Consider the following 144,179-nt stretch of genomic DNA (forward strand, 5'->3'; position numbering starts at 1 on the left):
TGAACTGGCAGTTCCAGTTTTCGGAATGCTCATCTACATCATACTCTAGAGTGAAATTAGTTTTCATCGCTGTTCTTCTCTTTCGCCTAACATCACTTTGTTGATCAGGAGGAAAGAAAAGTTGTGGCCATTGATGGCTATGAAGACGTTGCCACAGAAGAAGGTGCTGTCTTCTGCGCCGTTGTTAAACAGCCTATCAGTGTTGGAATCGATGGCTCTGCAATAGATTTTCAGCTATACACTGGGGTATGCAATTCTATACTATATGCTTCTCACACCCAACACCCAAAATTCTATATTGATAATCCTAAAAAATTTGAATGATGTAACTGATCAGGGAATCTACGATGGATCGTGCTCGGGCAATCCAGACGACATTGACCATGCAGTCTTGATCGTGGGCTATGCCTCCCAAGGCAACGTAGACTACTGGATAGTGAAGAATTCATGGGGAACGGACTGGGGGATAAACGGGTACATATACATAAGGAGGAACACTGATTTAGAATATGGGGTTTGCGCAATCAATGCAATGGCTTCTTATCCAACCAAAGAATCCATTTCTCCTTCTCCTTTTCCTTCGCCTGTTGTTCCACCACCACCTCCGCCGCCACCTCCACCACCACCTCCGCCGCCTCCAGGTCCTTCACCAACTCAATGTGGAGATCTTTCATATTGTGCATCTGGAGAGACTTGTTGCTGCATTTTTGAGTTTGGTGGTTACTGCTTCATCTATGGTTGCTGTGAGTATGAGAATGCTGTATGCTGCACTGGGAGCATCTACTGCTGCCCTCAGGACTATCCCATTTGTGACATACCAGACGGGTTCTGCCTCCAGGTTTGAAATTCTAAGATTCACTTCACTCTTTTAAATCAAGACCAACAGTTCACATTCAGAACTGGCTGATCCCGTCAGATCAGAGGATATGGAAAAAAGATTAATATTCCTTGGATTAGGTAGCAAACTCATTGATTGTAATCAACCTATGAAATAGACTATTAGATTGTGCTTGATTGTAATCAACCTATCTAATAGTCTATTATATTGCACCTATGGGAGTTTTATGCACAATATGATTTAGCTGACCACCAATTAGTTGGGAGTAGGTTTAGATGGTGATGATGGTTCCTTGGATTAGGTAGCATACAATTGCCATTGGCAGAAGTCACCGTCCCGCCTTGATCTAGCAATGGCCATGTTTCACTTTCACATCCAATAATTTTCCTGAAATCATATAAATGTTTTGAGCAGTTGGCCAGCTTTAGGCATGTAGATATGTGGAATCCCAAGAAAAAGAAAGGAAAAAACAATAATTATTCAATGATGATTTCATGAGAACAAATTCCAAATTTGAGTTCTTGTTTGGATAACAAGTGGAAATCTCATATTCCTCTCACAATATTCACCTAGTTTCTTGTGCCGAAAAACCAAATTATGGAGAAGTGTAATGGTTACTTGATGGAATCCAACCTTTTCTTTGCTATCCAAACAACGCAAATTGTCACATCAAAAGAAAACCATTAAAGAAAACCATTAACCTTTTTCTGTTGTTTGGCATGGAATCCCTGGTTTCCAAACATGGCCTCAGTGTTAGAGACCTAATTGGAAAAAAGATTACAAACTCAATCAAAAATCATCACATAAAAAGAAAACCCTTTTCGTTTTCCACTATTTGGCATGGAATCTATTGTTTCCAAACACGGCCTTAGTGTCAGATACCTAACAGGAAAACTCAAAAATACCAAGTCAATTGAGCTTTTCCCTGACCAGGTACTTATTCTAACATGTAGATATTTTTCTTTCCTAATGTTTACGCACATAGTGTTTAGGAATTCAACACTTTAGGTTTCTTATTTAAGAATTTCTTCATCTTGGGTTCCTTCTTTTGTTCACTTTCTGTAGAATTATGGAGATTCGGTGGGGGTAGCAGCGAAGAAACGGAGGCTTGCCAAGCCCAAGTTCCCATGGACAAAGTTTGAAGGAACACCTGCCACATACCAGCCTCAATTGGAGTGGAAGAGGGATGGATTTGCTGCAATGCGGTGATGAAGCTGGATGGGCTTGCTTTGCATTTCGAGCTTTCAATTCAATGTCACATTTCATCCTAATACGGAATACATTCCGGTCTTATAATATGATATTACTTTACTATTATCTTATTCTAAACCCTATATCTATCTAGTTGCAGTCACAGTCACAGACAAAAGAAGGGAACCAAAGTGACATGTTGTTTTTTCTCTAAATAATTTATTTGGGGCCCATTATTATTACTTTTTTTTTTTTTGTCAAAAATATATTTCTCTATTGAACTAGTCACATAAGAACCTATAAAATGCCACACAGTTCTATTGCTCCAGGAATTTCCTTAGTCAACTTTGCAGAAAAATGAAGAAGGCCGTTATTACTGTGTAAATTGTTATGAACTGGGAGTAAAATATCAGCATACGTCTAGTAAAAGCCCCAGGGACTCATGTAAGACTATATGAAATTGACCAAGCCCCATTATAATGTTTGCGGCATCAGAAAAAGTAGGGTGCAACTTGGGTTTGGGTCAACCCAAGTTCGGGTTGGGTTGTCAGGGTCTTCTGGTCAGGTTAGGGTTGGAAAACTCGAACTGGATTTAAAATCGGGTAGGGTTCTGGTTGAGAAAATTCAGTTTGGGTAGGGTAGGGTTGGGAATAATCACATATTTGGGTCGTGTTCAGTTGGGAGAGGGTTGAGTATACAGGAATTTGGGTTAAGTTCAGGTTGGGCACCTCAGGTTGGAATTCGGGTCAGATCAGGTTGCAGTTTGGGTCCACTTGAGGTCGGGTTGTGCTGGGGTTGACACTCAACCTGACCCAACCTGCCAGAGATGCAGCCCTAAGAGAAAGATGCATTCCTCAGCATTATGCTCTGCAAGCTAACCAACTTGTGATTGACATTGCATAATTGCCTACCACTACATGTTGGTACAACTACGCTTTTAGTGCCCATTTATAATCTGTCCTTGGCCACAGAAGAGAGACATCACTACTCTGAATGCCCAATTCAAAATCTGAAGTATAGAACTTTTGCAATTTTGTCCTAACACAGCCAGGCTGCAGCTTGTATGCAACTACTAGCCTGCTTCTCGATATTCCAAATTCAGCGCCATGATGTCAGTGAGATTCGATCTCCTAACATGACAACGTGAGTAAAAATTGCTCTCTGGACCACTGTTCCAAGTGAACTTCGTTGCGGCGCCTACAGCCTACCATTTGCATGGTAGGGATGTTGGTTTACAAGCCGAAATCGAAATAAGATGACTAGATTTCTATTCCTGTTATAGAGTCATTAAAGGGTTAAACCCAACTGCCTAAAAAGCACCAAGTCTTTGTTTTACATAGCAATATGCCACCTAGACAATGGGAAAGTTCAATCATGCAGGGTCAATATCCAACAATCAATTCCCTACACAAGAGGCACGTTGGTGGGAAAGATATGGCTGGATGACAAGGTATGGTACTTGGATGGGCCACCCGCACAAGATAACATCCGAGCGACTAACCAATGATTTTTAACTGTGGATTTACATGGACAATTTTTGGACTGCACAGATCATCCTATTGAAGTCATTTTAGTGATGCGGTCAATAATGTAATTGTTTTGGGATATCATCAGTGGGCCACGTGCCCAATAGATTAGTAGCCTAGTGACACACATGTTACACATGCGACTCATGGGAGGATTTTAGATGTAATCCTAGCTTCCACCTTAGATTTCAAACCCTCTCTTTGAGGGGATTTGAAATCCCCAATTACTTGATGGTGCCAAACAGACAGCGGATTTGAAATCTCCTCAAATCCCCCCAAATCCATGGTGCCAAATGACCCCCAAGAAAATACTTGAAAACCTATGGTCTAACTAAAGTTATGGCCCTTGACAAAGTGGAATGGCCTATAAGGATTCATGTAGCCAATCCTGATTAGTTGGGATAAAGCTAGGATGATGATGAATAGTGTCAATTGTTGTGACCATAACCAATTAAGCAACCATGTACATCAGGTATGCCACCCCATGTTTGGCCTTGATCCCAAAAATTAGGCTGACCAAAACTCTGGGTGGGCCACACCTTAACCTGAGTTTTGGAACAGTGACCCTCCATCCTAGTGAGGCAAGTCTGGCGAGGAGGCATATAAACACTTCAGTGGGCCCCACACAAATGGTGGGAATCCCATCCCAACTGTTCCCTAAGATGTAGCCTGCCTGATTTCTAGGTTCCTGGATTAAAATAAGGTGGTGTACCTGATGGAAGGGGTGGTTCACATACATGTTCCCCCCCACATGGCACTCAGTTAGCAATAGGTAAGCCTCCTATATACCTATGCAAGTTATGCAGACGGGGTGCAAATAAAGTAAAAGACTCAACTAAAGGGAGACGAAGTTTTGAGCCAACTTTCTCTACGATAATCCTTCTTCGGTTCAGTAGCTACAGTCAATGACAACAATGAACTATGGACCACCTTTACGAGTACAGTACGATGGATTGGCACCTCATATTTCTTTATCTTCTTGCTATAAATATGGCAAGTTTTGGTGGCATTTCATTTAGGTTTTTAAGAAATTCATGGAAGCGAAACAGGCTGATGATAAAATTTCTAGAAGACCAGAAGAATGACATTCGTTGCATTAATTAGCAGTCTTCAACTTATCACGTTTTAAAAGATCATAATCAGTGGCAAATTCTATTACAGCCATTGCAGGAGCCTCCTTTGGTATTTTAAGTCCTAAAATCAATCTGCTAGATCTATTCACACAATGCATTTTATAATAAGTACTTGGTTTGGAAGATTGCCATATAAACTGTAATTAACTCGAGAATTTTCATCTCTAAATGTCAATTGTCAGGGAATAATTTCTATATAGGCCATATGAAGGATAGAAAACTGCCCACTAAAAAAAATTACAAAGACCAATTGATGCACATGTTAAAATGTATTTCAACTTGAATAAAATCAGATTTCACAATGAGGTTGAAACTCAAGGGACCCATGCTTACATACTTTCAGATGCTACTGCATTGCAATCCATTAGTCCTCAAAACCACCTTTGAAACTTCAAGAATGGTCCCAGAAAATCCTCATTAAATCTAATCCCCATTCTTCCGATTATGAAAATCAGATGCTTGAGACATCCTCCTAGCCTCAACAGGCTGCCTTCTTCCAAGTCCAAAGCCAGAACCTAACGGTGATCCTTGGTACATAGCTCTCCTGATTCGTCGTGAAGAATGGTGTAGTTTCTACTACTCACATTCCTAAAGTAACAACCTTCAGTGCTATCATATTCGTAGTTCTGCTGAGTACTCCCCAACCCACTTGTTACTAAGTTCCCCTTTACAAGCATATAGCCATTACCATCCTGAGAGTTTCTGAGAGAGCTGAATGAGAAACCAAATCTAGCGCCAGAAAACCTCTCCTCCTTAAATCCCAACGAGACATTCGCACTGGAATAATAACTATCATTACCTTGATTAATGGTCTCAGAATACAGATAAAGAGGAAACCTTTGAAAGACTTGGATCGAGTACACGTCCGAAGATGGGAACTTGGCATACACACTGTAATTGGCCTCTATGGTTTGATTCACAATCTGCACATTCCCATCATCTCTGAATACCATTGTGTTAGTGTAATCAAACTGCTGGAATGAATGGGTCGTGATCTTCCCATGGGACGACTTCACCCATCCGGTTGATGATATCGACCTACTCGCACCAGTCATAAAAGACCCATTTAGACCCTCGAATTTTGAAACCAAGGAAGGCCTGAAAGGGGCAGCTTCGTATTTAATCAGCTGCCCTGTTGTTTTTGCACTCTTGCCATCCAACCAAAGGTGCAAATTTGCATCTACGAACCACACGCTCAAAGCATCCGTGACACCAAACGTGAACCTGTGACTCTTCCCATCCAAAATACTCCCTAAAAATGGCGTGATTTCAATGTCATATGATGGGAGATCGAAAGACCCAATACCCGTAATGGGTCTCCAAAGAAGGGGATTGACTCCTCCAGTGTAAATCACCGTAAACGGCCAAACCGCACCAACCACCTTCCCATCGAGACTAGCGACGACCTCCCTAAAAGCCCCATTTCCAGGACTTCCCGTCAGATTATTCACAATTACATACTCGTCGGGAGGATTCGCATACCACGATTCATCGCTGGAATGAAACGAAACAAACACTTCCAGAACAGCCCTATATGCATTCTTAGGAATCTTGAACTCCTTCGACTGAACATCAGTCGAATTCTCAATCAAAAACCACAACCCATCATTCAGAGGGAGTTTCCGCGAAATGGGTAGTATCAAATTGGCGGAAGAACCAAACCCAGAATCTGAACCCGCTGAATTTGGCTCCGATAGATCTCGTTTCACTTCCGCCGGATAGAAAAGGAACGTCAGATTAACATGGTAGATTCCAGTGTACGTCTTGTCAACAATGTTGCCGAGATAAACAGAAACCGTCTGGGGATGTTTGAGCAATGAAGCGTACCTTGTGATGTCCTTCTCAACAGTCCAAACAATGCCAGTGGGCCGGGGCTCTGCAGTGCAGGAGCGTAGGATCTCGACACCACCAAGCCATATGCCGAAGATGCGGTCGAATTGCCGGCCTTTGCAGGTGACAGATAGATGGAGGATGATTTGGGAGAAGGTCTGGGAAGGGCAGTTGGAGGGAGGGTTGTAAGGGACGGTTACGGGCGGTTTTTGGTATGTGTAGGAGAAGGAATGTTGAAGGATGAGAGAAGAGCAGGGGCTGATGTTGGGGGTTTTTATGGGTTTTGTGACTTCGAAAAAAGAGGTTGGGGAGTTGGGTTCTGGTTGGTTTTGGTGGTAGAGGATTTTTGAGAGGAGGTGGTGGGTTTTCTGGAGATTTGCAGTGGAAAAGAGAGGATTTTGGAGTAGTAGTAGGAAGGAGAAGAAGAGGTGGAGAGAGAAGGAAGAAGGCATGGGGTGAGAATGAGAGAGCGTCGGGATTCGGAACTCGCTGATCAGAGGTTTTGGTAGAAGGGGAAGATGATTCGGTGGAGCTAGAAGAACCATTAGAGCATTTCTGTACAGTACAGTGTCAGACTGATGCCAAATTCAGACCCCACCCATGATGAGGTCCCTCGAAAGGATGATTTAAAAGGAATAAAAAAAAAAAAAAAAAAAAAAAAAAAACTATTAAACAATCCTGTCCGTGTGATCTGTTGCCATTCAAGAGACGGTGAAAATAAAATACTCATCAGTCAAATATGCAGTGTCATAAACAATATAAAAAGTAATGAATGAGATTATCTCATTAGTTTTATTCCTCAAAGTTGTGGTCCCGAGCCCGGATGAGGTTGAGGTGAGTCCGGGGTGACAGCATAGCGGGTGAGTCTCTGGCCGTATGGGCCACCTCCATGAATGTGTTCGTCCATCCGTATTTTGCAGAATCATTTTAAAGCATAATCCAAACAACGTATTAAAAAAATATCTCAAGTGGAGCATTCCACAGGAAAGAAGGGTAATTGAATGCCCCTATTAAAAACTTACTAATGCTTATTTGCCATCTAACTTATTTAATAAACAATACAAACTTGGATAAAGAGAAATAGGGGTGTATGTGAACCAGTTTGCTTGGTTAGCTTACTCGGCTCGACTTGAAAAAGCTTGATTCAACTCGGTTCGAAGTTGAGTTCAAGTCAAGTCGAGCTGATTTTTTGAGCTCGAAAAAATTTCGAACCAAGTTTGAGCTTGCCTGAGCTCAACTCAACTCGGATTGAACTAGTTTGGTGACTCGGTTACTTTGATATTGATGTTGCTCACCAAGTGTTTGATGAAATGACTCAACGAAGTGTTGGCTAGTGACCAGAAAGGAATGTATATAAAATAAATACCATTTTCTCTTGATTTTGATGTTGCCTATAAGGTTTCTTATGAAATACTTGTAAACAACTATTGTCGTTTTACATACGGTGAGAAATTGAAAGTGCACTACATGTGTTTGTGAAAATGCTACATAGGCTCAAACTCAGCTCGAATTGGCTCAAGCCGAGCTGGTCAATAAGACTCGAGGACCGAGTTCGAGCTGGCTCAGCTAGTGGCTGAGCTGAGTGGAGCTGAGGCCAACTTGACTTGGTTTGACTCGGGGTACACCCCTAAAGAGAAAACACTAATATCAGCTTGATTCAAAACTTTTGTGACTTACAAGAAGTTTATAACAGTTAATCATTACTGTTTACTGTAGTGTGGTCCGCTTGAGATTTTGATATATGCATTATTTTTTAGCTGATGTCCAAAATTAAATTGATCAAACAGATGAATAGCCCAGATATATAACAAATATACTGAGGTGTGACCAGCACTCAGCTTCTGACCTTTTAAGCAGTTATCCTGCACTCACCTAACCCGCACAGGTAGGTCACACTACAAGGTGGATGGATAAATATACCAACTACATTGGGTGAGGTAAGGAAACACGAGTTTGGTGAGGACTAATTAGGTCACATGTCATTGTAAGGATAGTCTTGCAAGTAAGCGGTTTGTCTGCCACCCTGGCACAAAGGTCACAATCACATACTTGTGTCCCGTGATGTGTGGGGTTCACAAAAATGCACATGATGAATCCACTCCATCCATCTATTTTTAAAGACCACGATAGGACATGAATGTAAAAATCAGGTAGATCCAAAACTCAAGTGGGCCACACCAACAAAACAGTGGGAACGAAAACGTCTATTGTTGAAGCCTTTCCCAGAGCTGACTACAAAGTTATAAGAATTGTAGGCACAAATATCATCTCGCTAAGGTGATATGGCCCATAGAAGTTTTGGATCTAACTTCTAGAATCCTATTTTATTGTGGTCTTACAAAACGGATGAATAGAGTGAATTTGTCATGGACATCTGTTGCCCTACACAGCAACAGGCACTGGAATATCTTGACTGACCACACATATGAATATCTCCAATGCCTCGAGTTACAAGCAATCCTTCCTTCACGCAAAACATGTTTGAAGATTTTCCTTGAGTATTTACTCAAATGACATCACATGTGTAGCAATGAGAGCCCTTCACATCAGGGCCCCAAGGAATCCCATTATGCAGTAAAAGAGTAAAATTATTATTTCACATTGAGAAATCTTTGCTTTTCACCAGGGGGCCATTCACCAGGCGCACGTGACAATTCTTATAACTTGGGTTGCACAGGGATTACCATGTTAACAGGGAAAAGTTTTCTGGGCCGCCATGATGTATGTGTTTTATCAACGCTATCTATCCATTTTGCCAAATAATTTTAGGTCATAGTTTTAAAATGAGGCTTATCCAAAGTTCAAGTTGACCACACTATAGGAAGTAAGTTATTAAAAACTTTTTTGCGGCTACTTAAGTTTTAGATCAAGCTATTACTTGTATTTCCAGTTACTTAGGTCTGAGTGACGCTATGAGGATGGCAAATAAATATCATGGTAGGCCTTAAGAAGATTTTAATAGTGTGCCTCAATATCCCATTGATTTCAGTAGTTATGACTCATGCCCAATAATAATCCGGCAAAATGAATGGATGGGGTTGCAGATCTCCAATGTTTTAACTATGGCTGTCAACGGGCTGGGCCTGGGTTTGGCCTTGGCACAGATTTTGAACTGTATTGGGCTGGGCGGTCGGGCTGGCTCTATTCAAATTTCGGATTTGTAGACCCGAGCGTGGCCCATTGACACCCATAATTTTAAGTTTTTAACGCTTGCGTACAACTGGTGCTGCAGATGATTTTGCAGACCTCGGGTTCAAAACTCAAATGGGCTACAAGGTAGAAAATAGCGGAGATTGATTGCCCACCATTGAAACATATGTGGACGTACGAATGACCTTAGGAATGGCTTGGCTGGCGTACAAACATCCAAGGGACCTTGGGAAGGTTTCAACGGTAGGCATTTTCCTTCCCACTTTTTCTTTCGTGTGGTTAACTTGAGTTTCAGATCCATCTCATTTCTTGGGCGTATATCCTTAAATGAGCTGGAAAAATAGATGGGCAGGGTTGATTTCTTACAAATATTTCAGTGGACCCATATAGCTTCCGACCCAAGGAACTTCCCAGTCAGGGGTCGTAGGCAATCTGCGGCCGCCGAAAAGCCAACACAGAAGGGGCGCGGATCGGGTGTTGCCCGGGTAACAGCTTGGTGGGTGTTATCCTTACTGTAAGGCCTACCTTGATCATATGTTATATATCCACTCCCTCCATCCTTTTTTACATTCAGTTTTAAGATACTGTATCAAATATTAAGAATATCCAAGTCTCATGTGGACCACACCATAAGAAACAGTGATGATTGGACGCTTACCATTAAAACCTTCCCAAGGCCCACCGTAGGAAAATCCATAACGTTTATTTTCCATCCAACCTGTTAATAAGGTCAAATAGAACCTTAGGAAGGGGAAAAAAAAAAAAACACAAAGATTAGCTTGATCTAAAACTTTTATAGCCTAAAAAAGCTTTTGATGGTCATTCATCACTTTTCTAGTGGTGTGGTCCACCAGATATTTGGATCTGCTTAAGTTTTTGAATATTGTCCTTAAATGAGCTGAAAAAACAGATGGGACACGTGGATATGAAACAAAATCATCAAGGTGGCCCCACATGGAAGGGACGAATGCATTCTTTATGGAAAGAGATGGAGAAGGGAGAAATATTCAGGCGTGGCACTCACCGTGAAAGATCAGAACCATTGGCACTCGTGCGAAGGTGATCCTGCACTTACCCAAACGAAAGGCCAGCGCACGGATCGGGTGAGCAACAACGGTACACTTAATCAGACCGTTGGGCGTTGTTTTGTTTATTCGTTTGCTTGTAAAAGCATGGCCCACCTGATAAATGAACCAGCTTTAGTTTTCAGCAACGATACACTTTTCTGCCGTCTAATAGCCAGGGGTGGAAATGTGCTGAGGCTGGGCCTAGCCCGGCCCTGGTCCAGCGTTGTCCTTGAAGGGTTGGGCTGGCTCTAAGATCATTAGCCCTATTTAGCTATTATTTTTTATAGATTTTGTAAAAACTACCTACTTAATCCAAGTGAATATCTATAGCCTTTCTCTATATTTATTAATGGCAGTTTGGGTTGGTGGCTCAAGTGATCCCTACCATGATGTTTATATGTAATCTACCTTGACCACTAAGTGAGTCACTCCATGTTAGGTCTAGCATCCAAAAAATGAGCTCCATCCATGATTCAGGACCCAATGATTAGGAAAAAGTAGACGGCGCAGCGTTCACCTTCAAAATTATTTTGCTTGGTGCAAGTGGGTTTGATTTGTTGCACCAAGCTTAAATTTTACTGTGGCATTTAATGGTTGGAATGAATTCCATGCCAGCTTGATTTTTGGGCCCAAAGACTAATGTAGGATTGCACATCAAATGGTTTGAGTGGATCTCACATATACATCACAGGGCCTAAAAAATAACAGTGGGCATCCCACAAATGGTTTTTTTTATTCTTTAATACATAATGAAAATCTGTGTAGCTTTTTGAACAGTTGAGAGAGGGGACATCCCGTGTAATGTATATGTGAAATCCATTCTAACGTTGGGTCCAGAGCCAAAAAATCAAGTTGACATATGATTTGAGTAGGCTACATCAAAGGAAATAGTTGGGAGAGAGACGTTCACTCTTGACTTTTTTAATACCTACTATGATGATTATATGAAATCCACTCAATTTAGGCTTAGAGCCCAAAAATCTGGCTATTTGTGATTGAATTGGACTATTCCAAGAGAATAATTCAGAGGGTGAGCATTGCCCCGTGTACAGTTTACAATCATGTGATCCCATTTTTGGGCCACATGCTTAATATTGGGTGACTTACCTGATGTGGATAGACATAAAGATCACAGTGGAGCCCATCCAAGCCACTAATCCCAAACCCCATTAAAAAATCTAAGATAAGACACTCTAATGGTAATTACTTAAACTAATGAGGTGGCTCACTGAAAACCTCTCTTTTCAAGAAGCACGCAAATATAATTTATAAAGTAGGCACTGCTGTTTACGTTTTCTTTTCTTTTCTTCCTTTTTACTAGTGTCAGCTGACCAGGCTGGGTTGTTCTCCATTGGCCCGAGCCCAGCACGACTTGAGCACCGGACTTACATTTTAAGCTCAGATCACTCAGCTCTCAGTCAAAGTTAGGGGCCTAACTCTGGCCAGCCCCTATAAGGTTGGGCCACCGGGCCATTGCAACTTCTACGGATATGGACTAAAATTTCATGGTTGCACGAGTTCCTTGTAACCCTTCTGTGGCCCAGTGATAACTGGCCACGTGCACGTCCAGTGCAGAGATGTGGTGAATAGCAAATATTTTCTTGAGTGAAATCATTATGATTTATCATTCTAATCCGTGACAGGCACATGCAACAATTTTTTATTGAGCCATGTTGGAGTTAGTTCTAATTAATTCACATATTTTCAATAATGGGTTAGGGTATAAATTTCAGTTTGTGCCTTACACATGCAAAACTTTTAATAAGCCAAGTCTACCACTCAGGCCGAATGGTCCAAAATTTGGGGCTCAAACAACCCTAAGTCCGCCGTCTGGTGAAGGGAGGTCGGACAGGATTAGGACCCTGTGCGTGGGCAAATACCCCAAGGTAGTCCACGTACATGATCTCAGAGCTGTTCACCCCTGGCACAAAAATCTGTCTTGCCCACTCTTCAGGTGGGCCACAAGTAGCTACGAAAGTGGACAGCTAGAAGAAATCACCACGTGATGCATGCATAAAAGGAGAGATTGCGCTGGCCTGATCTGCTTAGGCACGGGGACCACCTGACTTTCGCTAACTGAGCAATACCTGCGAGAATCTTGAATCTAGTCCACCCCATCCATCAGGTTCGCTACCTCAATTTCACCGTGGATTATAAGAATCATTTCATTCCATCAGTTAGGCGGGTGACACCATTTCGAACTGTGCACAATCAGGCCTAAAGCACCAAATCAGGCGGTGTGGCCAGCATGAGACTTGGATTGTCCTATATTTAGGGAATCCATTCATTCTAGTGTAGCTCATCAGCTGAGTGGGTGCGATGGCATATGCCAACGCCCATGGATCCCACATGAAATTTGGACTGTGTTTGTGGTGGCACTTCCCATCTCAACGTTTTCTGCAGTGTAGGCCATTTGAGCGTTGAATCGCCTTACTTTTTAGCCCCTGTTCAAAAACAAGGGTGGCACACCTGATGTACGGGTTGGATCTTATCCACGTGAAGTCGTTCCATCCACGCCAGCGACACCCAAGCATTTTTGTAAAATGTGTGTAATATCTCGAGTTCACGGGGCGCTTCAAATAGCGTGGACCATTTCACTTAAATCGCCTGATTTTTTATCCCCCTAACCAAAACAGGGCGGCACACCTGATGGACGGGCTGGATCTTATCCACGTGAAGTCGTTCCATTACGTCAGCTTAAGGCACTTTATCCGTACGGAAGCCACGCAAGTACCATTTGCAATAAAGTGTGTCCAAGGTTCACAGGGGCTCTTTAATAAAAGAGCGGGCTACGTACCAGGTAAACACTGTGGGGCCCACCATGAGTCATATATCTTACCCACCCTGTTCATCCGTTTTACCAGCTTATTCTAGAACATGATCCTAAAATCAAAGCACATACAAAGCTCAAGTGGACAACACTACAGGAGACAATTGTAATTAAACACCTACCGTTGAAATCTTAACGGGGGTACAAAGGTTTTAAATCAAGCTGAATTTTTGTTTTCCTTTCATCTTAAATTTTGGACTCAACCCCAAAAATGAGCTTATAAACGGATGGACGCGTGTATTAGCCACATAGATTAACGGTGGGCCCAACAACGTTTGTTAAGTGGACCCGGATTGTGTCCTACCCACCGTCCGGGCACAGCTCTGTGGGGCCCACCGTGATGTATCCACGCTGTTGAACGCTTTCCTAATATCATTTTAAGATATGAACCAAAAAATGATGCAGGTATAATGCTTCAGTGGACCACAAAGTGGGGATTGAACGTTCACCATTAAAAACTTCTTGGGAGCTGGAGAAGTTTCGGATCAAGCTGATATTTGTTTTTGCACTTCATTCACATCTACATAAGGTAAAAATAAAAATAAAATCACGTTGGCTCTTAGAAAGGTTTCAACGGTGGGTGTCATTATCAGTGCAGCTTCCTTTGGCGTGGTCCACTGGAGTTGTGGAACTACCTAATTTTTAGTATCACATTTTAAAATGATCTAAGAAAATCCGTGAACCGCGTGGATAAAACACTTACATCACTGTGGGCGCCACAGAGCCCTGCCCGGACGGATTACCGTCCGGCCGGCGGTAGGACGCAATCCGCGTCCTTATTAAGTCCGATAAAGCCTACTCAGTTACTCAGTACGCAATCGGCTACCCTTCAAACATAGAAGGGATAACATCCAAGCAAGTGTACCACGACTTGCGGTGCCCCACATTAAAACATGCTGCTTTTATAGGACATCGGTACTATGAAATCAGTAGGCCCACCATGAAGACCCCCTTATTTATAGTCAGACTGATCTTCTCAATAGGTAGGCCATACCTGTATGTTATGTGTGGATGTAGGTTGTCTATTGATTCTGATGGTGTGGCCCACCTGAAGAATGTAACAACCTGATTTTTTGTTTGAGGTAATCTTCTTAGAAAGGCCCACCTTTTTCATGGTACTGATGTCCTACATAAAGGGCATGTTAGAATGAAAGTTGGTACCGTAGCATAATTCTTTACAAATACGTCGGTCCAAAAAAAAAAAAAACAGACAGTTGGACAGGGTTGCCCGATCAAGAAGGCTTTGGACTCCTGTACTATAGGGCCATTTCTGGATACTCAGAACAATTTTCAAGCAATATCTACACCGTTTATTTGGAAAAATCTTATCCTTTTCATTGGTAGAAAGGGACCCGGCATCCACATGCAGGCACACGTGTACCATAGAAGACGTGTGCGTGATCTGAGCTTTCATTTGGTCGGAACAATGTATAGATCTTCTGCTTAAGAACTCAAGACCGTTACACTCCTCAAAAGGTATGAGCCGAAGCGTACAAGGTAAGCAAACGGTTAAAAACGGCATTTTCTGGCCGTCCATTTGTATCATGAATGCTGTGGCCGAACTGAGGTGTGCAACTATAAAGGTAGCAATGGGTCTGGTTTTGGACTAAACGGATCGAAGCCGGACCCGTTTACGAATTTAACTTATCCAATGGAAAGCTGAGATCCCACGCATCTCTTCCAAAACACGTGTGCCTGACTGTGAAAAGGCAAGAATGCCACAGGTGTGGAATTGATCAGCTTCGCTGCACAGATGCCAACTTGAAACGTGTACCAGATCCATCATATATTAATCAGGTCAATCCAGTACCGTGAACATGCCCTGGCCCAAAATCAGGTTAATGCAGTTATCATGTGTGCCACGTGTAACTGGAAGATGGACAGTTTTACAATCTCTTTTAACCATCCATTTCCTCTGTAGAAGGTAGGACCCACGTGAGTAGAGGTTTGGCTCTGGTTCACATAAGGCGCGTGTGAGAGGAAGGCACAAAAAAAGTGTTCTTACCCAACTTGAAATAGCATCCCTCTAGAATTTTGGAACCGCAGTCTCAAGCAGATCTCCATTGAATGCGTCTCAAAAGTAGCTGTTGGCAGGGAAACGAGTCGAGTTGAGCAATTCCATATTCTTTTATCAAGCCTCGAGCACAAGAATCAGTAATGTTGAGCATTTGGAACTCATAACCAGGGCTAGACTCCTTCGGTAGTTCACTACCGTTTTGAAAATGCCGGTGAGACATCCTCACATGTATCATATCTCTAAAATCCGAGAGTTTTGATATATTGCTCTCTCTCTCTCTATTCTATAAACCAAATAACTCTTTCCTTTTTTTGTATAGCCAAGTGACCCTCTTCATTCTCTTATGCATTCATAAAACATCATGAGCTTTAACTTCATCATCTGGTTTTTTTTTCGAAGAACTGATTGATATATATGAAGCAAAATCTTAACAGGGAAGGATTGGGGCAGGCCCGCGATCAGGGCCCGCCTATCGTAAGAGAGAGCAGGAAACACACAAAGCCCAACAGGGCCGCCAAACTATCTACACGGAGGCTGTCCAGCGCGGTTCTATCTAAGAACATGAGACATCTAATCCTGGCGGGGAGATCTTCCAGCTCTTGGAAAAGACAATGCACTTGGCCCACACTCTCTAGGTGAGCCAGCTCACCAGCAGGGCAATTGGCTTCTCTAGGACAATGGGCAAAACAAACTTCCATCGAAAGTGTGAGAGCCTTGATCCTAGTCATCCAGTACCACATGGTCCAAGAAAGGGACGAATGGTTCGAGAGGGCTGAAATAACTGACTTTTGACTCGCTGGCCACTTTCACTTTGCTAAAATTAACCGAGTCTCGCACACAGGTTGAGACCGTCTAAAATGGCTCTAATTTCAGCCCGCGTGTTGATAGCTAAGGGGAATCATTAACCATTATTTTAGCCATTGACCATGTAAAATGAAGTCATAAAACAACATGAGCTTAACTTCCTCATCGGAGTTGGCTAAGGGGAATCATTGACTGTTGACCATGTAAAATAGCACTTTTGTCCTTGACTTTGTAGAGATTAGAGGAATTTTGATTTCCCTCACGTTATACACATCATTTGAATGGTTTGGTTGACCATTTAGATGGTCTAAATCAACTTGGATCCTGTAACCATGTTGGGGTCTACATAACTAAGCAATTTGGATCCCCCCAAAATGATCTCTCTCTCATCTTGGCAAAGTACACGAGTATCACTTCATGCTATCGGTGGTCAAATTGAAAAGTCAACTATTTCTCTTTAATAGTCAACTTTGATAAAAGTTTACCACATAATGTTTTATAACAGCTGTTATTTTACACGCAGCCTAATGCCACCCAAACCAACTATTAAGATATCATCATGTGTCGGTACACTTATATGAAAGCTAAGAAACAAACTTACTCACTACAGAAGAAAAGATAAGAAAAAATTGCAAAGTCTATTTATCGAGGACATGTATCATGCCAGAATAGTCGGTCATCTACCTTATGACATGTGACCAGCAACTGCAAGAGGCCTCACTAAAGAATTACCATTGTTGGACTATTACTTAACAAGGTGTTGTACAATATATAGAACTATTACTTTGAGAGAGTTGCATCCAAAAAACATACATGACCATCCCAAAGACTACATAACCGAACTCAGAGAGTAGAAAGTTGTTTGAAGATAGAGGCATCAGCACTTACAGTAGTGTAATGCCTGAAAGACTCATAGAACACATAAAGATGAGGCCGTTATTTAATCAAAAGACTACTTGTGAAAGTCACGTACTTTTACATATGGTTACTGTCTCACACAAGCCTATAAAAGCCAAACAAAAAAAGATCTTGGGGCCTCATGCCAATACAATCACATAACATTTTCAACTCAATGCTGCCTATCTTTATCTTTCGTCCCTCTGACCACATTTCTCAATTATTTTAATTCCAAATCTCTCCACTTTTGTCCAATACCATGGTGCAGCAAACTTGGAATCATTGGCTATAGTTTTAGTTTAGTTTTCATTTCTATCCAACGCACTGCATGGCAAGCCAGCTAGTTCAATTTTAAATATACACAATCTCATTGTCAAAATTTTCAAATTGTTGAGTTCTTATTTGGTAATTATCTGGCCATCTGCTGACCAAATCTCACAACTGTCTCTTGACCATCTGAATTTTTGCACAACCATCTCGTGAGCAATTTTAAGGTATGGAAGAACACCAGGACCACAAATGTTTCATCATTTTAGACCTCGTCGGTAATCTAATTTGCTTACTTTTCTTTATATGCCGATTGTGTTGCATTTATATGTAGATTGATAAAATCAATATCAAGGCTTTTTTTCATTTTTTTTGTTTTAATATTTATATTGCTTTTTCATGGAATGTGATCAAGCTATCACTCTTGTAAGAAAAATTAATCTTTGCTTCCAAGGCAAAAAGAATTTATCCAAAGGACTAACCATCCCCTTCATAAATCATTTAATAATCTTACAAATCGATGGTTAACGACCGATCTTCATAAATCTGGTCTTCTTTTAAAAAAAAAAAAAATTCTATCTTTGTATTTATGAACAGAGGATGAACAAACCAAAGATATATGAAGGACTGATCTTCATAAATGTAGTCTTTGTTTATCTATTTCAGCTCCTAAAGTTACAAGTCATTTCATTCGATTCAAGTCAAATATGACGTTGGCACACCTGACATTTAGATACTCACACACGTTTAACTAAAATCAGATCATTCATTACACATGTGGCCATGTATCCGAATTGAATAGCAACATCAGTATATAGAAAGTTAAAATGATATATTTGATAATATAAAAGAAAGAGGGGTCTTTTTTGACATATAGTAAAAATGGAGAGTGACATATGTCAACAAGAGCAAGCAATCCTACCTGTTATGGGAAAATCTGAGCCGGACCGATAAGTGCCGACTCAGGCAAACCGACAAGTACAGCCTCAAAAGAATAGTGCTACATCAAGGCCAATCATGCTTCAGGACTACGGTTCCAAAACTAAGGTTATGGAAGAGAGGTAAACTGGGCCACACGGGCATCTGGAGCTTTCATCTGAAGAACTATGGCCCTGGATCGGACGACTGGAACTCTCATCCAAAGAATTATGACCCTAGATCGGAGTCCCAAACCCTATCTTCGGCCTGGAGGCCAGAGACCAAGACGGGCATGCCCAGCGAGCTTCGACCATGGGTTCCGACCATGGGCTCGGAGAGCCATGCATTGATTCTGAGGTCTGAACAAGGTTAGTCCCGTCATAGGCTCGGAGAACCGAGTTCGAGGAATCAATTAGTGGGACTGGCCTGAATAAGAACGTGGCTGAAGACCACGTTCAGAGATACAACTCAATAATGCATATGGGAGAGTAATCTAGTGCACGATCTAAGGGTAATGGCCAACATCTGCGCACGCATAACACCCGCTTGATGGAATAGATCGTGCCGAGATTAATGGCCACGACTCCTTCGATCCAGAGGTATAAATACCAGAGAAACCCATTGCAACAGGTATGCAAGATTTGACACTCTAAACCCCAAACTGCACTACATAAACCCAGTTTCCTAGCCTGACTTAGGCATCGGAGGGTCCCCTGCACTAGCTAAGGTCTCCTTTGTCTTTCTCTTGTACAGGTTCTTAGGGCTCAGAGCTAGCCATTAGGGCCCGGCTGAAGTCCCCATATTTTTGCATCAACACTACCAATCCAATGGATGGTCAAAATTAAAATACTAAACAGTCAAAATTCAAACAGAAATTCAGATGATTGCTATTATTTTCTCATAATAAATTTTTGAGTAACACTCCATCCAAATTAGGCCAACAATTTGGACACGGACTGCTGTACAATTATATATGCCAGGTGCACAGCTGAAGAGTTGCCACCAATTTTTAATTAACGGCCTTGAGAGCTAACATGTATAAGAGTCTAGCCCTCGTAACCACCGTAGAGCCTTAGAGTAGTACTTTTGCCAGAGTTTTACAAGGTGTTTTGAGACTTGTATGGTTGATTGGATCAAACCCAAGACTGAGTCTGGACTGATCGAGTCTTGACCCAATTAACCTTTTCCTTCTTCTTCTTCTTCTTCTTCTTCTTCTTCTTTTTTCCTTGTTTTAAAGTTTTTGTCAAGATGAGTTTTTAGACTGTGGAACCTGGGTAATTTAATACTTCAATTTTAATGTTGGGAGAATGGTATCGACATCTTTGTTCCAATTTGAAGCTCACCCCAAGGGTGCGTTTGGATGGACAATCGAACTGCATTGTGATTTTATTTTATTTTTAATTTCCCTTTTTCTTAGCGTATGAGTGTATAAAAATGTAAAGTCCAGTGCATTGAAATTTCTTTCTAGCTGGACTTGAAAGAAATGTAAAAACAACTTGAGGGATGCTTTATCATTTCAAATGCCACAATACATCATCGATTTTTGTCATTTCCTCTTGATTAAACTTTTTGCAAAATCCAATTCGCTTCTGCATCCAAACATGACCTAGACAATACACATTGTACAAATCCAAGTAGCTTCTTACAGGTGATTCTCGTGGAGCCAAAGCTTTTGCTGCTTTAACCCTTTGAGGGGTAGTCTATGCTTAGCTTAGGTTCTCATCATGATCACCAGAAGCATGTTGTTCGTAACTAAAGAAAGATCTCTTCATTTTAAGAATTCCCTTAGAATTGCATGCCATCGAGTCAATGCGTTGATGAAGAATCCAATGCAGCAATATAACTTAGTCATGTTCAGATACACCCTGGAATGGAAAGAAAAGGTAAGACATTAATTGTACTAAATTATTATTTCTACCAGTTGGATAAAAAATGGATTTAAGCATTACAGATCTTGTTTGGATGGTGAGTGAAAGCTCGTACTAGTGATATATTGGTCATGTAGTTTCTTGTATTACTATGGAATTCTCTGCTATCGATATCCAAACATCAGGATGTTGTTACATCAAAGGACATCCTTCATTTCCTTTCTTTTCCCTTAAATTCTATATATCCAAACATGAATTTAGATTTAAGAGGCTTTGAAAAGCATGGAATATGGACATCGATTGTTTGTATGATGATATCAATGTTCTAAACATCAGTGTTGGTGGAATTTGGATAGAAATTGCAATCAATATGGTCTGGGAAGATACTTAAACCAAAGCTTTCAGTTGATGCTTTTGCTAAGAAAATCATCAAATTTGTAGATGACCAATGAGCACAACTAAACACTTTGTGTTCTTTCAAACCATGTATTCTATCTCAAATCCAAATTATACATCAATCCCCGCACTGGGCCAATGATCATGACCATCAACACCATCTAATCCAAGGTCTCCCAAATGCTAAAATTATGAACATCATGTGTAATGTCAGCATGTCAATTCATTTTAAAAGCTAAACAATTAATGTGTGAATACTTCCTTACATATGCAAATGTTAAAGAGGAGAGAAAAGATGGCTAGGACTCGAAATTGTGGCTGCACAGCCAAAAAAAAACAGGAGATGGAAAGAAAACCTAAAATATCAAGATTATCCATATCTTTACAATTAAAGGATCATGAAAATGGTAATTTTCATGTTTTCCAGTCACATAACCGGGAAATAAAAATGTTAACTGCAATTGAGGTTAACATGTGGCCCAAATGTCCATTCTTTGCGAAAACTCTTTTTAATGAATTAAAATGTACCAAAAAGAAAAAAAAGATATATATATATATATATATATATATATATATATATATAGAGAGAGAGAGAGAGAGAGAGAGAGAGAGAGAGAGAGAGAGAGAGAGAGAGAAAGAGAGAGTGAAAATGTAAGTAAAATTAAGTGCTGATAATTTATAAAAAATAAAAAAAAAATCAAAACTCATTGTTTGTAGGCAACATAAGTAAATATAATAATCATGTCAATTTCATCTCAAAAGGCACATTTGCTTGCTAAATGTAATGTGGCTTAGATTTGATATCCTTTGGCATGTTTTGGGATAAGAGAGATCTAGTCAAGGGTTTTCTCTTGTCTTTGTGATAATTGCTAGCCTTCTTGCTAAGATATCTAGTCCAAATTGAAAGAGCTCATAATATTGCTAATGGTCTTGTGCATTTTGTGTGTGTGTGTGTGTGTGTGTGTGTGTGTGAGAGAGAGAGAGAGAGAGAGAGAGAGAGAGAGAGAGAGAGAGAGAGAGGAAATGTAATTTTGAGATGGGATGAACTTTTAAGGCAAGTTTATATATATAGGCAACATAAGTAATTATAATAATCATGTCAATTTCATCTCAAAAGGCACATTTGCTTGCTAAATGTAATGTGGCTTAGATTTGATATCCTTTGGCATGTTTTGGGATAAGAGAGATCTAGTCAAGGGTTTTCTCTTGTCTTTGTGATAATTGCTAACCTTCTTGCTAAGATATCTAGTCCAAATTGAAAGAGCTCATAATATTGCTAATGGTCTTGTGCATTGTGTGTGTGTGTGTGTGTGTGTGTGAGAGAGAGAGAGAGAGAGAGAGAGAGAGGAAATGTAATTTTGAGATGGGATGAACTTTTAAGGCAAGTTTATATATATATATATATATATATATATATATATATATTCTATTTTGGACATTTTTCCATGACTTACTTGGATGCCTTATGATATTATGAATGATTTATCCGAGTTGGTAACTGTATATTTTAAACTAATCGCATACATCTTTAAAAAATATAATTACCATGGCATATCAAACTTGAAAGCCAATAAGTGACTTTTCCGGTTCCCAAATTTGGAAGGAGGAAGTGGAGGAATAAAAGTTTACAGCCTTCAGAGATATATAGTTTACCATATGCCCATGCAAAACTAGTTGCATTGGATGCATGGACAGTTAACCATCAAGACCTTATATTCACCCAGATCACTTTATCCAGGCGTTGGGGCAAAATCCTTCCTGATCAGGGCCATCCGAATCGTCTGAACATTCTACATTAGCCATTCATATTCCAATCCACAAATAAGAATTGTAGAATCATCTCACCAAAATGATTTTCTAGAGTCATAATTAATCCAAGGTGGGCCACACCGAATGCATAGTTCAATTGATGATTGACCTAATTCCTATGCATGATCTTGCCTTCTTCTTTTTGTATGCTATTAATTGGATTTCTAGGACTAAGTGATCCGTCCAATTTCGCACTACGATATGTGAAGAGTGGGTCAGAATGAATGGTTAGTCCAGATCATTGCATGGACCATACATATATCCAATGAAACTAGTTGTACCGAGTCCTATGGTATACAAATAGTTGTATTTGATCATTTCTGACAAAATATCCAATCAATCCTAAACATTTAAAAGCATCTCATAGACCAATATCCTGTGCTATTGAAGAAGTAGAATTTAGGTCATCATTTTTTTTCCATTTCACCCATCATTTATGCTTTTTATTCTATCAAAAATATTTTTGTGGAAAATTTTTAAACTCTTGTTAGGAATAGAATCTCCATCAAGTCCAAATAAAGAACAAAAACATTAATGCGAATCTTATGATACAACCCCCCTTAATCTACTTCTTTCAAATACTATTCTGTCCAAGTGCTTTGATTTCACAGGAGTTATTCAAAATGCTACCAGAATATGAGCTTTCCTACACATGTACAACTTGATCCAAACCATCCAGATCATGGGTCAAGATGGGGCATTGACCAGAACTCAAATTAATTCAATGCTCTAGATCTCCCAATAGTGGACATTCATTTTTTGAGAATGGGCCGTTAGCTTTTTCATTCTAATTATCCATTTGATGGCCTCCAACCTAACACTTAGGATGATCATCATTTTGGAGTAATTTTCTTGGTTAAGGACCCGTCCATTGTGGGTCCCATGGTCTGAACGTTCTAGATTAGGGTGCATGTGTACAGTAGATGCATGCATGGGTATGAATGGTCAATACTCTATGACAAGAAAAAGAAAGAATGTATTTTCATGAACTAATCTTTCTTTCTTTTTTAATTCATGAACTAATCTGATATGGCATGTATGTGAAAGGTAGGAGCTCATTCCCAAGCTTTTTTCATTTAAAAAAAGAAAAGAAAAGAAAATATAGTTGTTCTTCTAATACTGACCCATATGACAAGATGACTGTAATGGCCATGGTATGGTATGCATGACCTTGTAACCACGAAATGCTAAAATGCACCGGGTGCGAATTAAAAGGATTAACTAGCTATACCTTTGCTGTTGTGGGCATCCATGCCCATGTGTTGGACTTCTCCCCAGGGCCTTGAGACAAGTACTTGAAAGATCTCACTCCAATGTTCGAATCGACATGGTCAGATCTAAAGTACTCAGCCCAAATGCGGCCTTGCTGCCGCTCTCCGATTCTAGAAACTGAAATTCCCTTCTTACAGCATCCTCCGGATCTTCGCTTGGCTGTGCTTGCTTCCTGGATGAAGGAGGAGATAAAGAAAGAGAGAGGGGAGTACTGATCCGATCCACATTCTCATGGCCCACCACCTCATCTTCATCGTCATCACTAGTACTTTCCATTTCCACATTGGGGCATAGACTCAGCTGCAAGTTGGGCAACCATGTCTTCTCTTTCATCATCATCTTCTTATCCTTCTTCTCAACGCTATCTTCCATGGCGAGCATGGGCTTAATTGCCAATTGCCTCCATAGCTGCATGGAGAAGAAGAGTTATTTGGGTTTCGCGTAATGTAATTTGTTGGATTTAATGAGTCTAAAATCTCAATGTATAGAGAAACATGAACTGATGAATACAGTGAAAAAATTTTCTGCCTAGCTGATGTAGGCTGCATCTGGGCCATGCCAATCTCCACCATTGATCGATCTGAGTGTGGACCTTAATTTCTTCATCAACTAGTATCAGAGCAGGTTCTTCCTATATCTTTCTCAAGATTCCATCACAACATCAAGGATCATGGCGCTATGGTCACCCAGGTACCTGTCCACACTGATCATATCTTAAGTGGGATTTTAGGTAGGACTGGAAATGTTACCTCTAGCTGAATTGGGGCCTTATTCTGGGGCTCGAAGCGGTCGGTGATGATTATAGAATCGTGTGAATTTGAGTGAAGTTGCATGTTGCTTCTATTGTTTATCCTACCATAGGGTTGTATGCCATAGGTTGCATCCATGGAAATTGCTAGCGCAGGATTCGGGTATGATGGGTGCTGGGAGCTACATCCAATCCGCTGAAGATTTGGAGCAATGCCAGTATACTTCTGATCTACGACCATCTCATGTGGGGCCCACCTCTTTTCCTCAAGGTGGTGGTGAGGTGGTCTGATTGGACCATTATCCATGATAGCATCTTTTGTATTGAATAGATGCCATGGCAATGGCTTGCCATTGTTTCTCAAGATCATGTTATGAATCAAGCCCCTATTTGGCCCTTGATCCGGTCGAGAACTGGGTCCAACTGCTGCATACTGATTGAAAAACCATTCTTGTTGTCTAGAAAGAGGAAGAAGAAAGCGAATTAGATGAAATTAGGGTTTGGGAGATGAAGAAGCTTCCGATGGGTTCATGTTCTTGAGATCAGTTGGCTACCTTAAATGGCCGGTGCTGACATCAGGTGGTTGTTGGGAGATAGGCGGTTGCAAAAGGTTGAAAAGGCGGTCACGCCCGTGAAAATTCTTTGGTGAGAAAAGGTCCCCATTCTCGCTTCTAAAGTGCTGATGAGAGGCTGTTCTTTGATTAAACATCTCAAAAATCCGATCTCCTCCTTGCATTGGCCTTTCTGATTGAGATAAAACTGTATTCAAAGATACCCAAATTTGTAAGTTTTTTCCTATTAAAAAAGAACTACATTTCTTTTAGAACAAATTTCAGCAAAAACAGAAAAAAAATAATCAATCATTTATTGTTTCATATTCCTTACTTTTCATGCAAATGATGGAAGCTCAATTTCAGCTTTTAGGTACTCTTTGCAGAATACCAAAATCAGCTTGTCCTTGGTTCTTCTTTCAATCATTTAAGCTTAAATAGCTATATAAACAGGTGACTAAGCTTATAGGTCTCTCTCTTCCAGAGGAAAAAAAAAAAAAAAAATTAATATTCAAACTACTCCTCATTTCTCTATTTTTTCTTCTATGGAACGGTTTTCTCCCAAATCTTTATGGTACTTCACCTTTTCAGTTTTCACAAATAGAAAAAATCCTGAAAAAAGAAATCAAAGGAATATGAAGAAATTAGAGCTTTACCTTGCCCCGATTCGTCAAGCTTCTTGCTCCTATACATCTGATTCAGCAAATGCATGATTAGGGGAGCAAAAGGAAAAGGAAATCAAATCAGCCCATTAATCCAAAGAAACCATTTTCACCACAAAGAAGAGGAGCCTCTTTTTCTTGTCTTTCATCCTCTTACCTGCAAATGGCTTTTCACATGTGCAATACTAAGGCCTCTCACATTCATCATCTGAAGTACTAACTTTGGAGTTGCTCCTACACCACACATAAACTCAAAATCAATAAAATTCAGAAAAAAAATCTCTTCTTTTCTCCACTCAAGACTGAAAATCTTTCTATCTGCAAAAAGATTACTAGAAAAATACTAAAAACTGCGAAAGAAGAAAACAAATTTAGCCATTGATGATGCCAAGGACTACTCACGATCTTGACCGCCAAGCTTCTCAACCGCATTCACGAATGAATGGTGGAGATCAGGGGTCCACCGGAGCCGCGGCAATTTCGACCTAACGTATTGCCTGACAGTAGCCATCCGCTCGCTGCCGCCCTCCATGGTAGTGCTGGTGTTGCTGGAGCTTCCACCCGTCCCCGCTGTCGCCTCTGTCCCACTGTCATTCTCCTCGCTTCCAGCTTCTTCATTCAAGTCAAGAGCCCGCATCTTCTTGGGGGATCTGCTCCCGCCTTCGGTGCTGCTCCCGGCGCTCTTCTCTCCTTCACAGATCTCAACCATCTCTCTCTCTCTCTCTCTCTCTCTCTCTCTCTCTCTCTCTCTCTCTCTCTCTCTCTGTGAAAATGATTTTATTAATAATAAAAAAAGGAGGCCATGAAGAAGAGTATTCTCTCTATTGACTAATGTTTTTTTTTTCTTTTCTTTGTATGTGAAGAAAAGAAATAGAGAAGAGGGAGAAGATGGATGGGATAAATAGGGAGTACAAATACATGGGAGGGGATCTAACGGTTGACACTTGCCCTAATGACAGCAACGTTTTCCAGGTCGGGCATATCTGCTGCATTTCCGCATGTAGCCACCACCTCCGACGGCTCAACTCTCTTCAATCTCCTCACAAGCTGGCTCCCCTTCGTTTCATTTAATAATAATAATAATAGTAATAGTAAGGGGTGGCAGTGGACCTGATTTGAGCCGGGGTAATGCTCAGCACCAAAAACTGGTTGGGCCTGGGTCCGGCCTGAAAATTAATCATATCTCTATTTTCACGCGAATGTTCCTAATCCATCCGTTGATCAAATGGGCTACGCATGTAGAAAGAAATAAACATTTACATGACCTAAATCAACGGTTTAAATGAAACATGCATGTGTTACCTAACCGAGGATTGGGAGCATACATATAGGACAGGACACATGTATATATGATCCATATGTGATGGGAGCTTCTTAACCTTGTTTTTTAAAAAAAAAAATTTATAAATAAAATTTATAAATAAAATTTCTATTTTATATATATATATATATATATATATATATATATATATATATATATATATATATATATATATATATATATATATTATTATTGTTATTGTTGTTAAAATGTACAGCAAAACATAGATGTAATGGATATTCTCTCACTTGGTAGATATCTTTTTGAAAAATTAAATTATGACATGCATTTAACAAATTTGAATAAAATAGGTTTTATTAACTATTTTATAACAATGTACTATTGTTGTGCCACATCATCCAGCCTTGTTATCGTGATTGTACCATTATTTCAAGTTTTGGTTCTAACTTCCAAGAATAGAAAAAATCACGAAAAATCCTTTGAAAAGGATCCATCGGTTTTGGATTCCATGGTTATGTACATTGTTCGGTGGTTCCTGCATTGATGACGCAGCGAGAATTCTAATGTTACTCCTAATGACCATCTTCAAAATAAAAGATTAGTTTAAACTAGTAATTTTATACTTATACTTGTTTTAAAGGCAAATCATATAATAAATTATGTGCTTATTATTCTTTGAAGATTTTTTCTTCTTTTCTTTTCCACCGATTTGTACTTAGGCCCCGTTTGTTAAATCTGAAGTCTAAAGCCTGAATCTGAAATCTGAAGCTCAATTTGAAATCTGAAGCCTGAATCTGAAATCTAAAGTCAAAAAACTTGTTTGGTAATTATGAATGAAATCTGAAAATTAAGTATTGAATTTGAAATAATTTGTTTGTTAACAAACATCTGAAATGTCCAAAATATGTTAATTTGACACATTTGCCCTTATCTCCTTTCGAAATGTTTTACATTATAAAGAAATTATTTTTTATTAAATAAAAATATAATTATTCTATTTAATTCAAATAAACTATAAAGTACTTAATATTATTTCCACCGTTGAAACCTTTCTAGGCCCCACAATGATGTTTATTTGTCATCCAACCTGTTCATTATATCATAAGGGCATGGATGAAGGGAAAACAAAAATATAGGCCCACTATAACGTTTCTATACCACACACCAGCTATATAGCTGGTGTAAATATATGTCGTGCAAAAGACAAGCGCCGCCGCTTCTCCATGTCCGAGTTGTACGAACGGTTCAAAGGAGATCAAAGTTGCATGGCCCTACAATAATGTATTTATTATATCCACACTGTTCATCAAAAATTTTAGATCATTTTAAAGCATTATCCAAAAAATGAATCATATCCAAAACTCAAATGGACCACACCAAAAGGATAATGATTTTCACCGTTAAAAAATTCGTAGGCCCCACTATAACGTTTATTTTCCATCCAATCTATTCATAAGGTCAAAAAATATCTTGATGAAGAGGAAAAACAAATTTCATATTTATCCGAAACTTTTGCGACCCCAAAAGGGTTTCAATGATAGACGTTCAATCCTCCACCGCCTTTTGCAGTGTGGTCCAGTTTATCTTTAAATCTATCTTATTTTTCGGCTCATGCCTTACGACGAGCTCGCAAAATGGATGGACGGTTTGGATATAACAAATACATCATGATGGGACCTACAAAACTTGCTGAAGTCAATACACCAGCCAATCCGCTTCCCAATCGGAAAAGGGTTGGCTACTCCCCCAGCCCCAGCCCCGTGGCTAATGGTCAGTGCTCAGTGGGCCCCACCATGATGTATTTGTTTCATCCGTTCCATTCATCTATTTTTAAAGATCATTTTAGGTTGAACACCAAAATTGAGAGGGATATAAATCTCAGGTGGACCACATCATAGGAAAACAATAGTGATTGGATATCCACCATTAAAATCATCTTTAGGCCTACTCTACTATTTATTTGACATCCAATCTTTTAATTAGATCATACAGGCACAGGTGAAGGGAAAAAACAAATATCAGCTTGATCCAAAACTTTTATGGCCCCCAAAAGGTTTTTAATGGTCGACGTTCATTCAACACTGTTTCTTTAATGTGGTCCAATTGAGATTTATATATACTTCGGTTTTGGTCTCATATAATAAAATTATATGGAAAAATAGATGCATGGAATGGATGAAACACAAAAATCGTGTTGGGGCCCACAGAGCCATTGGCTGGTGGCAGGGGGAGTAGCCAATCCGCGTCCTTCCCAATCCCGTCGCCAGCGGATGCAGATTTCCTGCCAAAGCCTTCGGCAGGAAGATCCTGCGCTGAGAACTAAGATGGGGCCCACTGTGATGTTTGTGAGAAATCCTTCCCTTCCATCAGTTTTGTGAGTTCATTTCAGTGCATGATACCAAAAATGAATTATATCCAAAGCTCAAGCGGGTCGTGCTAAAGGAAAATGTGGTTAGGGAAATTCCTACCGTTGAAACCTGTTTGGGTTCAATAGTGATGTTTACCTGCTATCCATACTCCTATTGGGATGAACTGAAATCACAAATATTAGCATGATTCAAAACTTTTGTGGCCCACGAATATTTCAACTGTGGACATTCAATTATCACGTTTTCGGCCCACTTGAGATTTGGAAACAGTTAGTTTTTGGCATCATGTCCTAAAATAAACTCACAAAACATATGGACGGGTAGGATTTCTCACAAACATCACAGTAGGTCCCACCTGGGTTCCCAGTGCATAAATCCGCGTCCATCCGCAGCCCATCCGCTTCGAACGCGGATTGCGTCCTACCCCCCCCCCCCCCCCGACGGATTACCATCCGGTCAGGGCTCTGTGGGGCCCACCGTGATGTAAGTGTTTTATCTAAGCCGTTCATCATTTTTCTTATATTATTTTAATATATGATATAAAAGATGAAGTAGGTCCACAGCTTCAGTGAGCCACACCAAAGGATGCTGCAATGATAATGAAAGCCATCGTTGAAACCTTTCTAAGGGCCACTGTGATGTTTTGTTTTTTTACCATCCAACCTATTCATTAGGTCATGTAGACGTGGATGAAGTGAAAACACAAATATCAGCTTGATATGAAACTTCTCCCACTCTCAAGAAGTTTTTAACGGTGGATGTTCAATCCCCACCTTGTGGTTCAATTAATCATTGGACCTGCTTCTTTTATTGGATCACACCTTAAATTATCTAAAAAAGTTGATGGACGGTGTGGATCAAACACATAAATCATGGTAGGAGATAAAGAAGTTTCATAGGTTAAATGTTGATTTTGTATTGCACGAATAACTTAAAAGTAAAAATTGACGTACTAACTTGAAAGGGGTACTTTTGGAAGTAATAATTTTTTGTTTAATGAAAAATCACGGAGCGCATTCCGCGTTCACCATTAAGCGAGACTCCTATCACGGAAAGAATTCAGTGAAAAACCACTTAGCACATTCCGTCTTCCGCGCTAACAATGCATTAGCAAACACCACTAAACACGGAAAATTTTCCCAATTCCGCATTAAGTGCTAAAATTCAGCATTAACAAACATGGCCTTACTCAATGTACATATGCAATATTACTCAAAGAACAATTCATTATTATTATTTTCATGAAACTTTCCTCCAAAAATTAATACAGGCCATATAAATTGGACCACATAATCATGAACATGGCTTCAAAAGCTAACATGCAGTGAGTGATATAGTTAATAATTGGATTACAAATTAGAATTGATGATCCAGCATTCAGAAGCAAGAGTCAGAATTTTATTCCCAAAATAATAATTCTAACATCTCCCATTAGGAAATAAAAATAAAAAACCCACAATTCCGTAGTCAGTAGAAAGAATGTTATGAAACATTATCACTGATGGCATTAACGCTCGGATATTTGCCACAAAATTTCACAGCAATAAGCCAAACCACAAATATCCAGCATTGTCCTTAGCAGAAATTAATTTGATCAGCTACTGACAACTTAATTCCACTCTCTTCCAAGTTGGCGCCCGCACGCCCGCAGCCCACACACAGCTTCCTTTCTCTCATTTTTTTCATTTGAAAGATCATAATCTTCTTTGTGTTTCCATTCTCACAAATAGGATTGGAAAAACCCAAAAAAACTAATCTGGTGCAAAACCATGATGGGAATTTCTCTGGAGATTTTCAAATTTTAACTCTTTTTTATGTATTATTTGAATTTTTTTGCTGAAATTAATTTTTTTTAATGAGTGAATAATTTCAAATTTTTAAATATATAAGTTCGGAATGAATTATTTTAAGTTATAAACAAAATTGTGTTAAAATCTCTATAATTACCTAAAATTTGAAATTTTACTGTATTTTCGTTTGATCATCAATTTTCCTTGAAAATATAAGACGATTTTCAAAATGTATTTCTTTGAAAATGTCAAGATTGTACGTATGGCCCCTGAAATTTACGTATTTATTTCTAGAAGCTCGGGGGCTCGAGCTGAGCTAGAGGCCAGAGCCGAGCCGTACAACGGCTATATTTATTTTCCGCTGGAAATCGGATTGCGTACCGAATTACTCGATATGTGTTTATAGTACAAAGCGAATTCATTTGGGCCCACCATAAATGTATGTGGCTCATCGACGTGGTCCGTCTGTTTTTCCAGCTCATTTTAAGGTTGAAACAAAAAATTTAAATCTATCGAAAGTTTAAGTGGACCACACCACATGAAACAGTAGGAATAATAATTTTGACCATTGAAACCTTGCTAGGGACCACTGATATTTATTTTTCATCCAACCTGTTCATAATATCACAAATACATGGATGAAGGTAAAAAGAATTTCGGCTTGATCCAAAACTTTGTGGTCCATAAGAATTTTTTAACGGTAGACATTCAATTCACACTATTTCCCATGATGTGATCCAATTAAGGTTTGGATATGCTTCATTTTTGTGATCAAGCCCTAAAATTAGGTGATAAAATGGATAGACGGAGTGGATAAAATAAATAAATCACGGTGGACCCCACAAAGTTTCCTCAGTACGCAATCCGCTTCCCTTTGGCTGCCTCTCTCTAGCTAGCATTGCTGGCGAGGCAGTACCCACCCTCCAACCGGCTTCCTCGCTCCGACGCCTGGGGCCCACATTTGTTAAAAAATAGAAAGGAATCTGCCTCGTAATTAAAATTGCTGACATGATCGCACGTCATCACGGCGAGCATTTCACGTTCTGTCCGCCCACTCCTTACCTTTTTCCCGAGCCGCGCTAGCGTAACTCGCGCAGGGTACGTCCCACATCGAGAGCCGCGTGAGTGAAACTTTCATAAGATCCATCCCATCCAACAGGTACGTTGAATCATGCTCACCGTGGAAACTTAAAATCATGACTATACATCATACAAGTAGGCCACAAGTTAGGAGAAATTGGATGAGACGCTGACCATTACTTCTTATAGGGCCCACCATGGTGTGTATATGAAATCCAATCCATTCATATGATGTTACTTATCAGGATGAAAATAAATTCCAAAAATAACATCATTACAAATCCTAAGCAGGCCATACCAATTGAATTTAGAGGTTTTCAGGTATAATTTTCTGGGGTGTCCTATCTGGGTGTTGAATCAGTCTGATTTTTTCTACCAAGGACAAACAAGGAATATCCTACCTGATGGACGGGGCGGATTTCAATTAACTTTTAGTCATTTCTCAATTTTAGAGAAAGCTACACCGGGGTGAGCAACGTACGCAGGTGTTACCCTTATTTTTCTCATGATGCAAATTCCACTGCCTCGACTGCATTTGCCCATTCACACGAGGATGCACACGTGTATAATATCTGAGCTTCTCAATAATCTAGATGGTAGATCTACGATTCCAGCGTTGTATGATCATCAGGTGGACCGTAGAAGTAGGAAGTAAATGAATGGTCGAGATTAATTTAACCTATGGCTTCAATTGTCTGCACGTGGGTCTCAATTGATGATCATATTTTCCTTGTTATAGATGTAATAAGGATCGCGTGGATAGATGTACAGATCTTACACACGTGCAATTGATTTTCACGTGTGAGGAGAGTGCACTTTCATCTGCACACGAGCGAGTCCCACCGATGCTTCCCTTTTGTTTCCTTCCTACCGTCACTTCCATAGATCCTCTCGCATTTATTTCCGTTATCTTCGTGCTTTCCCTCGCGAGCCTTTTCAGGGCGATTTTGATACTAGAGAATGATTAGCTCCAGTCGCAGCATCGACAAACGCCAAAGCCCGCACGTGCAACCTCTGCACGTGTGTGAGATAATGGTGAATCATCATACGGTGCCTTTCTCTTCATGCGCCACGTACTATAACTAGATTAATCAGATTTTCGAGTGATCCACATATGCACGTTTAACATTTAGACAGGATGGTTATTATTTTCCAACCGTCCATTTCTTCGTATTGGTGAGACCCACCTGATAAATGGACGAGCGCAGCTTTCTAGAGAAATCATTGTGGAGTAGATCTATGATTTGGCGGATCATACAAACGTGTGCCAAGTTGGCACTTTTGGTGCGCGCCTTCTATCTGGCGCTTGAAGATGCTGCATTTGGAATCGGCGTGCCTCCGTAGTAAAAGGCAAATGTCCCGGCCGAGCTCCTCGCACGTGTCGATGTGGCGCATGGATGCAATCAGGATATTCGTTCTTCACCATGAGTATGCATACACGTGTGCGCAACACTCGTTGTAACACGTGGGGCCCACCACGTCTAATGTGTACATGGGTGGACCACCTCTTTCCAATGCTCAAGCGCGAACGGTTGGGAAACCTTGCGTAGGAACGTAGGGCCGAGTAACTTTCGCTTACCGTGCGCGACGTAGGGGTGACGTGAGTGGACCAATATAATTTTTTCATCATTTGAAAATTGGTGGTGACCCTCTAAACGTACACGTGGCATAGTTGTACGGAAATCTGGACTGCTCAGATATCTGACCAAATTGCGAATGGAACATAGGTTAAAAATTACACTGATAAGACAATATCATCCGTCTGATTTTCCACTTTAAATTTGGACCATTGTGGATGGAGTATATATCAATGATCAATTCAATCAATCAATCAATTCTGTCCATCCAAAATGGGCCCACAATTTGGTTGGTCTGGATAGCCTCAGTGACACGTGAGAAGATGAATACCTACGCAGGAGTTTAGCATTCTACATTATTTCATTAGCCCCACGTGGGGATCCCTGAGCGAAAGTGACAATCCGTGCGATCGCTAGTGTTGTCCAAGTGGGCCACCCCACAGGGAATGATGTTAAATCACGACTACATCTCTTAGTTTATGTGATGGGGTCCACATAACTTTTGGATTAGGCTCACTTTCAGAATATCTGTCCCATCCTGGTAAGGAACACCTGATGAACGGTTAGGATTGAATATTCACAAAATGGTGGCCCATCTCAGCTGTTCGATCGGGTCAAAATATGGTAGCAGGGCCTAAAATCAAGGCGAACTCGATGTCCGGAATGGATGTCGCATATACAACAAGGTGGGCCACGGAGTTTGATTGTTGTACACCCTGCGTACAACAGGTGTTCTACCGGATTTAGGTCCAGTCGATACTTTCGAACTGGTTCATTTCAAGTGAAGAACCTGATTTTGGTGAAATGGTATATTGAACAGTTGGGCCCACCAGATCGATCTCTTCCGTACGTTCCCTATTCAGTTAATGCGGTGGGACCCATATATTTATGGTCACAGATTTCTTTTCAATATAATCTAATTTTCATGTGGGCGGAAAGGTTGGCATTGGCGAGGCGAAGAATCAATCGCCGCAGGAGTATACCTGTCGCGTTGTCTAAAAAGGGAGATACGTCGCCTGGGAAATATGCACTCTGTCTCGCACACCTACAAATAACACGGTAGATGAACTTGTAGAATGGGAGTATATGGTACATCCATCACTCTTGCAGTACACGTGGACGGTGACTTATCTTTTAAACTGCCCATCTATTATTCCATCCTGCGGATGGGATGTAGTTCAAATTACACAAATATAGGATGATCCTAGCCTTCCGATAAGTTCTCTATAAATGAACGTTATAAAAGATAATGGTAACGATACCCACTCGATGATGGAAAATAACGTCTGATGGGTTTGATTTTTTGAGATATGGACAGTCCATAATCGGACCCACTAGATGGACAGTTCCGATTATCAAGTCGTTCCACCACGTGTACTTTTTTTTTTTTTTTACACACGCACACACACCCTACCACGTGTACTTAGTGACAATGCTACCGTCTCTATGGTATGAACTCCTTCGAATGTAGCATATCTATTTGGTGAGGTTGGATGGCCCCAACCCTACATTCACCACTGTGCTCAGGTAATGTCATCATTAGTAGTATACAATAGATCTGAACCGCATATCATGTGCACCGCGTAGATGGTCTAGCAAACAAATCAGGCCCGTTAACTATCATTTAGGAGTAGTTTGTATAGAGAAAAAAATTGATTATAGGATCAGATCATCCGATCGACATGACTTTAGGCTGATGAGTACATTTTTGCCCCACAACTGGTTATCTTGGAGGAAATCTGATCATCGTTCTGACTAAATTCTGTTGGGCCCACCGGGAATGCATGTGCATCTATTCATTTTTCAAGTTCATTTTATAGGTTGAGGCCAAAACTTAAGAGAATGAAAAGCTATAAAGTGGACCATGCCACAGGAAACAGTGGTAATAATGATTTCCATCGTTGAAACCTTTCTAGGGCCCATGAGTATATTTATTTGTCATCTAAACTGTTCATAAGTTCACACAGACATGGATGAAGGGAGCACACAAATTTCAGCTTGATCCGAGACTTATATGGTCTCCAAGATTTTTTCAATGGTGGTAGACGTTTAATTCACACCGTTTTCTGTGGTTTGGTCCACTTGAGCTTTGGATATTCCTTATTTTTGGGTTTAACCTGTGAATTTATCTGTTAAAATGGATGGACGGACTAGATAAAATACATAAATCATGGTGGCCCCACGAAGTTTACTCGGCCCGCAATCTGCTTCCATCTCAGAGCGAGAAACTTTGAATATTACAAAGGCGTAAGAATACACTTCAAAAAATGTTATAGATATTTTGTGTATTGAAAAACATGACTGCTATATGAACAAAGGCTCAGATTTCACTGCAAAAAGCAAGTAGCCCGGCTTCAAAAGGGTTTGGTGCGGTGGTTGCGATACAACCCAAGTTGCATCCTTAGATTGATACGAACCGTTCATGTTCTTAAGCTACATTATTGTAATCATGATCCATTGATTATCTTGACCTGTGAATCTTGGAATGTTTGTTTTCATATACAATCACCTGTTCCCAAAATGTTGCTTTTACCATGGCTTGAATAGCATAGAATCCAGAACATGAACGGTTCAGATTATCGTTTAAAATGCAATCCACGAGTTACAACCAGCCACCGTACCGTACTGGTACGAGGCGATGAACCCTTGTAAAACCCTCATTCCCTCCACCTGCGTTTCGGAAGCGGATTGGCTGGTGTACCACACACCAGCTATATAGCTGTTGTAAGTACGTGTGGTGCAAAGACGAGTGTGGGTACTCCTCGAGCTCTGAGTTATGCGAACGGTTCAAAGGACATCAAAGTTACATGGCCCCACAGTGATGTATTTATTATATCTACACGGTTTATCTATTTTTAGAGATCATTTTAGAGTATAACCAAAAAATGAATCACATCAAAGGATCATCTGGACCACACTACAAATAACAATAGAGATAATGATTTTCACTTCAACAATTCGTAGGGCCCACTGTAACATTTATTTTCCATCCAATCTATTCATAAGGTCAAAAGGACTTGAACAAGGAGGAAAAACATATTCCATACTGATCCAAAACTTTTGTGACCTCAAAAAGGATTTCAATGATAGATGTTCAATCCCTCGCTGTTTTTTGCAATGTGATCCATTTGATAGTTAGAACTGTCTTATTTTTAGTTTTAAGCCTTAAGAGTAGCGCGCCAAATGGATGGACGGATATAACACATACCTCATGATCACACCGATAGAACGTGCTAACGATAATACAGTAGCTATATAGCTAGTGTGAGGTACACCAGGCAATCCGCTTCCCTGCGTTTCCCTGCGACTCACCCCACGGTGCTTATGTATGCCGCCGTCCGCTGGATGGGTTTCCACAATTTAGTATATTGCAACAGCCGCACATTTTAATTACATCCCTTAAGAGATGAATCTTTTCATGTCAATATGTCATGCTTCTCCTGACGAGAAATGTTTAAGAGAATTCGTCTCCCGTGCGCTTACAGTACATGTAAAGGAGAGATCTTTAATCAAGACCGTCATTTAATTTTGTCTATGTTCTTTGGCCCCTATTTCAAATATCACACTAACTAGACAATCCTAGCCAACAATTTATTGGGCCCCACCATTTCCTCCAATGCGATCTATTCCATCTGACCAGAAATCATAAAAATACAATTCTGCCCATTTTTTATCCGACAAGTATGAAATAAGTGGTTATATTTGGTACGCTGAGGACTAAAAGTTGGTAGTCCTCATACTTATTTTTGGATGTGTTGGAGATCACCTATTTTCAGTCCGAATCATGCGGTGACCATTTGGGTACACTCCTTACAATAATAATAGTAATAACAATAACAGCCGAGTCTCACCAGTTCAAAAACATGGGCCCACATACTACATTGCTTAGGTAAGTCTCTGGACCACCACTTTATTGGTAGAAACCTGTAGAAATAATAATTTTCTCTTTTTTTAAAACCCAGTTTATTCTCATTGTTTACTTTTTGCCGACACAAACGATGCTAATTGAATATTTAGACCGTTTTAGTTTAGGAAGACTGGCAATCCTGCTGCATGGGCAAGGTGCAAGGCTGGCCCTCTTATCCATGCTCCAAAACAGGGTATCTGTAACGCATGAGATGGGCCCACGCCAATGCCACGTCCCATATCAGCTAATAATTAGATGAGTGCAGTGGTAAGAGGCTTTCCTAATTTCAAACGCGTGTGGGAACCGTATAAATCCACACGAGGGTGCATATGCGAATATGAAACACGTGCGTGAGATATAGGTATTCCATGAGGTCGGAATAATGCTTAGAACTTCTGGCTAAATTTTAGATAATTTGGCTCGAGGTGGGCCACAATGCACTACTTTTCTTGTGGCCATTCATTTGTTTTGACGTGGTGTGGCCCACGTAAGGTGTGAAATGGAGTGGTGTTTTTTTTTTTTTTTTTTAACACGCCAGGAGATCTTGAGGAGTGTAGCTCACCTGATGGAAAGCTCAGACCTCACACGTGTCGTGTTATGACACATGCGTCTGCATGTGGATATGTATGTCTCTCATACACGTGGATTTAGCAAACCAGTTATGGAAAACTCCTGTAGAGAATGGAAAATCATACTCTGCGAGCATGTCTACTGTACAAGTTGCATGCATGTATATATCGTGACCGTCCAAATGTTGAGCCCCATCACGGACAGCTGCCACGGATTGGACGTACGGTAGGATTGGTCAGAGTTATACTCTATTCAAAATGGGACACTCGTGATGTATGTTTGTTTATATTAGGGCTGCATGCAAGTTGGGTCTGGGTCAACCCCAACCCAGCTGACCAACCTGAGTTAAGGTCGGGTTGCCAAGGTCCTCAGGTTGGGGTTGGAAAACTCCCAACCTATTTGAAATCAGGTTGGGCTCGGGCTCAGCATATTCGGGTTGGGTTAGGTTGGGTTAGGTAGGGTTAGGAATTAATACTCACATTTATTTGGGTGAGGCTGAGTCGGGGTTGAGCGTAGAGGAGTTTCAGCTGGGAACCTGAGCTTGGAATTGGGTCAGGTGGGGTTGGTGGGTTGGATCCTTTTTTAGGCTGGGTCAGGTTCGGGTTGACCTTTTACTTGACCCAACCCGTCCTGAGATGCACCCTTGTTCGTTAGAACCCACTAATAAAGTAGAGGCTGGCATACCCTTAATCCTATAATCCAATCCTAGGGATCAAGCCAGGTTGATAATTTAATAGGTTAGATTAGGCTAGGCATATGCTAGAGTCTTACTTATGGCTCAGTGGTAAACCTTAAGTTTCAACATTGAAGTCATGGGTTTGAAAGTTCACGTGGTGCATGTGCATGTGAGTGTGTTGTTGAAATCATGTGCCTGTAATCTATGCAAGTATGGAATTTTTTGGGTCCTTACTCTTACTCCAGTGGTAGACTCTTAGGAGTTTCAACACCTGGTTGAGGGTTCGAGTACCCATAGGTGGTGAAATCCCATCATGGCGTGAGTGTGGGGTGGTGCGTGTGTGTGTGTGTTAAAAAAAGAAAAAAAGTTTTGAACTTTTTTAATAATCCATAAACTCTTGGTACAAATGAATAACCCCCTGAAATCCTAATTTGCTTGCTAGACACTTTCGAGGATCTACGATTTTATTGAAGGTGGGATCAATCTTGTCGATTGGCCATGGATAGTTGTCAATTTTAGTGAAGGTTTTATTGACAATTTATGCAACTTTTACAGAAGTGTGCATTTTATTTTTAATTATAGATCTAAGTTATATATCCAGGTGTAATATGGAATTAGGATAATTTTAGAATATTGGAAGCTTGTTTTAGAGAAAGTTAGCGTTTGCAAAAAGGAGATATAAGATTTTCTACTATAAAGTTTGCATATAAGTTAATTTCATCTCTTATAATTTTATTTTGATAGTGGATCACTTGTTACTTTGTATCGTGATTTTTTTTTGTGAAAATTTTTCACGTAAATTATTGTATTATCCATGCATGCTTAAATTTTTTATCTGTATACTTGTTTGGTCCACGTCTAGGCCAGGTCAGGATGATGCGTCTGTGCCCGACATGTATATAAAAGAAAAAGGTCAAGACTGGGCCTAGAGAATTTAGTTAGGTTAATTCTCAACTCATTGGGTAAATGGGCCGTGCCTAAGCTGACGGTCACGTGACTGGAACCTCACCCACACGGTAACACACACAAAGGACCCGAGTGTATAGGAAAGATCACCATCAGATCATGATATGATGGTGAAAGGTGGTGGACAGGACAGAAAAGAGTAATCTAGTATGTGAGTCCAACTCACTCTCAACCACCTGAATTTGTAGAGAAAGATGAGTCACGGGTGGATGAAGCTGTAACTTGTAGAAATGAAATAACATAATTCTTACACCTTAGGTTACAAATTCCATCTCCCCTTTTAAATAATTCTACCTGTTTCTTGGAGGTGTGAAGATCACGTGTGATTCGCTCCACCCTTTTCTTTTTTTCTGGTTCTCGCTGTTTCTCGCTGATCCGTGATTAGCTTTATTGAGCGTGTATAAAGCAGTTCATGTATACATCACACGTGTGCCAGCAGGCCAAGCAGCCATATTCGTAACGGATCCAAACCATCCATACCCTGTCCCAATAATCAGGTCGGTCCATTAGTTAGTGGATGACAGTCTACTTTTGGGCAACCCGCTTGATGGTGGCTTGGATGTTGTAGCTGTCCGACACGTGTTTGCGTGTAGATTGTATCCCCTGGCATGCGTGTGGGATTGGTAAAGCTCAGATTTACTAGTTGACCTCTGTTAAGAACCGCACTGTTTGATGTACGCATATAAATAAATCAATGCTTATTTTAATGGATTTACGTCTTTATCACAACCGACTTATATAGATAAGAAGTGCTCCACGGCCAGAGTAGGACACGTGTGAGATCGTGACCATTGACCAGATGGATCCTACCATGAAAATTCCCTTGACGAAGAATGGGGCCGGTTTACTAATTGAGTGTCCCACATGTGAATGAGAAACATGGATGCTTGGAAAAAATATGAATGATGGTCTGTATTCGGAATGCACGTGTGGCTCAACTTATGAATGGAACACGTGTGGCCCTGTATATTTTTGGCCCATTTCCGTAAATTACAGGTGGTGTGGTCCCACCTTAAAAATAATTTATTTATTTTTTTAAAGACCACGTTAGTTTTTGGTCAGCCATGTATATGTTCACGGACCCGGCCGGGTTTTATTCTTTTCCAAAAAGGTGGGAGGACCCGATCTGATGAATGTAACGGATCTTGCACGTGTATGGCACATTGGCACCTGTGCCATAAATCTTCATATCTTGGTTCTCTCCCTGGGTAAATCGTCCTAGGGACACCCTATTATTTTGAACACATGGGTCCCTTCTGCCTATGGCTCTCAATGCAGCGGGATAGATTCGAGATCGGATTCACCCTGACATACTATATAACGTGGAGTTGAATCTTAAAATAGGTTCGATTAATTAAATAGATAGAATTTGGGTTCATAAAAATAAATTCGAATCATATTTGGATTAGATCCGAATCTAGTGATTAAATCCGCTCAAATCTCCACTATTGCATACTTCAAGACTGTTTCAACTTACATAATAATAAATTCTATGTTGCAGTTTGATTTCTATTCTTCAAACTTCGATACTCATGCATAATTTAAATTGAAAATATTTAAATTACATCATTTTATTGCTAAATTAAATATATTATCTTATATATTTTTTATATTTGTGATATGGTGGATTTAAACCAGGTCCAAGACAAATTCGATGGCTATATAAATTTTTGGATTGGAAATAGATTTAGATATTTATAAGTGGATCAGATGTAGATATCGCCTTTTCGATCTGAGTCAGATCCGAATCTAACTACATATTTGGGACTTGGAGCCAGATCCAACTGATCCAATCCAAATCCGACCCATCAAGAGCCCTACTTCTGCCCCATCTTCTAGTGATCTAGACCGTTCATTTAGTAGGTCGCGCTGTGGACTGTGGATGTCCTGCATGGAAAAATCCTGTTGATTAGAGATTTTCATCGTCCATTTATCTGTATGCTGAAAACCTGACCAATGTTTTTAACTTAACTGATCAGGTTTATATGGACAGTGAGGATATCTGATGAGTGGCGGTCCCCACGTGACCGATCTAAAGTGCAGGGCCGGAGACTCCACATGAAATATCGGTGGGCCCCACATGCCTGGCCCGTCTAATTGGGACCACTTGCACTAAAAGTCCTTTGTAATCGATTGCATGGCTGGGGTTTTTGTTTTTTTTTTTTTTTTTTTAAAAAAAAATTATCTTGTTGCTTTCTTAATCATCCTTTACTTGCAACCTTATTCATTTGGAAGCATACGAAATCCCAATTTGACTTTGAAATCCTATTGATTTTTCCAGTAATCTCTTGTTAAGAATTGACTCTAAAGTGACGGCTAGATCCTTGAAATGATTGTAAATTCATTCATCAGATTTTATTTTTTTTGGAATGCGTTGATAATGGCCCTCCTAACCAACGGTGAGAGGGTATTTTGGCCAATAAGTGATGGAACGTTTATTGTGTGGACAACCTTGGTCAGCATTCCTCAAATTAAAACATCAAGGCCCCTAAAATGAATACTAATTTAACTTGGTCTTAAAAAAAAAAAAAAAAACCACAAAGGTGGGAGCATACACCTGTGGGGACACGAAGTGGTTATGTATGAGATCCGGACCGATCATCCAATGGACTCCATAATGGTAAAAAATCATGCAGTTGAGATGATCCAAAACGCTAGACTTATGCATAAAAATTGATAATTTCTTTTTCAGACCCTATCTAATCTAGCAGAAACAAGGTTCTAGTGGCCTTATCTTCGTGGCCATCTACTACATTTCCCTATGGATGGTTGTGTGCTATTAGGATTCTTCCATGGATGATATTAATTTAAGACTGGCTTTTAATCATCTTAAATGAGCCACTGGGCGCCACAGCTCCCTAATTCCTTACTGGATGACTAGTTTTAAGGGGCAAAGAAGCCACAATGGCCTAGATCTGCTTTCAGAACTCCACTAATCATCTCATGTTCTTTAAATTCATGTTTAAGGATACATCTGGTTTTGAAGTCATCCTACCTAATCTCAAGCAAGTTAAGAATTAAGGATAAATATTTAACATATAAAGATTGTTTGTGAGTGGGATCCATATTCTCCTAACTGACATACCATTGCGCAATATTGCTTATGGAACCAGCGAGAGCCATGTAAGATTTATATCTGTTTTGATTGGCCATCATGGATCAACGGTTCTGATCAAATTGAACGAGTCATTAGATCCGATGGTCCCATTTTCGAGGATCATATATAGAAATATGATTGCAATAGCAACACTTCCTTATTTGTCATGTACAAGGAGTTTCAGTGGGTGTGGTGGGTTTACTTGTGTAAAGAAAAAACCATGGCTAATATGGGAAAGAAAACAATTTCCTTTTCTAAGAAATTAGAGAAAGGGGAAAAAATGTTTCCTTTTCATAGCTTTTGCTAAATAAATAAAATTATTTCTCCAAAAAAAGTATGTTAAATGTATATTTTTATGGTAATGAGAGAGAAGATTATATTTGTTTGGCCATTGACCTTTTAGGCCAGTTTGGATCTTAAGTTGCTTAAGATAAGTTACTTATGTAACAAGTAACTTATCTTAGTTTATACTCAATAAAAACATAAGTATATTTGGTAAACAATCTATTTTTCAGTTTCTCCTCTCTTTCATCTCTCCTATGCTTCTCTTCAGTGAGTTAGGAAAAGTAGAAAAGCTTTTAAAAAAAAAAAAAAAGTGATTAAGTACTTTTAAGTAAAAAAGTTACTTATAACTAACCATAAACAAAACTTGTTTATCTAAAATAAGTTATTTATTGACTGCTATAAGTAGAAAAAGTAACTTATTAGGTGGTATCCAAACAGACCCTTAACATTTTTATTATAATAATAGTGCAAAACAAAAAATCCTGAAGGAAATTATTTAATCGACATTATTTTCTACATTTAAAGAATTATGTCAGGGTTTTCATTTCCAAATATTGTTTCATTTCATTGAAATAAGCTCGAAAGTGTAAAGGCTACTAATGATGGACTAGGAATCTTCTCACCTTTATATAAGATATAGAAAAAGTCTCTTAGTATTCTTCGCACATGCTTACACTTTTCCCTATCCCGAGAGAGCTCTAGGTAGAGAAGGTGAGGAAATGCAAGGTTCTTTTGGAGCTTACAGAGATACATCAGTGGCAGCTACACCAGGAGATCCGTGAATGCATGTTCATCACGAAAACTCAATCATCCAAAACACTTGTAACTTTAGAGGTTCCAATTACAGGTAATACTTCATGTAGTTTATGTTGCACTTGGTTGTATTGCTTTCAGTTTGGGCAATTAGGATCCCTTAGCAAAATAGGATTCACTCAGTGAGTGAATGATTGGGTGAACATCCTTTGGAAACACATTTCCATGGTACACATCATGATAACACCAAACAAACGTTATTATCATGCTACTCAATGACACAAGGAAGGACATGATGAGGTCGATTGCCCGTCTTCCTCGGGGATAACTACTCTGAATCCACAGAGCTCTCTGGATTTCTTACAGAGATCCCTTGAATCCATGCTGGATAAATTAGAAATAATTTCTAATAATATTTTTGGAAATAAATTGATTGATGATTTATTTTTTTTATTTTTTAAAAGAATTTACAATCCTTTAAATAATGAGTTCAAACTTAGGATGGAGTTTTAAGGTTCTAACAGTCCTAATCACTTCCGCCTCGATCGGGCCTTTATTGGTCCATCTTTGCCATGAAAGTGTCCGCATGCAGTCATCTCTACATCACTCAATGAAGGCGCGCAAGAAGCGAAACTTCATAATTGTGGTCCTAGGTTCAAGCCCAAAGCTGGATGATAGACAGGGTGTGTTTTAAAAGTGCTGAGTCCCAGCCCAGCTCACCTATAATAAAAATATATATATTAAAAAAAAAAAAAAACATATCCTATTAATATTAATACTAAGATATAAAATAGGAAGTAATAATCGGGAATCAATGGTGTAATGGTCAATGTTATCATGCTAGTTTAAATATATGCAGGGTTTGGTAGATTGAAATGAAGCAAATGGCTCATGTTGATGAGGCAAGACATGCAAGTATTGGTAATATTATATGGAGAAAACAATGGGAATAAATGACCCAAGTGGACAGAAGTCTTATGATCAAATGAGAATAAAAACCAATGAAGAGTAATCAAATGCCTTGATGACTTCAAGAAAGGTTATTTTGGAAATCTCATAGAGACCAACCATCATTATAATATTAATCATGCATTCATGGGGTTTTTATTCCTCGAGGAATTGAATGATGAGTGTGATCCTTATCATGAGTTGGAAAGCGGAGGTTTTGTCGGCAAAGGTGATGGTGTGGCGCATGTGCATGAGATCTAGGCCGTTCTTCATCTGGCAGGATGACAGCTCATCAGGTGGGCCTGTATGAGAAAACTGGGTGATTTAAAAGGGTAAACGGTCCATGTTCAATTTACACATGGTACACTTGATGAACGGACTAGGCTGATTTTTGGGCCACGTCGTTCTTACAGTTCTTAGCATACATCCTACCTGGCTCTCTCATAGATAAGTGAGGTTGGCACGTTTGCTGGGAGCCCCACCTGTAAAGCCTAAAGGTAGCATTCTTCATTCCATGATTGTGTTTGATGAATATTAGTCGACCTGCGCAACATATGATGAACCGAGACATCGACCTTAGGATTGAAATAGTCGCTTTTTTATTTCTTTTTCTGTACAAACCCTTTTGGACTTATTACATTGTCTGTACCCTCTACCTTTTATTATGGAAGTTATGTATATAGCAGTCCTATTCCTGTGGGCCACCATGTCCAACTAAATTATGGCAACGAATACAATAGATAGGATATATGCCTTAAATCTAATACTCTGATATTGACCCACTCCATCTTTTTTTACTTTTTCTTTTTTTGTTATAGTACCAAATGGTCTAAGTGTAAGATTTCTATTAGGTGGGCCAAACGTGATCAATGGTTTGTATGATTTGAATGTTGGATATTTAGATTGAGCATACCGGTGAGACCCACTATAGTTGTGATCGATTCAAATACGTTATGGGGCGGTGTGGTTGGAATATGTTACGTATCCACGGTATTTTAGTTGGACATGGACTCTATTCAATATAGACACTATTAAGAGAATAGTTGTTGTGATGGGTTGAGCTACTTTAAAGCCTGCTTTTATAAATTTATGTGTGGATCCCCAAGTCTATACGACTGAAAACTAAGTCTCATTGAAAGGGTTTTCAAAAAGAATGTGAGGTGCGGACGACCATGTACAGAAGGTTAAATTCATTAGTTCATCTATTTACATCTAAGTAATCTAACGCATTTCAGGTACACATTTAAAATTAAATTATTTAGTTTATGATCTTAATAATTGATGCATAGACAATCCATTATTCTGCATAAGTCTTATACCAAATGCCTAGCTTGAAGCGCTCCATTAGCCTACTGATTTTTGGCCTATTCAATAGGCTGGCATCAGAACCAACAGCACGTCTCATGTTTGAGCTTTGAGCAACCTAGACTAAAGTGAGAAAAATCTCAATGAGAAAAGCCTACATAGATTCAAAGTGCTGCCACAGCAACCTAGACTAAAGTGAGAAAAATCTCAATGAGAAAAACCTACATAGATTCAAAGTGCTGCCACAGAGTGTGGCATGGTGGGGTGCTACAATCCCAAATTTGTTCAAGGACCTATGGCTTTTGGCCTAGTAAACTTCTCTTTTTAATTTCTTTTCTTCTTTTTTTTTCTTTTTTTGGGTGAAAACACTATTGCAATTCATTGGGTCAGGCTGAGTTCAGCCAGGCCTCATAATAATCAAGATGAAAAAATACATGGGTCTAGCCCATCTAGTCATCAGACCTTCAATTTCACCAACAAAACGAGGCCATTAAGGGCATAAGCTGGCTTATCCCTGTGCTCGAGCTAGCCAACAAAACCTAGAACAATGCGGACCCATCATTTACCAGGTCCATTTATCTAGTGACCCTAGATTTATTACCTATATATATATATATAAAAACATACGCACATGATACTATCCAACATTGGGTGCCTATAGGGAACTTTTCACTATTGGTGAACATCAGGGCCGTCCAATCATAAAACTAAGAAAATAGAAGTGGGAGCCTAGTGGGCTGGACCACTTCTCATCACCATCTGGGCTTGATCAGACCGTAACAAGGTTCACCAATGGTTCACCAATCATTTGTAACCATGGTTTATGATGTAATAAATCAAAGAAAAGGGGAGAAAGAGACTTTGTCTGTATAAGTTATTCTACGATATTGTCACTTTCCCTATCAGCCAAGAATTTACTTTCCAAATACATTAGATTTAAAATCCTTGCAGAAAGAGTAAAAGAAGAGAGGATTCCTTTTTTAAGTATTCGGTGACAGGCTACAAGACACTTGCTTATGGCAAGATATGTATATATATACTTCCTGTCCCTACACACCCCTACATGGCTGGCACGTGAGAAATCTAGGCTGTTCGTCGGGCCTGGCACGCTACCACATATTCACATGGTCTAGAAATCCGCATAGCATGGCCGTTAGATGGCCCACAGATATGAAAATTCTAATAGATGGCACATGTGATCCAAACAATGAGAGGACTTGATTTTTAAGGGATGCGGATTGCAATCCATCCCATTCATCCATTTTGCCCGATCATGTTAGGACATGGGCCAAAAGATGAGGCAGATACAAAACTCAAGTAGGTTGCATGACAGGAAACATTGAGGATGGAAAGTCTGCCATTGAAACATTCATGGGGCTATAAAAAGAATGACCTTATTAACAGTATGAAGGGCATATAAACAACATGGTGGACCCAGGTAGGTTTCAACTGTAAGCATTTTCCCGCCCACTTTTTTTTTTTAAAGTTTTGCATTTGTGTCTCATTTTTTAGCCCATGTCCTATCATGGCATAGAAAAATGGATTAACGAGCTTTGAATCTACCTCATTTTTTAGCTCGTGTCCTAACGTTATATGGAGAAATGGATGGACATGATGAATTTCTTACAAACATCACAATGGGCCCACTTAGCATCCTGTCACATGAAGTTTTCGTAGGCAATCCTCATCCATTTTTAAGCTACTGATAACACATGCATGGTGGGAATGATCTGGCACTCACGTGCCTCAATGGCACTTGTGGGGAGAGCATGATTTGGATGACCAGTACTGCATGGAAAGAGAGATTCCAAATGCAATGAGGACAAATATTCGAAGGAGTAAGCTGTCCTAAACACTTAGAAAATGTGGAATACTCGTAATGTTTAAATCCCCAACACATACATAAAAAATCCTTTTTATTTTGTCTTGTGTGCGCCTGGGAGTTGACATTTCCTTACTATATATTGGATTTCCGTGCCTAAGAATCTTGCAAGGAATTGCATTTCTATCTTATTCATCCATGATAGTGACATCCCAATACAGTATGCCGTTTGATTCTCAGAATACTAGTTGTATCAAAGGTTATATACCAAGGAATGAATGATATCATACGATCCTATGATGGGAGGACGGTTTCTCTGCAACGTTTGTACAATAAGCTAATTTGACAACTATGGATATGTGGCTCATATTGATGTGTTCCTGACATCGAATCCGTCCATCATATTCGGCCCCTCAATTTCTTATTCAATATACAAAATCAGATCAATCTAAAATTCAGTTGGGCCACACCATGTAAAATCATGCCTAAAACCACACGATCGTTCCCCACAGACATATGGCATATATAGAAGAATCAATAACAATTCTTCTCACCTAACTCAGGTAGTAAAATTTCTCTATGATCGTTAATCATCGGTCCGTAGCTAATTAGGAGGCTCTACCGTGGATTCAACATGGCCCCAAAACCACCAAGTAATGATCAGGGCCATTCATTCTAGGGCATGCAATGTGGAAAGTAAAGAGTAAAAATAATATTTTTATCATCCATTTTATAGGCCTTGATCAGTCATGTGCAGTCTAACATGAATGCCAGAGCAATTTCTATTTCCCAAAGAGACCTGATTATTCTCTTTGATTACTTGGCAAGGGTTTTGATAATTGTTTAATAGGATTTTGATAGGAGCTATGAACAGACGGTGTGAAGTATGCAATTGAGAAATAAAGTAACCCATAATCAGTCGCATGAAAAATGGACAGACACGATTATTCATGTAGGGAATATGTCCAGTCACACATGTTTAAACCCTTGTATTGGTGTGATTTTTCGAAGGTGCCAGAAAAAGAGTGGATGAATCAAACGGACAGTATAGATAGGTGATGATATGCACATGACCCAGAGAATTGGAATGCAACGAGGTGCATGGAAAGGTTAGCTGATATGAAATCATTTTAACTTTGTGGTTGGAAATAGCAATTTTAAGGAGTGGAAATGGCAGCTCCCAATGTAGGGTTTTGTTTATATGATTTGTCAGTCAAAACTAATTTCCAAGGAATTATCCCGTTTGTGAATAAAGGAATCTTGAAATTCTCGTTTCCATCACACGTTATTGTTTCAATTCACGGAAAACATCAAATAGGTAGAAAATGTTATCTTTTTGGCAATCATTTTCACCATTCTACCCATTCAAATAGGCCTTAAATCAAAGAAAATGAAACCGAACAGGATGACCAGGTGGCATGATGATCCAGACTGTCCATCTAGTGGGTCCTTACCATGAACGGCAGGCAGTTGAAAATCAAACCAAACAGACTAATTCTATTCATACGAAAGACAAGCTTCGAATGAATGGATGGCAGTGTAAATGAGGATAACAATTATTCATTAGCTATGATTTTAAACCAAGTGCTATCTACAAGCAGGACCCAGTAAATGAAAGGATTGGATCCACCACCGAATCTTCAACGTTTTTTATATCAGGTCACAAACACCCCTGTCCTTATCCAGCACGGCATGCCAGAATCCACTGTAGTAATGATAAGTACAAGTAGCTCTAAGCATATGAACAGATTCCATGAGTGAGTGAAGGTTGTTGGCAAAAGAGACGCCGCGAACATAGGCATTTAATTCACAAACACAGTCTCACATGCCATGTTTTCTGGATTCTTTCTTGTATCTGTGCACATACATATATACTTTTCTTTCACTGATACTCTTTTATCTCCTCGTTTTAATAAAACTAACCCTGTTTTAGTTAGTTATTGTTAATTGCCCTTTTTTTTTTCCCTTTAAATAATAATTGAGAATTTTGAGAAATTCTCTCCCAACTTAAAAGAGTTCTGCCAAATCACACACGTGCATGCCTCCACTCCCCATTTGCCAACGTGGCACATTCGCAACATCTATGCACTCCATCAGGTGTGCCTAGTGTATGTTATAGACGCAGTAGGGTGTCATGATCATCATGTTGTGGGTCATGATGCATGAAACCAATGGACGAATTTTATAAATAAACATGCCAACTTCTTATAGCCGTTCATCTTGTGGTTTGGCTCTTTTGGGGATGATCAAGTTCATCTGTGCTGGGCCAAAGCATGCCCAAGTCCAAGCATGAGCTAAGGACCTTAATCCAAACCCAGACTAGCCCAGCCTTAGAACTAAGGAATCAGGCTCGGGCGCACCATCCAAAATGCTCAATACACTACTGATTAAATAACTTAGGCTGTGTCAAGCATACTTGTCAGGCCTTTAGACAGAATGCTAGCTTAGGTCCAGACCAATGAACCCTCACCTAAAGCTGAGGCCCAAATCCAACCCATGGGCGTCCAGGGTCAACCGCCAACCAGCCCAAAGTAATTATGCTCAGGCTGGCTAAGCCAGCCAGCACCATTTGCCACTCCACCAAGTTCACATCAAGTTGATTACCTTGTCTTAGTGTCTCATACACAAGTTGTACCGGAAAGCTTACTAAAATATACGGATGTCAAGAGCAATTAGCTGTGATGATATATGCATTTGAATCTGAATACCTTCCTTTGGATTGATTCTCTTCTGAAGGCTGGTCCTTTCTTGCAAAAACTACACGTTAATGGACGTTTTCTTAATCTATGAAAATAATTCAGATAATAATGCAATTTATTTCAGCTATATCTGAAAAATGCAACCTGTGTTTCCAACTGAATGACATCACTTTTCCTTTTATTGTTATTCTTTTTGCCAACATAAAAGGCTGTCCATTGCCCCAAATATCATGATATTGATACTTGCTGCAACCAAATGCAGCTAACTGATATTGGATGCATGGAATGCTTCTATTTTAACGGCCGCAAATATCAGACATCTTGTTCACTGTGCATTCTGTGTCATAGTGAGGTGTCGATGGTTAAAGGTGAGTTTGGTGGCACTGTTTTTTAGCTGCTGCTTCCGTGGGACCAAATCTTCGACCAAGAGAAGAGATGAGGCCATGCAATGGATGGTTCAGATCTAAGTAGGTCCCACCTGTGATTCCAAAATAATCAGTAAGATCACCAATACAAGATGGATGGTTAGGGAGCACGGGGGTTGACAACATTGATTATCCAGATCTATGACAAGGCCCTTTTGTCATGCTGTCACCCCTCTTGCTGGCTGATTCAAATTCATTACCGGACCTCTTTTTCTCATAAATGATCTTAACCTCTGATTTTGTCGGCCACTGAACAGATGGCTAGGATCGACATATGTCAAAGTGAGTGTTGAGAGGAACGTAAATAAAAGGTGGGACCACCAAGATAGACGGTCCAGGTCCTGACTGTCCATTTTGGAAAAGGATCACAAGCAAGTGAGCATCACATGTTTGAAACATCCCCAGTCATCTAACAATATACAACACGCCTGAAACATTTTTCCCTTTCATAGGGGCATTTTGCGAAGAGTGACCAGACTAGCCAACGGCCCACTACCAGTTTTTCCCTTTCAGCAGGCATGTTGGGATAGGAATCCATGACCTCAAAAGTGACACAATCCCCACTGCCTGATCTCAAATCAGCCAGACCATGTCATTGCCATTCTGCAGCACCAGCTCAAAACATGCTAGGGTTACAAACATCGATTCAGTGAGGACTTTCCATCAAAGCTGGGCCATGAAAATCTTCCCATCATCTATCATTTCGATTTAACTGCATTTTGCTGCAATCAACTTCAATTTACTCCAAGATGGATGAACATTCAAAACCCTCTGTTATACTTGTAATATCTCAACCACTACATGAATTACTTGACACACCAAAAGCATCATCCTGCTGCAGGACTCGCTCCAGCTCCCACGCCATTTGTTTGAGCCATGACATCTCTCTCTAGGTCTCTCCAAGTGGCAAGAATCCACTGCTCCCCACCACATCTGCCCATTATAACTCCAATTCGAGACTCCAATTGTTTTTTTATTCAAATACCCATCTCTAATGTCAATCCGGAAAATCTCAAATCATCTCTTTTCTACAGAGAAATGGTAGAAGCAAAACGTTCAGAAATGAATCCCAACACATTAAAAAGCTCCAGTTCTTTTAGTCTATGTTCAACTAGTCGAAGGAGAGGACATTAAATCAGGCAATTTCTACCACCACTTATGTACAAACCAAATACCAAACGTACATGAGAGAGAGATTAACACCCCATGGCAGTGTGATAATCCATAAGCATGCACATAACCACAGTGTGCACGTGATAGGTATGTATCTCAATCCAAGCCATCAAAGTCATTGGACCCATTTTAGGTCAGACATGGCCGAAAAATCATGATTGGATGATCCTAACTCATTAGCAAACCTCCATTACGGGTAATCTGTGATTTGAACGATTTGCATTGAGGCACATACATGCCACTTGTATGGTGGTGATCTGCATGCGTGCAAGGGATCATACTCTGCCAGCACACCAATGACTCCGCATACATATTGATAGCAGTGATAATTGCCATGACTATGGACAACCTGCATACTAGCCAGGCAGGGCATTTCACTGCAATGAATTACAGCCAAATTTGATTAATTGTATGGTACAACCCAAAACACTCAAACCTTAATAGCCCGGCCCTTGTACAGCCCTCTCTGTACCACAAAGTTATCAGGGGTAGCCTGAAACTCTTCTAACCAAGCCACTTCGGGGGAGTTTATTCCACTTGATTGAACAACACCTTCAACAAAATCAACTAAAGCAAAAACCATATAAGTTTTCAACATAGGAAATTTAAAACCTGGACTGAACTGTACAGTCAGACTGGATGTGACTGAAACTGGACAGTTAGACTGGATTTGACCGTACTGGGACACCAAAATGGGTCAGGTCATTACAAGACCTATCTTGGAGATAGGACCGGAAAAAAAAAAAAAGGAACGAAAGAAAGAAACCATTCAAACAGATTCAACTGGTCCAACTGTCTAGATCAGGCAGTCTTTGTCAAACCATCTGGTCAACTAGTCAAATCTTAGTATTTTTCACTTAATTCATTTATTATGTTGCCGTTCAACAGAATGAACCAGCAGCTGGACCAGCTTGGACCAAACTGTCAAAAAAAGAAGGGCTTCTCCAGTCCAGGTTTTAAAACATTGCGGAAACAATGACAAATTATGAATTGTGAGTTGGAAACTTACCAGGTAGATCCTTTCTTGGAGATTTCCGGAAGTAAGAACAATGCCGTCCATCCACTGATGAGTATGGTGGCGATAGAATGTCGAAGATCGCACAAGGAGTAATGGCTTTGAAAGAATGGATGTTGCCACCGCTATTAGGATAAAGAACTGTGGTGCCACAGGGTGCAGACATCTCCTCATCTTTGACAACCTTAGCTAGTCTTGCTGCAAATCTCACCAAGACAAAATAAGGAGAATGAAATTTTGAATGGCATCCCTTTGTTTAATAACAGAAATTCAATATGCCACAGAGGAACCAATGATGCAACACAAATATGATAGTTCACCACTAATGTCATGCGAGGGCCAATATATTCCAACCAGCTGAGCATAAACAAGTATAAAAATGATATGTGTAAGGGTTGAAGAAATTAGGCTTAAAACTAGTATCGAATATAAATAAAATATAAAATAAGAACCTACATACTCACTCGCCTTTTCGAAGATTTAGATCGAACAAACTAATAAAGAACAATACCAATTATGTCACATGAAAACTTACAAGCCTGGTAAGACCCTAGACTGCTGAAAATTATATCACCAAACATGCCATGCAATACATGGAAGGCCATGTGAATTCAAATTTAGCTGTACTCAAAAAGTGGCATCCCAACCATGGTCTGAAGATTGGCGACTTCAACAAACTTGCTTTGTCCCGAGTCAGAGTTGTGACTCTAGCAGAGTTGGGCCAAGTCACCCGTATTTTCTTTGATGCAGACTCATGGTGCCGAACTGAGTTGACTTGGACAAGTAGCATCTGACTCAAACAAGCTGTCAATCCTTGATCCCAACATGTCAAAAATAAATAAAAAATTATAGAAGATGGCCACCAATAAGCCAAGTAAATGAAATCCCATCAGGATGAACACAGATCTGCACCAACTAAATACACAGTCTCATCAGGAATGAGGAGTTTATGTGGTCAGGAAAAAGTGAGGTTGTGTAGTCAGCAGAACACAAGGTTGTGCAGTTGGAAAATAACATATCATCATCTTAGCCTTTCTCCCATCAATTTGTAGTTAGCTTTTTAATGGAAAATTGCCAAGTTTTGATATCAGCTGTTCAGCAAACAATAACCATCCTCTTTTACCTCGGGCTCTGGGACTGGCCATGGCAGAGGCTCATAAAAATAATGTTTTCAGCTAATTATAGAAAACAGTATCACAAATACTTCTTCAGTTAATTTAAAAAGAAAAAACATACTAAGAAGTGGCTTGAGGGTGCAAAAGTAGGGCAGAGAATAGGGCGGTCCCTGGCCCAGTTTGCCCAAATCAGGAAAGAAATACAAAAAAACGAACTTGCATGGGTTCCATTCCAAATTTTCAACAAAATTTTGATGGTACATTAAAACGAGTTTCCAGACAATCTGTCATCCCTTTTTTCCTTGTTCTTAGTACTGTGAATATATAATGTGTATGGGTTTTGCTAATGTCCCCACAACCCCTAACCTTTTGAAGGCCACATGGGACACCCAATCATCAATCAGGATGGTTCTTTCGATAGTGCCATTGGGAGCAAACCATGGTACAAGAATCATGCCAGTCGGATGGTCCTAACCCTTTCAATAGTGCCAAGAACAAATGTATTTCTTTTTTACCAAACATGCTTTAAAAGAAAAGGCTAACTGAATCCTACTTTTTTACCAAACATGCTTTAAAAGAAAAGGCTAACCGGATCCCACTTCTACTTCCGTAAATCTCTTCACAGTTTCAAAACCCAGGTACACATGCAACACAGACCTTTCCCCAAAGCCTAAAACAAGAAGAACCTGATGCTCATAGTTCAAAATTATTGTTATCTGCCTCTGGTCTCTACTATAAAGCAAAGCATCAAAGTTGAAAAGAAGACACATGCTGGTGATGATGGTGACAATAAGTCAATGACCATGATAAGTGGGTCATAAAACTCACGAAAGTAAAATAAGATCCACTATAATATTGAAACTCCACTTCTGCTCAGTAGAGAGCAACTGGAAGTGTGAAGCAGGGATGGAATAGATCGAGGTCCAGATGGAAATGGTTAGAGGGCTAAAATTTTAAAAACATGTTTGTCCTTTATTTTTGTAATGAGAAAAGGACAGTAAATATAGTAACAAGATTAGATTGTCCTCATGTTTACAATCTAGCACATTTTAGTTGTATCAAAGACTGGTTGCGTTAGCAAGTCAATTACATTCTCAAGAGAGTAATTATTATAACAAAATACCCTTAAGAGGGGACAAAATTAGACAAACCATTGATGTTAATCGGGCTCCACTTCAAGGTTACCTGGATCATGGGTCACTTCGGTACGTGGTATGGGAATGGGTATGCAGTACACTACTTCCTCCAATATGTGGTACACTAGAGGTAGGACCATGTCAATCGCTCCAATACATCCACCAAGTTTTTTTTTTTTTTAAGGTAACATAAGTATTACGGAACTTATATTAAAAAGGCACTCAGATGGCCCAAAAGGCTACACACAAATCAAAGGAAAATGAAAAAGAACAATCCTTTAAAGCATCTATACAAGAGGCCCAATCAGCCAAACAAATCTTCACACTACTGAAAACCTCAACCTCTAAACCCATTACTTTCCCCCCACAGGGTCTAGAGACCAGCCAAAAGCACTAATCTCCACACGGCCCTCTCTTGCTTCCCAAGACCCACCCTGTGCCATGACATAAATGGACCTGCCATTAAATTGAGCATCACCAACGACATTCTGAAGATCTTGAACAGCCGAGACCACACCATACTAGCAAAAAACCAATGCAGAAATAGGTGGTCCACTGATTCGGTGTTACTCATGCACATGACATAAATATTAAGAAGAACCAAAGATCTTTTTTGGAAGTTGTCAATGGTTAACACCTTTTCCTCCCTACTAACCAAGCAAAAGCCGCAACTTTCAAAGGAGCCCCATAGTGCCACACAAAACATGTCTACCTAGAATTATCTACCTCTAGTAGGGACCAGAGCCACTTATAGATTGATCAAACCGAAAATCAACCCAAGCAATCATTTCTCCACACCATCTTGTCCCGCTTCCCCATTTTTGGAATATACATGTGAATTCTAGCTACAAGTGTACGAGTCTTCTATTTCCTCGTCATTTAGATTTCTTCGACAGGGGAGCAGCCACATAATCTCCACAACGCTTACTAATTTGATGCAGGACATGGAAAATTAAATATGATATGCAAGATTTCAGGCTCAGATCCTACCAATTCAGAAACAATCACACAAATTCCACGTCCCACATGAAAATCCAAACATTCAATTAAAAAGGGGAATCTATGCGGGTCCAAGCCGACACAGGCTAGGACTGGACAAAATTATAAACCAAACGATGTCAAAAGGAAATAAAATCAACTACTCATGCATAAAAATAAGTCCCTAATCCAAGGGATTTCCTAATTTCAATTCAAGGAACCCTAAGATGATAAAAAGGGGCAAATCAATTAGGGATCATGCAATCTAGGGTTAGGATTCATGAAAAACGGCTATGAGAGAATTAAAGAAGATAAAACCCTGAGCCAAAAGATGATCCCGCGTATGGACAGGAACAATGGCCCAGACGGACGTGCGTGTGATCCCGACCGCACGGGTGTGGGGCCCACTATTCAGAAAAAAGGCTACCTTGGCCCTGGTCGGCCAGGGATGGACTCTAAAACCTCCAAATCTCAGCTCGATCCGATGTATGATTTGTGCGTGGTGCTCCGCCGAAGTTTCAGCTCGCCTGCGGGCTGAAATCTGGAAACCTGCTGTAATGAAGAAATCTAATGCAACAAAAGGACAAATTCGAAATACGGATGGTGGGGGAAGATGGAAAAAAAAATGTTGGAAGATGGAGGTGAATTGGGATCGATGTGGCTTCGCACCAAGGTAGTTAACCTTTCGAAAAGGGAGGGCTTCGCACCCACTTTTGAATTCTTTCACAACTCACGAAGAGAGTAGAATAATAAAGCAGGAATTTTTTATTAACTTCAATGAATGAAAAGAACGACAAGGGGTGCCTATTTATAGGGAAAACCCTATACCCAAAAACTCGCACCATGTGCGACACCTATTACTTGGCGATGAAGTAAACTAAAATAAAAATCAAACAAGAAAATCTAAAGCGTTCACCATGTTCTAAATAATAACAATAAGCAAAACCTAAAATATAAAACCAATCCGACGAGTGGGCTATGATCATGAGATCCCATGGTGGGCTTTTCTTGACTATCGAGCCACTTTTCTGAACCAAAACTTGATTCTAGCTAGGAGGCCCTCCCTGGACGTCGTCATCGAGCCAGATCAATAGTGGGGTCCTCCTTCTACGTACATACGTGTAGGGGGGCGGCGTGAGTGCCCGTGTGCGCGTGATGTCCCCATCAATTCTCTCCGGCTGCAAAGATTTCGCTACTGGCGAAATAAAACTCCTGAACCGCTCCAGGATGTCAGGATCAAGTCTCTGAAGCTCCTCCTCAGTGAGCCACGTGTTGTCTGAAGCTAGACGTGACTTCCATTTAACCACGTACTTCTGAAACCCGCCGTCCAACGTTAAAACTATCTAATGGTCCAGGATATCCTCTATTTCCTTTTTGGGTGTGTGAAGGTTAGGTATGGGAGATAGAGGCTGGAAAAATGAGTCGGGAATGATAGGTATGGGGAGGTAGAAGCTGGGAAGATGGGTCGGGACGGGTAGGTATGGGAGGTAGAGGCTGGGAACATGGGTCGGGACGGGTAGGTATGGGACGTAGAGGCTGAAAAAATGGGTTGGGAAGAGTAGATATGGGAGGTAGAGGCTGGAAAAATGGGTCGGGACGGGTAGGTATGAGACGTAGAGGCTGAAAAAATGGGTCGGAAAGGGTAGGTATGGGAGGTAGAAGCTGGGAAGAAAGGTTAGGAAAAGTAGATATGGAAGATAGAGGCTGGAAAAATGGGTTGGGAAGGGGCCATGGTTCAAGGGATAAATATGGGGAATCAGGATGGGTGGGCGAAGGGCCGGACAAAGTATCAGTGGTCCCCTGAAAAGTAACTAAATCCTCCACATCGGATGTGAAACTAATTCCCATGGAAGGTGGAAGATCTACCTCATACACATTGAGACCGTTTCGTTTTATAATTTTGACGGATCCAGCGCTACACGCGTATAACTTACGAACGGCCCTCGAAGGATACCGCTCGGGCCTGAGACCATCACAGAGTCCCCAATACTGAATCCTTTGAAACATTTATACTGGTCTGTAGAAAATGTGCAATGTTCATTATTAGTCATGATCTTCTGCCTGATTTCTTGATGCCATGAATGAATGTGATGCGCAAAAGACTCTGCAGACTCTGACGGCCTATGGGACAGTGACATAGGGACAAGATTAATAAGTTTCCTAGGTTTATAATCAATAACGACTTCACGAGGATTTAAACCTGTGGACCTGTCGACAAAATTATTTAACGTAAACTCAGTTGTAGGTATTACGGTGTCCTATGTTCTGGTGTGCTCTATATCCCTCCTAGGGGACTCATCTGGTAGATCATCAGGACAAACATCACAAAACTCATCCACTACCGTAATGACCTCAGTAGGTAACTCTACACTAACATCTAGTGCACTCTCTCCAGTCACAAGGCTGCACATGTTGTATCCCTCAAAATAGTGGTCTTGATGTCCCTCATAGGGTGGGTACACGAGTGCACGCCCATAACTGATTCCTTGGCCAACTTCATTCATTAGTCTATCCTTCAGGCCACCTGCCTAAGATTGGACATCTACCCCAATGGTGGGGTTTGTCCTGGCGATGGTCTTTAGTCAGGCAATGCGTTCATCAAGCTACTCAAAGCATTGGTCCATTTCCAAGCTCTTAATCATAAACTCCAACTTCTGGGACAACTTGTTTAGTGACTCTTGCAATTGTTCCATGTTTAGTGTAGGGTGCCAACCAAAATTCAGCAATATAGTTGTCAAAATATAAGAGATTTTTTTTTTCTTTAAAGAATCGACCTAGTTTCTAAAAAACGAAAAAGGAAAGTTTCTAAAGAAACAAATTAGGAAAGCTTCTGGAAAAAAAAAAAAACAAATTAGAAAAGTTTCTAAAAAAAACAACCTAGTTTCTAAAGAAAAAGAAAAAAGGAAAGTTGCTAAAAATAGAAAGTAAGTTGGTTTCTAAAAAAGAAAAAGGAAAGTAAATTAGTTTCTAAAGAAGAAAAAGGAAAGGAAATTAGTTTCTAAAAATAGATTAAGAAAGTTTTTAAAAAATTAGTTTATAAAAAAAACAGAAAAGGAAAGTTTCTAAACCTAGAAATAGAAAACTAAGTTAATTTCTAAAATAATTCAAATAAGGGGATAACAGAAAATTTCAGCAGCTTATTTCAGGGTTTATGGACCTCTAAATAGCCATATATGATGAGAATTGATGCGTAATGGACATAAACAACCAAACCCTAAACATGTAATGAATTCTCCTACAAGAACCCTAGGCTTTGATACCAAATTTGATGCAAGACATGGAAAATTAAATATGATATGCAAGATTTCAGGCTTAGATCCTACCAATTCAAAAACAATCACACAAATTCCACGTCCCACATGAAAATCCAAACATTCAATTAAAAAGGGGAATCTATGCGAGTCTAAGCCGACACAGGCTAGGACTGGACCAATAAAAATTATAAACCAAACGATGTCAAAGGGAAATAAAATCAACTACTCATGCATAAAAATCAATCCCTAATCCAAGGGATTCTCTAATTTCAATTCAAGGAACCCTAAGGTGATAAAAAGGGGCAAATCAATTAGGGATCATGTAATCTAGGGCTAGGATTCATGAAAAACGGCTATGAGAGAATAAAAGAGGATAAAAACCTGAGCCAAAAGATGATCCCGCATGTGGACAGCAACAATGGCCCAGACGGACGTGTGTGTGATCCCGGCCGCACGTGTGTGGGGCCTACTATTCAGAAAAAGTCCACCTTGGCCCTGGTCGGCCAGGGATGGACTCCAAAACCTCCAAATCTCAGCTCGATCCGATGTATGGTTTGTGCATGGTGCTCCGCCGAAGTTTCAGCTCGCCTGCGGGCCGAAATCTGGAAACATGCTGTAACGAAGAAATTCGATGCAACAAAAGGACAAATTCGAAGTACGGATGGTGGGGGAAGATGGAAAAAAAGATGATGGAAGATGGGGGTGAATTGGGATCGATGTGGCTTCGCACCACGGTAGTTAGCCCTTCGAAAAGGGAGGGCTTCGCACCCACTTTTGAATTCTTCCACAACTCACGAAGAGAGCAGAAAAATAAAGCAAGAATTTTTTATTAACTTCAATGAATGAAAAGAACTACAAGGGGTGCCTATTTATAGGGAGAACCCTATACCCAAAAACTCGCACCATGTGCGACACCTATTACTTGGCGATGAAGTAAATTAAAATAAAGACCAAACAAGGAAATTTAAAGCGTTCACCATGTTCTAAATAATAACAATAAGCAAAACCTAAAATATAAAACCAATCCGACGAGTGGGCCACGATCATGAGATCCCATGGTGGGCTTTTCTTGACTATCGGGCCACTTTTCTGAACCAAAACTTGACTTCTAGCTAGGAAGCCCTCCCTGGACGTCGTCATCGAGCCAGATCGATGGTGGGGTCCTCCTTCTACGTACGTACGTGCGTAGGGGGGCGGCGTGAGTGCGCGTGATGTCCCCATCAGAGTAGCACCTTGAAACTTTGATGTTACTATTCGTAGCTAAGCGCGCCAATCTTAGGAACATAGTTTGGAGGAGAATCTCACCCATCCATCCATCCTTCCAAGATCGGATTTATTTTCCCCATTGTTGAGGGAGAACCCAACTCCCTCACTCAATTTGGATTTCAAGCTTACCACTCTTCTCCATATTCCCAATGCTCTATAAAAGGAAAAATCCCTTGTCTTCCACCCTCCATCGCACCCATAGTTGTTTGCTATTGTCTCTCTCCGCAAGGAATCTTCCTAAGTCCTTAATTGCCACTTTCCCAAAAGCACCATGACATGGATAATGATTGTCATTATAATGAACAGGGTTCTCTTTTAAAAGACTGAATTTTATTAGCCTTAACAAAGACAGTTATGCTTATCTTATTTGGCAACATTTTTACAAGGGAAGTTTCCATGACATGGATTTTTTTTTTCTTTTTCTTTTCTTTTCCTTTATTTTATTTTATTTTTAAATTTTTTTGAACGATTTTCCATGACATGGATGATGATTGTCATTATAATGAATAGGGTTCTCTTTTAAAAGACTGAATTTGCAAGAGGCATACAAAGCTCAGCCAGAGCAAAACCACAGACTCGAGCAAAATTTTCAATCAGGCCAGGCATTCCATACAGGTGAGGACCATGTTTCAGCAACATGGATCCTCTGTACTTGGACAAAGACACGTGTATCAGTAATGGGCACAGACACAAGGTGTCAAACAAGTGAACCTACAAAACCAGACAAGCAAACATGACCATACAGAGATATAAAATGATATTGAAAACAATATAATATCACAAATAGTTTTAATAACACAGTACTAGAACTATCTAACTATTATATAAATACTGCTAAGATACTACAAATTATCAAATAAGGTTGTTCCCTAACAGCTGTATTGGTGTGATCGCCATGTCATTGACACGGTGTGTTGTAGAAATGGAGTGTCCTTGTTATATTCACCTGGAGGGCCCTATGGTGGACAGTGGACACTAATGGACCATTATCTCTCCTGCTGAACATCCCATCCATCCAATCTATGTACTTCTGCCATTGCATGTGGACCATCGGCTATTTCTTTCTTTTTAACCGTCCACTTGCAGACCAATTATTGGATACTTAAGATTGTCCAATGGGATTTTTGTGCAGTACCCCATCCATGGGCATATAGAATTGATTGGCAAAACAGGATTGATAAAGCCAAGCCTAAATAGTTGGGACAAGGCTAATGATGATAATGAACCCATCTATATGGTAAGTCCTAGCATTCTAACAGTATTCATCCGAAAAAGACAGGACCCACCTAGACAAAGTGTTGCTGTGAATGAAAATGCCACATTGTATATTAATCATTTTGAAAACTGCGAAAGATTTAAGGAAATGGACTAAGGAACACTGTCATCTCCAGGTAAGTATGGTTTAGTTATCGAAACTAAATGACAGACATGTCATGCAAAGTGGATTCGGGATCTCTCGACTGTCATCACCAGGTAAGTATGGTTTAGCTATCAAAATAAAATAAGACATATTTATGCTAGAGGAAGTGTACCTTTTGATGGATCGACAGGCACTGCTAAATCAAGCCAATCATATGATTTCACATACATTGAACCATACAAAAGCTTGCTCAACACGGTCATTCCAGGATGATTGTGGAGGGGTATAACAGATGAAGGCGGCATGCAGAATATTCCTATCTGCAGAAGTGTTTAGAAGGCCCTTAAGAACACCCATAACAGCCTCAAATGTAAATAAATTTGCCAGAAAATTAACAGCTTTCCAACCCATGAAATTTACAACCAAACGTGACTTCAGTAGTTCCAAAAATTGAAATCAAACAACTGCAGCCACTACAGTCCTGCAAATGATGTTTGGACTTACAGAAAAGCTTTCACACTCATGTAAATGCAGATACTTAATAGCAGGCGGATACTGGTTGCTCCCATTACGCCCTTTCTTTCCATTTATACCAAGTGCTGAACCATTCCATCCACGTGCTAACTGTGCATCCTGTTCTAGACCCACATCAGAAGGCTTGATTTTATCTGGAATAGAAAACTGTTAGAACAGTTTGTTTTACAGCATAAAAGGCCAAAAGATACACCTTAGTGGTAATTTAGAACATAGTGCAAAAGTTGCACCAGAACATACTGTTTGGAGCTACGAGTTCTTAAAATTCAATCTTCAGAAACAAATGCTCTAGGACTGGACTACTAATCTACTACATACTTTTTCCACGATTTATTAAATGGTGATGACAGGTGAGGTGGTGACTCATCCACTGTACACATGGCATACATGCATGCCAATATAGACCATCCAAATCATGGATACCATTTGTGGATGGAGCATATCCCAAGAATCACACTTATCCAACGATCATAACCATCCAGCTGGTTTCCATCAAATGGATGGCTAAAGAGAAAGTTTTTCAGTGGTCCAAATTCAAGAGCAGATATTAGATGCTAAATACCGTCTTATTGGCACGTTTTAAAGAATGCGCTCCATCCCAAGGGACCATGATTTGGAGGGTCTGGATTTACTTACATGGATCCACAGTTTCAGATAGGGAGGAAAATGCATATTGTATTAAAAAGACATCCTATACAATGCTCGGGCCGAATGGTTGTTCAATACCATTCAGGTTATGAGTTAAAGCAAGTGGGGGGTGCAGTTCAGTGATCTAAACAGTTTGTATTATAATGTTAGACAGGTAGGATCTGCCAGTCTGGGGGACTTTTTTGTGCAAGATCCACCCACAGTGAGGCCTGTCATATCAACAGATTGGATCAATGAACTATGGCCACCACTTGGAAAAATTGAAAATCCAAACAATATGTATTTGGCCCGAGCATGTATGCTCCCTCTAATTAAAATCCGAGGCCTGAACACCTTAGCAACAAAAACAGGAATACATTTCTCAAACACGTTGCTCATTAAACCTACTTTTCAAGTGAATAAATTTTACATTTTCACAGCCCCACTGCAACCACAAGTAGTACCATTGCTAGAAGTGTGCTTAAAAATTCCTATACCTGATACTCCCATATATAAGCAGGGCAAATCATGTTTAGTGTGAACCTTGAAGCAAAGACAGCACCATTGAATAGAACTTGGTGCTCTAGCGCATGAAATGGCATTGATGCATCACAAGATGTAGATTTTGAGGTCTAGTAAATGGTTATTCTAAAATTCCATGATGAGGATGAGGATCACCATGAAAACAGAAAAAGCAAATCTTTGAGAGACTTGCCACCATGAAAAGTACAAAAATGTAAGTAACATCTGCCAAAAAACAAGGAAAGAAAACTATGATCATCAAGGCATATAGATTACAGTTAGGGGAAGTTGAAGTTCAACGATTTTAACTGTAAACTGGAAACATGAATGAATGCTCAAAATTTTTGAGGAAAAAAATTCTCAATTTTTTTGAGAAAATGCTTCTTTAATTATAACTGACAGATGTCAAATGGGACATCTAGATGTTGGTCTGATTTTGTCCTAAAAGGAGGCTTTAGAAAGTTTAACGTATGCACTTCGAGAATCAGTGTCCAGCTTCTTCTCAGTGTTCCTCGTGATCCTTGTGACTTGCGAGTTACATCCCCAGCTCCTTCCCCTTACAAAGTGACTACCAATGTGATACTCCAAAGCAACAATCTGGTCTTCTGCGACCTTTCAGATCTCAATGACAAGATAAAACAAAGAGCAAATGGAAAAGAGAAGCTTCTAAGTTTCACTAATGAAGTTTTGGTTAGGAAACTTGCAATGTGCTGTTAGGGAGGCTCATCTTGGATGGACTTTTCAAGAGATATAGGCTTTGAAAAGTGAAACGCTGAGACATAAGGATCCAACCTCGAGGAGGTCATGGTGTACACCTTGTAAAAGAGCTGGCACATGTCTGGGACATCCCAAAAGTACATCAGGTATTTAGGTGGGACGTGCCATGTAGATGAGCCGGATCAAAAAATAGGCCAGCCAACTCATCCTGATTGGCCATACTTGAAGGGAATCAATTAACAATCTACAAACAACTGACGATGGCCCACATTCAGCATACACATGTCAGTCACCCGCCCAACAAGTTGACCTGCCTGATTTGTCATGTTTTCGAAAGGTAGGCAACGTCCCACATAAGTTCAAGTGCCAAGTGTTTTCAAGTGTGGAGGAGGTGCATCTAAAGAGGGGTGTATGGACCTAGTAAAACTGGGGGGGTGGGGGGGAGGGGTGTCGGAGACAACATGATGTCCTAGAAAGAAATAACAACAGAATCTACAATTAAGAGTCCTCAAAATTAATACAGGTCGAAACAATTAACAGATTCTCAAGTATTCTTGATAAAAGTGCCCATGGAGGAGTTGTGAGAACTTGTCCCGACAACAAGGTTTCACGACAACATAGTTTTATACCGCATGACCTCCCTTATTTGTATTTCATGAAAACACAAAACATGAGGTGGACTGCTCTAGACAAAAATGCTAATCAAAAGCCATAAGAGTGGTCAACTACAATTGAATAAGATTTCATTCTATGTGGTCTTCTGAGAAGTGCTGCCACAGAAAATTTCTGTTATGTGCAGGATTAACTATCTATACATGGGGGCAGTTGAATGATCCATGTATATATTACAAGCACTTTCCATTGAATAGTTTACTTGCAATATTACAACTTAATGCACATGGGAAAGACATGAAATATGTATGGTAAAATTAATTGCAATGCAAACAAGAAGAGAAAATGTCATGTCAGCAACATTAGAACTTTCCAAAAGCATGCACAACCATGAATTAAAAATGCAACACAGGAACTTGAACAAGGTGTTCTCTGATCTTCTCTTTGTATTGGAGATAATTATCCATTGTTTTAATGGATCTTTCTAACTTTCTGCCCTTTGGGCACTATCAATAAAAGTTTTGTTACCAATAAACATGCATACATGCATACACGTACATACATACATACATGTGTGTGTAAAGGAATCACTCTTCAGCTGATTATTGTGTTCAATTTTTGTTTAGTGTAGATATGCGAGACTCAAACAGGTGGAATAAGAGAGCCACGGCAAGGACAGGAGTGTCAATTTGCTAGGAGTCTACCATAAAGTATTACACTTGGCAACAAATTTAATGTGGGAGCAACAAACTTGGTTACATTAGTTGGAAGAGCTTCAAATAGTGCAAGTAGGTTGACATAGGATGTGAATGAGAAAGAAGAAAAGAAGAGGTGGAGAACGGATTTTGCACAACCCACACAACTCAAAGATGTTGATTTAGGGTTTTCCCCCTCTAATCTACAACACATGCACACAAGCATGTGCACAGGTTTTCTCCCTCTCATCTCATTTTCATACAGCATCAACAAAGACAGATGCACAAGCGCACTCAATTATTCTAAATTACGAAAAGAATCCTAAAATACCATACAAACATATATGGTCCTAAATCTCTCCCTTCTATTGTCTTATGTTTATCTATTTCTTACCAGTAATTGGGCTTATGGGGCCCACATCTTCATAGCACGCTTCTTCCACTTGTTCCCACATGCAGTTTTTTTCCTTTTTTTTAAAGTTAACTGAATTTTTTTAAAACCAAGAAGAAGAAAAACAGCGCTAAGCTGAGAAGGGGACTAAATTCATCCCCAGAAAAGAAAGATTACAACCCTTGAACTTCTCAGAATTGGAAACCCACTCAATGATTAACAGCCTTGCCCTTTGAGAAGTGGTAGCCGCCAACTTGCTTTCATTCCGGAAGCATCTTGCATTTTGTTCTTCCCAGACAGCCCACCAAACAGCAAGTAGGTACACCCTCCACAGCATCGTCCTTTCTTTACCCAAACTAACCCCATGCCAAGCAATCAGCAGATCATCCGCAGACACCGGGAAAGACCACATCACTTTAAAGCGGGACAATATATCAGTCCAAATCAGCCCACTAAAGTGACAATGAACAAAGAGACGGTCCATCGTTTCCTCATCTCCCATGCAACATAGGCATATGTTTGGGATAATCATAGCTCGTTTTCCGGAGGTTATCAATTGTTAGCACCTTCTTCCACCCAACCAACCAACCGAAGGCCACAATCTTAGGAGGAGCTTGGTAGTGCCAAGCGTGCTTTAGTAAGAGCTTCTTCTCTTGTCAAGCGCTTAGTAAGGTGAGCATAGAAAGACCAGACCAAGAAGACACTTGATTTGTCCAACCTCCAAAGCAAACTATCCAAAGAGGCTAAATCCGGTGGGCACAAATGAATACAATTCAAAAGAGCCGCAAATTCCTCGATCTCCTCATCACGAAGATATCTTCTACATGGGGGTTCCCAAACCACCTCCCTTACTGCAAATGAGAAGCAATTGTATCCTTCAATACTTGGATCCAGAGCAAGGCAGTAGATTCTAGGGAAATCTACTTTCAACGGAGAATCTTCTACCCAAACATCTTTCGAGAATTAAATCCTCTCACCATTTCCAAGCAAGAACCCAACACCTTCGAGAAACACCGATTTAACTGAATTGATACATTTCCACAAAGCCAACGATCTATAGGGAGAAGAATCTCTGGTCCACCACCCAACCTCCGAGCACCAATACTAAGATTTTATAACTTGTCTCCAAAGCACCCCTTCCTCCTTCCCGAACCTCTAAAGCCACTTCCATATAAATGTCAAATTCATAAATTTAAGATCTTTAATTCCCGCGCCACCTTCCTCATAGGGCATGCATACCTCGTCCCATCCCACAAGGTGAAACTTCTTTTTATCTTCCATCCTGTGCCATAAGAAGTCACGTCGCAATTTCTCAATTCTAGCCAACACTGACATTGGGCACTTGAACATCGACAGAAAATAGAGAGGAAGGTTCAAAAGAGCAACCTTGATAAGCGTTATGTGGCCTCATAGGTACCGGCATCTCCATCTAGCTAAGTACTTTTCAAATCTTTCGATAATCTTATCCCATATATGTTTTGGCGGCTTACCTATGCAAAGAGGAAGGCCCACAAAAGTCGATGGGAGAGCCCCAACCTCACAACCAAAAGATTCATCTAGCAACCTTAGCTCTTCTTCCTTGAAATGCACCCTAAACATTTTGCTTTTCGAAATGTTTACCTTGAGACCCGAGGCCGCCTCAAAACAACAAATGACTGTTCTCAAGTTCCCCGCCTTTAACGGATCTGCGTCGCAAAATAAGAGACTATCATCCGCGAATTGAAGATGAGAAATCGATATCTCCATTCCTACCACCTTGAAGCCGCATATAATTCCCTTCCTCCTATCCTTTGGCCACCATCCTCGCCAAGGCCTCTACAATGATAAGGAAGAAAAAAGGATATAAATGGTCAACCCTGTCTTAGGCCTCTGGAGCTTCTAAAAAAGCCTTTGGGAGATCCGTTAAGCATAACCGAAAACTATGCCGATCCAACACACTCCCCGATCCACGTTCTCCATCGATCCCCGAAACCAAGCCGATGCAATATGTAATCCAAAAAACCCCAATCAACATGATCATAATAAGCCTTCTCTTGGTCCAACTTGCACACGATACCTTTGACTCTCGGTCTATACCTAGAATCCAGGCATTCGTGCACAATTAAAGCGCTATCGAGGATTCGCCGACCCGAAATAAAGGCACTCTGATTTCCAGATATGATACTCCCTAGAACTCCACGCAGCCAAGACGCGAAAACTTTGGCAAAAATCTTGTAAGAGCCTCCAATTAGGCTAGTAGGCCTAAAGTCCTTCAGGGCATCCACACCTAGTATCTTCAGAATTAAAGCTATGAAGGTAGCACCAAGGTCAGAGGAAAGTTGTCCCCTTTGGAAGAATTCATTCATGAAGTCCATAACATCTCTTTTCATGGTCTCCTAGAATACTTAGTAGAACACTATCGAAAATCCGTCCGGATCTGGAGCTTTGTCTCCACCCAAGGAATCCACAGCTAACTTTTCCTTTTCCAAGATAAAAAGCACTTCAGGAGCGGCAGCTTCGTCAGCCAACAATGTATTAAAATGAAGAAAATCCAATCTTGGTCTACTCCATTCTTCCCCCTACAGAAGATCACAATGGAATTAGGAGACCTTTTTAGCAAGACGACCTTTATCTTCAATACGAACCCCGTCAATCATGAGGTTGTTGATCCTATTGATCTGGACGTGCGTGCGCTTGCTATACAATGGAAGAATTCTGTATTTTTGTTGCCTTCTTTAATCCACGGACTTTGCGATCTCTGCCGCCATTTTATTTCATCTTCCAAAAACCTACCCGGGTAAATCTAAGTAAGCTACAAAATCTCTTAACTCTGTCCTCCAGTTGAATATCTCATTCCTCCATCTTTGCATCAATGGCTTGAATCACCACCAAAACACAAGCTATCTCTAATCCCAATGCCAAGTTCAGCCCTCTTCCAAGTCTTAACTTTATCCTTGAGCATCTTTATTTTTCGGCAAAGGCTGAAACCCGCGAACCCCTCCCACTCCAGCATTCTTTAACTAATTGAGGAAAGCTCTCAATCAAAAGCCAAGAGACTTCGAATCTGAATGGTTTTGGGCCCCAATTTTCTTCGTCCATAGCAAGCAGCACTGGGGAGTGATCAGATACTGGCTTGGGAAGAGCGCATTGGTATATTAACGAAAAGATATCAATCCATTCTGGCAATACATGGAATCTATCTAATCTAGACATCACCGGGTTCAACTGCCCATTTAACTAGGTAAACTTACTACCCTGCATCAGAAGATCTGATAGCTCTTGTGAGTCAATCTAATCTGAAAAGGCCTGCATGCCTGAAGATACCCTTCCCCCATTCGACCTTTCTTCAGAAAATCGAGTGATATTAAAATCACCCTTAATACACCACGGGCCCACTAAATTTGGATCTTGTAGCTGTTAGCTCATCCCAGAAATCAAACCTTCTATCTTCCATGTTCAGGCCATACAAAGAAGTGAAGAGCCAGCGGAATCCTGAAGTGACCTCCTTCAAAATCACAAAAATAGAAAACACCCCCCACCATTAGTCGATTGAGTCACATGCTTCTACCACTCCTCTAGATCTCCCCACAGCATCTAACGCTACCCAATCCGCATTTTTAACATCCCACGATGTACCTAGAAGCTTGCTATTAAAATTTTGGACCTTTGTTTCCTGGAAGCACACCACCTAAGCCTTGCTTCTTCTATAGACATTTTTTATGTCTTCTCTTGTGCTTGGACCCCAATCCCTTGACATTCCATGTCAAAATCTTCATCTGGAAACTAATCTGCCCCTTTCCCCTACCTAGCTCCCTCTGCCACCTCATCATCTATATTCAACGAGAGGCACACAAGTTCCATGTTGCTCGTTGATGATTTGAGACCTCTCTTGGGTGATTTGGAATCACACCCGACTTGACCACAAGCTTCAACAAATTAGAGCATATCCACAATCTTCTGGCCGATCTTCAAATGAAAACCCTATCGATCTTCCCACGTCCCAAGGCACCCTGATCAATCTTTTCTTTCGAAGAACCTCCACCAGTTTTGCCCACTTTGGCTTTGATTTGTTCATCTGCGTGTGCCCGGTTGAATTCCCTGGGATTGTCCTGTCATTGGTGCCCACCAAAACTTGCGGTGACTCTATCTCCAGCACGTCTCTTCCATTGAAGGAATTCAACTCTATCAAAAAATTTACCTTCACTACAGGACAAGTATCAATCGGCTTCAATGGCTTTATCTCCTTGGCTTGCTCTATAATTAGCCTTGATATTCGATCCATTCCACTGATCTTCTTAGGATGCAACATGAATGTCTTTCCATACCTCTCTCGTGAAGCAATTTTCTTTCCCAAGATCCCAAATAATGCCACAACGGAAAGTTACTTTAATTTCATTCCTATTCCAAAACCACACTACTCAGTGAGGTAGGCAAAGCTTTTGACATCAATTTGGATGGAAAGAAACAATCGTGTCTTTCGAAACCAGAGTAGCACAATGGATGAGGTGATTAATCGAGTGTTCTTGTTGTTATCTGAGTGGTTGCCCTGAGATGTTCTGAGTTGGGGTTTGTGTTTCATTTTTTTTTTCCACTTTTCCATTACCGTTGTTTTTCTTTTCTTTCCTTTCTGTTTGTGTAGTTTTTCTTTTCTTTAACCTCTAGCCCTAATAAAATTCCATTATCTTTCAAAGAAAAAAAAAAAAAAACTCGTCTTTGAATTTCCTTTTCGGACACTCAAACGAACAATGCCCAAATATGAAACACTTAGGGCCTGTTTGGAGCATGGGATTAAGTAGTATGGAATTGCATTTGGTCCAATGTAAATTTTATCTGACGTTTGGAAAAAATGGGAAGGATTGGATTAATCCAAGTATCATATTATCCAGTCCCAACACGAGATATGGTGAGATTTCTAGTGGATTTTGAAATCCACTACATGTGGGCCCCACATTGATGCATGTGTTTTATCCACGTTGCCCATCCATATGCACCCATTACACATGACAATCGAGTTGCATATGCATATAGGTGGCCGGCATTAGTTGTGAAATTTGGTCCGTTGATTGCAATTTTATGGTCCACCAAACACAGGTTTCACTTAATACAATGTTTTTCAAAAAAGCAGAATTTGATCCCAAATGTAGGATTGGACAATCAAAATACCATGGCATTTCTAGACATATAATCATTGTGTAATAATGGTGTTAATTCCACCTAATGCAATTCAATACCATCTAATCCCACATTCCAAACATGCCCTTATTGCACCACATTTAATCTCTAATACACCCATAAAGTGGATTTTGATCCATTTCATTTTTCCTCACCACTTCACTAGGATGTGGTAGATTCAGATTGGAAAGAGACTCATCTCAATTTCCTTTCGAGAACTTGTAAGAGGATTTCAAGCTACATACGTCCTTTCTTATGTGTTTTTTGGCTTTCAATGCAATTTGGTAAGCCTTGTCCACAAAACAAGCCCTTGTCATTGAAACCTTTCGTTGGATCTTGTAATCCAACCTACTAACGTACCTTGTTACCAATGAATCTATTGTTTCATCATGATCGTTCCAAATAATGAGGCAAGAGAATTCTTCCATGTAAGCTTTAATTGTAAGATTTTATGGTGGAAATTGATGGAACTTTTGATAGAGTCCAACTTTTTCCTCTCAATGCACTCATGGGCCTTCTAGAGCTGGGTCCACTACAAAAGCCCATGACCCCATAACCTGTTTGCCACATGCTTAACATTCTTCTCATTTGGCATGTTCTTCCATTCAAATATTTGCTCCACATAGGCCAACCAAACAAGGAAATTCCTCAAACGCAAATCTCCATAGAATTTGGGCATCTCCACTTTATAGGTTGTAATCACAATCTTCCAATCGGTCACCTCTCCTACCACAAGAATGATCAAACGGAATACCATGGAATCACTACCTATGGATTCCATGATGTTGCCAATTTCACATGTATGAGAAGGCTCTTCTTAAGATTGTATAGATGGTCAAAACATCCAATTTATTCAATATCTCTTGAACAACTCCTTCCAACTGATATTCTCTCCTACAAATTTCGTACAAGATACTCTTCTTGTTGCTCACAATTGATCTCAAACAAGCCCAGGGATGAACTTGTTTTGACACCAATTTCACATAGGATGTGAATGAGAATGAAGAAAAGAGGAAGAGAATCTTTATCCCTAAACTCATACTTTGTTTATTCCAATCTTCATTTCCATATGGCATCTACAAAGACATAAACGAATTAAAACTAAATTATTCTTAATTAAGAAAAAGCAACCAAGAATACCACACATAAATGGACCTAGGTTTATCCCTTCCTTTTTATTCTCTTATTATTCTATTTCTTACACAAATCCCTCGAAACATAAAATCATTATTCATTAATAACACTTTTAAAGATCCCTCAAAATCTTTGCTAAATAAAGACTTCAAAAAATCAAAGTAAAACCATACAAAGGATCCCTAATTCTTAAAAATCTCCAGGCACAGCTCAACACATGGGGCCCACCGGACATAAATGGACCTAAGTCTCTCCCTTCCTTTTTATTCTCTTATTATTGTCACCTTCTTATCCTATTAAAGATCCCCCACAACAATAATATATCTTATTGAAATTCTAAGACACAAATCTCTCAAATTAGAAAATCATTAATGATTTAATATCACTTTAAAGATCCCTCAATATCTTTACTAAATAAAGACTTCGAAGAATCAAGCTAGAACTCCTAGAACCATACAAAGGATCCCCATCTCTTAAAAATCTCTAAGCAGAGCCCAATACGTAGGGCCCACCGGACAGGCTGTAGGACCCATAGATTGGGCTTGTGGAGCCCACATCTTCATAGCATGTTTCTTATGATCATTCCAGCATGATTTTAGATTAGTCTACTAGCATGCATATAAAGATAGATGACAGCATATGGATATACCGATATGAGCATTCTTTAGAAAACATGGAAGGTACAAACATTTTAATCAATAATTTATTCAAAATTAAAAGGCCGGGAAAAAATGAAGAAGAAGACCCATCCTTCTCACCTAACATAGCACGAACATTTTCAAGAGCTTCTTCGGACACCGGTCCATTTCTAGAGAATGATTCCTTGCAGATATTGTAGAGCCTCTGTATAGCTGGCATCGCATAAGTAGGAGATCAAGTGCACCAATTGATGTTGTTCGACCGACGGGTGGCAGGCTAGTATGTCTTCCCCAGGAACATGTAGTTCTTCACAAGTTGTTTAAACAGCACCTGAATTAAGAATATCTTTGGATTCTCTAATGCATAGGAGACCATTCAACACCACGATTTCTTCTCTGTGATGATTCCATAACACAATTGTAGAAAATTCCATACCTAAGACGACAATAGATCCCCATGGTAGTCATTCGATCCCTTTTCATCAGGCTTTCGGACAGCACATACCTGTTGCAATTAGCCCAAAAAATATATAAAAGAGAACTTCAATCACTATCAATGGTCAAGCCGTAGAAAAATGCACTTAATGGTGAGATTCTAATTGGTCACATAAAACCAAACATGCTCTTTCGTTTGAAAGAATGAAGAAGAAATGGTAACTGGACTTTGTTGAAAAAGATAGTCCTTGTGGGAATTCGAAATCGCTACTGTCTATCAAATTTTATTTTATTTTTTGGAAACATCCATTATGAAGTAAAATTGAACATTTGGAAGTACAATGACAGAAATGCATCCAAAAAATAAACAAAATCATAACCAAGATCCAGCCAAATCATTGCCAAGATAACTGGAAAAGAAAAGAAAATTTTTTTAAAAAAAAAGGAACTTTATAAAGGCAGCAACAGGAACCTGTTCTTGTGCAAGAAGAAGTCATAAAATACACACACAACCACCAAAAAAAAAAAAAAAGGAAAGGAGAAATTTTATGGAATGTCTACCAATTGCATCCAAAAATAGAGACCTTGGGTTGAGGTGTTTCGAAAGGATTGTTAAAGGGTGAACCAAGAATGGGGCCTTGATTAGGATCGATAGGCGAATCAGGATTCATAAAGCCGGACCCAAATATGTGGGACAAGGTTATGATGATCACGATGATCTACCAAATTATGCACTCATGCCAACATTTCCCTTTGGACGTAGGATTGCTCCAATCAAATAGGGTAGGATATCCCCATCAATCTCAATTAGGCTGGAGAAAGAACATACTGAATTCTAAAGGGGATCCTCTCTGTGAAACTTTAGAGAAACCAAACTCTTGACTTTTTCCAATTCAAATCCTCTTTAATTGGAAAAAAAAAAAGGGAAAGATCCAAGAAAGTTGGGGCACAGCCCCAGTCCAAACAAGTCCTAAGAAATATTTCCAATTTAATATATATGGACATAAAAACAGTAATTACAAACTTATACATCCACCATGTTTCAGTTATCTACATTATAGCCTTTTTCATAATTTGTCTAACAAACTCGAATTCAGGACCGCAACACATTGAAATATTATACTTGAGCTTTTCCAGTTCAAAAAGTCGGCCTCATAGTTCAGTGATCTTGATTTCAAACCACTGGTCAGTTGGCCCCACTGCAACGGAACAGGACCAAAACATCTTGGAAAGCAGAATCCTAACCTTTCAAATTGTGGTATGCAAACAGACATCAATAACTGAAAATACAGCAACGATCCACGTTCAGCTGAAAAGGGACCTGATCAGTAGCTAGGGTTTTCCAATCTGAGAAATTAGCAGGGCACGGCCCGTCAACCAATGACCTGTATAGCAGAACCATGGGGTCTATTTGTACAAATTTCCATGCTTTAAATCAGATAATTCATCATAAAACAATACTACTAACTCAATATTTCCCACTGCAAATACAATCCAATTCGCAAGAAATCAATCTATCACGCTCCAAACCATAAAAAGTTAGATTCGATAATTGAAAAGAAAAACCCTAGAATTACCGAAATTCTAAAATCATGAGTTTAGGCAACAGCACCTCAGAGATAAGATTGCTCCCGAAGTGCACCGAACGGGAGAAACCCTACGAAGATGTTGGATTGGGAGATAAGAGAACGAAGAGGAAAATGGTGAAAAAGTAAATTGATTGAAGAGAAGGAGAAATTAAAGAGGATTTATTACATGCAGAGCACGGAGACTGTTTCTGTGCGAGATGTACGGGTGACGGTTTACGTACCTGGGTGCGCAGGATAAGGGGGATGTTATTGGGAGGAGGGGTGTGCAGTGCGCACCAGTGGTTGTTCAGTGGGGGTAAGTTGGGAGGCTCCGGCGAAGGCAGGCGGGCGCGTTGCTCTCTTCGGACGAATTGTCTAGAACACCTGTTTTATGCAACTGCGTAAGAAACCCAAGCTCTGTGGGGCCAACATGTTTCATATGTAAATCCATTCCGTCCGTCAGATGGTGAACCACTGTTTTAACCGTCGATACAAAATATAATCCTGATAAAGACCCCAACATGTTTAATATGTAAATCCATTCCGTCCGTCAGATGGTGAACCACTGTTTTAACCGTCGATACAAATTATAATCCTGATAAAGACTCTTATGGCCCACACGGAAAATGTAAAACCGTTATTAAAACCTCAAGTTCACGTTGTGGCCTTTTAATCTTCGGATGAGGAGTTTTTTTTTTTTTTTTTTTTTTTATTTTATTTTATTTTATTTTATTTCACTTCACAAACCATGTTGCAAGGTTTGATGAAAGAAAAATGATGATGCAGTTTTTTTATTACCCTCTCTGGACTTCGAGGAGCTGTACACAAGAGCCATAAAAGAGACCTAGATGCAGTAGGACCCTCCTATGTCTAAGTTATAATCACGTAACCTGGGTTAAGTGAAATTGAGGGCTCATTGGTGCCTACCTTTCACTGTTAATGAAACCTCCAATTGTAGGCTACAAATTGATTACACTTCTTGAATTATAGGAACGTGTTTAGCAATACTTTCTCCATTTTCTGACATATAAAGAGTTCATTGGTTAACTAGCATTAGTCAACTACGCATGTGCACAGATGCCTAAACCAACCTTATACTTATCACCGGTTCATTTTTACCCATGACAAAAAACATCACATAAAACCTATAGTTGACACTCATTTATATTGTTACTTATTATGTGGCCCACCTGAATTTTATATCTTGCTGATTTTTCTGGTCCAGCTATTAAAAGCGCCACTAGAACTTGGACGGAATGGATTTTATTTGTACAACTCTTTGGGCCACAATCTTAGGTGTTTCACGTCGTGCAGAGGGATCCGGTCGGCGCTGTTGGACACTTGCGGACTTTGGACAGCAAATGCTGCAGATTTACGAAAAGAGGACTGCCACTCGTCAGATCATAAATGGACGTTGATTGCGTGCTACCCCGCCTGTCCCTAGCTCCGAACGGGCAGCTCTGTGGACGGGCTCACCGTGATGTATCTGTACATCCAAACCGTCAGTCCCTTTTCACAGAATATTTTAAATTATAAACACAAAAATGAGGCACATCCTACGCTCAAGTGGACCACACCAAACAATAAGCTTGGTTACATTAAAATGCACAAAACATTAAATGTCAGTTGCATGAAATGCAAGAGTCATCGGTGGCGTGGTCCATTTGATCGTTGGATCAACCTCATTTTTGTTTTCATACCTTAAAATAATCTGAAAAAAGGGCACAGATACATCACCACGGTGGGCCCGCTCACAGAACAGCCCGTTCGAAGCTAAGGACGGGCGGGGGTAGGACGCAATCCGCGTCCATGGTAAAGGAACCGCGGCAGTGTTAACTCTGCTCATTTAGCGCCACGTGGGCAGAACTTCGTGAGATCCAGTCTCTCTGACCGGGCTTGAGGGCGGCGGCTCGGATTTAAAAAATGAAAGCCAATTTTTCAATGAGGCGGTTTTTCGACAATGCACATTATAGCCCATCAGCACCCCCACTCCGTTAGAACTTACAAGGGTAATTTTGTAATATACATTGTAACGAAAGACTTATCTTATTTACTCCTCTCTCTCAAATCATTGAAGTTCCAATCCATGCCCCCATCACCGTAACCACTCCCATTATCAATCACAACTGTCTCATCTTCACCCTGTATAGTTTTCAATGGGTTGGGCTGGTTTGCCTGGCTTTCAGGCCTAGCTTTCCTAGGGCAGTGCTTGGGCACAAGCATTAGCCTAAGGGCAGGGCTCGGGCTTAAAATTGAAACCCATTACGACAGGTTTGCAACAGTAACTTTAGAATATACATAATAATAAAATACTTAATCTTACTTCTCTCTTTTATCTTCCAAGATCCAACCTATGCACCCTCAACTTAGGAGCCCCAATCCCTTCCTTTCTTTCTCAAATCATTACATTCTACTAGACTGTTAGATTCTCGCTGAGATTCATTGGGAATTTAATCCCACTCTCCTTGTAAATACTGAACAACTAAACCAATCCACGTAGACTTAGCCTCTTAGCCATTACAACAACCCCTTCTCTCTCTCTCATCTAAGAAACACCCGGGCCCAGGTTTAAGCTGAACTCAAGCTTGGACCCAACATAAACATTTCAGAGTGGGCCAAGCTGGAGTGTTTTGGCACTCATGAACTCGACTTGGAATTGGGACCATGTTCAACAATGCAGTGAGAACTTGTATAAAGCTTGGCCCAGCCCTCACCCCACCTGTCAATGCCACACTTTTATGTTTTTTTGGTTGGCTTGTTAGTACACCCACTATCAGTTCACACTTCACTGTTAGCCACCCCCATTAGGGATCAATACCAAGACCTCTGAAACGAGGTATCTTTCACTCAGTCTACCACTTGAGCTATGGGATTAGACTTATAAATCATGGTGATTTATAAACTCAAGTAACCACACTGTAAGAAATAGCTGGATGAGATATGCATAATAGTTCTATGTAGGGTCCACTATGGTATTTATATGTCATTTAGTCCATTCATCTATGCATCTCACAAGGATGAGAGGATTATGTAAAATCACGATGTTTCAAGACTTATGTTGGTTGTACCACAATAATTTAGAGATTTTTGTATAATTTTAAATTGAGCATCATAAATCAGCCTAATTGTTTACATCAAGGCCGATGGGAAAATTACCATAGTTACCTCTAATAACTTAACGCAAGGAGGAATTGTATGAAACTTGAATGGCAAGTGGGGTTTATGGTACCATGCTTGAAATTTCTCCCCAACTAAGTTATCCTAACCTTTAAAATTGTGGATCAGCATGTAGGCCTAATGATCCCTTTTCAATTGAAAAGGCGCCGTGATTGAGAACAATGTTTCAGAGGCATTACCATCCACAAAATTACCTAAGAGACTAACGGTCCTCATTTGCAACTATAATGATAGGAATTGCGTATAACAATCGATTAGACCTAGGCCAGGCTGTTCAAAATTTTGTGAGGCTTATTGAGGTATCTTTGTGACATTTATTACGTTCATCAATGCTCCTGCTCAACTTAAGATGTGATCCTAAAATAAGAAAAATCACAAATTATGCTAGCCGCAACTTCAAAAAATAGTAGAGATTAGAATCCAAGACCAATGCCTGCTTGATATATGGAATTAGGTGGGATTGGATGGCATGAAATTGCATTTGGTCCGGCATAAATTTCATCCGGCATTCAGAAATGATGGAATACTTAGGTTAATCTAGGTATCATATCATCTAATCTTAGTAAAGTATACAGTAGGGTTGTTGGTTGATTTTGAAACGTACCGTCTATGGGTCTTATGATTGATGCATATGTTATATTCATGTTCATATTCACTCATTACACGTGGTAATCAAGTTACGTATACATACAAGTTATTGGCATCAGTTGAGAAATTTGATCCATTCATTACAAATCAATGATTCATCAAAAACAGGGTTTTTTTTTAAGAAGTTGATTTGATTTTGAGTTGCACAATTAAAATATTATGATATTTTTAGACGTATAATCCGTACGTATAATGTTGTTAATTCCAGCAAATGAAATTAAATACCACTTAATCTTGCATTCCAAACGGCCCAAGCGAAATATAAGCTCCCAATGTGACTGCTTCCAGTCCAAGAGATGACGCACTGGATAGAAGAGTGTAAGGTGTTGCCTACTACTCCTGAATTCACGTGGTGTGTCGGTTTTGGAATGGACTGATTTTTCGGGATCCGTTCATCGTTGTATTTCACATCAAATAAGTGAATTGCATGGTGTATATTCACACTAAGTAGACCCACACATAATCCGGATAATTCTATATTGGCCGTCCCATCTCAACGGTTCACCATGGTGTGGCCCACATGAGCTTTGAATCAGCATGATTTTTGGGCCCGCTCCTAAGATAGAGAGGTGCAACTGATGGACGGGTGGATATCCTCCACACGAAGTCTTCTAACCATGTCAGCGAATAGTCTCGTCCCCACGTGACCACGCACATGAGTTTTCGTTTTCGAAAGTGGGACTTATGGTCTGCTATCCTGCTTCCCGCCGTTGACTCAATATGGTCCAAAAATCTATCCCGTTAGAACATGCCAAAGACATACTTTAGTAGATTTTTTAACGTGGGCCTTTGTTGGATTTCTCTTCTGAACCGTCTACCAGATTGAGGCCACATATTAAACGGTCAAGATTGTTTTATAGAGAGAATATCGCGTATATTACATCTGATAGACACGAGTGAATCGTTACAATTCTTTGATTACTGTGATTTTCGGGACACACTCCTAATTAGCCATTTTTTGGAGTTGGAACGGTCATGCATGTGCACGGATTAGTCAAAGACTCACAGGACACCACTGCTCGCAAACTGGTGGTGAACTATCAACATAACAAACCGCCCTTAACAATCAAAACGGATAGTCCGGTGGTATTGAAATTCTGAGCCGGGGTCTACACAATCCAAGGCTCAGAGAGCTACACGTGTATAGTGGTGACGTCATCCAATGCTGTTTCCAGGGGAAAAGGATTGGCTACTCCCCTGCAACCGGCCAATGGCTGGCGGTCGGTGTTCTGTGGGCGCCACCATATAATGTAGGTGTTTCATCAATGCCGTCCATCTATTTTTCTAGATCATTTTATGATATTGCACAAAAAATGAGATATATCCCAATCTCGGCCCAAATTATAGGAAACAGTGTTGAATGAACGTCAACCATTAAAAACTTTTTGGGGCCCATAAAAATATTGGATCAAGCTGATCTTTGTTTTTTCCCTTCATCTGAGTCTTTATGGCCTAATCAACAGATTGGATCTCAAATAAACAGTACAGTGGGCCTTGGCAGGATTTAAATGATGGATATCCAATCACTATTGTCTTCCTGTGGTGTGGTGCACCTGAGACTTATATCCCCTCATTTTTGGGATAGAACCCTAAAATCATCTTTAAAAATGGATGAACGGAATGGATAAAATACATACATCATGGTGGGGCCCACGGATCACCGACCATCAGCCACGGGGCTGGTGTCAGGGGGAGTAGCCAATCCGTTCCCGTTTCCAGGTAGACCTAGGTCATCTTTACAAAAAGGTTAGTTGGTGCATTCGAATATGAAGATCCATCCTTTCTGTTATCGGGAGTTACGTGATACGCTTGGAGAGTTTGATACGTAAGTCATGCACGCAGAAATTGTACACGCGTCGGGCAGGTACGTGAAAGAAATATAGCCGTCCATGTCACGGACCCACCTCGATAGTTTATGATTCCAAATTCAGATTGATTAGATGATCGTAGACTCTGAGTAGCGGAAATTTGGAACTTGAAACTGAACCGTTGAATGATTCTTATCCTATCCGTCCTTTAGATGTCAACTAATCGGCAAGATAGAAACTTATATCAGTGTATATTTTCTTGTCGTTGATCCATCTAAATTGGGCCCACTATTTCTACAGATGAATATGTGCTGATGTATGCCACGTGTACACTCTTTCGGTGCATGAGTACGAGCGATCACGGCCTGTCGGAGTATTAAAATTTTTCATTTGTCTAACAAGGGTACTCGCACGCGTGAAATGGATGAGGGGAATTGGGAAACAATCGCCTGTGGTTCACATCTGGTCCATTGTTAGGGTAGGGTGAATGTGATCATGCTCATATCCATGATAGAGTAAAAATATCTTGCCGTTCCACTCCTCCGGTTTGACATGCATGTACACTGATCCGGACCGTTGGTATCTTTATTTTACCCAACCATTTTCCTCTAACGACTGTCAGTGTGGTCCTGTGATAGCATTTTCACTTTGCTCCCCACGTTATAAATGGTATGGATTTTTGCACATGTGCCATTTTTCCACGTATGTTGTGATATCAACCGTGCTCCCACGCGAGCGAGTACACTTTGTATTCTAAGAAGGAAAGTGCGATTCGCGACAGCTGACGCAATCATGTTTCTGAGCCATGGTACACGTAATGCGCCGCATGTGCACGATCTGGACTAACGTCTTCATTTGTCGCAGCGTATCGTATCGTGGCAACTTGTAGATCTTCCACGTAACTGGACGTCGAACGTCCAATTGGTGGACCCCACGACAGTGGAATCATAATCAGAAAACAACGCCCTTATTTTGTTAATTAATAAAATAAGAAAAGACTTTGACGCTTTTGGAAAAGGGTGATTGTCGATACTCGGGTGCTAAGAAATTGCGTACGTGGCAACCAAACGTCTCTGAAAAGAGCTTTTTCAATAGCTCTTGTTGTAAAAGTCGTTAACATTAATGAGACCTGTTGAGGTCAAAATTCGGGTCACCCTCCGCTCAAATGCGGTGGACTTCCAACTAACCTTAATCCTGCGTGAAAGGGAGAACAGAGGCCGCCCTGGCTAAGCCAGGGATCCTCCAATGCCTAAGTCTGGCTAGAAAATTTGTATCTAAGTCATATGTAGAGAGAAGGTGCAAGATTTTGTGTACATGTTATAAGGGGGCCCCCGGATATTTATACTTGTGAGTCAAACAATCTACTTCCATCGATCTCAACCTGATTCACTCAATCAACGAGATATTATGATCGTAGGGATATTATCCGTAATCTTTAGACCGTGCAGTGCATCGTGTCTTAATGGCGCGTATCTTTGGGCGAGATCGCCGACACGTTTGCATCCAGGTCGATCTCCGAACTAGGCGTGTGAAGTACCACCACGGGCTTATCCTCGACCTCGGCCTCTGGATATTCATTGTGCATGTCCTGACTTGGCCTCGGTATATGAAGTATTCGTACCTTGACTCGGCCTCTGTCACGCCCCAAACTCGGAAACCGGGCTCACAAAATTCCCGATCGCCGAATTCGGCGCTGACAGCCTCTGTAGAACCCCATTCTCGGCTCCCAGCGCCCATTCGCCAGGTTCCAATCCTGGGATACTACAAGGAGGATTTTCAACATCAGTTTGATTCGTAATAAGCATAACCAAAGGCATAACCCACAAACAACAACCAAAAACTCCATCACATTTCCACTATAATAAAAAACTTTACAAGTACAATGAGCATAAGGGAAATACAATGATGATAGACCAAAAGCTCCAAAAAGATCTGCCACGCGTCCAAGCCTCAGCGCTGCTGCGATCCAACGTCACCTGCACGCAACGGTCGTGCATAAGCTTATAGAAAACTTAGAGGGTGGTGAAAGTGTATGCTCAAGGTGGTAATGCAGTTATGCAGTATCAGAGTAATGCGGAACATGCTGATGAATGCTAAGAATACCATTAGCCGTACCAAGGTCATGCGGTGCAAAGAATGATGTCGGCCATACCAAGGCCATGCAATGCGAAATGCAACTCAAGCATGCAAATCCTTATCTAAGTCCACATATCAATACAGCTCAAAATCTGGAATATCACCGGGGTCTAGTACACTCCAAGCCAGATTGCCGCCCCATCGCGCGCAATAAGGTGAGTGGAAAAGACCTCACTATCCGCCTGCCAAAATCGGGCTCGGCTCGTCAATAGCGGACCCATTCCTCGAGCTGGTCAGACTCAGCCTAGCATTGCCCCCTACTCTCGGGCGGGTAAGGCCGCACCCCCTTCTAACCGACCACGACACAGTGGAAAGCGCAACCGTCTGGTAATCGGTACTCAGCGCTCATGCATCCACTCGGTCTAGACGTTGGAGCAACCTCTTGGTACCATAAGGGTTTAGGGACTTTCACCCAGGGATATCTATCGCATCCCATGTAGAACAGTATTTCCGGTATCCAATCCTGTCAACCACGATACGTTTGTGGAGGCTACGGCCCTGATGCCGCTAGGGCGTACAGTAACCATATCACACAATGCGAATGCATGAATTACACTATCCAGTCATACAGCAATCATGCGCGTATCGTGCGCTCATGTAGGACAACACCCCCTGTACGAGAGCCCCTAAACAATCTGCCCAAAGGCATATGCTATGATCAGTCATTTCTCATATCAAGCATACGTATGATGCATGAATCATGGAACTAAACATGTTATATGAGATGGATGATGTTCATAACAAAGATGGGCCTAGACGGCCTACACATTACACGTATGACCCTAGGAGAAGTCATAATGCGGACATTTAACCAACACTATACTTGCAATGAGAACGTCAAACCGCCATTGCTCCAAAGGTACAGCCTATCATAAACGTCATTACATAAATCATGTTGGGATTACACATTGCAATGGACCTTAGGTATATTCCATTGGGCCTTCAATATATCAAATGGGCCGTATCATATGGGCCTCATATTCATCAAGTGGGCCACATCAATGGGCCGCACCAATGGGCCTTATGTGCATTGCAATGGGCCATGACCCGTGGGCCTTAGAATGCATCAAATGGTCTTAATCTCATGGGCCTTATGTGTATCAAATGGGCCTCGCCAATTGGGCCCCATATGTACATCAAATGGGCCTCAACCCATAGGTCCTTTAATGGGCCTTAACCCATGGGCCCCTAATGCATTAAATGGGCCTCGACCCATGGGCCTTACATATACATCAAAGTGGGCCTCAACCATGGGCCACAAGTACTGAGATGGGCCTTATATATATATATATATATATATATATATATATATATATATATATATATATATATATCAAAGTGGGCCTCAACCATCAATAAATTGTATATAATATAATATATATATATATATATATATATCTATAACATATAATATTATATATAATATAATATTATATATATAAATATATATACACACACCAACACACACACGCGCCCACACACACGCAAGCACACGCACCCACCCACACACGCACACACACACATCACAGTGGGCTCCACGTCCACCGTCCAGGCGGACAGTCCATCCAAACCGTTGATAAGGCCACGTGGGCCTAGATGAAGGGCGACAACAATTTTCACCCTGATCCAAAACTTCTGTGGACCCAAAAAGGGTTTCAAAGGTAGAGGCTCCATTCCACTCTTTCCTACGGTGTGGGCCACCTGAGTCTTGGATCAGGCTGATTTTTGGGGTGGGCCCACGTCGTGGGTGGCTGCTCGACGGTCCGTCCGCTAGACGCTGGGCGCAGGCAGCGCCTGCTGCCGTCTGACACAGCAGCGGCAGCTGCTGCTGCTGGTTTTTTTTTTTTTTGATTTTTCAGAATTTCCATGGTTTTCACAGGTGGGGCCCACATCCAGACAATCCACTCCGTCCAACGGCCCTCCATGGCTCCATACAAGCAAAACAAGCCCAATATTGGGCATGTTTCGACGTATAAAAGGGTTAGGGAAGGTTTCAATGGTGTAAACCACCATTTGCTACGGTATGGCCCACCAGAACCTCGGGTTGACACCATATTTTGGTTCAACGCATAACCTAAGGTTTGGAACGGAATGGACGGCGTGGATTGAAGACATACATCAAGGTGGGGCCTACATGAGTGGGCCTCCTCTATTAGCTTGGAACCAAGCTTATTTTTGTTTTCCAAAAAAAAACGTCCAGCGTCCCTGGACGCTGGACTGTCTGCCGAGCAAGGTGGGCCTCCTCATGTGGGCCACCACTGATGGATGGTGTAGTACAATACATGCAAAGTGGGCCCCACTTGTAGGTGATTTGGATGGAATACATATCTTGTGGTGGGGTCCATTCAAGTGGGCCACACAACCTCCTTATCATCAAACATATATAAAAAAAAAAGAAATAGAGAGGGAGGGAGAGATAGAGGGTGAGATCCGCGTGATGGAGGGACCCCGGCACTATGGGCCCTCCCTTGCACTAAATCATACATCAAGTGGGTCCCATTACATGTGGGTCCATGAAATCGAAATCCAACGGTGGAGATCCCTTCTCCACTAAAATAGACGGTCTAGATGACCCTAAGCATGCAAGGAAATAAACATCATGATGGGGTCCATGGAGAATGGCCCCATCATGGAATGATCATGATGATCCAATTGGGCCATCGGCCACATCTTAGGGTCCAAAGTGAGATCCAAACCATTGATCGGTTGGTCTCACCTGGCCCATCTTAAAAACATCACAAACTACCCTATCAAGGCACCCACCGCTTGATCTTCTTACTCCCTTGGCTTCCTTAGCTCCTTGTGCTTCTCTTTGATGGAGGAAGATGAGAAATGGATGGTTGAGATGAGAGATCTAGGGATGGAAAGGTGGGCCACACTTACATTTTCTCACCATGGGAGGGCTCATACATATGGACTTCTCTTGCTTGGTTTGGATTTGAAAAAAAATAAATGAGAGAGAGAGTTGTAAAGGGAGAGAGAGAGGGAGTGATGGGTGATGGAGTGATGGATGGGAGAGAGAGGGATGGGTGTAAGAGCTCTTTTTGACTTTTTTGGCAAAAGTTGTAAGAGAGGTATGAGTTTGTGTAAGAACTTTTGACTTTGGGGCTTGCTTGGGAATGAGTGAAAGGTGATGTGTACTTGACATGATGAGATTGATGGGATTAATTGATTGATGTGACACCTTGTAGAGATTCTCTCGAAATTTCCACGAGCGGTGTTTTCCTCGCATCGAACGTTGGCCCACATCTCCTAACCAGGGTATCGCCTCGGCACGCAAGTCGCGGCATCGGAACCGCGGCGACGACGCGGTCGCTAAGGTATAAGTCCTGGGTTGAGTTGACTCGGGTAGACGGCATGAGAATTAGGGTCGGCGTAAATACCGGATAAGGGTCGAAGGTTGCCGGAATTCGATCGGGAAGACCGCGGAAGCCTATGGAACGGTACGGTCTAGGATACGGGGCTTACAGCCTCAATCATGAAGTCAAGTTCCAAAGGTCGGAGTCCGTTTTTTGATGCTGAGAACGGAGATCCGGGCTCGACTCATCTATTCCCCTTCAGATGAGGATGAGGGTTCATATCGGCGAATCAGAATGGCAGTTCTGAGTCATGACTTAGGAGTTGGCCCCTGATGTCATATTCTCATTCTGAAGCCTTATCATCCGAGGCGTGTAGCTCAGGCTGATCCCGATTATCCTTACACAAATTTTCTCATAACAGAAGCCCCCTACTTTGTAGGTCCGAGTCCGGATATGGAGAGTAAATACTCAGGGAAATGAAACGACGTCTCCCTTCCCTAGCTCATGATGGCGATTGGAGTGATAGGGGCGTATTTAATATGATTCATACACCTCCGAACCCGCATGCATCGCAATGGCTGTAACCCTTTGGTTGTTGTCCTCTTAGTAGAGGACACCTGTCGACGGCTACGATTTGCAAACGACGGGGCGAAGGAAACGGCACCACGTGTGTCAGAGGAGAAGATTCTGACCTCGAAGCACAGGTTTGGACGTATCGCATTCTTCCACGTGGTCATGGGCACCAGTGCTGAGTCGTGTCGGCTTCTGGAGCGATCGCTCGTAATGATGACACTGAGCAATGAGGCGGCTATATAAACATATCCCTTCATCGCTCTCACACTTCTCCCGTTATCATTTTATCTGCTTCTTCCTTCCAAATCACCTCCTGTTGGAAATCGCCCTTCGCTGAAAATTGCCTTCGGCCAGAGAAAGTGTTTTTGTCACCGGATAAAGGATTCCTGGCTACCGGAGGGGAGATTCAGCCCAGTGGAAGATGTCAGAGTCGAAAAAACTTCTACCGGAGGACATCGCCTGCAATGTTGTGAGTCTTCCAACACTTAACGCATTTTTCCTTCATGTCGAGCGATTCTGACGAGATGGGCGTGGTCCAAGGAGCTGGTTCAGAGTCCGAACTAGAGACTTCAGCCTCGAGGCCTGGGGAATCTAAAGGCCCTTTCGAGGCCATACCCCTCTACATTCCAGCCCCGGCCCGAGGAACCGCAAGTTAGAAGACCGAAAGTCAAGGCAAAGGGCCGAAGAGGGTCCTCAGAGATCCTGCAGGGCGGTCGCAGGCGGGCCCCAAGGGAGGCAGAATGAAACCATAAGTCCCTAGGGGATCAGTCATGGTCGAGTCCCAGATGGCCCAACTTCGCGAAGATTATCAGATCCCCAACTCGATTCACATCCGAGCCCCCACCCCCATAAATTAAGCGGATCTCCGGCTGAGGGGGAGATTATTGTCTTCATTTACGCCCTTCAATGCGGGCTTCAATTCTCCATCCATCCTTTCTTACGCGAGCTGACAGCGTAGCTAAAAATTATGCTGGAGCAGTTGGTCCCAAATTCCTAGAGGATCCTAGCCTCCACTTTCATCCTTCGGCATCGGGTGGGGAACCAGAGGCTGACGCTAGACAAGTTTCTATTTTTGTACATGGGCAAATACGATAATACCGATAAGGCCTGATGGTATTTCTCGACTAGGCTCCCATGCCTCCCGAGTCTAGTAACCCAACTCCCTTCTTTCAACAAAGACTGGAAGGGGAAGTGGTTAGAGGCCTCAGGAGAATGGGAGGCCCCTGCCTTCGAATTGGATTGACTGTGTATTCGAGTCCCTATCCGATTTGTCAATCCAGGTCGGATGTTTCTTCTAATCACCCTACATACCTAATTCATCTTTTTATATCTTACTCATTCTTCGCTTCCGTTTGCAATCCAGCCGAAGGGGCCCCTGACCTCTCTGTCCTCCAGAAGCGACAGATTGACCGAGTCCAAGTGCTCCCTACGGACCAGCGTGCCTAGTTCGATCTCATCAGTCAGGAGAACTTGGTATCTTTTAACTTTTGTAGAATTCAGCTCACCCTCTTTGCCTTGGGTAAACGCGGTTAGGGCCTTCGGAGACTAATTTGCTGACCTTCATCCATTCTGTGGATCTTACTTGGCTGATTCCTCTTTCTTTTATAGGGATGGAGGCAGGCGATTCAAAGAGGAGAAGGCCCTCGCATCCTCCGATGGACATCGTCCTCTCCTCCGAACCAAAGACGAAGGTGACACCGAGGAAAAGGAAGGCTTCTAAAGCCGAGGCCAAGGCTGCCCCAGCTATAAAACTAGTTGGAGCTGAACCTACCACAACCTCCTTTGAGGCTATTTCTGTCATTGTTCTGACCTCCTCTCCTGAGGCTCCAGTTACTGAGGCTCCTGTCAGAATTGAGCCTATCGCCATCTCGTCACCTTCTGCGGAGGAGCAAGTCCCCAAAGCTTTCCCTTTGCTAATCATGGATCTTTTTAGGGTAAGGAGAGAAGTAGTAGGGGAGATCCCTGACATGATTGTCTCAGCACTATCTGCAGCCCCCCTGCTGCTGCCGAGGCCGAGCCCTTGGTCGACCAAGGTGACATCCTCTTCAGGTATGCGAACACACCCGAAGTAGCTGCCCAAGCTTCCGCGGCCAACGGGGTTGGAGGAACTTTCGCACCCTCTCCGGGGGTCCTACCTCCTGGTTTTCACATGACTTATTTGAACTCTTGGGCGGCTAAGCATGCACCAGAGACGCAGATAGCCGACACGCTCTCCTGCTGCCACGTCAGCTTTATGAACGACTACGCGGTTGTATGCTACCAGTCGCTGCCAATGATAATAGAGGTGAAGGAGAGGCTGAAGGAGATGGAGCGGCTCAAAGCAGAGGGGCTAAGTTTGTGGTCGAGAAGGCATAGTAAGACGCATTGCGGGTCAAGCTCGAGAAGAAGCTAAAAGCTTCAATTATGGAGCAGGAGGAGCTGAGGAAGGCTGCTGAGGGTCGGGCAATAAAACTTGCGCTTCAAGATGAGGTCAACTAACTCCAAGCTCGCTTAGATGTGACTAAACCCGAAGTCAGGCGTTTACGCCGGACTAACGAGGACCTGGAGTTCAGGGCCATGGAAGCCGAGTCGAGACTCGAGGTGGCAAAAGAGAAGCTCGAGATAGAGCAACAAATGGTGGCGGACCAGTTGGTTCAGCAACGAATTGTCTTTGAGTCCGCTGCGTCTGCGGATAAGGCGTCTCTACGGGCAGATCTTGAGGCTCGAGCAGTCTCGCAGGCGGCTGCGACAGTGGCCGAATACAAGGATTCGGCTGAAAGAGCCTAGGAGCTCGACAAACTGTATTACTTCGGCTATGATACTGGCTTTGATACTTGTCTGGTTGAGGTCAGAAGGCTTTATCCGACTCTTAACCTTGACACCCTCACGATAGACAATGCCGAGGATGCCGAGCCTGTTGTGGCAGACGAGCCCGAGAGTGCCCCTCCTGTTGTGGAAATCACCCCAGATGCTCCTGTCGCTGAGGCCACCATCGACGCTCAGCCCCTTAGCTCGGTAGCTTGTCCCTCTACTCAGAGAGAATGAAATTTTTTTTTACAATGTAAATGGATGATTTTTTTTATGATCACTTTTTTTTTAATCAATGAGGATTACTGGCAGATGGCTTCTTCGCATGTGTTGATTATCGTGATAATTATTAAATGTTAATTTTTAAGGACCGACCCCTTGTGGGGCCAACCCCCCCCCCCCCCCCCTCCCACACACGAATGACGCGCTCAATTATTTTTGTGGATTAGTCGCCGCGTGATGAGCTAACCCCTTACTCGGGAAATCGAGTTGTCTTTGGGCTTTTTCCCTACGTGTGAGGGGATCCCCATGTAGATTTTTGTGGGTTTAATGTCCCGACCCCTTCTTGAAGGGATTTGTCCGTTAAGTTAGCCTCTACTTGTGAGAGGTAACTTCTTCCGTTTCTAGATTGCACATGTAGGAAAGGAGGACCTTTTATTAAAGGCCTCAAGAGGCTAATAGCTCCAGGCAGTACACTCATTGAGGGCCTTCAATGGCCGGTAGATTCTCACTGATAGTATATCTTTAAGTGTTCGGCGTTCCAAGGATGGGGGAGTGGACGTTCGTCGAGGTCTTCCAAGTGATAGGAGTTTGACTGAGTTGATCTGATCACACGATAGGGCTCTTCCCAGTTGGGCCCGAGTGTCCCATCCCCCGATTCTGCTGTATTTTGAAAAACGTGACGGAAGACTAAGTCCCCTGGCTGGAACCGCCTTGTCTTAACCCTTGAGTTATAGAATCGTGCCACTTGGTGATGTTTAGCAATGACTCAGAATCAGGCGATATCTCTGGCTTCTTCGAGCAAGTCAAGGCTTGTTGTAATGTGCTTTGCATTCTGATCTTCTTGAGAATTTCTAACCCAAGCTGTCGAGAGGCCGATCTTGACTAGGATGACTACCTCTGAGCCGTAGGATAGCGAAAAGGGGGTCTCCCCAGTAGATGACTGCGACGTGGTTCGATATGCCTACAGGACAAATGGAAGTTCCTTAGCCCAGTTGTCATTCGCTTTTTCTAACTTTGTTTTCAAGTAGTGCTTAATGATCTTGTTTACAGCTTTCACCTGCCCATTGGATTGCGGATGCCGAGGTGAGGAATAAGTGTTCGAGATGCTGAGCCCCCTGCACATGCCCCTGAACATATCATTGTCGAACTGCTTGCTATTGTCAGAAACGATGGTGCGCGGGATTCCGAATCGAAAAATGATATTCTTTCAGACAAAGTCGATCACTTTCTGTTTGGTTATCTTAGTCACGGGTTCGGCCTCAGCCCATTTAATGAAGTAATCGACTGCAATAATGATAAACTTCACCTTTCCTTTCCCTGTGGGCAGAGGTCCAATGATGTTGATCCCCTACTGAGCAAACGGCCACAACTCACTCATAGGGGTCATTTCTTTCACGGGCTGCCTCGGTATTGCTGCAAACCTCTGACATTTGTCGCACCTTCGGACATAATCTTTCGAGTCCTCTCAGATGGTCGGCCAGAAGTACCCCTGGCGGAGTATCTTCAGAGCTAAGGCTCGGCCACCGGAGTGATTACCACAGATGCCCTCATAGATTTCTCATGTCACGTAATCTAATTCTTCTGATCAAGGGCATCTGAGGTAAGGCTGTGAGTACCCCTTCTTGTATAAGACCTCATCCAGGATAATATATAGGGCTGCTCTGATCTTCAGGCGTCGAGCCTCTAGCTTGTCCTGGGGGACCTCACCAGATACAAGGTAGTCGTAGATTGGGTCCATCCAATTTAGTGTAGTTTCGACCGGGTTGACCACTTCTCGTTTCATTTAGTCAATGCTCGGGCTCTCCATAAATTCTACGAAAATGATCCGAGGAATCTTTCCTTCCGTGGCCGAGGCTAACTTTGCTAGGGCATCGGTCCAAGAGTTCTCTACCCTCGAAATTTGGTTGATGGTGCAACTTTAGAACCTTTCGATCAATTTTCGGGCTTCGTCCAGATAAGCCACCATCCTGGTTTCCTTCACTTCGTACTCGGTGGAGATATGGTTCACCACAAATTGAGAATCACATCTCACTTTAAGGGACTGAACCCCCAAATTTACAGCCAGTCTGAGTCCTGCCAATAGAGCCTCATATTTTGCTTCGTTATCGGACGCTCTAAAACCAAGCCCGATGGCATATTGGATGATTGTAGAGTAGGGTGCGATCAGGACAATTCCCGCCCCGGCTCACTTGGCATTGGAAGACCCGTCAACATAAAGGACCCACCTCCGCTCCGACTCCAGATCTTTGGTAGGCGATGGAACTGGTGGGGTCGCCGAGGCTGCTTCTGCTTTGGTATCGTCATTCGAGATAGTGAATTCGGCTATGAAGTCAGCCACAGCCTGGCCCTTGATCACAATCCTCGGACGGTATTGGATGTCAAACTCTCCGAGTTCTATTGCCCATTTTGTAAGCCGTCCAGAGACATTTGATTTCTGAAGGACCTGCCTGGGGGGGAGTCGGTTTGGACGATGATGGTGTGTGCTTGGAAGTACGGACGAAGCCTCCGTGGTGAAAAAATTAAGCTGAGCACGAACTTTTCGATGCTCAGGTATCTGGTCTCGGCGGGCACCATTGCTTTGCTCATGTAGTAAACGAGATACTATTTATTTCCTACCTCCCTGATGAGTGCATAGCTGACGGCCCAGGCTGAGACCATCAGGTACAATAGTAGGGGCTCACCCTCTTCTAGTTTCGACAGCAAGGGAGGTGAACCCAGGTATTGCTTCAACTTCTGGAATGTATGCTCGCAATCAGAGGTCCACTCAGCCTTCTTGTGACCTTTCAGTTGTTGGAAGAAGGGGAGAAACCTATCGGTTGCTCTGGCGATAAACCGTCCGGGAGCTACCACTCGGCCAGTTAGGCATTAGATTTCCTTCATTGTTCACGGGGAACTCATGTCGAGCAGCGCTTTTATCTTCTCAGGATTCGTCTCAATACCTCTCTGGTTGACTTGAAACCCAAGGAACTTACCAGAATTGACTCAAAAGACACATTTGGCTGGGTTCAGTTTCATGCGATACTCACGGAGGATTGAAAACGTCACCCCGAGGTCAGCGAGGTGGTCGGATGCTCTAACGCTCTTGACGAGCATGTCATCAATGTAAATTTCCATTGTTTGTCTGATCTGTTTGGAAAACATCTGATTCACCAATCTCTGGTATGTTGCCCTAGTGTTCTTCAGGCCAAGAGGCATGACCCGGTAATAGTAGAGCCCTTTGTCGGTGACAAAGGTAGTCTTCTCCCTGTTTGGGGGATGCATCGGGATCTAATTATACTTGGAATAGGCATCCAGGAAGGAGAGGCGTTCGTGACCAGCCGTGCTGTCGACTAGTTGATCGATTCGAGGTAAGGGGAAACTATCTTTAGGGCAAGCTTTGTTCAAATCTGAGTAGTCGACACAGACCCGCCACTTCTCGCTTGCTTTTTTCACCATCCAGTCCAGATAATGCATTTCCTCGATGAAGTCGAAGCTGAGGAGGTTAGAAACTTCATCGGCTATAGTTGTGTATCTTTCGGTATCAAACGCTCTCTTCTTTTGTTTCACCGGTTTATGATCCGTATCCATGTTCAATCTGTGGACCATGATATCAAGAGAAATGTCTGGCATATTCTCATGCGACCACGCGAAGACGTCCTTGTGTTGTTGTAAGAAAGTTAGCATTTGAGATCTCTGCTTGGAATTTAGCAAAGACCCAAGCTGAACAGTTTTGCTCGGGTCGGCTTCCTCGAGTGGGACAGTCTCCAAGTCCTCGGGGGGATCCTCTATGGGATCGAGGGTGTTGATGGTGAGGGCCTGCTTTACCGACCCTTTTCTCATAGCTGTCACATAACATCTCCGTGAAAGTGCCCTAGTTTGTTAATTAGAGCGTTGAGTCAGCAAGACAAGTGAGCCCCATAGAAAGATCATTCAAGCGTCTGCCTCAACAGGATGTGTGCCCGAACTCGTCAAAGGTAAACTTAGCCTCACATCCCATGTCCCAAAACACCAGGTATATAAAACCCTTAAAAATGATTAGAACAACATAAAGTTTAAGGTGAGAAAACTATTTTGCAAAATCAGGAAAATCTTTAAGTTTTCTGCCTTTATCAATTTATCAGAAAGTGATTCGATGAAATCGGACTATGTTATCGATGTCTCGATACTCACTCGATGACATCGAAATGAGGACTTCAGATGTCTAGCAACCTCAATGAATCCTAGATTGAATTATTGATGAATCGATGACAGGCTCAATATCATTGACTTTCGAATCTCAAGTTCATCGAGACGATTCGATAACATCGACAACTAGTCAGGTTGTGTCCAGAATGCAGTTAAGGAAAATCATGTGATTTTCGATATCTCGAAGAGAGCCTTGATAGCCTTAAAATTCAAACATCGATGATATCGATGGACCTTCGATGATATCAGATTAGGACACAATTCTGACCAGCAAGCTTTCAGGTAATTTCATTTAAGTATTAAGGTGTACCAGATGATATCGATATTCAAATATCGATCATATCGAGACCAGGTCGATGTCATCGAAATAGGACACAAACTGTCCAGTAAACTTATAGGAAAAATCCTTGAAAATATCGATGAATCGAAACTGGTATCGATATCATCGACATTCAAATTCAGATGATATCGAGGGATGCTCGATCATATCAATACCTGTTATGTTTCAAAGGCAAGTCTGCTCTCAAGTTTTCAAATGTCGAGGAATCGAACCATGCGTCGATGAAATCAGAGTTCGAAATCCGATGACATCGAAGCATGTTCGATATCCTCAACCAGTTGACAAAAAGGTTCAAAGCATTTGACAGATTGAGTCTATGTCATTGAGCAGCCATTCGACGTTATTAAGAGTATACGCTCAATGATATCGAGGCCTGCTCAATGATATCGAACTATGTAAAAATATGACTGTTTTATTTTCATTGGAACTTTTTGCCTATTTTATGAGAGCTTGCCTTTGGTTATGTGCAGAGAAAATAGATGGAGCTTTTGAGTGTTTAATTCAAATTACCTACCCTAAGCCTTTTTCTCTCATAGGAGTTCATCCTCCAATCCACCCTCATCATTGATATTCAATAGAGTGAATTGGGGAATGAACTTCCACATTCAAGGATCCTTCAGCTACCATCTTAATGGCAAATCATTGAGCTGAGATACCTTGAATGCATAGATGCTTGGAATCACTCTGTTTCTAATATATGAAAACATTTAATAGAGTAGGATTCCAACATACCTTTGACCCAACCCGTTGCCTTACATTGGAGCATCATCTGTGTTGCAGTTCATTCCAGAGATCCTTTTGATCATTCCTTTTGTAGGAGGAGATCTTCATCACCAAAGGAGGAGATCTTTATCAACGTACGTAATGGGGCTCATCTACTTATCTGTAAGTCATTAGAATCCAGAGATCCTTTTGATCATTCCTTTTGTAGGATTGGGTCAAATATGCTTCTCACCCCTTTCAAGTCCTCATAGGAGGCCTCTGGCGAGAGAGTACGCGGGGGTGTTGTATGTTGACCCTTGCTCTGTGGAGAGCATAAACTTAGGTCCTTTGTGTAGGTCCTTGACCTGTGTGATCTAAAACCTGAGTGCTATTGTTGACCATTGCTCATGGGAACATAAACTCTAGGTTTCTTATGTGGATCCTTGGCCTGCGTGGCCTAAAATCTGGGTACTCTGTGTTGAACCTTGCTCCTGTGTGGGGCATAAGCTTGTATCTGGTGTAGACATGTTGGGTACCTTGTGTAGGTCCTAGAGTCAGCCTTGTGTAGGTTGTACTGGTTTGAGGTGAACCTGATTTGAAACCTCCATTAGTAAGATCCGGTACACTCAAGGGTTGAGTGTGTCCGCCGAAAGTGGAGTAGACACGTAGTCGAACCACTATAAAAATGACTGTGTTTGGGATTGCTATTTACTCTTACTGCTTATGTGATTTCTCTGAATATTCTCATAATGCATGTTTATATGATTAGCTAGAACTAATTAGAATCACATCTCACACACAGTCACATCCATCATGAACTATGTTATATAGCTTATTTATGTCTTAAATAGTCTTATGATTGGATCCTCTACTTGGCTTGGAAGTCAATAGAGTAACATTGAAGAAATCTTGTTATTTGCATATTACTGCAGGATAGGGTTGATAGGTTCTAAATCATCATAAAAATTTTAAAAAGTCATATTCACCCCCTTGTAGGACATCTTGGCATATTCCCACTTCGACTAAAGCAGTCATTATCGCAATTTCACTCCAAGCTTCACGCTGATCCCCTCGGAGGTATCTGACCCCTCCTTCGACGGGGAACTTCATCATCAGATGGTATGTAAACACAACTGCCCTCATTACATTAAGGGAAGGTCGGCCCAGAATGACATTGTGCACTGATGGCACATCGACGACAAGAAAGTCTACAAGAAGTGTGGCTTGGTGCTGTCCTTCGCCAGCTGTCACGGGAAGAGTAATTGTTCCCTCGAAGATCACCTTATCTTCGGCAAAGCCGTGTGGAGGGGTTTTGACGAGTCAGAGTTGTAACCTGTCGATACCCATTCTCTTGAATGTTAGGGAGTAAATGATGTCGACTAAGCTTCCCGTGTCGGCCAAGATGCGGAAGACCTTGCGGTTAGCTATGGTCATAGCCACCACAAGAGCATTGTCGTGCAGATGATGGATTCCGCGTGCATCATCTTCTGTGAAAGTTAAGCTGCAAGGGCTGATACGGAGCTCTTTCCTTGGCCTTTCGGTTAAATGAACATAGTGCTCTGGCTCTAAACTCCGAGAGTGGGCTTTGCGAGCCTTGTTCGAATCGCCTCCACCAGATGAACCGCCATAGATGGTTCGGATTTCAGCTGGTTCTTCTGTAGTTCTGCTCGGTCGTTCTTCTTTCCAAGCCGACTTCTCCTCCTTAGTGTATCGGTGCAAGTGACCCTTACGGATAAGGGTCTCGATTTCATCTTTGAGGTGTACACAGTCGCTCGTGTTGTGGCCATGATCCCGGTGAAACCGGCGGTACTTGCGATTATCTTGATTCTCAGCATTGGTTTTCATGCAGATAGCCCAGTTAAGGAGTTTCTGACCCCTAATATCTAACATGATCTGCTCCGTGGAGGTGTTGAGGGGGGTATAAGAACGGAATTTGCCCTCGGGTCTCCGGCTTAACCGACGGTCATGAGGGGCTCAGTTGTCAGGCTTTTTGTTGGACGACTGAGGTTCTTCGTTCCTTTGCCTTTTTCTCTTTTGATGACGTTTCAGCAGCTTAGATGTTCCTGCGGGAGTTGGAGAATTCCTCGGCATTGGTGTACTTTTGAGCCCTACTGATGAGCTCGGCTAAGGTAGTTGATGGATTTTTTCCAATTGAGAATGTGAACTTTCCTTCTTTGAGGCCGTTGAAAATGGCTGAGAGTGCCATCTTGTCATCATAATCTTCCACTAATAACGCCTGCTCGTTGAAGTGGGCAATGTAATGATTTAGTGGTTCTTTATTCCCCTGTTTGAGGGTGAACAGATGAGTAGTCGGCTTTCGACTCTTCTTACCAGAGATGAATTGGGTAAGGAATAATTTGTTGAGCTCCGCGAAGGAGCTGATCGATTTTGGTTTAAGTTGTCGATACCAACTCCGAACAGGCCCGGAGAGAGTTATCGAGAAGGTTCTGCACATCATGGCATTAGTGGCCGACTGGATTTGCATCTATGAACGGTATGATTCCACATGTTCCGAGGGGTCTCTGAATCCAGAGAATTGGATGACATGAGGCATCCTGAACCTCGACGGCATCATCTTATTCATGATCACTGAGGTGAAAGGAGGCTCGGTCTCTTCCATCATCATCTGAACTACAGTTGGGACAGACGCAGATCGTTGGTCATTCTGGAACGTCTTAAACTGGTCTCGGAGTTCCTTAAGCTGTGCTTCCAAAGGATTCTGATTCTCAGCTACGGTCCCTTGGAGGCACCCACCACCTCAGATGTTCTGCCCCGTCTGCTCCTCTCTAGTCGATGGCGAAGGTCTCTAGGTGCCAGAACCGAAGTGGCAGACACATAAGACTATTTCACGTCCTGAGTGGGTTCTGGGATTTGGATGGATCGCTCTTGGGGCACTGTGTTGTGCGCAGGGTCAGGAGCGAGTGTGGACTGTGCTTGGGATCCTCTGGCTCGGGAACTGACTAGCTGTGGTCGTACTTCGGATACTGGGGTGGCTTCCATTAGGTTTAATGGCGGCTGCTGATTTTGCTGCGCCTTCATTCGGCTAATTTCATCTTTTAATATCAATACTTCATTTTGCAACGCCTTATATTTTCCTCCTTGGCTCTTAGTCCGTTGAGACAGTCCTATTGGAGCCGACTCAGTGTTGATTGCTTGCCTCTAAGTGCAGAGGTTCATAAGTAGTATCCCATGAATACATGGTCGATCCCACAGGGAGATGAATTGTGAGAAGGAAAAAATCAAATGTAAAACAAACTAAGTAATAAAAACTAAATTGATGGTTTGATTTTGAGATTTTTAAATGGATGTAATTCAACTGAATAAAATAACACCCAAGCTTCAAAGTTCTACGTATAGGTTAATGTTCCAAAATCATGATGACTTGGATAACACAACTAGGATCTGAGCACTATGGTCAGCCTAATTAGAAAATAAAACAGTTTAAATATTTTAATAAGTGATATAAAATATTAGAAAATCATGGATTTGCACCATTGATATATATTTTCAAGCGTCAGTGATTTTAATAATTTAATATCAATGAGATAATGAAAATCAAATAAATATAATAGGTTGAGAACCTCTCCTATCTAAGAAATCTGATTGATCTAGGGTAAGCCTATCCATCAATGTGGATCTCATATGATGGAAACATATGGATCTCACAAGAGGATAAAAAATAAAACCTAAATAATAAATAACATGTATACACCATTCTTCTCATCATTAAAACAATCAATCATCATAATCTTAAAGAATTATTAAACCCATGTGCTTCCCTTCTAGCTTGCGTTAGAAGGAACTTAAAAAAACATAATTAAAATAAGAAAAAAACAAGAAGAAAGAAATAAATGCAAATAGAAAAGATCTAAAAAAAATAACTTATAAAACTTTAATAAAATTAAAAACTCTTTAAAAACCATAATTCTTGCTTTGAGATGCCTTGAATGATGCTTAGGAATGCCCTAGGGAGCCCTATTTATAAGTAGGAAACTCCAATTTTTGTACAAATTTGAAAAACCTTAGAAACCGCCTCAAATATACATATTTTTTCAAAATAGACTTCTCGCTGCACAGTTTGTTTAAAATAGATTTCCTGCTACGCAGTTTTTCAAAATAGACCTCAGAGCTTCAGAATACACTTTTTAGGAAGATTTCAGGATTCTTCACTTCAAATCTTTGATTTTCTTCATTCTTCGCTTGATTTTCTTGGATCTTTGGTATGTAATTTTTCAATCTTGGTCTCCTAAGATCCATCCCTTGCCTTGGTGATTCTTGAGCATCAAATTCATGCTTTTTAGCACCATTTTTCAATCCAAGCTCTTAAATTCACCTTGCAACATATACATGAGTAAAATAGAACATTAAGCTGATTCATCTTCGTAAAACCAAGATGTAAATGGGAAAAATTATGCAATATTTGAGTCTTAACAAGTGTGCAGTAACGAAGAAAACTGGCGTTGCCCGCTGGGTTCGAGTTCCACCACTATCGTCTTTTTCTTTCCTCTCGCCATTTTCGGTAAAACCTTCTAGCTTTTCGTTTGCATTTCCCACAGACGGCGCCAAAAAATGTTGATGTCAAAATCCGAACCACTCTCCACTCAATGCGGCAGACTTTGCGATGAACCCTAATCCTGCACAAAAGGGTGAACAAAGGAGACCCTGACTAAGCCAAGGGCCCCTCCGATGCCTGAGTCAGGCTAAGAAATCTGGGTCTAAGTCGTATGTAGAGAGAGGGTATGAGATCTTGCGTACCTGTTACAAGGGAGCCCCCGGGTATTAATACCTGTGGGTCAGACGATCCACTTTTGTCGATCTCGACCTCATTCACTCAATCAACGGGATATTATGATCGTGGGGATATTATCCGTAATCTTCAGACCGCGTAGCACATCATGTCTTAATGGTGCATATCTTTGGGTAAGATCATCGGCCACATTTGTATCCAGGTCGATCTCCGAACTAGGCGTGCGAAGTATCACCACAGGCTTATCCTCGGCCTTGGCACATGATATGCCCATGCCTGGACTTTGCCTCGGCCTCTGGATATGCAGTGTGCATGTCCTGACTTGGCCTCGGTATATGAAGTATTCGTACCTTGACTCGGCCTCAAATCATGAAGTCAAGTTCCAAAGGTCGGAGTCTGTTGTTTGATGCTGAGAATGGAGATCCGGGCTCTGCTCATCTATTCCCCTTTGAATGGGGACGAGGGTTCGTGTCGGCGAATCAGAATGGCAGTTCTGAGTCATGACTTGAGAGTTGGTCCCTGATATCGTATTCTCTTTTCGAACCCTTATCATCCGAGGCGTGTAGCTCAGGCTAATCCCGATTATCCTTGCACAAATTTCCCCATAACAAGATTTATTCACCGAACCAACCGATAAATGCTAGTGCCCTGTAAATAAGTCTATAATATAGTTAGGTAGCCTTAGCAAACCGGGGTCATGTTGGATTGACCTCTATTTTTGGAGTGTCCCACTTTCATAATAGAGTGTGGGTTAACACTGACATTTATAGTAGTAGCGAAACGGTGCTATATATGCCAACCCTATTAAGATGTGTGTGATTCAGTCATGGCATTAAGTTCTGCTGTCTGGAAATTAAGTGGGGTCTAAAATTCACTTTGTTCATTTATTTATTTTAGATCATTTTATTACATGAGACAAAAAAATAGGTGGATCTAAAACTTAACGAGGCATATAGAGGGAGAGTTGGGTCCACAATTGAAACCTTTTTAGGTTGCACCTTGATGTTTATACGCCTTCCAATTCATTTATAAGGTTATTCCCTTTCGGGATGAACATGAAAACACATGCACGCATGTGCACACACACAGAAAACTTGGCCTGGTAAAAAAGTTTTGTGGTCCACTTAAGTTTTTAATCCCCACTAATTTCTCGTGTGGTCCACTTAAGTTTTTAATCCCCTTAAATTTTTTGTTGCATAATTTAAAATAAGCTTGCAAAATGGTTGAATTGGATGGATTTCATGGTGAGCCCCGCCTAGCTTACATGTGTGAGAACTTCCTACTAAAGTCTTTTGCAAGAAATGTGCCACTTTTTATCCATGTCATCCATCTATATTGTCAACTCATTTTGGGACATGAGTACAAGACATTAGGCAAATCTAGCATTAGAAATGGTAGTTATTGAGCACCCACTGTTAAAAACTTTTTTGGACATACGTAAGTTTTAGATCAAGCTAATATTTGTGGTTACTTTATTAAGTCCGTTTGACATAATCAATATGTGGATGGCAGATGAACATTACAGCATTACAGCAGGCTTTTGAAGGATTTTAATAATGAATGTTTAATTACCACCATTTTTTCATTTTTGGCCTGCCTTATTGTCTGCACATGTCTTAGGCCCCATTTGTTAAATCTGAAGTCTAAAGACTAAATCTAAAATTTGAAGCTAAATCCGAAACCTAAAGTCTGAATCTAAAATCGAAGTCAAAAAACTTGTTTGGTAATTATGGATGAAGTTGGAAAATTAAGTACTGAATTTGAAACAACCAGTTTGTTAACAAACACTTGAAATGTCCGAAATATGTTAATTTAACACATTTGCCCTACATCCCGTTTGGAAATGTTTTACGTTATGAAGAAATTATTTTTTATTAAATGAAAATAAAATCATTACATTTGATTCAAATAAACTAAAATACTTAATAGAAAACTAAAATATCATTATTCAAATGGATGGACAGCGTGGATACAAAACATACATCATGATGGGGCTCACAAAACTTGGTGACGTCACTTCGAGAGTGAATCTCGCCACTCAACCTGTTAGTATCCAACTCGTGTCCGTAGAAACGGATTGGCTACTCCCCTACCACCCACCAATGGCTGGTGGTCAGTGCTATGTGGGCGCCACCATGATGTATATGTTTCATTCATGCCGTCCATCTATGTTTCTAAATCATTTTATGGTATGAGACCAAAAATGAGGTATATCCCAACCTCAAGTGGACCACATTATAGGAAAATAGTGTTGAATGAACGTCGACCATTAAAAACTTTCTGGGGGCCATAAAAGTTTTGGATCAAGTTGATCTTTGTTTTTTTACATTCATATGGGTCTATATAACCTAATCAACAGATTGGATGTCAAATAAATAGTACATTGGGCCTCAGGAGAATTTTAATGGTGGATATCCAAATCGCTATTGCTTTCCTGTGGTGTGGTCCACTTGAGGTTTTTATTCCTATCATTTTTGGTATCAAATCCTAAAATGATCTTTAAAAATGAATGAATGGAATGGATGAAACACATCCATCATGGTGGGCTCAAAGAAGTGCCACGTGTTAAAAGTTGGGATGTGTACAACGCAAGGGAGAAAATCTCTCTTGCAAAGGACAATTTTGGATTAAAAAAATAATAATCATAGAGCGCATTCTTCATTCCCCATTAAGCTAGACTTCCATCACGGAAAAATTTCAACATAAAGGACTCCCATCAGGAAAAATTTCAACATAAAATGGTGGAACACTTTCTTTTTTCTACGTTAACAAACACCACTAAATATGAAATATTTTCTAAATTCCGTGTTAAGTATAAAAATTCAGTATTAACAAACACGTCCTTAAATAATTATCCAAAATGGATGAAGGACATAAATAAAATACATACATTATCATGGTGCCTGCAAAGCACGGTCCAATAATGCCACTGTTAGTATGTAATATAGGAATACATACTACCAGCCTCATCGTTAAAAGCATAAAATATAATTTTACAGCCGAAAATCACTACGTCTTATTTCATCTGGATGAGATGAAGTTGAAGTTAAATCACATTGTAACTCCACGAGTAGACCCAAAGAAAGATGGGGAGGACTCGACATCCAAAAATTAAACTAATTTAATTACCGAAAAATAGTAATTATGAATCTGCTGTAGTTTTCTTTTCAGCAAGCGTTGCATGTAGAGAATATCAATCAGTCAGAAAAAGGTCGGACACGTCATGATTATGGCCTAATATTCGAATCGGTCCACTCATTCACCACAAAACAATCACACAACATCAATAGCAATAGACAACCGACCATACGATTCTTGTGAAATGGTGCGTCCATCAACTGACTGAACGGCTATGATTTTTCATGCCAGGTGATAATCCCGTCGCGGATTTGATATTCCACTTAGTCTTGAGTGTGAATTACCTCAAAACGAAGAACCGAAGTCCACCGTCAAGGATGAGCGTACCGTCCTGAATTACCTTGGTGGGCCCCACGTGTGCCATGCTGGCATATGTGCCGCGATTCCATCCATCCATCTCATGCGAGCGAGTACGCTTCCTATGTCGTAATTACCGGGGTGAACTGGTTACAGGAACCCGACGAAACGGGGCTCCCTATCTCTCAGACGTATTCTCCCGCGAGAGGCTGTAAATCGAACAAATCGACGGCGAAGATCTCTCCGCAAAATCTCGCATGGTTAGGATCTCTCTCTGTCTCTGTAAACAACATAGCTGCTACCATGATACCTGATTTTTTACGGTGATTTTGGGCCGCCGAAAAACCCTACCTTTGAAGTGCTTTTTGGGGATTTTCCATGCTCCCCAGAGGTAATTCTCGAGTTCTTGATTTCGTCAGAGAATGGTTTTTTTTTTCTTTTTAATTTAAAATTTTAAAAATTTTAAATGTCCTTTTATTTCATGAGAGGAATCATACGATCATCTACCTGAAGATGTGCTTAGTATCCTCGTGCTTTCAGGTTGTATGAGCTGGCCAATGGTTCATCCATCCAGACCGTTGATACTTCGTGCCCCACAGTGGATAAATCATGCCTTAAAAATCTCCTAGATTGGAAGATCATACAGAAATCCAATTTTGGGTTCTTATTCAGTCGAATGCCGACCGTTCCTCCGTTTATTTTCGTAACCGTGTATTTGCAGGACACCATCCCAAGGGTTGGGATTGTTCTATGGAGGTGGCTTTATTTATTTATTTTTTATTTTTTTGGTTTAAAGCGTTTAGATGCTGAAAAGTGCCTGTAAATGATTTACAGGAAAAAAAAACTGTGACTTCATTTACAGGCTCTCCATTTATAGGACTTGAACAATTTATAGGCTATCCAAACACAGACAATCATTTACTTATAAATCATTTACAGCTTCAGCGAAACAGGACAGGCCGGAAATGATTTACACCTCTAAATCATTTAGGGCGTGTTTGGCCAGGCGACTTACAAGGGATTAGATGGAATGGGATATGGTTTAAGGTATCTGATGGACTGTCAGTGTTTGTCCATTGATCCCATGGGTTTGCAATAGCCCATGGGATACACGGCATTGTGTTTGGACTGTCACTGGGATTGGCTACGGTGACCGTCAACACCTGTTGGCATGTTTGGCTGGGATGGGATTGCTTGATACACTTCCTGCACTTGGCGTATTTGGTGCAAACTTCGTCCGACTGTGGAAAACTGGGAACGGATTGCCTACTCCCCCTGGCACCATCCCCGCTGCTGGTGATAGGTGCTCTGTGGGTCCCACCATGGTTTATTTGTTTCATCCATTCCGTTCATGCATTTTTATAGTTCATATTAGATATTGATACCAAAAATGAAAGGGATATAAATCACAGGTGGATGACACCACTGGAAAACAATAGTGATTGGATATCCTCCTAGCTAAATCCTCCATTTTAGGCCCACTGTACTGATTATTAGACATCCAATCTGTTGATTAGGTCATACAGACCCAAATGAGTTGGAAAAAACAAAGATCAGCTAGATCCAAAACTTTTAGGGCCGCCAATAAGTTTTTAATGGTCTACGTTCATTCAACACCTTTCATGTAATGTGGTCCACTTGAGATTAGGATATACCTCATCTCTGGTCTCATACCATAAAATGATCTGGAAATATAGATGGACGGCATGGATGAAACACATACATCCATGCCAAGGCGGACAGAGCATCGATTGGCTGGTGTCAGGGGGAGTAGCCAATTTGTTCACGGTAAAACCATGCTACTGATATTAGCATGAAATCCGATTGCCTACTGGGTAACCACACCGCTGTGGGGCCCACTGTACATCAATCCACCTGGGTGTCGGTGTGAACCGATCACTATCGACTAATTGTGTTGACATACATAGAAGTGCATACACTCACTTTTATCCTCTATACCTCATTAAGCAATCAACTAGCAAGGAACCTAATGCATGTAGAATGCATACCATGAAAAAGAGTATCATGGTATCCTTAATCAAAACAGTAATATGTTTTTCCAGTGTAGAACTAGAGTTTAATTACGATATACAGAATGAAAAACATAACCACGAGACCCGTTACAATTGCAGCTACTCTCTCACCAATAGAGACGATGGCATCATCCGTCGAAGTAGGCTGAGAAACCATGGTTCACGTCGTCTCTTGGGTTGACGACCATGAAGTCCTCCGTGAGGCAAGCTCATCACAAGAAGCGGATACACATCGCTCAAATTTGGCTCGTCCTATAGTTGGCTGAGCAATTGTGGTACTGTAGTGACTGTCCCAATAAGTAAACGCTTCTTTCCGGTTTTTTAAGGCCCGGTGTCTACTCCCGCTGTAGCCTTCTACTTCCAATCTGGCCTCATCCCAAGAAAGATAGATTCCCGGTCGGTGACCAACCAGTATGACGTACTATTTCTCTTTCCCCATCTGCACTAACATGTCAATCAATGAATGAAAATGAGAGCATATGAATCAAAAAAAAAAAAAAAAACAGTGAATGGCATAGAAAAATTACAAATGACTATCAATTATTAAACTAATGTATCTCACATGAATATATTTGTTAGGAAGGATATTGTGACTATTCCAATGTATTGAAATGAATATGAATACGTACCCTTCGATATGTCTAACTGTAGTAGAGCATAAATAATTGCAACGTAAGATTTTCTCCTACAGTAATATCAAGAATGTCTACCTGATCTGATTATATCAAACGATCATACTAATATATAAATATCGAGATTAATGTCATCCAAAATATGAAAGTATCGTACGTTGTATCCAAGATATAAACAGAAATAAAACAATCCAAACAACCAAACAAAATAAGAAAAGTTATTACAGGTCCAAAAATACCAAATTGTATCAAACATATGACAATCCCCATCATACGGAACCACTACCACCATCACCAAGCTTATCACAGAGGGTTTTCTTTAACCAATCGACACGGCGCTCAGGTCGTAGACTGACAAAGAATGATTCGAGCTTCTCGTCCCTGCTTAAGAGCTAACCAACTTCAATGAACTCAAAGTTGGTTAGCCCTTGCACCTCTTCGAGGACATCCAGAACTTTGCTAGTTCGGTTGACCTCTTTTCCTAGGCTAAAATCATGCATGGCCTCCGCAACAGACTTAAGAGATATGCCAAGTACATCATAGGGACGAGGAGGCCGCATTCGCTTCTAAGTGCTACTTCCACTGCGATTCTGATCAGAATCCGACATGCAATTGGGAGTACCGCGAAAGAATCGATTTTCTATGGTCGGTGTCTCTGAGGAAAATTGATTGTTCCTTGTCGAGTCCCTTAAAGTATCCTCTGAGAGGTCAATAGTATAGTCAAGATTGTAATCGAGCTTTGTCCAAGCCTTATTAAGATCTTGTTGAACCCGAGAGGAGGATGCAGCCATACTCCTACTTCCTTGCATGTAACGTCCTGTAGCTTGATTGGATCAGACGATAACCACTAGGTCATCCATTCTCTCAATTCGTTTGTCACGTAGTCTCCCAGCGTGCGAGTGTAACTACAACAAACGAATCGGTATAAGTAATTCCAAATATTCATATTTATATAATCATCATTAACACATGAAAGTGTACTAAATTGTACTATAGAAAAATGGTTAGGTTTTCTTACCTTGAGATACTCTTCCTATACTTCGTCAGGTGTCGTGACCACCATTCGCTCATTATCCCATCCAAATCCACTGGTGGCAAGCATGTCCTTGACGTCATTATACTCCTTCTTGTGATTCCGCAACCGGTTCTATACGTTCTGCCAGTTGACAGAAACCTGTGTTTGTTTCTTCACTTCCTCAGCAGCTGCTTGATATGTTTCTCTCTTGAAACCATTGTCGGCTTTCCGTTCCAATGCAATCTGTTCCAGCAACGTGTCGAATAGATCCATTGGTTTACTCCATTTGATCTTTGCTGCCCGGGACAGCGGCTCTGCAAGGGATTTCACTGTCTTCTCTCGTGGTGAACATCGAGTAGGTAACACAGGAGACCTAACCGGCGATTGTATCGGTGTGGACGTATCATCTCCATGACGTGCCGGTTGTTTGAACATGTATACTCGACAGTATTCTCCAACCGCGGCCTCACAAGCTGCCATCGCTTGAACAACAACGGACCTCGCAATATCTTCGCCCTCTTCGCTTTCCATTTGAATGGATCACCTACACTTAGATGTCCGGAGGTGTCTTTAATAGAAATCCACAGTATTCTTAGTGACCCATATCAGTAAACGTAAAACCTAATCCTCAACATAGCTTACTTCATCCAGCCCATTTTTCGTTATTTATTTATTTATTTTTTTGTAAAGTTTGGTTTGCAGGTATAGTACTACTAAGCAATAGCTAATCAATAATCAATTGTGAAAGTCACGACTTCATGATTATTAAATTCATTGCCTTCTGAGAAGACCATATCTTGACTAGATTTTGAAACCACTCCATATGCAGTAAGCATCCATGAAAAGAAAACTAACAATCTTACATAGCATCTACAAGCACCCCATGTTGCCATGGAGAGCAGTTGATGTTTATATATCTTGACTAGATTTTGGATGCACCCTTTGAATGGGCATTTGAGGCCTAAACACTGTTTTGATCCAAATGGCAGTTGATGTTTACGTTTGGATGCACTTTGCTCAAACCCGTCTCATTCTTGCTTGAAAAAATAGGTGTCAAAAAGCTGTACCCCTTCTAAGGAATTGCATCCAAACAGGCCCAAAGTGTAGGTGGCTGGAACTCATTTTTTAGGAAGCGTGAATATGGATTGAAAAAATGCGGGGCCAGGCAAAGGAACATGGTGCAGACTAGATTCTATAAATCAGATCTCCATTTTTCTAATGATCTCAAAAAGATACTATTTCATTAATCAATCCACAAATCCACTAAATAGCTGAAGAAAATCCCCAAATTCACCAAATTGAATAATAGGACAAAAAAAATACCTACTTAAGAAAAAATGTGTCTCTAGTTTTTAAGAGAATTTCAACAGCTGTAGTACAGGAATTTCTAGCACAAATAATATAACATAGTATCACAGTAACACCAAAATTATACTATTCTTCTCTAACAATCTATAACAGCAATCCTGTTCTTTCATAGAACTAGTCAAAGTATCAAGGGAAATGTTGTACAGTTGAAATATGTGTATCTTATGCTACTTGAGACCCTCTTCAGTAGATTTGGGCGTGAAAAGTTCCTTCATAGGACACAAAATAATTGTAACACCATAATTAACAAAAAAGGGTGTGTGTTTGTTTGTATCTTGTTAACCATATCCAAAAAAGTCTCACGGATTTAACAATCCTATCCATTCCATTGGAGGACTTTTGGGGAATGATAAATCAATGGTTAGAAAAATCTGATCTGAAGTTCTTTTTACTGTGCAATTTTTTTTCCCTAAAGAAACCTCCAATCAATGATTAGGACTATCCAACTGGTGTGAATCTGGGTTATGACTAATCCAAGGCGGGGAAGGGAGTAGTTGACAATCAGTTTAAATTTCATACACATTTGCCAGGTGCATGAAAAGCATGTCATTGATAAGTTAAGCAAAACAAAGTGAAGTGCCCATATGCAGATATTGGAGAAACCTTTCGATTGAGTCTTTTCATGGGGGCTAAACAGTGGATATATGCATCCTAAATCCTTCTAGTGATTTCACATTCATCTTAAAATAAGATTGAAAAGCCTTTTAGGCTCCGTTTGGGATCAAGGAAATGAGAATATGGATTTCATAAATCCATGAAATTGTCAAATTGATTTACATGGAATTTGGATTTGGCAAATCCTAAAGAAGGGGTGGCAATGGGTTAGGTCGTCCCACAGGAAAACTGAACTGACCTGCTTCTGAGACAGATTGGGCCAAGTTAAATGGGTAGTGGGTCAGGTTCAGACTTGAAAATGTAACCTTTTAAGTAAACTGGTCAGCTTCATGCTGAATCCTACCCAACCTGACCCGCCCATATATTTATTAACGGGTTGGGCCAGATGACCCCACCTGCCAGACACAAAACTATAAGCAAATTAAAAACATAAGTAGATTCAACAAACAAATGGTCATAAATCAGCGCTTTCGGTCATTAAATCAATCTTATTTAAAGATATGACCTATCTATAGTGCTTCCTGCAATTGGATGGTTTGATTTGAATTAATGTGCCATGTGTATGATTTCTTAATGCCTGTATATCAACCATCACACACATCACCAGTTTGAAATAAACTCTCAATCATACTCTGTGGCAGGGCAATATCTGGCGTGTTCATGTGATGAATGGGAAATGGTTATGAATACACGAATCAGATGATGCATGTATCCAAACAGCCAAATAGTCTTGTTAGTGGAAAACAGTTAATAGTACAAAAACTACCATTCCCGGTCCTTAGGCAGTTAACAGTTAAAACTCCTAATTCCAAGTACTTTCTACAAGGTTCACGAGTGGGCCCCACCTGTGTGTATGGCATCCAACCCACTACCCCAAATTAATAATCCCAATCAAATAATCACACCTGCCCCTCTTGAATTTAAAAGTTTTTGAATGGTTTTCATTTGTTTTATATAACATGGCCCACCTAATCATTTTACAGGCTTAATTTTTTTAGACCACCCAGGTGCCTACCTCTAGGTGTGCCTTGTATAAAAGAAGTACACATACATGAGCTGAGATTAGGAGTACACAAAATACACATGCAACATTGTTTAGGATTGAAAACATAGGTTCTTTGATAGGCAAGCATAAGGAGATAGGTGATAGTGATACATTTTGAGATCACAGTAATGCATACAAATTTTTTTTAAAGAATGAGATCTATAGTTATGGCTTTGAGCTCTATCTGGTGACAGATCTACCAGATAGAGTGAATTTGACAGCAGGTCATGAGTTGAAATGGGGGCATTTGGGTGTGCATTGAGGATCCACCAGTCAAAGACCCATCCTCTCCCCTACAAATCACACACCCAAATGATGCTTATGGATTCAGATGTCAAGAAGCCATTCCGATGACAATCCCCATTTCAATTTCACCGATTCTCTGCCCTACAAGTCACACACCCCATCGATGTGTATGGTGGGTCAAGAAACCAAACCCACGGAAATCCCCATTTCAATTTCAGCTTCATCAAAACATCCATGCTACCGAGGATCCAACCCGCAAATCCCCATCCACCAGTCAACCCACGAAAATCCCCATTTCAAAACATCTTCATCAAAACATCCTTAACAGACTCAACACAAACTGAAAATCCCCATTTTCCATGGTTCATATCGGGTACTTACCTTCCAACGGTGAGATTCCACCATGATCAACGTTGGTTAGGAAGATGAACGTCTAACAGCTTGATTTTGTGTCGATCCCCACTGAGCAGCACCGTCGCCCTACCCTGCTAAGGCGTTGACATTATATGGAGACGCACGGAGACCGGATTGATCGAGTCATCTCTTCCATCCCATCCGCTGTCCTGTCCACGCCGTCTGAAACCAGATTTTCCATCCCATCCTGTATCCCATGGTATTTCAAGGGATGGGCGAAATCTTGTTGGGATTTGCCGAATCCGTCTCTGCGGCAGGCAGTGTTTACGAGGGCGCAGTGGATGAAGTACACCCGCCATCCCAAATAGCAGATGGGATGGGGTCGCTTGCAATAACCCTCCTAAGACGTCTTAAAACCATCCAGCGCTAGGCCAAACATGCCCTTACGGCCTGTTTGTTTTGACATGTTCCGGTAAAGTCATTAAGTAGTGTAATGTATAGTAAATGAGTAATAATTATCATTACCATGGTAGTCAAAAGTAAACATGTTTTATTACCGTACGCAATATGCCTCTCATGGCTCTTTGTCCATACATGTAAAGTACTTTATGTGATTGGATACACGTGGATGTAATTTCATCAATACGTAGTATATCCACACTGTTCATCCATTTGTAGTATCATTTCAGGTCATGTCCTAAAAAATGAGGAAGATACAAAGCTCACATGAACCACACCACAAAAAACAGTGGGATAATGATGTCGTCTGTTGAAAACTTCATACGGCCGACCAGGATGTTTATTTGCCATCCAACTTGTTCATAAGGTCAAACAAACCTGGATGAAGGGAAAATACAAATATCAGCTTGATCCAGCATTTCTGTGGACCTCAAAAAGGTTTTAGTGGTAGGCGTTCAATCCCTACCGGTAGCTGTGGTGTGGTCCATGTACGCTTTGAATCTATCTTATTTTTTGTCTCATACCGTAAAATGATCACACAAGATGGACGGACGGTGTGGATATAACACATACATCATGGTGGGGCCCATGAAACTATGCCATGTAAACGTCTTTCCACCTATCCATGTCTCGCGGGATTTGGAAGGATTACAATGATTTGACAATTGGCAATATCCAATCACAGTAAAGATGTAATGATGTGAGTTTTACTATACATTACCGTGGTAGTCCATGGAAACAAACAGGGCCTTACCTGTTAAACCATTTATAGGCATCCAAACGACCCTTAAGGAAAATATATGGGTATTTCAAAACAATATGCATGTGGACTTTTTTTTTTTTCTTTTGAAATTAAAATGTACTAGGACCTTGTACTCCATAGGGATCAGTTATTTATTTATTGATGAATGGATCATTTATTGAAAATAGAAAAGAGAATTACAACAAAGCAAGCACAGGCAACACCGCCTCAAGCACAGGAAAACTGAAGTACAACAAAAGCATCACAAATATCAAAATCCCAGAAAATCTTTTAAAAAAATAAAAATCCCAGAGATAAGACTCCTAACCCAGCCCTTTAATTGTTGTTTTCATATTGTTTGTATTGTTGGTTAAGGGACAATTTCTCATCCTCCCTTATCCCTTTATACCTTTGAATTCTCTTGATTTTTTCAATAAAAATTACTTTCCTTTAAGAGAAAATAAGACCTTTACCCCTCCTAGGCAAACCAATAAAAGCCAGGTTCCTTCTATTCACTATCTCCTTTGCCAGATCATCTGCATGCAGGTTGGCCGATTGAGGAACATGCAATAACTATTGGAGCAGGTTGCTACACATAATGGCCCTTATCTAATCCACTTCATAACATTCATAGAGTCACTTTCAATAACTACTGGAACGATGCACTTAGAGGCTGCTAATCTGGCACATGGGAGTAGTACACTAGCTTTAGCATAGGTGGAGTCCCTGACTCCTAATGGGCCTGAGTTATTTATTGTTTGTAGAATCATGCTGACTGGGCAGCAGATTCCACTTGTGAAATTGTTAGGGAAGCATTTTAACATGATTATAGTTATGACATATGAGCAGTTACCAATCCTTACTGCACCTGTATCCTGAGAATTTTGATTTTGAGCATCCGATGAACACAATTCATGCAGTTCCTGCATGCTGAGAATTAGAAATTTGAGAATTTGATGCATCCAACTGCTTGCCATACTCGATAGCCATTGCTGTACTCTAGTAACAATGGGCTATGTATTGTTTAATAGGAATGGTTTTTAGGAGGTGAAGTACATTTGACTGAAGCTGAGTTGTCTACTTGGTGGAGGCATGAACTGGATTTCTGGTAATAATCCAGTTTTTCAGAATCTGATGAGAATGTTAATTTAGTTTTGAGAAATTTGGACTTCTCATGGTTTGGTCAATTTTTGTGGAAAAATCAGGTGGTCTTAAGATTCTCGATTACAAAATTTTTCCAAGCTTTTCAAGTTCTAAGGTTAGGGTGACTCATTTTTAGTCCCCTTTCATTCTCTCTCCCACTAGCCTTAGACCCATACACCTTATAGAGTTTGTGCTTTTCCAATAGTATTCTGAAATAGGCAAATTGTTATCTTATTTACTGAAAAAGTATTTCCCAATGCATTTTAAGTGGACTTTAAACATCATATTGCTTTCAACAAGATGATGGTTTCCAACTTGCATCACCAATTGCCCGACGTTTATGGACTGGATGGTCATGCAGGCATTTCTCTTTGAGCGTTCTCGCCTCTTCTTCTTTTCTATACCCAAAGAAATTTAATTGGTTTTGTATGGTCCGTATAGACATTCGTTAAAAAAAAAGAAAAAAAAAGAGGTCTGTATAGACATACAGGAATGTTATCTAATTTTCTGTGGTCGTTGTCTGAGTTTTTACTTGTTCTACGTAAGTATCGGATATACATCGATGCTTGTGGGCGGATTAAGACATGTTTAATTTAAGGGCTGAATATGTAAGGTGTGAAGAAATTTCTCTTTTATGCATGTAGACCACATGTATTGACAAGCAAATCTCAGAATGTCGTATATGCTGCCCAAGGTAGATTGCATTGGATGAAATTGTTAACTTAGTCCTCTAAAGTGCTTTCCACTATCCCGACTGACATATCACCGTAATTTTCTGCAGTGTGTTTTGCTTAACCAAAGTCCATAATATTGTCATGGATGAGAAAGTGGTAGAAGAATGGACCAATGAAGAGTGTAACGAAGATGTGGATGGTGAAATTGATAAGGGAGAGGAAGATAAAATAAAGGATCATATTGCGAAGAGAGAATTTGTTAATGATTTTGGAGCTACGTGTCTTGTGCCTTATGTTGGTATGGAGTTTGCATCTGATGGCCAGGCATTTGAATTATACAATGCATATGCCAAATATGTGGGTTTTAGTGTTCGGCGGTACTCTACTCGTAAATCGCGACGTGACGGTACAATACTTTCTCGTCAATTTGTATGTTATAGACATGGTTTCCGTGAGCAAAGATATGTTAATAGAGCAGACCGAAAGCGAAAGGTGAAGGCAATCACGAGAACAGGTTGCGAAGCAACATTATTGGTAAATAAGAGAAACAATGGAAAATGGGTGGTTAGGAAATTTGTGGAAGAACACAACCATAACATGGTAACCGGGATAAAGGTGCATTTGCTTCCATCTCATAGACGGATACATGCTGATACAGAAGACGAGATTGATAAAAGGGGATGTCCAAGTTCAAGGACAACTCCAGCTGTCAAGACAATGGCAATAGAATCAGGACGGAGTAGTACTGGTAATGTTGGGAGAGATCCTAGAAATTATATAATGTCTTCGTTGCCAACAAAGCGTCTTGAGAAAGGGGAAAGGGAAATTTTGATTAAATACTTTGAGCGTTTGCATGCTGAGAATCCTGGCTTCTTCTTTGCAGTAGGATTTGATAAGGAAAACGATGTGACCAATTTTTTGTGGGTTGACGCTAGGTCACGTATGGACTATTGTTGCTTTGGGGATGTTGTTACCTTTGACACCACATACAATACAAATGGCTGTAAGATGCCATTTGCATCATTTATGGGAGTTAACAATCATCAGCAATCTGTTTTGTTTGGTTGTGCACTATTGTATGATGATACTGAAGCTTCCTTAGTGTGGTTGTTTGAGACTTGGTTGAAATCAATGTTGGGACGTCATCCAATCTCGATGATTACAGACCAAGATCAATCCATGACAACAGCAGTTGCACAAGTGTTCCCTCAAACCTGCCATCGATTTTGTCTGAGGCACATTTTTCAAAACGCCACCATCAAAGCATTTAGCGTCCATGAAGACTTTGCAAAGGATTTTAGGAAATGCATTTATACTAGAGGGACAATTGTAGAGTTTGAATCACAATGGGTTTCACTTCTTGAGAAGTATAATGCGAGGGATAATGTCTGGCTAAAGTCGATGTATGAGAAACGTGAGAAATGGGTTCCTACGTACTTGCGCCATACCTTCTTTGCGGATACATCAACTACTCACCACAGTGACAGCATAAACTCTTACTTTGATGGGTATGTGGATATGAAAGTAGGGTCTTATGAGTTTATTAAGCAGTACGAGAGAGCAATTTTCAATCAACGCGGGAAGGAAAACGAGGAGGACTATAGATCAAATGACATAGCTCCAAAATTGAAGTCAGTGCTGCCTATGGAAGAGGAAGCGGCAAAACTTTATACAAGAACAATTTTTGTGAAATTTCAAGAGGAATTGTTTAGGAAAGATAGACACATTGCGGACAAAATCGAAGATGATGGAACAGCCATCACATATAGAGTGACGAATCATCGCAAGCAAGGTAGGGGTTACACTGTGAATTTTAATGCTTCTGAAACCAGAGCCAATTGTAGCTGTCAAAAGTTTGAGTTTGCAGGCATCCTGTGTAGACATATATTATTAGTTTTTAGGATGTCAAATGTTATCAGTCTTCCCTTGCACTATGTTTTGAGAAGGTGGACAAAGCATGCTAAGCCTGGGGATGCACTGGAAGTACTCGGCATCGAGATGCAAGGTGATGATGAGAGAGCAGTATGGTTACGGCATTACAATCTCATGTTGCTGAGTCATAATATTTTGTCAAAGGGAGCAAAAAATGCAAAAATTTATGACATGGTTGTATGTGGCTTGCAACATATATCAAAGGAACTGGATGCTGCAGAAAATGATGCTGCTAGTCGCCAGCATGAAAATATTGAGCTAGGGCAGAGTTAACAAAGCACAACTCAGGTGGCTGATAGTAGTCAGCGATTCTGGTGGCTGTGAGTATTTTGCTGTTAAAATAAAACATGAATTATAAGCATTTGCTTGTTTCCATTCATCCTGACATTTACTTTTTCACTGTTTTTAATTCCTCTATTTATCGATTTAAATCGACCTTATAGTTTATCATTGGTGGGCCTCAGCATACATGTGCCATGTTTGAAAAATCACACTTGTTGGATATTCGTAACCATTCAACTGAAAAATGGCCCAATTTTGATTGTTTTCTATACGTAATTAAGAAATAGTATGTAATTGCTTGGACGATTAAATGAATCAATTATTGTGACTTTTGGGAAAGGCCCATCGATAAAGGGCCCAATGAACTGCCATTAGAATCAATCTGTATAATGGAGATAGTCCATATGGATCATAGAAGTCCAAATGCAAGGTCAAGTGGACAATTTTTTCAAATGGTAACCCATGATCATGGAAACAAACTAAGGTCAATTGGGCTTTTTTTTTTCCCCTCTAGTTAATGCCTTGATGGACGTTTTGTTGTTGAATTTAAGCTGTTTGCGATTTTCCATTTACCTATCCCTTCTGTGGCCATACAGTGGAATGCAAGATTTTGGACATTTTGTATTAGGAAAAAAGTAAATAAAATAAATAAAATCAGGTGAACACTGGAAACAGAGTTCACATCTTTAAAACTGTACCCAATGAAAGTAATTGGGCAATTGGAGAGGAAAATGAAATTTATTTGAGGCACTCCTTTGGTGCAATACCAACGTCATTGGCATTCTAATTAGAGTTAAGAATTCCATGTGCATTTTCCACCATCTCTTAAACGTTGGTGGCTGATCCACCGTTTGATTTTGGTCAATCCGGACTTTTTGACTCATGGGCCCCATTGTGGCTGAAGCATATACTGGAAATCACAATTATTTGATGGCTCCTAGTGATGGCTATTAAATTGATGGTTAGAAAATGTCAGCGTTTCAAATCCAGTGGCTGATATCAGATGGTTATGATTATCACATCAGTGTGAGTTTCAAGATATAGTCCATCCACAACTGAATTCACTTACATGTATGCCGCATTTATAGTGGATGAGTCAGCACCAGTCAGCACCATTTAAAAATTGGTGGAGAACATAGCAGGTTATTGCCTTCTCATATTACTGAGTTACATGATACTCTGGCAAGTATAGTGTATCATACTCATGCATGAATTTTGCACACGCAAAACATCTACTCAAACTCAAGCTGTCCAAATGTGCACCCCACTGTGGATGGACTACAAAGTCAAAGTCACTCTAGTTAGAGTCCTAACTCTCTGATCAAATTGAGCTTTGCCCGTTGAATTTGGACCATCAGGGATTTCTCTCCCTACCTGTTCATCTCTCTCTCTGTTCATTCCGCCGATGTGTGGATGATTAGGTTTCTACTATCATCGTAATTTTTGGGCCATATATCCCTCCATTGCATGGCTCACAATTTGAACATCCAAGATTGACTTGCAATCTTGGTATGCATATATTCAATGCATGCAAGAGTGATCAATCCTTCTCACTAGATTGTTGTTGATTCCTCTTACTATATAGCACATAAGAAGGTTATTATCCTTAGGTTTCTCTATTCATTCCACCAATGCATGCAAGAGTGATCAATCCTTAGGTTTCTCTATTCATTCCACCAATGCATGCAAGAGTGATCAATCCTTCTCTGTTCATCCCACCAATGTGTGGATGATTAGGTTTCTACTATCATTGTAATTTTTGGGCCATATATCCCTCCATTGCATGGCTCACAATTTGAACATCCAAGATTGACTTGCAATCTTGGTATGCATCTATTCAATGCATGCAAGAGTGATCAATCCTTCTTACTAGATTGTTGTTGATTCCTCGTACTATCCAGCTCATAAGGAGAGGAAGGAAAAGGGGGGGGGGGGGGGTTGTGATATGAGGTTGCTGAATAATAGGTGAAATTTGCCACAATCCAGTTGCATTGAGTGCCTTGAAAATGTGCCAACTTGAAGAGTTGTACTTTTGATGGCGATGGAGTAAAGGATTTGATGGAGGTTGATGAAGGGGAGAATATCTCGAGTTCTTGATCAGGATTCCAGAATGAAGGGGAGTAGAAGAGTAATTATTGGAAGAGCTACAAGCATGGGGAGTTCTTTTCTATTGTTTGTGATGGAATTCAAGAGAAGATTGGGAAGAGATCTGGGGATTACTTTGTGCTGGTGCAGCACTCAACTATGGTTGCAAAGGGGAAGTGGAGCGGCAGCAATGTTTTATGTCCCACTATCATTGTATGTTTTTCTCTTTTTTGAAAGATACTGAAATTTTGTTAAGGCCGGATGCCAAAAAAAGAGGAAAAACTATGCAAAAGGGAAAAGATGAAAGAACAAACCCAACCCCAACTTATACAAAACAATAAACCAAACACTAACCAAATCCCTGATGCAATTCAAAACCCTGGATAAAACCCCAGCCGAAGAAGTTTTGTTCCTAAAGCATCTATCATTCCTTTTGGCCTAGATAGACCTGGAGGAGAGCAATTCTCCATTTAGACTTCTTTTTACCCTCCTGATTTCCAGCATGCCAGGACCCAAAAATCCCTTTGGATGAATGAGGCATAACCCAGGGAGCTTTAAACATGGCCAGAACACCACTCCATACCTCTCTAGAGAACTTGTAGTGGATAAAGAGATGATCTACTGATTCCACATCATTGAGACATAGGAGGCAGATGTTAGGAAGCACTATGGCCCTCTTCTGTAGACATTAGAAAGACGTTATATGTATTGCACCCCTTGGATACAGAATCATGTATTGATATCATTGATATTATTGCAGATACCAGGAAATGTATTAGAGTCTAAGGGAAACATCAGGAAAATGGTGGAACTTAGAAAGGAAAAAAGAAAACTACACATGATAGTTTTCCATTGTTGGACAAAATTTTGTGTTTTCAGCCACTAGTGATACAATTAGATTCAAAATGTGTTCATATCATTCAAATCTCAAATAGTACAAGCAATAAAACAAAAGACATTTCTTTTAAGCATTTGGGTAGCCTTTGATCAAAATTTGGAAAGAGCCGAGCAGCTGAGCCCCTGAAAGAAATGCTTTTGTTGCCACTGATTTTCAGGAAAATGACTCTTCACCATTTGTCCATTTGCATCCAAATGATTTATTGTTTTTTAAATTGGTATTATTATCTTTGTCAAAATCTTTTTTTAATTATTTATTATATGTTACTTTTATTCGGTTTGAATCATAGTTTTTTTAGTCTTGTGTTATTCTCTGCAAATTATTATATTTTTAGCTGTTTCCTCTTTGTGAAGTTCATGCTTGGGTGATTTATATGTATTGTGTTGTAATTATAATCTTATGATGCAGAGTGGTTTAGCGGAAGACGGCTTGCCTGATTAGAAAGGATGATCTTTGCTCAGATATTGTAGTCTGTGGGAACAAATGGTGGGGAATGATGGCATGTGCACTGACACGAGTATACTACATGTAGAGTTGTGTTCATGTTTAACTTTTTTTTTTTTTTTTTATGTATGTGATAAATGTAATTAGCTGTTAGCTCACAACTCCAGTCTTGTTGCTACTGTTATGTTAGTTACAACAATAGCTTTTCACTTACAGTTGTGATGCCAAAATAGTTATTGATGTAGCCATTGAGTCTGTGTTGGAGTACATTATGGAGGCAGATTCAGATCTTGATAGTTTAGGTGAGAGGCTCATCTATTTCATATATCATATCATGTTTGGACAATAATAATATATCATTGAATTAGGTTTTATGTTCTATTCCATTGTTGTGTATTGTGCATACGCTCTCAGTCGATGGGACATATACCACAATGTTATAAAGATTCGTAATACTTGGGGCTGCAACTCACCCAACCTGAGTTTGGGTTGGGTTTTCTGGGTCTTCGTCTTTCAGGGCATTTGGGGTCAGGTTGAAATCGTGTTGGGTTGAGCAAATTCAGGTTGGGTTGGGAATAATCGTATGTATTTGGGTTGGGTAGGGTTGAATATAGAGGAATTCGGGTTGGGTTTGTGTTGGGCACTTTGGGTTGTTGGTTGAGTACTCTTGATGTAAATGGCCAAATGCCACTAGTGTGGATGGTATGATCATCATGTGAGTCACTAGTGCATCCAGCAAATGAACGGTTGACAGAAATTGATTGGCAGCCCACGTACTGATCAAATCAACCCATTAGGGATGATATGATAGCTGAGATCCTAGGCACATGCTCCTCAACTGGGTGGATGCCCCAACATGAAAGGACGTGTGGCCAGTCCAATAGTCAGGTGGGCCACGTAATAATAATAAAAGGATAACCATTGAAAAACCTCTGAATGTGTGGTGGCCCGCCTAATGGTTTTCTTGCCTGATTTTGGGCCATACCATTTCATGTTGGTGCAACCTTGGGGTGGATGTCATTAACACAACGGTGGGCCCTAGCGGCTAGTTGCTCGGAATTCTCATCTACAACAGTGGCACAAAGGGTAAATAAATTTTCATATTTTTCCATTTTTTGAATTAGGTATTTTTTAAAACTTAGGTCCAGTATCGCCAGTGCCAAAAAATGAATTAATCTCATTTTAGTTAACAGTAATGATGGATTAGAGATCTTGATCTCTAATTCACAACCACTGTTAATATGAACTCGTTAATCAAGAGATCAAGATTTCTAACACATACTGTTAACTAAAATGAGATCATGGTCTGCCTATAGAATGCAGGCAGGGGGTCCCCCGGTCCGGGGCCCTGATGCATCAGGATGTATGGTACCCTCCTTTGCCAGCCCCGGGGAATGGGGTCCATGTACAAACCATACAGTTCATGGGTCCCTTGCAATAAATAGGGGATGTCCTCCCAGGTCCGAAGATCTGAAACCTTTGATCAATTGCCTACAGAGATGGTGGTGACTATATATATATAAAAATAAAAATAAAAAATGGCACCTACCTAGTGTTAATATGTCATACCGTAAAAAATGGCGACGGTGAACAGGCAAATCCAACCACCCGGTGGACCTCACAATAGAAAATGAAAAATGCCTGGAAAGTCTACAAATTCAAGTTGCAAAGGCCCGCCTACCGTTCAACTAGGGTGATTTTTGAGGTATCTCGTTCTCAGAGTACCTGACACACGGGTTGGATGGTATACACACACACAGCATGGGGGCTCCACGCCATAGAAAAAGTTAAAATGCCCATATATGCAAATTCAAGTGGTGGGGTAGCCCACTAGAGGGTTAGATCGGGCTGAGTTTTTTTTTAGTGGGATAGGCTTCCTGATGCGGGTGGGATGCATGCTATAAATCTGGGGCTCTTCTGTGGTGGGTGTTCCTCATTGTTCCTTCCTCATGGTGCGGCCCACCTGATGGTTTGATTGGCGCTGATTGAATGCTTGGGCACACCAGGTGCAGGTCACCGTACAAGCAATTCCTGACACGCCATCTTGGAAGAGCCCATGATGGGTGGCCAAGATTTCTGATGATTTTGTCTTCACCTGTACCCAGTGGAGCCCATCAGTTTTTTTTTTTTTTTTGGTTTGTTTGTTTTGGTTACATCAGGTACTATTCATGCCCCTTATGCATCAGGACCCTTAGTTGTGGTCCAAAGGTTTGAGTAATGGCCGGTAGAGATCCTGGCAAGAAGACCTCTGCCAACCCGACCCGACCACCCAGAGTATAACACAAACACCATGATCCATCTGGTAACATAAGCCGTTCAATTTTTCGAGTAAAAACAACCTGATACAACAAGATATCAAGAGGCTGCAACGGGATCTTTTTTTTGTTCTTTTCTTTTTTCCCTATTCCAGATAAGCGGTAGATATCCTCTGCAACCTGATACACATAAATAGTATATACGAAGGTTCACTCACAGGCGAGTTTTGTGCCAAAGCTGGTGAGGCATATGGCGAATGCCTGAAAGGCTGACAATGGCTGCCTGTAATCCATGGTGAACATGTCGTCTCCCACTTTCCCGAATTGGAGGAGCACTGTCTCTTCGTCCCCCTTGGCCCCCGGCTGGCTTGGATCAACGGTTGCAACCAGCTGAAAGTTCTTGACTGATGCGACTGTGACCCGTCCATGGAAATTCAAGCACCAGCATTGCAAGTGCTCATGCCACCTTGGTGCTTTGTTCCTCAGGACCATGCATCTGGCTGGTGCTGCAGGACTCTGCGTCTCGCAGTTCTTCTGCAGCTCGTCATCGCTGGTCCCTCTTGTTGTAGGACATTGCAGTGTGCAAAGCATCCTTCTTGGCCCTCTTGATTTCAACAGGTTGAACTTGTAAGAGACATGCCCAATCTCAAAGCTGCCTGCAGGGACTTGGGGGCAGATCTGCTTACTGGCAAAACGGCGGCTGGCTCGGCAGCTCGAGGGCTTTGCACCATTGTATGGGGGTTGGTTATCATAGATTGTGAATTTGGTGCCGAGGAAATCCGAGCTGCAGATATGATGGTAATTAATGGAAAATAAAATAGAAATGCATCCCATAACCCCACATGCACAAAATAAACAGCATTTGTAAATATATATTGCAGGTATTTGCACATTGACGTCACAGTCATGAGCATCATCATTGTAGCTTAACTGAAAGTTTTGGTTATTAGTTTCAAAAAAAGAAAGTAAAGAAAGAAGAACAGAAAAAAAAAGAGAAACAAGAGTTCTCATGATTGCTTGGTAAAAGTTTGGTGACCGACTACCCACCTGACATCAGCCCTTCACCTTTACCTAGGCTTGGGACCAGCTGGCACGTTGCTACCACAGGGGAAGTTATAGTGCAGGTATTCTTTCTACATGCTAAGTTACATTACAATCCAATTGCATTTGAGTTGACGAAAGCATAGTAATAATTAATTGGAGAACCGGACTAATAACGATCCGGTCAGTGACGAAAAGGATTTAGGAATCCATCTAAATAGGTTAACTGTCAAATTGGAGTTACAACTTGCAGTGTTCATCTGCTCTCATATGGTATGTCTTCTCCTGTTGCTAGTCTTTTTTTGGCCTTTCCGTATCTGATCGACTTTGGTAAAATTTCACGAATTTTCACCTCTTTCATCTAACCAGGGGCCGAAAGTGACTAGGACTTCCAAATTATTGTATCTTCTCTTTTATCTGCCGCTACTTTTTTATTTTCCTCCATGGAATCCAATCTAATCCTGTGTGATTTGATGGCTGATGGTCAAAAAGTATGGGCTGTCAAAATCTTAAACTGAGAGGCCCTTTCGGTTTGAAAGTGAAGTATTCAATAGGGACAAAAGATAATCCATTTAGGTGGTTACATCAACAGCATAAGCTTTTATGGGGGGTTTGACAATTACATGGGCATTATCAACACATGCGTGATCCAAGCCGAGTGGTGAGCCACGCTGTGCCCTGGACTAAGAATCAGCTAACCCACTCATCACGGAGGGCCACAATGTATGAAACAAATGGCGAAGTAAAAGATATCAATTTGCTTTCACACACTGGCTCATCTGCCAGACCAGTCTGACTCTCACAGCGTGGACTACCTGATGGACGCTGGGGTGCTCAAAAACATGCCAGCTCAATATGTGGGGATATGTAGAGGGGAGGGGCCAGACTGTATATGTTTATGAGATTAGCGAAGTCTATATATATATATATATATATATTGAAAAAGAAACACTTAAGCAGACAAAATGCTCCAGCTTAGAAGAAACACAAATTGTAATGGGCCATATCAGAAGAATAGCAATTCAATTCACCTATCAAGATTCCTTCCATACATATATTCTATAATCGTTTAAGGTATCGAGTGCATTTAGCTTAGTGCATTGACAAAAGAAATCCATTCCAAATCAGAATCTCTCCTTTGTTTTTGTTTTTTTGGAAGAGAATTCCAAATCCAAATTGTACTTCAATTGCCAAAACATCACATAACTATTGCAGAATGCAAGTGAATGGCTAAAATTCTGAACCATCAAATGAGCATTTCTGATATTTTGATTCAAGATCTGGGTAATGCCAAAATTGGGAAATTGTCGCTAGCTCTCCAAAGCTATGCAATAATTGACATAAATAGATGATAGAGTTTACTTTTCTGCCCACTACTACGGTAAGCGTGGTTTGTGAATAACTCCCTAACACCGATTGAACTTGTTAAATATGCTCTAGTCATTTTTTTACTTTCCAATAAGCCTTTCATTATCTGACAACGCACTTAAAGGTATCAACTAAAAGGGTGCCATTGAAACATTTAACAAAATCAGGTGCATCTTGAAGAATTGATTATGGTAAAGGTTTCTGAAATTAAGAATAGTTTTCTGGTGGTGTCTTCCAATTCCATGATTCCATCAAACTTCCATTACAGGATTCAAGCTGTTTACTAGCACCAATGTGGAGAAGGATAATCATAAGGTAGTTGATTGCACCGAAAGTTTCTGCTTAAAGTTCTCTTACCCATTTGGTCTCGGTACAGTAGATCTTTGTGGTGCTCTTGCCGAACATGAAATTACATAAGCAAGTACTAGCAATAACATGATGAATGTCACAGAAGTTCATCCACAAAATGGCTAGGGATTTTGCAGGAAAAAAAAAAACCCATTCCTAAGATGTGCTTTCTACAGTGTAGTATTTGGGTAACAATAATACTTATGTACAGAAAAAAGCCTCATGCACTTTGAAGTGCACAGCAGAGATTATTTGTTTCAACAAAAATGCATTTCTGTTCAGACAACCCAAGAGAATTTTTCAAACCCATTGCCAATATAACCTCAAAGGGAGTTTCATTGTGCTAAATATTAAAAATCTGGCGTAGAACATGACAATAGCTACCCTTGAGACAAATTGGACATTCTAATTATGCACACAAATATTACCAATCAACAAAAGGCTTTTTCCTTTGGTGCATACATGAAGAGGCAGAATTACCAAAGATTTACCTCAACTTTCCGACATATGCATTACTTCCTTGGGACAAGTCATCAGCATCAAGAGAGATTATATACTCAGTATGCGCGCCATGCCTAAACCTTCGAGCTGCCAGCAGAAATTTCCCTTGATCTACTGATGCTGCAACATAACATTATAAATGAATAAGCTGAAACTTCAACCACCCATTTTGGTGAAACCTGCAACTGAGCAAGTGCTGAAAACTGGAGACTATAAACAGAGACTATCAAATGATACCAGACAAGGATAATGAGATGACCATGGATAGGGAAAGGGGAATATGGTTCTCCATTTGTCAAAAATGCAGGATACAGATATGGACAATGGTATCAATTTATCAGATGCTATTTATATATAATTCCATGACTTCTACTGGATTATTTTGACCTACTCTATCAATTTCTGGCTTCAGTAATCAAATTATTGTTTATTTTTATTTTTATTTTTAATATAAAAAAATCCTTCTAGCATGAAAAGTTTAACAAAATTGTTAACCTTTCAACTCTTTTCGTAACATAAATAACACATATCCAATTATCCATACATTATGGCAAAGTAAGAAAATTGTAAGGGTTTCAAAAGTACCAAAGATATCCTACAAGTAGCTACCATTATCGCCAAAGAACGGATACGTTAGGAATGGATTTAAACATCCTTTCTCAAGGAGCTAACAGATCAGCCAATAAACTTGCCAAAGGAGGGTTTTCTTAATCATGCATTTGCCTTGGTTTTTATTATTCCCCAACCAGATGGATCTCATCTTCTTCTTTTCACTTCAATAAAATTTTCATCATTCATACCTTTTAGAGAGAAAAAGAAAAAGAAAAATCATTTTATCAAAGAATTAATAAAACATATATTTGTTAGCGGCGATCCAAACAAGTCAAGATGGTTGGTACACTGAGGCGTTGAAATGGATTCCCAAATAGGATGAACCGCTATGATTTCTCACATGGTTTTGAATGATTTCAGTTGACTAAGCGAAGTAACCAAAATTACACGGCAAAGCTGATTTCGGAGATTTGAGAAAGTCAAATTTGTCATCTAGCATTTTGGTCTAGCAAATTACAAACAGGTGGTCCTATATAACACAATCCCCTAATTTACTGCTCATAGAAGTCGAAAAGTAGCGAATAGAGACAGATAGGGCATGTAAAGAAATTGCATTTATCATTTTACTTACTTGGGGTCAATCCAAGATAGAGATAAAATGTCGAGTTCTTCTTGTTCCTTTTGATAACGCACTGCAGAGGAAGATCTCGTGGTCCTGGCTGCATTCAACGCCAAAAAAATAAAATAAAATTCAATGTCCAACCTATAGATTTTCCAATTCCATTTAAATCAACGTGAGAGAAGATAAGCCAATTCCATTCTCCGCATTATGCATATTTCATCCAGAATGAAAGTAATTACAAAAACAGAACATCTAGATTCTGGCAGATTGTGATTGTGCTTGAATTTCTAGACCTAGAATCGATTACAATGTATCGGAATTACCGATTAAAATCCATGATTCATGGCCGATTCTGCCAGATCCACATGATGATATCGCCAAGACATGGAAGAACAAGAACAGGGAAGGGAGAAGGGGATCCCAACAGACCTGTTTCAGAGAGGAGGGGAAAGTGATCTTGCCGCTCTGCAGAGGCGATTTGACGATCGATCTGGTGATCTCCCTCCACCTCTTGCAGACACAGGCGCAGGCGACGACGTTCTTGCGGGTGGGCCACCGGTCCTCACTCGATTCAACGCGTTGGATGATCTCGCCGAGGAGCTCCGGGAGCATCTTGGACCAGGAATCTTCGGGAGATTCATCGCCATCTTCTCCTCCTTTCTCTTTTCCTTCTCCAATATGGAATACTCCTTGTTCTTGGAGAGGATTTGAAAGGGAGGAGATTTTCCTGCTGCTGGAAAAAGGACGGGCTATGGAGCCCTTTCTAGAGAGAAATGCCCGTCTCATAGACATTCTCTCAAGCAGAGAGAGAGAGAGAGAGAGAGAGAGAGAGAGAGAGAGAGAGAGAGACAGAGAGGATTTTCCTTTCCTTTTCCTTTTCTGAAGTTGGGATTGATTTTCAGAGAGAAGATGAAAACGCGTCTATATCCTCCCCTTTTCCCAGGATTATATATTGTCATTTTTTAATAAAAGAGTTCGTTTTGCCTCAGTCGCGATGTATAATGAAGTGTAAATCGCCACCCTGTGGGGACCATATGATGAGACAATCCGATAATGTGAGCCGTTCATATTGTCATTTTTACAATACGTAATATATTTTCCCAAAATCAACCTTCATAGAAGATCATAATCTTTGATTTTGAATTCGAATTCGGACCATTGAAAATTTCTTTTCACTTTTCTAAATTTATCTAAAGGAATTTTAAAGTATTTTTATTACAGTGGTATTCCACTATAGAGCATGGACGGTTCAGATCATTATAGAACGCATCATGTGGGCCCAGTGGGTGGCGGCGACACAAACTGGTTTCTAACCCGCCACAGAGATAAAACGAACTCTCTTCTAAAATGGTTTTCTAGCCAAGGCTCTCGCCTGGGGGCTCGCTCAATGTGCTCGCGTGTCCTGCCCTATCATGTGATGATCCGGACCGTTCATAAAGAAATCCACACTATATTAATAAGAGATCACTTCACTCAACAACGTAAAGTGGAAACAACAGTCCTGGATCAACAGTCAAGTCAGTGATATTATTTTCATTTCAACAGTGTCTTTTAGATGAACGGTCTGGATTAGCACCTGGGACAGTGGATGAGCAGATGGAGCTTCCTCAGTTACTCCTGCGGAAGGCCGGAAGGGTATTGTTCCGCCGCCTGTAAAAGTGGAGTTCGTTTTGCCTGTGTCGCGACTGAGGATCCAGCTTGTGTCACCCACCATTGTGGCTCGAATGTTGAGTATGCCGATGATCAGAACCGTACATATTGTGTAATCTTGGTTATATGGGTGAACGGATGTTTGTTACCGTCATATCTGTAGATAAATTTAGAAAAGTGTATAGGGAAATTTTCAGTGGTTCACATTCATCAAAAGGTTAGGATGATTAATGAAGCTTGATTATGGGAGAGAAGATTATTTACTTTAGAAAAGAGAATATGTTCGGTGGAAATCATCGGACCATCGCATCTTGATGGTCACACTAGATGGCAACAGACGCTGGATTCTGAGTCGCGACGGAGGTAAAATGAACTTTGAAAAATGATATAAAACTAGCGACGTTGCCGAGAGAGGGGAGAAGGAAGAGGTGAGATTCCAGGCGCACGTGCAAAAAATCCGTGCCACACAAATGGGACATGGATACGGTGCTCATAGCCATGGCATAACAATCGGGAAGGCCCACTCATCAGGTGGGTGACGTGTATTTTGAATTAGACTGCCGTTTATCTTTCTCACCCTGGATTTTTGTCATGTATGTGGCCCATATGATCAATGGAAAGGCCTGATATATGAGTCTATTCATCTTAATTTGGGTGATATCCATGATGAATGGCCAGGATCTGGAGTCTGTCTGCGATATTGCCAAATGTACCGCGAATTGCCTTTTCGATATCTTCTCCATGCGAATCACAGCACCGGATTCTCGGGGCGGAGATCCGGAACTAACCCACAGGACTTATCTAGAAACGGACAGTCCTGTCAGGAAATTTTTGGGCCCACTGTGAAGTATATGTGTTATCCACTCCGTCCATACGTTTTGAAAAATCATATTAGATGATTATTTGAAAAATTACCTATACTTAATCCTCAGGTTAACCACACCACAAGAAACAAAGGTGATTGAATGCCTACCGTTGAAAAGCTCATGGGGGCCACGGGAGTTATGGATATAGCTGATATTTATTTTTTCCCTTCATACATATTTATGTGACCTTATGAACATGTTGGATGGAAAATAAACATCACGGTGGGACCTGGGAAGGTTTCAACGGTGGTGTTCATTGTCACCACTGCTCCTGTGGTGTGGTCCACTAGAAACTTAGATCTTACTCGTATTTATTGTTACTTCCTAAAATGATCTTTCAAAATGAATGGACAGATTGGATAAAATTTATATATCACGGTGGGCCCCACAGAGTCCTTGACAGGACCGTCCGTCTCTTGTTAGGTCCTGTCGGGGGTAATCCCCCAATCTGCGCCCGGGTGGCGGAGGGATACGATGTTACGTTGCTGTTTCTTTGACTTGGTCAAGATAAAGGTGCTCTCTTTATTCTGTATATAGGAAATTATGATCCCCTCCTCCACCTTACACGTGTTAGGGGAGACGGTGGATCTGGACTTGTACTCCTGCAGTGCCATCTCATGGATGGATGTTGGAAAAGTAACACAACTCAAGCTGTTTGACAATATACATTCAACTGAAGACCGTCAGATCAACCGTCACAAGCAAAGTTAACCGTTAAAATTCATCTGTAAAAAAATTAACCGTTGAAATTCAGCTGTAAAAAAAAAGACACGGTTATAAGTAGATTTTGTCAATCCATGTGATCTTTTAACCATGGCCCATCCATGATAAAGCCCACTTGATGAATGGTCTGATCCACAGTCTTCCCTGCCACGTGTGTGGTAGAGGGGTGTCTCTGTCATATGGAGCAGACTCTATCCCACCATTAGAGTCAAGCTGTGATTCGGTAGAGTCGTAAGATCTGGAATCAGATGGAGTCCTCTTTCCACAGGAAGGGCCCTGTGATGTATCGTCCATCTAATGGTGGAATATTTGTTACAAGTTACACCTGCAATCCTATCCGTTAATTTTACTCAATTACATCCGGCAATTGGCTCTGTTCACGGATCAGATAGGATTATCTGATTTGATCTTTGAAAGGTAATCCATCCATTCTATGTCCCTGTAGATGGATGGACCCGATTGATTCATTACACTTCCATGTCTACTGTGGTATCTGTGTGGATAGATGACTCCACCATATTCGGGTTCTTCCGGCTACATCATATACCGCATTAATATTATTCAAATCAGCTTTTATTAAGCTATCTTATTAACAAAGTTAAGGGTTTTTTACATAACAGTATCTTATTAATATATTATTTACATCTTGGTACTTATTTAAGTTAATTTTTCATTAAGCTGCCTCATTAATCAAGCTAATTGTCACGAAGGCACCTTTGGTTTTTTCTAAATTCGGTCATGCGAATACATAAACGACAAAAATGCCCACCAATTAACTTGGTTAGTGAGGGAGTTTAACGACAAATTAATTTAAATAGGTATGAGGATGTAAATACCATATTGGTGGTGATTATTATATAAATTTCCTAAAGAAAGAAAAAGTAATTTAAAGTTGATGCGATGAAGATGCATGAGCTGAAGGTTTACGGAGGCGCATAATCTAGAGGAATTCAGTGGCCTGCTCACACGCCCTATTAGATACATGTCATGCCTGTTTTTAGGTGATCCAATCCATTGATCTGATGGGTCTCTCATTGGATGAGGTATATTCAAGAAATATTCAGGATTAGATATCTCAAACCATTTTATTTCTTGCCTTACGAATTCACTAGGGAAAAGGATGACTACTGAAGGGTTAGAATCTCCAAATCTAAGAAATTGCAGGGGATTCTCCCATCTATAGTTCTTCCCATTGGACCAACCGTTTGGATCATCAGATGTGGCCTCCACATATTCATATACCTGTGTCCGCAGACTATACAATTCGAAACGGTCAGGATCATCGTATGAGAATGCTAACTACACTCACTCGTGTGCTCTTTAAGTGCAATCTTGAAGGGAAGCGAATTACTTACGGTGTGAGTTGCGAGGTGGCTAGTGACAGTGCTCTGTGGGTCCCACCATGATGTATTTGTCCTATCTACGCCATCCATACATTTTTCAAGACTATTTTATGGTGTGAGCCAACAAATGAGGCATATCCAAATCTCATATGGACCACACCATAGGAAAGAGTGGTGATTGAACACTCACCATTAAATTTTTTTAGGGGCCACAAAACTTTTGGATTAAGCTGATATTCTTGTTTTCTCTTCATCCAAGTGTACGTGACCTAATCAACAGGTTGGATAACAAATAAACATTACAGTGAGATCTAGGATGTTTTTAATGGTGGCCATTCAATCTCCACTGTTTTCTTTTGGTGTGGTCGACTCGAGATTTGGATGTCTCTCATTTTTCGGATCACGCTCTGTAATCATCATTATAAATAGATGGACAGCTTGGATAAAACACGTATATATCATGCGTGGCCCCCAGATCACTGTCAGTGGCCACCTTGCTACATACCCTGTCACGTCCATGTTGAAGGTGCACTCCCCTCATACGTGAAATCGACACACGTCTCTAATATCCAAGTCGCTCATCATGAGGTCCGCACCCTTACAAGCAACGTCTGAAAAATTAGGACAACACCATCATCAGGTAAACCTAAGGTTTACATAACAAGCAAACGGTACAGATACACTTTTGATACATTGCATATGGCTCAATGAGAGGTTCTGATATCACACACATGTGCCTTGTTTCCACATGCAAGGCCATCGAGCCAGTACAGTTAGCCATTTCGGCCGAAATTCCTCGGCAACCTACTTACACTGTTTGGCAAGTGGGACCATGAGTAGGTGATCCAAACCAAGCTGATATGATGGTTCCAAACTTAGATGAGGGATGCCGCAAAAATCTTTTTACTTAGAGAGATCTTACTTCATAGTTTAGTGACCTAGAAATAGATGGTTTAGCAAATGAAAAAGATACATCAATGGTACAGAAAATCACATTGAAAGGACAGTCCTAACCATATGTTTCCCCCAATGAATTTGGAATAGTGACCACTTTGCAGCCATATGATTGATCGGGACCGATCATACAGATTTTTTGGTCTATCGGTCTATGCACCATCCCAGGCCAACAACTTGAACGGTCTAGATCTGTACAATAAAGCATGAACTATCACCATAGTCTATAAACAAAGAAAATTACTCTCATAAGGAGTAGCGGAACTCTCATGGATCAATCTGGTCCATCAGGTATCCTGGCTCATGACCACAGTGGGACAGGGAAATGTTCAGATGAGACATCCACCGTTTGATTTGTGTAGGGCCTACCATGGTGTTTTTTGTGCCATCCAATCCATTCATCTCATGATCAAATCAGTTCATCAAGTTTGACGCACCGAGATGGAGGAAAAATACAAAAAGTTAATAATAGTAATAATAAAAAACAGGCTACGTTGAGCGAACTTTGATGTTTTAGGAACAATTTTTAGATGTAAGGTGAATTAAGGGCTACCACATGTTATACGTATTGGATGTCAGGCATACAACATGGTGGCCCCCAGGAGCTAGAATGTTGTATGCACCATTACTGTCATTCAAGAGGCAAAGAAGAGAGGCTTTTTCCGGGAGCTTGCGTAGGTTTATTAAAAAGGATGTTTGATCATTTAAGTGTACTTATTTCATTGACCTTTGACCACGCGTACAGAGAAAAGTATTATAAGATTTGAAGGCACGACTAGACTAGTTGAAGGTGATGACTGTAATTGTACAGTAAACTAGGTTTCGACTATACTTTTTTCTTTTTAAAGTCATTTAATGCTCTACTATAGAATGATAGTTGATGCACATGTATTATGAAATTATATATATAACATATATATTAACGCAGGTTACAACCAAGTCGTGGAATCTATTGTCCTAAAAGGAGATCAAGTAAACAATCCTAATAGGGTTGCACATTGAAGAACTAGTAGAACCGTGGAATCGGACTGGAACCGACCAAACGGTCCGATTTGATCTGATTCTAGAATGCATCGGTGCTAGTTTCGGTTCCAAAAATTAAAGAATCGTTTAGTTTGATTCGGTTTCAGTTTGAAGGTGTATAGAATCGAAGCGAACCGAACCGTAATTCGAACCGTGGATCTGAACCGTGAATTCGAACTGTAGAACTGAACCGTAGAACCGAACTTAGAACCGTGAGTCTACAATATATTTTAGTTGTATATTTGACTCATGATTTATAGTTTACAATGCACCTTTTGATTGTTTTATAAATATATTTCTTCACACTATATATAACATCTAAACCATTAATCAAATTGATCATAACGCGAATGAACATAGGCTAAATTATAAAATAGGACATGCAATTGGATTGGATTATAAAAAGTCCAGAACCGTGGAACCGATTTAGAATCGAACCGGTTTTCACAATCCGGTTCCGATTCGGTTCTAGGGTGCTAACGATTCGGTTCCGATTCCGAAAATCCTAGAACTAAAAGGAACAGTTCAATTCCAGTTTCACCTCGGAACCGAACCGTATGCACCCCTAAATCCTAACCTTTGATTTATGAATACTTATTTTTGGAAAGGGTATTCTTAGTAAGAGGATAGTTTCATCAATTACCAAAAAAAAAAAACCACCTGATTTAAATTCATTTCTCTAAAGTGAAAATTAACTGAATTAATAAGGTAGCATAATAAAAATCATTTTAAAATGGGTACTGTGATGTAATTTCTCTTATAGTTAGGCAGTGGTTTGTAAAGTTTCCTATTAATACCAACCACCGGGTTCACGGATATGCACGCGCCGTGAGATTGTTGTCGTTGGTTCGCTTGGGTCTTTCGAGATTTCGGATTTGTGAGTGAAAAAGCTGAGTGGCTCGCGAGATTCCGACTCGCTCGTGCAGTCGTGCTCATCATAACTACCGCACATGCATATGTAGTGTCAATCGGAATGGTCGATCTGATCGGTTACGTTAACGCACGAAAATCACCGTACCCGAATATCCTAAGCGGGTCTTTGAACTTGCACCAATCGAGTTTGCACCGTTGCTTATTTTACTTCCCTAACGTGAGCCGTTCATTTGGAAGACGTTAACGCAGCGGATAAGATGAGCCAAATCTACTACTAGTTCAACAAAATAGTCTCTTTCATGGTGGCAGACAAGATCAACAGTTTGGATTATGCTGAAATTCTGCTACATGTACGGTAAAGATGCCGGACCTAACAAGCAACCATCTCCAGTGAGACGCGCTGGCCTCTTGCAGTCCTCCACGAAAGATATTTGTGAATCCTACACGCGTGTGGTAGCCGAACACAGCCACGCGATCGCATGTGTCAAGATGCGACACGTGTGTGAGATCTGAGATCTCTATACCGTGGGATACACTGTTTAGATCTTCAGGCATAAAAATGATACTATTTCACACCCAATATGCATCACGGCGTATCAAAACAAATGAACGGCTAAAAACCTTTTAAGCGAATTTAGTGTACGTTGTGGCCCACCTGAAGAGCAAAATTGTCTGATTTCGTATGTAGAGGATCAAACCATTATAGAGGATCAAACCATCTTTTCCAACCTTATGAAAATCCAAGCCAAGATCTTACACACGTGTTTCAATTTGCTCATGTGCCCAGTGTAGAATTTGCAGACTTCCCTTGTCAAACTATAAAAAGAGAGGAAAAGAGAAATGCGACCCGTTGAATTAGTAGTCCAAAAATGTCCCCCTGTGAAAGAGAGTGCAATTGTCAACATTCAACATGTGAAGACTAGCAAAGGCTGAGATTTATGCCCACTAGATAAACAGGTTTGATGGCCCTTGATACGTGGCCCACTGTTGTGGTGGAGATGTGAGTCTCAAATCCAACGGACACGATGCACAAATGGGTCTCATTTATTGAACGGCTTAAATTGGAAAATATCCAACGGTCCTGCTCCAACCAACAAGTGACTACAAAATCAAGAGGTTAGAATTATTCAACGAATCTGATTTTAGGGCTGTGACTTAGAGACAATGGGCTCCACAAGTAAGTAATTTTTATTTGATTTAATGTATTTCACGTATATAATTTTCAAACGCCTGAGTATCAGCTTCATACTCTCCCAGAGTATCAAGTTGGTGTAAGAGAATGGCTTCGGACGGAATGCATAAAAGGAAAGTGCAGCACGCTCTCCTTGCTTCGTGTGAATGGGAAAACTGCCAACGAATCTAGCGGTTGGTATCCCGCGTAGGTCGTGGGTGGAAATTTCGTGAGATGTACATATCTGTCAGGTTAGATGCTCGATGTTCGACCAGAACTAGCCCTTCATCTGATGTGGCTGGTCATTGGTCAAGGTGAAATAATTATCAAAACACCAGTCGAAAACTCGAGTGGGCCATACCATGTGAATTTTGGGGATACATGCGAAATTTTATACTGAGGGTCGAATCAGCTTGATTTTGGGATCCGGGTCAAACGAGGGTGGTGTACCTGATGGACGGGGTGGATTTCATGCACGTAGGACAAAATAAGTAAGTCTCCATGCCGTCCATCCCTTCTCTCAGATCATTCAAAGGTATGTGCATGAAAAATGAAAATGAGGCAGATCTAATGATCAAGTGGACCACAACATAGATAGCGCTTACATTTAATGCGACTTGCATATAATGCAAATCGAACTTATTATTTGGTGTGTCCACTTAAGCGTTGGATCACCTTAAAATAATCTTAGAGAAGGGATGGACGGCATAGATAATTCTTGTGTATAATTGCTATTTCCATACGGTGGCGGAAGCGGATTGGCCGGTGTACCACACACCAGCTATATAGCTGATGTAGATACGTGTCCTGCGAAGACGAGCGCCGATACTCCTCGACCTCTGAGTTGCACGAACGGTTCAAACGAGATCACAGTTACATGGGCCTCGTAATGATGTATTTATTATATCCACAATGTTCATAAAAAATTAGATATCATTTTAGAGCATTAGCCAAAAAATGAATCATATCCAAAACTCAAATAGACGACACCAAAATAACAGCAGGGATAATGATTTCCATTGTTAAAAAATTCGCAGGGCCACCATAAAGTTTATTTTCCATGTAATCTGTTTATAATGTAACAAATACCTGGATGAAGAGGCAAAACAAATTTCATATTGATCCGAAACTTCTGTAACCCGTAAAAGGGTTTCAATGGTAGACGTTCAATCCCTCACTGCTTTTTACAGTGTGGTCCACTTTATCTTTAGATCTGTTTTATTTTTCGGCTTAAGCCTTACAACAAACTCATTAAATGAATGAACGGTTTGGATATAATACATACCTTATGATGGGACCCACAGAACTTGCTAATGTCAATACATCAGCGATATATCTGGTGTGTGGTACACCAGCCAATCCGCTTCCCGTATTGGTACTTATTAAATTACCACCGTTTCCTTTGGTAGGGTGAACATGAGATTTGGATCCGCCTAATTTCTGGATAGAGACCTGAAACGAGCTGGAAAATGGATGGACGGCAGGAATAAAACAAATACATCATTGTGCGGCCCACGGCACTGGAGGAGTCACTACCGAATCCGAGTACGGACAAACCCAATTTTCCTGCAGAGAGGGAAATTTCTGTCATTTCCTGCGGCGTATTTAAGAGAATTTTATAAATTGTTATAGTATGATGGTTGACAAAAAGGCACTAAGCAATTTTCATGTTTCATAAAATAACTGTGATTCAACCGTTCAAATCGTGGGGCCCAATTTAGATTACATCATAGATAAAAATTCACATCGATTCGATGTCACAACTAGCAGATTTTCAGACATTTACTGGACGGATGATGGATGAAATGAAAAGGATCTGATGGTCTTAATTCATTCAACCAGCGTCCATGAATGATGAATTGCGATAATTCAAATCGTATTATCTTCGGTACAGTGGATTAGAACAGTTTTGATTTGACTCAAAACATGATACGTGTACAATTTCTTAATGGCCTGCGTATCCATCACACCTGGCAGAGTATTAACTCCCTGGCAGGAGTTTTATATCAGGATGATAATTGTTCCCACAGTTTATCTGAGTGGTAGTAATTCCATGTACGGTTTGGATGGAATATAAACACATGGTCAGCTCCAGTAACGTTTCATCAGTGGACATTGCTGTTCCCACTGTTTTTTTGGTGTGACCCACTTGAGTTTTCGATCCACCTGAATTTATAATTCTGTTCTATTGTGCTCTTTCAAAACAAATGGACGGAGTAGATTTATCAGGAACATTTATATGGACCCCACACAGATAACTCTGTGCCCGGGGTCACAGGCAATCCGCTCTCCCCCATTACTGCATTTGAACCAAGAAAAAATCCTTATTGAACTCAGAAACGTTCATATGTAACGCTGCACGTAAAACTTTCATGAATATGCCATTTTTGTAGAACATTCGAACCGTGGAAAATGTGGGGTCCACTATAAAGATGGCCTATTACAAAAATGAAAGATGGTCCATTGTTCAAACGTGCTCAATGTCCAAGTCAATGCACAACGATGGTCTCACTGAATCTAGTGTTGTGGCCCACTTAATTAGTGGATTGGTTCATTTCTTTTTTTGAAACTTAGTCTTTATAGTGGGGCCTACCTTTTGGACGGCTCAGATGTTCTAAGAGACATGTTGGCAGGAAAGCAAGCGTTGTAGCTTGTATGTTAACATTTCTGTTGTGGATAGAAAAAGGGTCAAACCGTGCATTAATCGCGTTTGCGTGGTCCATGGCCAACTTTAGTTTACTACTGGATAATAGACGGCAAGTTAGACGCAGTTGAATTAATCAGGGGTGTCGACAACCCTTCGTCAAGCACGTGTTGCTTTGAACTAACTTTATTGTTCTTGTCAAACACTTGGTAGACAGAGCTGTGAAGCTTGTGAGAAGTTTAAATTGGTTGGTGGCATGTAATATTCATGGTACATGTGCACATAGACACATACGTACAGAAGCTCGTTGGTAAGATATATGGGTGCTTTCATAAGAATGGCACATATGTAGTATATTTTTCACATGTCATGTACGCGTACAAAATATTTTGTTGCTGTATGCATGTGAGTAAGAATAAGTATATTTCATGTTCGTCTAGCAATCTGCGTAAATGGCAAATTATTATTACGATCTATGGAACTTAATCATTAGAATCACTAGAGGTGTACTATTCATCCAGCCAATAATTTTGTGGGTCTAGCACCATGTTGAGCTCGTTGTCACAAGGTGGCAACACCCCTTTGTCTGGGAGTTTGGAATTTCCAGTTTAGAGGATAATTTTGCATTTTCACCTGAAATTTAAGTTGTTGCTTGAATATGGATGAATGAATATGACGCTCATAGATATACGTATACGTGCATTAACAATATGTAAAGAATGGTGGAAGTACCGGTTGTGGCTGGAGACCCGCCGATGCCTAAGTCAGACAAGTAAACGAAAAGTAGAAAAGGGACTTGAGGAAAAGTTTTTTATCTCTTTCTTCAATTGCAGTGGATGTACTTATAGGCGGCTTCAAAACTTGCATATTTTGAAGGTATTGCCGAGTTCACCTCGGTCAGTGTGATCTTTGATTAGAATTGTATTAAATCTTTCCATTCTTGGTTTAAGGCGAAATTCTGTCGGGGTTTTCCGCCTCTTTAGTTGGGGTCAATTTGCTTAGTTCGGAATGTGATCCCTGTTACTAAGCTCTGCCCCAGCTCAACTCAAGGTCAGTGCCTCATCAACTCGGAGAGTTCATCCTAGTATTCTAAACGGCCCAACTTTAAGGCTAGTTCAATTGCATTTTCCGTACAACAGGCTAATTCAGTTTTCCCCACAACGCTAGTTATTTTTAAAAATATTTATTCTCCTGTGAGAGTAAGAGCTATCACTGTATTGAGAGTTATTATTATTATTATTTGCCTTTGAGCATAATGTATTTGCATGAATTCATAGATATACTAAAAGGAAATTATGTAAATTTCTTTTGTATTGTTCACACATCCTTTTCTACTTTCTTTTCATTTCAATATTATCATGCGTGTAGTTGAAAATTGATCTTTCTCTCCAAACAAATATTAAGTGCATCATGTACTTATTTTTCTTCATTTGTAAATAAAGTTGAGTTTAACAAACTATATACAAGCAATGATCTCCTAAAAATAGCTTGTTCGGTATATAGCTTTCTGAAGATCCAATTGTATCTAAGGATTTGTTTTTTCATATGGTGGATTTTTACTGAAAAATTCCTCAAAATACATGATTTTCCATACAAATGCTTTGAGTTTAACATTTTACTATGTAATTCCATTGACAACATGCATGGAGTGTGTTATGGGTAAATCGACATCAATGAATAAGCCTTGGGCGAGTAACGTCCAAGCTAAGGAAAATGTCTGACCCGAGGGCTTTAGTAGAACTGTGACGCTGACCCGAGGGCTCTAGTAGAACTATGATGCCGACCCGATCTTCTCATAATCTTGTAAGGGTCACTTCGGAGCAGTAACAATATGTCCGAGCTGATGTCCGAGGTGACCCGTCCATCTCCTCCGTCAGACTCGATCCTTTTTACTTACATGTCATCAATCGACTTACCCATGGGCTTAGCTCGGGTCGTCGAGCATGATCCGAGCTAGGAGGTCAGCTCAGATAGGAGCTTGATCAGTGACATTAATGTACAACTCCAGTAACACACGACTAAAGTTATGTTCGATGCACTATCTTCGGGTAACTGCCAACTACCGCTCCTGCATAATCTTCGCGTGATGGCTATGACCGTGATGAAATTGTTGGACACGTTCACTGCGACCCTTAGGTATAAATACAGGTCATTTCTACAAGATTAGGTACACAATATCTCGCACCCTCACTGTACTTTACACTACTTAGACCTAAATTCCTTAGCCTGACTTTGGCATCGGAGGGTCCCCTGCTTGAGCCAGCGTCTCCTTTGTTCACTGTTTTGTGTAAGACCAAGGTCTGCTCCGAGCACATAGGACTCAACGGAGGGTGATCCAGATTCTTACATCAACAGAGTGAAAATACACTTTTTCCCTCATCCATTCTCAAGCAACCAATTTAGAAGCTAAATACGCCACCACAATTGGTGGAGGTGCAGACATTGAATGTATAACCCTAGAATGGGGGAATTGTCATATACGTGTTAGATCCACACTGTCCATCAGGTGTGTTACCATTGTTTGGCCTTTGATCCAAAAATTCAAGTGACCCAAAACACAAGTGGGCTAGGCCATAGGGAATAGTGTAAAATCATATGCCCGAAAAATGTTCATGTGATTTGCCAAAGATGGTGGGTGTCCTTGTCTCACCTATTTCATAAAACTTGAGCCAGATGCACCATTTTATGGTGGGTCACGGGCTTAAAAATCAAGTCAATCCATGACTTTGGTGGGCCACACCACATACAACAATTGAGAGGTGTTACCCTCCCATTAAAACATTCATAATAATTTATTGGGCTCATTGAGATGTGGTTCATAAATCCAGCCCATCCATTGTGTGTGTCCCACTTAGATGAGAGGTCGGACCAAGTTTCAACCCCATCCAAAACTCAAGTGGTCCCTATCAAATGCCTTTATATGTTTTAGGCATGTCTTCACATGATTTTAGATGGTATGGCCCACCTGAGTTCCGTATACGGCTAATTTTTGAGATATCCCATAATTTAATGGGGACCTGTCAAATGCATGGTGTTGATGTTCGACAAGCATCACAGTGGGCCCACACAACTCGACCTTATGAGAAGTTCCCATGAGCTCGACCATATAGAACCTTCTCTCTCTCTCTCTCTCTCTCTCTCTCTCTATATATATATATATATATATATATATATATATATATATATATATATATATAATCCACTCCAATCAAGTGAGCTCTTATTTGAACCATGCATACAAAATAACATCTCAATTATATATATAAAATTGAGATGCTATTTTGTATGCATGGTTCAAATAAGAGCTCACTTGATTGGAGTGGATTATTTACATATAAAACATGATGGGCCCCTTCAGAGCGTGAACAAACTATTCGAGTTTGACTTAACCAGTTGAAACTTGTTACGTTCTACATTTTACAACTAATACAATGTGCAAGCAGGGGCCACCAACTCAAGCACGTGTTGGAGAGGAAAATGTGGTAGAGGGAGAGAGGCCACTCTCTTTATATAAAGCCCCACCTCTCTTGCTCTCTCTCTCTCTCTCTCTCTCTCTCTCTCTCTCTCTCCCTCCCTCTCATGCACTTGGACCGTGGCTTCCATGCTCCACTTGGTCCTTGCGCCTCTTCCCTTAAACCATAGTTTGCATGCTCCATCTCAGGCCTCGCGCCCTCCTTTAACTCAATTACCTTTACACCCAGATCCATAGCTCAATTGGCAGACTGAGTGAAGATACCTCGTTTCAACACTTGAGGTCTTCGTATCGCTCCTTAGCGGGGGTGGCTAACATGGAGTGTGTGTACTGAGATGGGTGTGTACTAACAAGCTAACCCAAAAAAAAAAAAAACTCAATTACTTTTGTCTTCATCTCTAGTGGATTGTTCTCACTCCCACCCTCATCTAGTGGATTGTGCACTCGCACTTCTATTTGGTAGATTGCACACTCGCACCTCCATATAGTGGATTTTGCACTTGTGCCTCTATATAGTAAGTCGCACAATCATGCTCTTTTTTGGCAGATCACATATCCATACTTCGTAGGTTGTGCATTATGCGTCCCCTATTTCCGGGCCATTGTGCTAATGGGGGTGAGAGAAAGGAAGAAATAAGTCATATTACATGGGGCCCATTTAGTCACTTTTGATGGAACCGTGTTGTTGGCATGCCATCTTTGTCGGCAGATTGCAGAGGTGAATTGGCTTTTATTCCTGCATATAGTTCATTTAAGTGGGTCATTGAATTCCTCATCTTGGCTCTCCAACTTAGTTATGTAATCGTGTCGCTCGGTTTATGATAACCATAATACTAATAATAATAATTTAAAATATAACTTATAATGCTAACCACATGTGTCCAACACCTTACACGTGAGAATGGTTCGGTGATCCAAGCCATTATTATGCTATCCCTACCTTTTAATGGAGCATGTCTTGAAAAGTTTAAAGATTTGAAGGCTGCACCCCTTCGATCAATGGCCAATAGTTAGATGGGTATTGAGAAAACATATCAAGGATCCATCCTCAATGAATGGTTCACATATCAAAGAGTTGGGATCTTCAGATCTAGGTAATTTCAAATCAATAAGGTGAAGCCATCAAATCCCAATTATAAAATCATCACCCATGAATGAACCAGTTGCAAGATTGATGATGGGCAGAACCTCACGATTCTTAAAAGGTCTTGTTAGGGTTTGTTGTAATCTAAAAGTGGTAATCAGTTTTCTATGGAAATAAAATGTCCAATGAATGTTTTTCATAGAAAATCAAAATTTACTTTTTTATTTTTTCAAATTTAAGTAGAAGATGACTCCATTTAATTTCTATTATGAAATTAAAGTAATTTTCAAAATTTTCATATGTATTTTCAAGTGGGCCCCACTATTAAATGATCTTACCACATGGGAGCCAATGTTATTCACTAGTAACTGTGTATTTTCATATGGGGGTCATAATTAAATTATCTTAAACAGGGAGAGCTCATCATAAGATGATCTTAACCATGTTTGCTCAAGCTTAGTTGGCCTTTTTTGTAGTTTTTATTTTTTCTTACACACCCCACAGTGGGATTTCATGATAAGGGCACTCGAACCCATGAACTACTGATGAAACTCTCGTGAGTCTACCCGAGGGGGCATGGTTAGTTGTCCTAACCATGTGTACTTTCATGTGAGACATTGTGAGATGATCTTAACCATGTGAGCCACTGTTCGTTGATCTTAACCGTGTGTTCGAATGTGGGGCCACAGTCGGTTGATCCTAAGAATATGCATTTCCACATGGAGCTCATTGTTAAACGATCTTAATGATGTGGGTCCCACCGTTAGTCGATCCTTAACAAAGTTTGGGTGATGGATCATGCATGTGTGCCTGCATACTTTGCTAAGGTACATTCTTACCTTCATGGATCTGTTAGCAGGGATGCTCAATCATTAGTGGGGACCATTCCTTCAGTATTAGAATTGGGAGTAAGCCATAGTGCAAGAATTATGCAGATGCGTGGATCCTAACCCTATGAATGAGGTAATTTTGTCACAACGGACTATTGTTATTATTATTATGACCCATGGATCACATGGTTTCAAAGCAAACTGCTACTTAGGAATTATAAGAACTACAAAGTGGGATGTATTAGATAGATGGTTTAAGTTGATTATTGACATAGAGTGGGTCGCGGACAACTTTATGGCCAAGATGGATTAGAAAAGGCCCGGTCGACAACAGAAGTGATTTGGACTGTTGAACCTTAGATCGAGCATATCTCACAATCCAGAATGAGTTACCGGACGTAAAATATATGATTTTGGGGTAGAACGAGCTACTTTAGCCACTCAATCCTGCTATGCCGAGTTGCGTAAGCTAGATTTGCGAAATACTCCCGGATCAACGGTCGTTTCCCCATTTTAATTCCATTTTTACTATAAATAATAAGTTTTAGTTTCATTATAACTCTTCATCCGTTGAGCTTTAAGAGTTGCACCCAACATGAAAAGAGCTTAGAAAAATTAGGAGAACAGCTTGGTGAAGCCAAATAAGATACTATTTTTGGCCGAAAACCTTGCGCACAGACATCACGACCGTCTATAAATAGTAAGTTGCGAATTCTAGGAGTTTTACTTGTAGTTTGCTTCTGATTTCTCTTCCATTGCTTGGTATCCCTATTTAAAGGGTTGTGAACTCATTTATTAGAATTATCAATAAATTTCAAAATTTATAGAATTTTTTTTTTTTTTTTTGCTTACTTTCTTTCTCAAGGATTTGAGAAGTCTCTATTAAGAGTCTAGAGAAGTTCCGTGGATTCGGAACAGTTATTCCATTGAGGAAGATGGTGCTCGACCTCACGTCCTTCCCTGCGTCAATTATGGGACCCATTTTGCTTATCTTCTCAATCTTAGCTTTTCATTTTGATTGGGTGTCAAACCATAGCCTCAAGTCCACTTGCAACTAACTTCTAAATCTTTTACATACGATGTGACATCAAACCCATCCAGTAGGTTGACTTCATGATGAAGATCGCCTTTCTCAAAAATTAGCAGCATTTACTCATTAAATGGGCTATTCTTGTATTTTGCTATTTATCAAAGGTTATAAATTGTTT

At 40.8% G+C, this 144,179-nt stretch overlaps 6 protein-coding genes across 18 annotated transcripts in view; 2 read left to right on the plus strand and 4 right to left on the minus strand.

Annotated features, from left to right (window-relative positions):
• The window catches only part of LOC131245393 (low-temperature-induced cysteine proteinase-like), a 6,769-nt gene extending 4,498 nt beyond the window's left edge, over nucleotides 1-2,271 (plus strand). The window contains exons 3-5 of the mRNA XM_058244832.1: nucleotides 109-246; nucleotides 338-838; nucleotides 1,904-2,271. Coding sequence (XP_058100815.1) covers nucleotides 109-246; nucleotides 338-838; nucleotides 1,904-2,047 — 783 coding nt within the window. The 3' untranslated portion in view covers nucleotides 2,048-2,271. The remainder of the gene's footprint in view (nucleotides 1-108; nucleotides 247-337; nucleotides 839-1,903) is intronic.
• Nucleotides 2,272-4,894: 2,623 nt separating this feature from the next.
• On the minus strand, nucleotides 4,895-7,102 carry LOC131245394 (peptide-N4-(N-acetyl-beta-glucosaminyl)asparagine amidase A-like). Its single transcript, XM_058244833.1, has one exon. It carries the CDS (start codon nucleotides 7,061-7,063, stop codon nucleotides 5,204-5,206), a length of 1,860 nt encoding a protein of 619 aa, XP_058100816.1. The 5' UTR covers nucleotides 7,064-7,102; the 3' UTR covers nucleotides 4,895-5,203.
• A 12,717-nt stretch (nucleotides 7,103-19,819) lies between these two features.
• Nucleotides 19,820-26,807, minus strand: LOC131245395 (uncharacterized). 2 transcript variants are annotated; one of them, XR_009170871.1, is made up of 7 exons: nucleotides 26,177-26,806; nucleotides 25,932-26,008; nucleotides 25,769-25,805; nucleotides 25,116-25,320; nucleotides 24,563-25,019; nucleotides 23,773-24,221; nucleotides 19,820-20,333 (listed from the first exon to the last, which is right to left on the minus strand). XR_009170871.1 is itself a non-coding variant. In XM_058244835.1 (6 exons), the coding sequence occupies exons 1-6, from the start codon at nucleotides 26,481-26,483 to the stop codon at nucleotides 23,847-23,849; spliced, it is 1,458 nt and encodes a 485-aa protein (XP_058100818.1). In that variant the 5' UTR covers nucleotides 26,484-26,807; the 3' UTR covers nucleotides 23,583-23,846. The 2 variants fall into 2 exon arrangements, 1 of the variants encoding a protein (XP_058100818.1); XM_058244835.1 differs by lacking the exon at nucleotides 19,820-20,333 and having other exon boundaries at nucleotides 23,583-24,221; nucleotides 26,177-26,807.
• A 25,190-nt stretch (nucleotides 26,808-51,997) lies between these two features.
• LOC131245396 (plant cysteine oxidase 4) lies at nucleotides 51,998-76,133 on the minus strand. Of its 9 annotated transcripts, none has more exons than XM_058244841.1 (9): nucleotides 75,889-76,133; nucleotides 75,691-75,735; nucleotides 75,324-75,463; nucleotides 73,764-74,148; nucleotides 63,127-63,290; nucleotides 62,795-62,942; nucleotides 53,508-53,711; nucleotides 52,935-53,065; nucleotides 51,998-52,353 (listed from the first exon to the last, which is right to left on the minus strand). In XM_058244841.1, the coding sequence occupies exons 4-9, from the start codon at nucleotides 73,861-73,863 to the stop codon at nucleotides 52,303-52,305; spliced, it is 798 nt and encodes a 265-aa protein (XP_058100824.1). In that variant the 5' UTR covers nucleotides 73,864-74,148; nucleotides 75,324-75,463; nucleotides 75,691-75,735; nucleotides 75,889-76,133; the 3' UTR covers nucleotides 51,998-52,302. The 9 variants fall into 9 exon arrangements, with proteins under 9 accessions (XP_058100824.1, XP_058100822.1, XP_058100820.1 ...); XM_058244839.1 differs by having other exon boundaries at nucleotides 75,656-75,735; XM_058244837.1 differs by having other exon boundaries at nucleotides 75,834-76,133.
• Nucleotides 76,134-103,744: 27,611 nt separating this feature from the next.
• Nucleotides 103,745-120,030, plus strand: LOC131245398 (protein FAR1-RELATED SEQUENCE 5-like). Of its 4 annotated transcripts, XM_058244847.1 has the most exons (4): nucleotides 103,955-104,075; nucleotides 104,225-104,440; nucleotides 114,118-116,262; nucleotides 119,616-120,030. In XM_058244847.1, exons 2-3 carry the CDS (start codon nucleotides 104,361-104,363, stop codon nucleotides 116,213-116,215), a joined length of 2,178 nt encoding a protein of 725 aa, XP_058100830.1. In that variant the 5' UTR covers nucleotides 103,955-104,075; nucleotides 104,225-104,360; the 3' UTR covers nucleotides 116,216-116,262; nucleotides 119,616-120,030. The 4 variants fall into 4 exon arrangements, with proteins under 4 accessions (XP_058100828.1, XP_058100829.1, XP_058100832.1 ...); XM_058244845.1 differs by lacking the exons at nucleotides 103,955-104,075; nucleotides 104,225-104,440 and adding an exon at nucleotides 103,745-103,944; XM_058244846.1 differs by lacking the exons at nucleotides 103,955-104,075; nucleotides 104,225-104,440 and adding an exon at nucleotides 103,745-103,944 and having other exon boundaries at nucleotides 114,118-116,230.
• Nucleotides 120,031-121,949: 1,919 nt separating this feature from the next.
• Nucleotides 121,950-127,244, minus strand: LOC131245399 (tubby-like F-box protein 7). The gene is made up of 4 exons (XM_058244850.1): nucleotides 126,768-127,244; nucleotides 126,348-126,435; nucleotides 125,155-125,284; nucleotides 121,950-122,690 (listed from the first exon to the last, which is right to left on the minus strand). The coding sequence occupies exons 1-4, from the start codon at nucleotides 127,128-127,130 to the stop codon at nucleotides 122,117-122,119; spliced, it is 1,155 nt and encodes a 384-aa protein (XP_058100833.1). The 5' UTR covers nucleotides 127,131-127,244; the 3' UTR covers nucleotides 121,950-122,116.
• Nucleotides 127,245-144,179: the final 16,935 nt, after the last annotated feature.

Source organism: Magnolia sinica, chromosome 5 (genome assembly GCF_029962835.1).
Source record: "Magnolia sinica isolate HGM2019 chromosome 5, MsV1, whole genome shotgun sequence".
In the NCBI taxonomy this organism is placed as follows: domain Eukaryota; kingdom Viridiplantae; phylum Streptophyta; class Magnoliopsida; order Magnoliales; family Magnoliaceae; genus Magnolia; species Magnolia sinica.

Coding starts and splice junctions, on each gene's coding strand:
- LOC131245394 (XM_058244833.1), bottom strand. CDS start 7,063: ATGGTTCTTCTAGCTCCACCGAATCATCTTCCCCTTCTACCAAAACCT.
- LOC131245399 (XM_058244850.1), bottom strand. CDS start 127,130: ATGTCTATGAGACGGGCATTTCTCTCTAGAAAGGGCTCCATAGCCCGT. Junction 126,436..126,767: donor TCCCCTCCTCTCTGAAACAG/GTCTGTTGGGAT, acceptor CGTTGAATGCAG/CCAGGACCACGAGATCTTCC. Junction 122,691..125,154: donor GCATATGTCGGAAAGTTGAG/GTAAATCTTTGG, acceptor TCATATCTGCAG/CTCGGATTTCCTCGGCACCA.
- LOC131245398 (XM_058244845.1), top strand. CDS start 103,760: ATGTGCCGCGATTCCATCCATCCATCTCATGCGAGCGAGTACGCTTCC. Junction 103,945..114,117: donor TCTCCGCAAAATCTCGCATG/GTTAGGATCTCT, acceptor AATTTTCTGCAG/TGTGTTTTGCTTAACCAAAG.
- LOC131245396 (XM_058244844.1), bottom strand. CDS start 73,863: ATGCCAGCTATACAGAGGCTCTACAATATCTGCAAGGAATCATTCTCT. Junction 63,291..73,763: donor AAATGTTCGTGCTATGTTAG/GTGAGAAGGATG, acceptor TTTCTATTCCAG/ATAAAATCAAGCCTTCTGAT. Junction 53,066..53,507: donor TCCAAGAAAGGATCTACCTG/GTAAGTTTCCAA, acceptor TTTTTGCTTTAG/TTGATTTTGTTGAAGGTGTT.
- LOC131245395 (XM_058244835.1), bottom strand. CDS start 26,483: ATGGTTGAGATCTGTGAAGGAGAGAAGAGCGCCGGGAGCAGCACCGAA. Junction 26,009..26,176: donor GAAGCTTGGCGGTCAAGATC/GTGAGTAGTCCT, acceptor TGTGTGGTGTAG/GAGCAACTCCAAAGTTAGTA. Junction 25,321..25,768: donor GCTTGACGAATCGGGGCAAG/GTAAAGCTCTAA, acceptor CTTTGAATACAG/TTTTATCTCAATCAGAAAGG.